This window comes from Culex quinquefasciatus, chromosome 1 (genome assembly GCF_015732765.1).
Source record: "Culex quinquefasciatus strain JHB chromosome 1, VPISU_Cqui_1.0_pri_paternal, whole genome shotgun sequence".
Taxonomy (NCBI): Eukaryota; Metazoa; Arthropoda; class Insecta; order Diptera; family Culicidae; genus Culex; species Culex quinquefasciatus.
Genome location: NC_051861.1, coordinates 117630952 through 117775130, shown reverse-complemented (window position 1 = coordinate 117775130; position 144179 = coordinate 117630952). Strand labels below are relative to the sequence as shown.

Here is a 144179-nt window from a genome sequence, read left to right as displayed (position 1 = left end):
TTTTTAGACCTGTTTTTACCGTACCATTACAAAGCGCCTTTGGACGTCAAAATCAGCACAAATCCGGTTCTTTTTTTAAAGGGTGGTGCACCCTTACCAAAAATCATGATTTTTTGAGTTCCAAATCTCACTTTTCATACGATTTTTCGAGTTCAGGTACTACAACCATAAAAATGGTTATATAAGGCTTTCTAGTCAGAAATTTACCAACACATTCAAAGTATGTTTACATTACAGCTGGACGTTTGTTTGCATCAGGTTTCCTATCTCTTTCTAGCAAAAGTTTTTTTGTCAGGCGACTTCTAGCTAGTTTTTTTGACTGGCCGCCCGATATGTCAGCCAACATACTTCGCAGGGCTGTGACAGCTCAAGCTCGATCATAGAGTTATCTACGTGCGCATGTATTGCGTGTACGTACACGAAAAAGATTGAGGTTAAATTTTGTACCCTCCAGCAAAACAAATGGCGTGCTAGTGTGCGTGAGATCGGGCTTAGATAACTCTATTGTTTGCATCAGGACACTGTGACGAGAAGTTCGTCATTTTTGGGTTAAATTATATATTTTTTTTTTTCACTGGGCCTAGAAAGCCTTATGGGTTGAACTGAAAAATTCGTATGAAAAGTGGGATTTGGAACTCAAAAAATCATGATTTTTTGTAAGGGTGTGACGGATGAACTTGAAAAAGGAATACTTTTGATATTGAGTGTATTTAAGTACCTAGTAACTCAGAAATAACTAATACCGGATGAGCGTGTGCACTTTTCGCGCATCTGTCACTATTGCACTCTGAACTATTTCTACTGAAAAAATGGTTATTCGCCTCTAAATTCTGATAAAACATCAATCACAATCGATCTTTTCTTATTTCATAAATCAAAATGATCTTTCCTCAGCTCAAATTGAAATGTCAAACTTACAAGCCGTTTCCGAATCAATACCCTCCTAAACCCTCGATGGTCCTAACTGATAACCCCGCCAGTGCCATCCATCAACCTCGGCGAGGTGACTTTCGGACGACCGTTTTGCTCGCCACTAATGTACAAATCATTCCGGCAATGTATTAAATTATCTGCGACTCGCTGGGAAAGTTTTGCTCAAAGTTTTTCCGAGCTTCTTTTTTTTCCCCCGCGCAACAAAACAAAAATAAATCAACCGTCCGGAGAGGACTTCGATACCACTGAATCTCTCTATCTCGTCTTCTCGTCACCAGATCCAGTAAGGTAAGCTTTTCCTTTTGTTCGGAATGTGACCATCTCCTCAAACCCACAACCCTCGTTGCTCCCGGGCCGGATCTTGCGCGGCTTCTTGTTGTGGTACTCGTTGACTAATAGTCACCGTAACTAACCAACTAACTAACCCAACCGAGAGACACACACACTGAGGCAGGTTGTCGCGCGTCTTTATTTGCCCGGACTCGGCCATTTTCCATAATTCATCTGGCACCTCGCAGAGGTGGTGGTGGCCAAACCGGGGAATCTTCCTCTTCGTCTTCATCTTCTTCTCCGGGGGGCATTTAAAGAAAATAATTTCACTCAGCTCTTTATTGCGGGTTCTTCTCCCCCCCCTCCGGGGGGCATTCGTCATGCACCGTGGTGGCCTTGTGAAGTGATACCCATTTAGCACCGCGAGACTGTCTCTTCCGGTGACGTTTGGCAGGTTATTTACTCTTTAGACTTTATCCTGAGTCTCTAATGAAGACTGAGTCCTTAAAAAAATTGAGTTCCTAAAGAACACTGAGTTCAAAAGAAGACTGAGCCTCTAAAGAAGACTGAATTCTAAAAAAGGCTGAGTCCCTACAGGAAACTGAATCTCTGAAAAAAGACAAAGTCCCTAAAAAAAGACTGAGTCCTAAAACAGACAAAGCCTCTAAAGAAAATGAGACTCTAAAGATACTGAGTCCTAAAGAAAACTGAGTCTCTAAAAAAGAATGAGTCCAAAAGAAGACTTAGTCCAAAAAAAAAAAAAAAGACTGAGTCCCTAAAAAGACTAAGTCTATAAATAACACTGACTATCTAAAGAACAATGCGTTTCTCAAAAAGACTGTCTCCTGAAGAAGTTTGAGCCTCTAAAGAAGACTGAGTCTTTAAAGAAAGACTGAGTCCCTGAAGAAGACTGAATCCCTAAAGAAGACTGAGACTCCAAAGACTGAGTCCGTAAAGAAGACTGAGTCCATAAAAAAGACTGAATTCCTAAAGAAGACTGAGTCTCTAAATAAGACTGAGTCCGTAAATAAGAATGAGTCCGTAAAGAAGACTCAGTCCGTAGAAAAGACTCAGTCTCTGAAGAAGACAGAGTCTCTAATGAAGACTGAGTCTCTAAAGAAACTAAGTCCTAAAAAAAGACTGAGTCCCTAAAGAAGACTGAGTCTCTAAAAATGACTGAGTCCGTAAACTGAGTCTCTAAATAAGAGTGAGTCCGTAAAGAAGACTGAGTCCGTAAAGAAGAATGAGTCCGTAAAGAAGACTTTGTCCCTAAAGAGGAATGAGTCCTCTAAAAAGACTTAGTCCCTAAAGAGGACTGAGTCCTCTAAGAAGACTGAGTCCCTAAAGTAGACTGAATCCCTAAAGAAGACTGAGTCTCTAAAGACGACTGAGTCTCTAAACAAGACTGAGCCCGTAAAGAAGACTGAGTCCCCAAAGAAGACACAGTCTCTGAAGAAGACTGAGTCCCTAAAGAGGACTGAGTCTCTAAATAAGACTGAGTCTATAAAGAAGACTGAATCCCTAAAGAAGATTGAGTCCCTATAGACGACTGAGTTCCTAAAGACGACTGAGTCCTTAAAGAATACTGAGTCTCTAAAAGGACTGAGTCTCTAAAGAAGACTGAGTCTCTAAAGAAGACTGAGTCCGTAAAGAAGACTGAGTCCGTAAAGAAGACTGAGTCCGTAAAGAAGACTGAGTCCGTTAAAAAGACTGAGTCTCTAAAGAAGACTAAGTCTCTAAACAAGACTGAGTCTCTAAACAAGACTGAGTCCGTAAAGAAGATTGAGTCCGTAAAGAAGACTGAGTCCGTAAAGAAGACTGAGTCCGTGAAATAGACTGAGTCCCCAGAGAAGACTCAGTCTCTGAAGTAGACAGAGTCTCTAATGAAGACTGAGTCTTTAAAGAAGACTGAGTCCTCGAAGAAGACTGAGTCCCTAAAGACGACTGAGTCCTTAAAGAATACTGAGTCTCTAAAAAGGACTGAGTCTCTAAAAAGGACTGAGTCTCTAAAGAAGACTGAGTCCTCAAAGAAGACTGAGTCCGTAAAGAAGACTGAGTCTGTTAAAAAAGACTGAGTCTTTAAAGAAGACTTAGTCCTTAAAGAGACTGAGTCCTCAAAAAAGACTAAGTCCCTAAAAATGACTGAGTCCGTAAAGAAGACTGAGTCCGTTGAAAAAGACTGAGCCCTCAAAGAAGACTTAGTCCCTAAAGAGGACTGAGTCCTCCAAAAAGACTGAGTCTCTCAAGACTGAGTCCCTAAAGAAGACTGAGTCACTAAAAAAGACTGAGTCTCGAAAAAAGACTAAGTCCGCAAAGAAGATTGAATCTCTAAAAAAGACTTTGTCTCTAAAGACTCTAATTATACTGCGAAAAAGTCTCCAAAGAGAAAGTTGTTAGACGTCAAAAGTCTACACAGTCTTACAAATGCCACAAACGTCACCGCAGCCATAATGGCGGTGGATGCCATAAACCCAGCGTGTCAACCTTTTCACGACCATGGGAATCGACAGGGTTACGGTCCATCATCCGCGGCTGTGGTCGCGTCGGACACCCTACAAATATCCGAAATGAAAAATTATCCCCTCAGTCGGCTTTTCCTTCTCATCTCGCGGGCAGGTAAAAATTTTCGCTGATAAAAACCGAAACAATGCGGAAATAAAAAAAAAGAATAATCCGACGACGGGAAGAAAAAACAACAACAACACAAGCGTGAATGAAACCCTTGACAACAACAGTGTGGCGAGTCCATAACCGCACTTTCTAAAACAAACTGTCCCCCGGGCGGTAATATCGGTTTGCTGCATCCCAGACGTAAATATTTTATCTGCCAGAAAGCCTTCTGGGGGTCGTTTCTCCTTTTGTTTAATTTACAGGTGCGACGGTTGCGTGTTTGTTGCTTGTTTTTTTTTGGCGGCCCGCGGTCCAAAATTGTGCCTAAAATCGGAATTTCATCTGATTTCACGCGTGTTTTGCTGCAGCTGTCAAACGTCGCCATAATGGCGGCAGCCGCTATAAAATCGAAGCAACATTCTTGCCAACTCGATCGTTCTCGATGGGTGAAATCGTCACTCTGTTGACAAATGAATTTCACTTTTGAAAGTCGCCGGGTCCGGTCGTGTCCATCCAATCATCCCGGGTCACGTCCCAAGTGAGTGCCAATGCCATCTCTACTTATTAGTACGCGCATCTATCGCGCTACAATGTTGCACTTTTATGCGCCGACAACCTTGCACCATAACGTATAGATGTCGCTATTGGCGGGGAGGGGTGGAGACTTGTGTAGAGTTGCCGTTTATGACGGCTTTTTGAGCCGAAGTTCGCGCTCCATCGGCATGCACTTTTTCGATTTGCCGCGCAGTTAATCGCTCGACAACCTGAAACATTGGCCGCTCTGCACACGACAAATGGATCCAGTTTCGTGGCGTTGTTGTCGTCGATCATCCCATGGGTGGTCCCGGGCAGGTGCTGGATGAGGTGCCAACACACGTGTGCAACAATGTTGCGGTCACAGACAAAACGGGATTTGGCGCGGTTGACGTAGACTGTGGAGACTTTGGACTGTGTAGAGATTTCAAACTGTGGGGAGACTTCAAGTCGTGGAAAAAACGACCGAGTAGAAATTTATTTTTGAAATTATTCGTCTTTCGAAACAACTTTGTAGACTTTTTCACGGAAAAGAAATTCATTTTTGGTGACTTTCCTAATTGAAGTCTTTTGATGGATGGCATTCGCTTCCAAGGAATTCTTTGGAGACATTCGTCTATAAACACTTATGCGTTTGTAGACTTTCGACTTAGAGACCTTCTGTCTTTGGAGAGTTTCGTCTTTAAACTGTTGTCTTTCAAAATGTGGAAGATCTTAAAGCCATGGGGAAAAGACTGTTCAAACCATTGTTTTTTACCAAATTTTTGTCCTAGAAAAGGACTTTGTAGACTTTTGTTGTCGAAGAATTGGAATTGAATGACATTTTATTCAAGTGCTTCTTTGGAGACCTTCGTCTATAAACACTTTTGCGTTTGTAGACTTATGTCCCAAGGACCTATGAATTTGGAGAGTTTTGTTTTTGAACAGTTATGTCTTTCAAACTGTGGAGAGACCTCAAGTCATCGAGAAAAGATCGTTTAAACCTTAGTTTTTGGAATTCAGCTTAGAATGAGACTTTGTTGATTTGTAGACTTATTCGATGAAAATGATTGTCTAATTGATGCCATACGCTTTCAAGGACTTCTTTGGAGACCTTCGTCTTTGAACAGTTTTGTCTTTGGAGACTTCCTTCAATGATAACTTGCGCTTTTGGAGACTTTCATCAATGACTTTAGAAATTCTTAATAAAAAAAACTGAGGAGACTACAGTGATTTCGACTGACTTAATTTTGAAACCGAATTTAACATCAAACAGTGCTCATCTGCTTGTCTGTGACTTCGATGTGGCAATGAATGAAGTGCCAAACGGGGATCGTCCCACTCCGCCACCGCGCGCAGGTTATCCTATTCATTAGGAAAGTGATTTTTTAATTCGTGACCGAGACCCGGTGTTGATAAGCTGGTGTGCCGTTTATGGTTATGTTTGGGATTGCATTTTTTCTTTAAATTATGTTTGTTTGTTTAGTAAGAAGTAAAGAAGTAAAGAAGTAAAGAAGTAAAGAAGTAAAGAAGTAAAGAAGTAAAGAAGTAAAGAAGTAAAGAAGTAAAGAAGTAAAGAAGTAAAGAAGTAAAGAAGTAAAGAAGTAAAGAAGTAAAGAAGTAAAGTAAAGAAGTAAAGTAAAGAAGTAAAGAAGTAAAGTAAAGAAGTAAAAAAAAGTAAAGAAGTAAAGAAGTAAAGTAAAGTAAAGTAAAGTAAAAAGTAAAGAAGTAAAGTAAAGTAAAGTAAAGTAAAGTAAAGAAGTAAAGTAAGTAAAGTAAAGAAGTAAAGAAGTAAAGTAAAGTAAAGAAGTAAAGAAGTAAAGTAAAGTAAAGTAAAGAAGTAAAGAAGTAAAGAAGTAAAGTAAAGTAAAGTAAAGTAAAGTAAAGAAGTAAAGAAGTAAAGAAGTAAAGTAAAGTAAAGTAAAGAAGTAAAGAAGTAAAGTAAAGAAGTAAAGAAGTAAAGAAGTAAAGTAAAGTAAAGTAAAGAAGTAAAGAAGTAAAAAGTAAAGTAAAGAAGTAAAGAAGTAAAGTAAAGAAGTAAAGAAGTAAAGAAGTAAAGTAAAGTAAAAGTAAAGTAAAGAAGTAAAGTAAAGTAAAGAAGTAAAGTAAAGTAAAGAAGTAAAGTAAAGAAGTAAAGAAAAAGAAGTAAAGAAGTAAAGTAAAGTAAAGTAAAGAAGTAAAGAAGTAAAGAAGTAAAGAAGTAAAGTAAAAAGTAAAGTAAAGTAAAAAAAAGTAAAGTAAAGAAGTAAAAAAGTAAAGTAAAGAAGTAAAGTAAAAGTAAAGTAAAGAAGTAAAGTAAAGAAGTAAAGTAAAAGAAGTAAAGAAAGTAAAGAAGTAAAGAAGTAAAGAAGTAAAGAAGTAAAGAAGTAAAGAAGTAAAGAAGTAAAGAAGTAAAGAAGTAAAGAAGTAAAGAAGTAAAGAAGTAAAGAAGTAAAGAAGTAAAGAAGTAAAGAAGTAAAGAAGTAAAGAAGTAAAGTAAAGTAAAGTAAAGTAAAGAAGTAAAAAGTAAAGAAGTAAAGAAGTAAAGTAAAGTAAAAAGTAAAGTAAAGTAAAAGTAAAGAAGTAAAGAAGTAAAGAAGTAAAGAAGTAAAGAAGTAAAGAAGTAAAGAAGTAAAGAAGTAAAGAAGTAAAGAAGTAAAGAAGTAAAGAAGTAAAGAAGTAAAGAAGTAAAAAAGTAAAGAAGTAAAGAAGTAAAGAAGTAAAGAATTGAATATACTTCTTCACTTCGCTAAGTAATAAAAACAATTTTGACACTTTTGCAACCTGAATTGACAATTCTTCATCATTTCGCCGAGGGGCCAACAAGAAAGTTGACAAATCTGAGTTTGTTTTTTTGCTTTTCAGCAATCAGCTGTTGTCTCTCGAACAATCTCGCATAAATCTCTACGGCGGTGGTGCGTGGCGTGGCTCAAAAGTATGCAAATTTTCCCATTCCCAAAAGAAAGCTGATTGTCCGAAAATCCTTAAAAATTTCACCGCCCCACCGAGTCGCATGTGGTGACATTGATTTTTTCAACCGGTGGACCCCTCGGCCGGCTGGTATGCGCTTTTTATGATCTTTTTCGGGGCGGACTTTTTTTGGTCGGACTGTGCCCGGTTTGGAAGTTTTAGTCGTTTCGACTTGAAGAAACAACGAAAAAAAAAAACTCGAATATTTGCTCGGGGTTCGAAACGGCTGCCGTTGGCCACTGTTAATCAATCAATGAAAGTGGATTCCATCCGCCAGGTGTCGTGGATGGTGTTACTAGTTTTTTTCGTCGACGTCGTCGTCGTGGTTGTTGTGTCTGATCAGGTCGTCCACCAGAGTGGTCCGATGATGTGGTCGCATGAGGGAAAAATGAGAACGGAGAAAACGAACGGACGGAATGCTAAATCGAACTGGTTCAAAGTTATAGAGCTGGTGGCTAGTGGCTTCTACTAATGAAATTGGGAGGAAAGACGCACATGAGTGGGGCTTTATTTAGTTTAGCTTATTTGTTTACTTAGCTTCTCATGATATTCCTTTTATTTTTTATATTTTTTGTACTATTTTTTGTCAATTTTGTCTCAATTTTGTCCCAGTTTTGCCTCAATTTTGCCTCAATTTTGTCTCAATTTTGTCTCAATTTTGTCTTAATTTTGTCTTAATTTTGTCTCAATTTTGTCTCAATTTTGTCTCAATTTTGTCTCAATCTTGTCTCAATTTTGTCTCAATTTTGTCTGATTTTTTCTGAATTTTGTCTGAATTTTGTCTCAATTTTGTCTGAATTTTGTCTCAATTTTTGTCAATTTTGTCAATTTTGTCAATTTGGTAAATTTTGTAAATTTTGTAAATTTTGTAAATTTTGTAAATTTTGTAAATTTTGTAAATTTTGTAAATTTTGTAAATTTTGTAAATTTTGTAAATTTTGTAAATTTTGTAAATTTTGTAAATTTTGTAAATTTTGTAAATTTTGTAAATTTTGTAAATTTTGTAAATTTTGTAAATTTTGTAAATTTTGTAAATTTTGTAAATTTTGTAAATTTTGTAAATTTTGTAAATTTTGTAAATTTTGTAAATTTTGTAAATTTTGTAAATTTTGTAAATTTTGTAAATTTTGTAAATTTTGTAAATTTTGTAAATTTTGGAAATTTTGTAAATTTTGTAAATTTTGTAAATTTTGTAAATTTTGTAAATTTTGTGAATTTTGTAAATTTTGTAAATTTTGTAAATTTTGTAAATTTTGTAAATTTTGTAAATTTTGTAAATTTTGTAAATTTTGTACATTTTGTAAATTTTGTAAATTTTGTAAATTTTGTAAATTTTGTAAATTTTGTAAATTTTGTAAATTTTGTAAATTTTGTAAATTTTATAAATTTTGTAAATTTTGTAAATTTTATAAATTTTGTAAATTTTGTAAATTTTGTAAATTTGGTAAATTTTGTAAATTTTGTAAATTTTGTAAATTTTGTAAATCTTGTAAATTTTGTAAATTTTGTAAATTTTGTAAATTTTGTAAATTTTGTAAATTTTGTAAATTTTGTAAATTTTGTAAATTTTGTCAATTTTGTCAATTTTGTAAATTTTGTAAATTTTGTAAATTTTGTAAATTTTGTAAATTTTGTAAATTTTGTAAATTTTGTAAATTTTGTAAATTTTGTAAATTTTGTAAATTTTGTAAATTTTGTAAATTTTGTAAATTTTGTAAATTTTGTAAATTTTGTAAATTTTGTAAATTTTGTAAATTTTGTAAATTTTGTAAATTTTGTAAATTTTGTAAATTTTGTAAATTTTGTAAATTTTGTAAATTTTGTAAATTTTGTAAATTTTGTAAATTTTGTAAATTTTGTAAATTTTGTAAATTTTGTAAATTTTGTAAATTTTGTAAATTTTGTAAATTTTGTAAATTTTGTAAATTTTGTAAATTTTGTAAATTTTGTAAATTTTGTAAATTTTGTAAATTTTGTAAATTTTGTAAATTTTGTAAATTTTGTAAATTTTGTAAATTTTGTAAATTTTGTAAATTTTGTAAATTTTGTAAATTTTGTAAATTTGTAAATTTGTAAATTTTGTAAATTTTGTAAATTTTGTAAATTTTGTAAATTTTGTAAATTTTGTAAATTTTGTAAATTTTGTAAATTTTGTAAATTTTGTAAATTTTGTAAATTTTGTAAATTTTGTAAATTTTGTAAATTTTGTAAATTTTGTAAATTTTGTAAATTTTGTAAATTTTGTAAATTTTGTAAATTTTGTAAATTTTGTAAATTTTGTAAATTTTGTAAATTTTGTAAATTTTGTAAATTTTGTAAATTTTGTAAATTTTGTAAATTTTGTAAATTTTGTAAATTTTGTAAATTTTGTAAATTTTGTAAATTTTGTAAATTTTGTAAATTTTGTAAATTTTGTAAATTTTGTAAATTTTATAAATTTTGTAAATTTTGTAAATTTTGTAAATTTTGTAAATTTTGTCAATTTTGTCAATTTTGTCAATTTTGTCAATTTTGTCAATTTTGTCAATTTTGTCAATTTTGTCAATTTTGTCAATTTTGTCAATTTTGTCAATTTTGTCAATTTTGTCAATTTTGTCAATTTTGTCAATTTTGTCAATTTTGTCAATTTTGTCAATTTTGTCAATTTTGTCAATTTTGTCAATTTTGTCAATTTTGTCAATTTTGTCAATTTTGTCGATTTTGTCAATTTTGTCATTTTGTCAATTCTGTCAATTTTGTCAATTTTGTCAATTATGTCAATTTTGTCAATTTTGTCAATTTTGTCAATTTTGTCAATTTTGTCAATTTTGTCAATTTTGTCAATTTTGTCAATTTTGTCAATTTTGTCAATTTTGTCAATTTTGTCAATTTTGTCAATTTTGTCAATTTTGTCAATTTTGTCAATTTTGTCAATTTTTGAAATTTTTTCAATTTTTTCAATTTTTTCAATTTTTGTTTATTTTTTTTGTCATTTTTGTTGTCATTTTTGTAATCATTTTTTTTTAAATTTTGTCGTTTTTGTATTTTTGTATTTTTTCATATTTTTGTATTTTTTCAAATGATATTGTTTTGTAACTCAGACATAAATAATACGTCTTTTGATACCAGAAGTTGTTAAAAATAATAACAGCTCACGACCATTGCAATCGAACCATTACAAGGGCCATATTTATTTTATAGCAAACAATTATCCCCAGATAGAGAAAGAGTCAATGCACTCCGTGACAGCCGAAAATCTCACGCATGAACTCCACACAAAAGAACAACGTCCAAAATTGCATCAATTTCAGCCAACTCGACTCGACTTCATAACTGCAAACCGAAGAAGATAGAAAAAACATCTCAAAATCACAACTCAGCAAAAAATAAAATCGAAAGCCGCTGCAAGGAGGAGATTTCATAATCACTGCAATTGTGACTTATTATACGATAAATTAAATTGTTATTAAAAAATATTTTCCCCCATTATGGCGGCAACTCGGCGTCGTCGTTGGGGATCGAGTGCGCCACCATTGGAGGAAAAATCAACGACAACGAACAATAATAATGATTGGATTATCGAACAGAGCCCGCACAGACAAGTGGAGGTGAAAATTTTCCGATTTTAGCACAAATGTGTGAGTATTTCGCAACAAGCGTGCACGTTTGACAGCTATTGAATTACCATCCTACACGGTCGCGTGAGGTTTCGCAAAATTGGGTAAACCTGTGTATTTTATTAATTTTGTTTTTTTTTCAGTGTCTGCCTGTCTTCAGAAGTTAAATTTAGTGAGAGCAGCATCCGAGAAAACGCCGGTAAATCACCAACAAAGATTAAAACGAGGAAAATTTCGCCGAAATTGCATTTTTGTTTCGCCGGCGCTGCAAGACATTTAAGTTGTTTCGAAAAATAGTGTTATTTTTTTCCGGAGCTTCGAACATTAACGCGGGGGGCCTCTGACTTTTTCCAATCCCAACTTGATTTAATTTTAATTAGCTTTAATGGCGTGGGATGATTTTCCATCTTTCCACCGCGCCGGTTCACCGGCGTTGAAAACGGTCAAAATTGGGATTGGGCAATTTTCCTCCAATTAATCGCGTGAGCGCGCGATAATCAAACAATTTCCGTGCGGGAAAACAAATTGCGATGCGCGTGCCATCTATGCTTGGGCGGGCGAAAAAATGCCCAAAATTAATTTGACAGCTGACAGGTGAGGGAGAGAGGGGCTCCAAAACAATAGAAAGGGAAAAAATGTGCCCTACGGAGCACAAAAGCAACTTTCGCTGGTGCGTACGCGAAAAGGAAAGGAAGAAGAGAGAGAGAGGAAATACAACCGGCTGTCAAACTGGACCCGCTCGGAACTGGATTATCATAAACAATTCATCAAACTGGACGACCTGGACCCGGAGCCCGTGCGTCTGAAATTGAGCCAAGTCATCAAAATTTAAATACGAAATTTAAATGCAAATCAAGGCTCCGATCTGGAATGAAAGCGCATGTTCCGAACGAACAAAAACGAGGGGTCCCACAATCGCCCAATCGCCCAAATTCGAGTTCAATGGATTGCTTTGACAGTTGTTCGAACAAAACGAGGTTACGCGCACATGTGTCAAAGCACTGCGCCATCTTCCGCCACAAAGTGGCGGATCGTAAATCGAATCTGTGTCCAATTAGCAATTCAAGAAGTTTCTTTTCGTTTTATTTTTTCGCAAACTCTCTTTTGGGCTAACCCTTGAGTGTCCGCACGCTCAACTGTCACTCGGAAGTGAGTCCGCGCGCGAACAAATGCGAAATCTGTGGCCTTTTTCTTTTTTTTTCCGCGGAGACGACGACGACAGGTGTCATGGGAATTTAATTTGATGATTATTTTCACCACATGGGAAGAAAGTCTCTCGGACTGTTTTTGTTGTTGTTGCTTCATTGAGTGATTGGGATGCGCGCGCGCGCGGTCGTGTTTTTATCGCCGAGCCATCAGCTTGAATTAATCATTTTCGGGCTTGAGGTGGGCATTGTTCTTTGGGTGAAAATTTTAACCCCAAAACTGCGCGCTGCCGTCAGCGTGCATGACAGAGATGTCAATCAGTGGGTAATCGATTTCGGAAGATGCGCAGAGGGGGAGTCACAGTAGGCCTGGGGGAGGCTTATCTTGATGAGTGATGTCTATGACTTCATCGCTGGCGAACGGATCGTGAGAAAATTTTGGCGATTTTCTCACTATTGACTAAGTTTGGTTCCGAACAACTCAGAATAATATTGGATCAGTAACTGTTTCGGCTGCAACAGAAGGTAAACAAATCGAAAGGGGCTTGGCATTCTTATTGACTCATAAGACTTTCTAGTCAGAAATTTACCAACACATTCAAAGTATGTTTACATGACAGCTGGACGTTTGTTTGCATCAGGTTTCCTATCTCTTTCTAGCAAATTTTTTTTGTCAGGCGACTTCTAGCTGGGTTTTTTGACTGACTGCCCGATATGTCAGCCAACATATTTCGCAGGGCTGTGACAGCTACAGCTCGATCTTTTTTTGCATCAGGACACTGTGACGAGGAGTTCGTCATTTTTGAGTTAAATTATATTTTTTTCACTGGGCCTAGAAAGCCTTATAAGGCTTTCTAGTCAGAAATTTACCAACACATTCAAAGTATGGTTACATGACAGCTGAACTTTTGTTTGCATCAGGTTTCCTATCTCTTTCTAGCAATTTTTTTTGTCAAGCGACTTCTAGCTGGTTTATTTGACTGACTGCCCGATATGTCAGCCAACATACTTCGCAGGGTTGTGACAGCTACAGCTCGATCATTGTTTGCATCAGGACACTGTGACGAGGAGTTCGTCATTTTTGAGTTAAATTATATTTTTTTCACTGGGCCTAGAAAGCCTTATAAGGCTTTCTAGTCAGAAACTTACCAACACATTCAAAGTATGTTTACATGACAGCTGGACGTTTGTTTGCATCAGGTTTCCTATCTCTTTCTAGCAAAAGTTTTTTTGTCAGGCGACTTCTAGCTGGTTTGTTTGACTGACTGCCCGATATGTTAGCCAACATACTTTGCAGGGCTGTGACAGCTAGAGCTTGATCATTGTTTGCATCAGAGTACTGTGACGAGGAGTTCATCATTGTTGGGTTAAATTATATTTTTTTCACTGGGCCTAGAAAGCCTTATAAGGCCCAGTAAAAAATATAATTTAACCCAAAAAATGACGAACTTCTCGTCACAGTGCCCTGATGCAAACAATGATCGAGCTTGAGCTGTTACAGCCCAGCAAAATATGGTGGCTGACATATCGGGCGGTCAGTCAAAAATAAGGAGTTAAAAATCGCCTGACATAAAACTTTTGATACAAAGAAAAAAATGATGGTAATATTCATCAGAAAATGTGTAATATTACATCAGAAAATGATGAATTTTCATCAGTTTCTGGTGAACATTCATCAGGTTCTCATTTTTACACATTTTTAAGGTAATATTACTCAAAAAAGAAAGTAAATTTCTGACTAGAAAGCCTTATGTTACCGAACCCAAGCCAGTTCAATTCGAATTCTGAAACGGAACTCGATTCGAATCGTATACGAATTCCGTTTCAAACGCAAAAACCAGTTCCGTGTTAGAACCGACTGGGTTATGTCTATGTTATGTCAGATTTGAGAGATTATCACTCAGAATAAAAATGTAATTGAATTTATTCATAGTTGGGAAAATTCACTCAAACTTTACCATATACTCATTTTTGAGTAGGTTCAGTTTAGTCCAGCTATTCTCAACGGGGGTACCGAGCCTACTTGATTTACTTGGCAGGGGGTACCAGCCTAGAAGAAGGTTGAGAATCGCTGGTTTAGTCGAAAACTGAGCGAAATGAGAGTGTAAGCCAAAATAGTTATTAAGATTTAATGACATACACACACGTTCAAAATCACTCAGTTTTCGTCAAAACCGATCCTACTCAGAAATGAGTAAAGGGAGCATGCATCAAATTTGAGTGAATTTCACTTAGATTTGGGTGAATATCACTCAGTTTTCGTGGAATTTTGAGTGAAATTCACTCAAATTTGACAGATACCCCTTTACTCATTTCTGAGTAGGTTCTGTTTTAACAAAAACTGAGTGATTTTGAACGTGTGCGTACACACATGCTAAAAATTACTCAAATCTCGGCATGTCCAAGCGTACTCAGAAATAATTATCTGAAAGTTATATGGAAAACAAAGCCTAATAAATCATAGATTTGAAACCTGAGCTTCTGAATACTCAGTTATTCCCACTTCGCGTTATAAAAATTGGATGGTCCGGATTCTCCAGCACTCTAAAAAGACTGGATTCAAACGACTCCGACTCCAACTCCAACTATTTCCATAAAAATGATGAAAGTTCGTCAACTTCGACTTCTCAAAATTTGCTGACTCATCTAGGACCAGTTAGTCAGGGGGTGTCCATAAACGACAAAATTTCTTGCCCCACCTTCCTCGAGGATCAACTTCTACTCTGATTCCGACTCCAACTCCGACTCCGATTCCATTAAGTGGCAGAGTTGACACTTAGAGAAACCAACACAAATTTCATATAACTCAAATTTGTCAAAACAAAACAAACTTAGATACGGTTAAATTTTTCTTTCAAAAATAACAAAATGTATCCCAAAACTCACTTCTGAGTAAGTTTAATTCCAACGAATTCTGAATACCATTGGTTCAACGTCAGTTTCGGCTGCATCAAACGATGCATCGAAATGTAAACAAACCGAAAGGGAGGGGGGCTTGGCAATCCTATTAACCTATATTGCGTCTGCCGCATGATGGGTCCGGTTCAGGTCCGGTTGGCCACGTTGCGGGCTCGGGAACGCGCGAGGCTGCAGAGTTTGCGTTTCGCTTTCGATGCGTTTCAAACTCAAGGGGTTTGCTGGTTACGGTGGTCTGCTGATAGATTTGGGAAGGAAAAATATGATTAAAGGTTGTTCAAACTTTATACATTTAAATTAAAGAAATAAATATAGAAAATTCGTGTTCCAATTTGACAGTAAGGGGGCAATTATCTGTAGAATATTGTAAATTTATCTTTCCATGACAAATTAATATGTTTTTTTTTTTTCAATAAACAAATATGCTGTAGTATGGAATATTAATTGCCAGCTAAATGAATCAGACGAATTTGACGAATTCAAGTTTGTCAGATGACAACCGAGGGGCTCTTCTCCAAAAAATCTTGTAAATTTGACGTTTAATGAAAATTCAAAGTTTTTTTTTCTCGAAATATGCAATTTGTTGTGATTTTTAGAATTTGTTGCAAGTCTTTAGATTTTCAAACTCAAGGTAATAAAAGTTTGACAAATTAACAGGGGCTCTTCCTACTACAATCTTGTAATGTTGACTATTCATGATGTGTTTTTTGAGCAATTTTGAAGCAGTTTCAATTGAAACATTTTATGAACTTTCGACAAATCCCGCAACACCCAATCTGACAGCCGAGGGGTCCAACACCACTTTCGATTTCGTTCCATCTGTATTCCGCGTGCAGTTTGCACCTTCTCAACCCTTTTTTTCTCAACATTTCTTTCCCTCAATGTCCACCACGTACAAGATCATCCGACGACGACGTGAAATCTGGCGTCCACTTGTTTCGCTCGCAACTCTCTTTGACATTCTTCTCGAGGGGTCCATCGCACGTCCGGGGGAATTTTCCCTTTCCGTCACGTTTCGGGGAACCTTACACTAATAAGGCGTTCGTGTGTTTGGTGAGAATTATTTGCCGTCGGAACGCGAAGGGAATATGGAAAGTTCGAACCTGGTCCGATGCCGCCGGTGGCATCGATATGAGATTTTTGAGAGGGCTAGGGCGGAATCAGGGGTAATTGAATGGTCAATATTTGGAATTTTTGAGTGGGGGATTTTAAAGGGGGAGGGGGGGGGGGGAGGCCCTTTCGAATGATGTTGATCGTTATCATTTGATGTCAGTCAAAAAGGTTTGATTTATCTTTTTTTTTGGGTTATTAGCCCATGCAGCAATGTTGACTTTGACTCAAAAGTAGTTGAAGCATATTTAGCGTGGATTTTGACAGCTCAAAGGGAAATTTTGTTTTTAACATTATTTTATGCATCAAAAAGCGTAAGTTTCGACACATTTCGTCGTTCACCCTCCAATTTGTCTCTTCGTAGTCTGCTACTGACCCCCGAGGGCATCCTCTTTTGACGGTTCAAGCGGAATGCCTTCCGCTGTGGAGGTGCCTTTTATACGCGGTCGTAATGACGACGATGATTATAATTATTAAATTAAACATTTTCTCAGGTTTGCGTCTGGGCGGCATCGCCCAGCTCGAAGAATTCTTCACTGTGAAATCGAAGGAAGTCGAAAAGGGCTAAAATTTGGTGAATTTTGACAGTTTGCAAATGTTTGACAGTTGTCCTTATGTCACAATCAAAACAATAAATTTTTCGTCGAAATTTCAGATTTGACAGATTTTTACACCCAAAGTAAATCAGAATAAAATTATAGTTTACTTTGACAGTAGAGTTGACAAACAGTACACGCTCAAATGAAAAACGTGACAATTTGCTTATTTCAACAAAAAAATCTCACTGTTCTGCTTAACTTTTGTCCAAAAACAAAAAGTGACCTCCCTGGGTGCGGTCAATTGTGGTCATTAATTTGCCGCACCGATTTTGTTTAAAATGTTCCTCCAGTAGCTCATTCTCCTCCCTTCTGGGCACCCCTTAAACACCAGTTTAAGGGCTAATGGCCGCAACTTAGCGCAAATTTCTCCCGCCACCAACTTTCGTCAAACAAGTCAAGGTGTATTCACTTGGCAGGGTGTCATCGTTTCGCGAAAAATTTCCCGTGCTTCTCTGTCTCAGAAATTGCTGTCACGCACCGAGATGGAAAGCTCCTCCCGGAATGACATGCATTGAGGGCGTCTTCCCGCCGCCAGTGACCGCGCGCGCGCCACCTGAATTAGCAATAAAGTTCATGGCGCTGGCGAAAACGAAAAGAAATTTCGCACCAAACTCCGCGGTTGTCAACGGTGGCCGGCGTCCAGCGGAGATGTCGCGAGGAAGATGTTTTCTTCAAATAAACACGGGGAATGTGGCTTTGAATGCACTTTTGGTCAACTGAACCTAGGGGAAATCGGAAATGATTAACCCATGCAGCAAAAATCGTTGTTTGAACTCAAAAATTGAGTAAACACTTCTAAGCGTGTTTTCGAGCTATCAACAGTACACGATCATTGCAACCGACTCAACGCGAGTTAGTTTTTAGGTGCAACAACTGTCAAACGACCCTGCCAACAATTGAGCAAAGATCGCACGTGTCGTTTCACGCCGGAGAAATTTGCAAATGATTTCGTGATGATGGCGACGGCGGCGGCGTTGACACTCCCTAGCGCGGTCAAATTCCGTTTCCGCGGAAGTGGAAGAGCCCAGACAGGTGTGTAAAATGAGGTGTTTGACACCTGCCCGTTTGTTGTCGGCGTCGGGGGAAATTTCAGACACACTTGAACTAATCACGCCAAGGTGTGTTTGTGTGAGTGCAGATTTGCATGCCATTGTTGTTAACCTAGACAGCGAAAAGGTGTGAACTGGGGCTAATTGAAAGGCTGATTGGTTCATTTTTGGGTTCAAAGGTAGAAAATGTGCTGCAAAACTGATGAGCGTGCAAAACGTCAAAAAGGTTCGTACACTCGCAAATTAAAAAACATCAGATTTTACTACTTTCTCGAGAATATATGTAGCAAATTTCAGATTTAGGTAAAGTTCGCTAAAATCCGATTCAATTTCACTCATTTCATTTGAAAATTGCATGACATTTACTACTGACTCACATTTGCATCACTTACCAACTGCTTTCTTAGTTAAATCTGTCAAAAGGTTGACCAACAATCGTGCAAAACGTTAAGTTTGTTTATTTTAAGTTGTCAAATATTACACTCAAATCTAAAACATCATCAAACTCACTTCTGAAAGAATGAGGCAAATTTCAGAACTCAGTTAATTTCGCTAAAATCTAGGAGAATATATTCATATATGGAGTGGAATTTATTCAAATCTGGAATTTGCCTCACTTACTCGTTCTTGAGTTAGCTCAGTTTAAGAAGAAATCTTAGTGATTTAAGATGTGCGTGTATGTTCTTAATCTGTCAAAAGCGTCTAAAGATTAAAGGTTACCCAGGCAGTTCAATTCGAATTCTGAAACGGAATTCTACTCTTATCTAGATAACTTTTTGACCTACACAGTGGGCCAAATTTTAAATTTTTCAGGTTAGAATTTTTGTTTTGTTTGTTTTTGTTTTCTAGTTTTGTTTTTTTATTAAATGATTTTTTCTTTTAAAAAAAGATCGGGTATTTTAAATAAAAAACTATTGAAAACTAATGGGAAATTTTAAGTACTATCTGTATCTTGGTTGATGTAGCCTAATATGTTTTAAACGCAACGTTAGGCAAAATTCTTCATTTGAAAATTTTTGGACTCTAAATAGTATTTCGATTAGTAAATTCAAATTAGCTAGCTTTTTGTATGATTGGCAGAGTGAGTGAATGAGTGAAAGAGTATGTAAATACTAATAAACAAATTGGTTACAGCGTTTTACGGTGGCCTTGCGATCGATTTAAAGCAAATTTAGTCCGATAGAATCTGATAAGCAACGCGTTTACGTCGGGCCGGTTGTTTTTCTCGTTTGTCGCCGTGTTTTATACATACCAGAGCCGTTTTCCTTGTGATTTTCTACAATTTGAAATAATGTTTTTGTTTGTCAAGCGTACTAAATTTTAAATAAATTCAATTAGTCGTTTCCTTAAAACGCGTCAAAAACATTCTCTTAGTCTTAGCATTATAGCTCAGAAAGCACGATAACGAGTGTTGCTTCCACGCGATTATCAAGTCCTTTTTATAGCTCCGTAGATAATTTGTTATTTACAGATCACTTATCTTATAATTGTTTAGAATTTGAAATCTCGTCTATGATTCACTCGAACTGAATACACTACGCAGAGTTTATGTATATTTGTGGTTTTATCTTTCCACAGCCGGCTGTCTAAGATTAAACCATTTTCGTTTAAATTGTTAGCAGATAAACGGGAATTGTCTCATCAGCAGCATCCGATTGTTTGCCTTGAGAATAATACATCACCCTATAAACAAAACATATTGACTTTTGGGTCACATCATCATCTTCTATGATGAATCCTGATCATTACCCTTTCCTACTAACAAAATCCCAAGTAGAAGTAGTTTTTCCGGCACACGTGGGGGTGTGGATATCGTATAGAACCCACCCTTGGTAGCAACCTGTGCATACTAACATTCCCGTCCCGTCCCCTCGAGATCTACAAACTGACATGGCGGGCGCCGTTGGTGGCCAACGACTGTTGCCTATTCGCACTAGCTCTAGTTTTGATGATCTTGATGTTTTATCTTTTCTGCGCATTTATACATGCTGTTGATAAGGGAAACATTACTAGATCGTTGAACCGTGTGATCGGTTGTGCTGATGGGATTTTACGGTCCTGTTCAGCAACGGAGAAGGACAACCATGGGTGGTCTCTCATGCTCATGCTCATGCTCATGCTCAATTCTGAAACGGAATTCTACTCAAATTGTATACGAATTGGGTCCTAAAATAAAGCTTAGATTGCTGATATTATTGTTTACAGCGATAAAACTTATTTTTCTGAGTACAATGACTCTTTGTACGACCACAAAGAGTTTAAAATGGATTTTTAAATCAAATTTGAAAAATAAACCTCGCGGTCCTTCTTGGCAGAAAAGTTTCTACTTGACAGCTCGTTCCAAGGGGACCATAGTGGATCCATCGAAAAAATGTTGTCTTGTCATTTTTTTGCTTTTAAAATGAAAAAAAAAGTGATCAGAAATGGTTTTTGATCGTGTTTTTTACCGTTGTATTTACAATTTACTCACTTTCACCAGCATGAACTTACTCAGGAATGAGTTGAACGTCAGATTTGGGTAAATTGCTCTCACAACCTACTCAGAAATGAGTAAAGGGGGCATCTGTCAGCTTTGAGTGAATTTCACTCAGAATGCCACGAAAACTGAGTAATATTCACCCAGATCTGAGTGAAATTCACCCAAATTTTACAGATGCCCTCTTTACTCATTTCTGAGTTAGTTCGGATTTGACGAAAACTGAGTGATTTTTAACGTGCGTGTAGGTAAGTCCCTACAAATCTGACGTTTGACCTCAAAACTCATTTCTGGTTTCGACGGAAACTGAGTGATTTTAGGTGAGACTTTTCAACAAGAGGATTTTTTTTAAAGGAACCAAAGTGAGTGAACTTCATTTCCGGTCAATTTTCAACCTCCGAAAAGAAAACTACTTTCTCAACCGGTAGAATTCACCTGTTAAAAAAGACAGTCCTATCGAATTACCAACGCGGACACTCCTAAAGGCTGAACCCAATTTGCCATCTGATAAAGACCATAAAAGCTCTTTAATTCGTACCCTCGTAAAAAGACACGCACGCGCATCGGGCTCACGCAACGTTGACGAAATTTTGGGTGGTTTGATTTGGAAAGGTCGAAATAGGTTTCTTTTAATTCTTTATTCCCAAGAACTGACAGCTGTCAAACACTCGAAATCACGTGGTTGAAAATCTAGGAACAATGGTGTTGAAAAGTCAGTTTGACAGTTGATTTTTGACGTTTGATGTTTAAGCGTGTATTACACACACATTCAAAACCACTCAGCATTCGACTAAACTGAACCTACCCAGAATTTAGTAAAGTTTGAGTGAATTTCACTTAGAATTCAATGAAAATTGTGTGAAATTCACTCAAATCTGACGGATGCCCATTTTTATCATTTCTGAGTAGATATCATTGAGGTTATTTTAACAAAACGCTAATATCAAAACATTCATCCCATCCGCCCTTCCGAAATGTTACCCCCCGTACGCAAAAGCACGCACTTTCGCCAATAACCGATTGATCTTTGGCCGGATTGGCTTTTTAGTGGTCCCGAAATCGCCATTATCACCGCGGGAGCGATCACGTGCGGCCACAATTGTACCCAAATTTGGTCCATACAAAGTATGTGGATGGCTGATTTGACAGTTTCGCAACGGTTTGCCGAAACAAAAAAAAAGAGATCAAAAGTTTGGCAAGAAACTAAGCACTGATTAAAGGTGGGACTACAGCTTGTTTGTTTCAACTTTCGGAGAGGAAAGTGTACGATAAAACAAACGCGGGGTCGTAAAAACGTTTAATTAAATCAACCGAAATGTGAGGCAAACGAAACAAGAGTGTGCAAATTTGACGTTTTGTTTGCGTGAGCAAACACGCCGAGGGGTACCTCAATCGCTGCTGCTGCTTAAAAATGTAGCTCACATCCGATCGATGGATGGAGGTCATAATTCTGGCCCACGGGAGATCCGTCAGGGAAAAGATTTCGTTTTCTTGAATTAGGCGTGCAGGCACGCGAAATTTTGTGAATTCGGCTTGATTTGGCGGATTTTATTTTTAGCGAACATTTATATTGTGCCTAATTTAAAATGCAAGGTCACGTGAGATAAATTGCCACGTACGTCAAATGGGGGAGAAATTTTTCGACGTGTGAGTCACCCAATCGGTTATCACGATCTTGTAAATGGTTTAGCGTGTAGTTCCGGGTAGAAAAACGTCATACTGGAAGGCATTGTTGAAAATTAACTACACATTTATTTCAAAACACTCAGTTATCGTCAATATCCTACCTACTGAGAAATGTGAATTTCACTCAGAATTAATCGAAAATTTGATGAAATTCACCCAGATCTGAGTGGCGCCAGCTCAAATTTGACAGATGGCCCATTTACTCATTTCTGAGAAGGTTCGGTTTTTACTTAATTTGATTTCGAATAAGCGTAATTTCATGTGCTAAAACGAGAACTAAAGTTAAAAAATAAGAGTGCATTGTTGACAGAATTATTGAATAACCACTCGAAGATTCAAAATCACTCAGTTTTTTCAAAACCAAACCTACTCAGAAATGAGTAAGTGGAGCATCTGTCAAATGCACTCAGAATTCTTTGAAAATTGAGTGAAATTAACTCTCACCTGAGTGATGCTCACTCAAATTTGACAGAAGCCTCGTTGACTCTTTTCTGAGAAGATTCTGTTTTGATTAAACTGAGTGATTTGAAATGAGGAATATGTATCAAAATTACGTTACTGAAGCAAAACCAAGTTGAGTTGAAAACAGCTCTTAATCTAAAACAAAACAAAAATTAATGACAGTTACTGGCACGTGTCGTAAATTATACCCAATCAATAGCCGTTCAAAACAGACGACCAGGAGAAAATCGAACACAAAAAGGCAGCTCCACAATTACCGCTCCAACGGGGGGTGGCGACCACCCCGAAGAAGGGAGGTCTAATTTCCACCCTCCCTCACCTCGGCAGCAATCAGCCGTGCAAAACCTCGAACGGCGGCGCGTGCGATAATCTCCCTTTCAACGCTCGCAGATTATCATCTTCTTCGGTCCTCGGTACCAATTGTCTCTGTTTAACTGCCGGCTGAGTCACTGCAACTAGACAAGCGGACCAAAATTGTTGATTTGGAAGGTTTGGTTAGTTCTCGGAATCGCCACCTGTCAAAAGTGGCGCTGTTCAACCGTTTGAGTGGTCTGCAAGAAAATGATTTCTTCTTGACTGTTTCTCAAGCTTTTCAAACAAATATAAGCGAAACCTTGTTGGATTTGACGAATTGGTTAGTTCACCGAATCGCCACTTGTCAATGTGGCGCTGTTCAACCCTGTTGCAATTAAAAATCAATGCAAAAAAAGATTCTCATGATCAATTACGATCAGAGTTGGCTATTGCAGCAACTTCAACTCCGGCTTCTGATATTTTAGAGATTCCTACTCCGACTCAAGCTCTCCAAATAGACTCGACTTCACTCGATTTAAATTAGAATCCGACTCCAACAACAACTTCCTTCAAGACTCCCTTAGTTGCTGACTCCGATTCCAACTCCACAGCAACTCTTTTTCAAAGTTGTTGAAAATTAGCCGACTTCAGATGCTGAATATTTACCGACTCCGATACTGGCATCTCAGAATTTTTCGACTCCAACTCATGCTCCGACTCTAGAGCCCCAATTTGGACAGTATGCGAACTGTCATTACCTAAGTGTTGGTTGACCTCCGAAATGCTTTGACCAGCATCAAGGTGATGTAATCTTACAAACTGTCAAATGGAACCGCCGATGGAATACCAAAGTCAGAAGTACCCCTCAAAAAAGGTTCTATCTACTCTTTATCTGTTAACACAAGGTAACGGAATCGACGTAACACCTTATAATGTGGCCCTCTTAAACCTTGCGGTTTCGTCAACGGATCCACAGGCGTGTATCGTTCTTTTTGCGACAAGACTCCGCCTCCCGGGTCTCCTAAGTGTGAAGGTATGGGCACGGGGAGAGGGCACCGAATACCTATATTTACACTTAGAATTTTTTGCGTCCGCCCCGGGATTCGAACCGGCGACCTCTGGATTGTGAGTCCAGTGCGCGGTCCGATTGATCCACACAGGCAGACAAACAAACCCTTTTTGAGGGTTACTTCCACCCGTCGTTACCATTTTGCAGAGGGTTACTACCGGTAAACTTGAAAAAAAGGATGGAAGTAACCCTCAAAAAGGGTTTGTTTACCTTGTGAACCCTTTTTGAGGGGTACTACTGATTTTGAGTGAATGGTCAAAACTCTGGTCCAAGTTCTTTTAAAAGCCACAAAAATAGCTAAAAATACCAACCTTTTTCTCAATTTTCCCCAGTTTGGCAGCGCTGCCAGCGCGTGACAAGATCGGATGCACATTTCAGGCGCAAACGTCATCGCCGACGTCGTTTTCTTCGCCCATTTCGCTACTGTTTTTCTCCTCTACTTTTCTGTCTGCACCTGGCAAATTAAGCGCATACTCTTCCCACAATTAGTGTCTATCGGGCTTAGACCATCTAATCGGCGAAGAAGAACGCGAAGAAATAAAACCCGAAGGAATGCAGCGCGCAATCGGAGGAAGAAGAAACGGAAAAGTCATAAAAAGACCGCACTCGCGACTGTCATCGTCGCAGCAGCGCAGCTGAGCCTGATTGGCTACTGGTTTGGCAAATGTCGCTTTCGTTTGAAATCGGAGCGGGAAATACCGATGTTACTTTTATATTTCTAGATTTAATGGGCTGCCCACGATAGCTGGTGTGGAACGCATCGGTACCCTGGTTTCGTCAGCCCGATGTAGAGCGAATGTGAAGCGTTTTTCACTGGGTAGAAATCTATGCAAAATTTGACAGCTCTTTGTTTACGTTTAGCAGGCGTGCACTCTAAAGGGAAAAAGGTCAATTTTAATCTTAAATACAACAAAAAAACATCCAAAATTAGCTTAAATTGGTCCAAAAACCCCTTCAAAACCGGATAACCCGTGCGGACACTCCCCTTGGGCAGAGAGGTGACCAAAAAGAAAACGGCCACCACCCAAATCGGAACGGTCTCGTGATCGAAAATCTGCATCATTATTTTCGCGGCTGCCTAAAAGAGTAAAAGTTTGGGAATGTCCAACCCGAAGGAGGAGGAGGGGTGGCTGCGGCTACCGGATGCGCGATCCAACCCCAACGCCCAAGGGCATCTGGACTCTGGTGGTCAAAATATTGGAAACATATTTTCACCGAAACATTCGAACTCGGCGTAGCAAAAAAGTTCAGCAACTGACCGTTGAGGTTTTTTGTCCGTGCTTCATTCAGAGAGTTATTTCGCTTTCGGAGCTCTGGAATTTTTAGCGTGACGGAAGATTTTGTTTGGCTGATAATTAAGGGAAACACATGTTTGGAAATTTTTAACCACTTGTTACGAATTATTGCCATCGGTTGGCGAGGTTTTTTCTAGGGGCTTGGTGATAATTAAATATCCTTATCAGTTTGGTTGGAGAAAATTTGACACAGATTTGATGAACTAAAAACTAAAAACTAAAAACTAAAAACTAAAAACTAAAAACTAAAAACTAAAAACTAAAAACTAAAAACTAAAAACTAAAAACTAAAAACTAAAAACTAAAAACTAAAAACTAAAAACTAAAAACTAAAAACTAAAAACTAAAAACTAAAAACTAAAAACTAAAAACTAAAAACTAAAAACTAAAAACTAAAAACTAAAAACTAAAAACTAAAAACTAAAAACTAAAAACTAAAAACTAAAAACTAAAAACTAAAAACTAAAAACTAAAAACTAAAAACTAAAAACTAAAAACTAAAAACTAAAAACTAAAAACTAAAAACTAAAAACTAAAAACTAAAAACTAAAAACTAAAAACTAAAAACTAAAAACTAAAAACTAAAAACTAAAAACTAAAAACTAAAAACTAAAAACTAAAAACTAAAAACTAAAAACTAAAAACTAAAAACTAAAAACTAAAAACTAAAAACTAAAAACTAAAAACTAAAAACTAAAAACTAAAAACTAAAAACTAAAAACTAAAAACTAAAAACTAAAAACTAAAAACTAAAAACTAAAAACTAAAAACTAAAAACTAAAAACTGACAAAATTGACAATATTGACAAAATTGACAAAATTGACAAAATTGACAAAATTGACAAAATTGACAAAATTGACAAAATTGACAAAATTGACAAAATTGACAAAATTGACAAAATTGACAAAATTGACAAAATTGACAAAATTGACAAAATTGACAAAATTGACAAAATTGACAAAATTGACAAAATTGACAAAATTGACAAAATTGACAAAATTGACAAAATTGACAAAATTGACAAAATTGACAAAATTGACAAAATTGACAAAATTGACAAAATTGACAAAATTGACAAAATTGACAAAATTGACAAAATTGACAAAATTGACAAAATTGACAAAATTGACAAAATTGACAAAATTGACAAAATTGACAAAATTGACAAAATTGACAAAATTGACAAAATTGACAAAATTGACAAAATTGACAAAATTGACAAAATTGACAAAATTGACAAAATTGACAAAATTGACAAAATTGACAAAATTGACAAAATTGACAAAATTGACAAAATTGACAAAATTGACAAAATTGACAAAATTGACAAAATTGACAAAATTGACAAAATTGACAAAATTGACAAAATTGACAAAATTGACAAAATTGACAAAATTGACAAAATTGACAAAATTGACAAAATTGACAAAATTGACAAAATTGACAAAATTGACAAAATTGACAAAATTGACAAAATTGACAAAATTGACAAAATTGACAAAATTGACAAAATTGACAAAATTGACAAAATTGACAAAATTGACAAAATTGACAAAATTGACAAAATTGACAAAAATTGACAAAAATTGACAAAATTGCCAAAATTGACAAAATTGCCAAAATTGACAAAATTGACAAAATTGACAAAATTGACAAAATTGACAAAATTGACAAAATTGACAAAATTGACAAAATTGACAAAATTGACAAAATTGACAAAATTGACAAAATTGACAAAATTGACAAAATTGACAAAATTGACAAAATTGACAAAATTGACAAAATTGACAAAATCGACAAAATTGACAAAATTGACAAAATTGACAAAATTGACAAAATTGACAAAATTGACAAAATTGACAAAATTGACAAAATTGACAAAATTGACAAAATTGACAAAATTGACAAAATTGACCAAATTGACAAAATTGACAAAATTGACAAAATTGACAAAATTGACAAAATTGACAAAATTGACAAAATTGACAAAATTGACAAAATTGTCAAAATTGACAAAATTGACAAAATTGACAAAATTGACAAAATTGTCAAAATTGACAAAATTGACAAAATTGAGACAAAATTGAGACAAAATTGAGAAAAAATTGAGACAAAATTTAAACAAAATTGAGACAAAATTGAGACAAAATTAAGACAAAATTAAGACAAAATTGAGACAAAATTGAGACAAAATTGAGACAAAATTGAGACAAAATTGAGACAAAATTGGGACAAAATTGAGACAAAATTGAGACAAAATTGAGACAAAATTGAGACAAAATTGAGACAAAATTGAGACAAAATTGAGACAAAATTGAGACAAAATTGAGACAAAATTGAGCCAAAATTGAGACAAAATTGAGACAAAATAGAGACAAAATTGACAAAATTGAGACAAAATTGAGACAAAATTGGGACAAAATTGAGATAAAATTGAGATAAAATTGAGATAAAATTGAGACAAAATTGAGACAAAATTGAGACAAAATTGAGACAAAATTGAGACAAAATTGAGACAAAATTTAGACAAAATTGAGACAAAATTAAGACAAAATTAAGACAAAATTGAGACAAAATTGAGACAAAATTGAGACAAAATTGGGACAAAATTGAGACAAAATTGAGACAAAATTGAGACAAAATTGAGACAAAATTGAGACAAAATTAAGATAAAATTGAGACAAAATTGAGACAAAATTGAGACAAAATTGAGACAAAATTGAGCCAAAATTGAGCCAAAATGAGCCAAAATTGAGACAAAATAGAGACAAAATTGAGACAAAATTGAGACAAAATTGAGACAAAATTGAGACAAAATTGAGACAAAATTGGGACAAAATTGAGATAAAATTGAGATAAAATTGAGATAAAATTGAGACAAAATTGAGACAAAATTGAGACAAAATTGAGACAAAATTGAGACAAAATTGAGACAAAATTTAGACAAAATTGAGACAAAATTAAGACAAAATTAAGACAAAATTGAGACAAAATTGAGACAAAATTGAGACAAAATTGGGACAAAATTGAGACAAAATTGAGACAAAATTGAGACAAAATTGAGACAAAATTGAGACAAAATTAAGATAAAATTGAGACAAAATTGAGACAAAATTGAGACAAAATTGAGACAAAATTGAGCCAAAATTGAGCCAAAATGAGCCAAAATTGAGACAAAATAGAGACAAAATTGAGACAAAATTGAGACAAAATTGAGATAAAATTGAGACAAAAACTACATAATTTTTTATTTTTTATTAGTTATTTTTTACATCCCCGTTTTTCATAGATTTGTTAGCTTTAACTATAATTAAAAACATTGTATCATTCCCATATGGTTCCAAAGAATCAGACAAAGATTGACCCACCAACTAATTCATTATCTTCTTCTCACAACCTCTCCCCAACGAGCAAGCTTAACATTCGCGACGACACCCTTGACATTGCACTTTCCTTTGACCAAATCTCTCCACGTCCTTTCGATTTCCTTTGCAGCATGCTCAACAATCGCAATCTCTTTCCCCAAATCTCCCGTTTCTCTCTCTTCACTCTCTCTCTCGGCCAAAAAATCGCCGGAGGGCTTAAAAATCCAAAATCGCTTCACTTTGAGACCCCCTCGTAAAATGAGAGGAAAAAAAAAACGAACCAAAGATTTTTTTTATTTTTCAGTGAGAGTGATTTTTTGTCGTCTTGCGGTGAGAGCACGAACTTGAACCTGACTTGACTCCATCGAGAAAAAAAAAGCTCGCGAGAGAGTGAGAGCGCGCAAAACCAGTCTCCACGATGGACCCCACAGAATCTCAAACTCTCTCTCGCACAAGTTTCGCGATCGTTTCGCGCGCTTGGATCTCCTGGAGTCTGATGTCTCGCCGCGCCGATGAAGTATAACGTTGAAAGCCAACAGGTGAATTAAACACTCTTGTCGAGACAACCGCACCGTCCGGACGCGAAAACCGGAGCCTAGCTAGTGATATTGGGGGTTCGTCGCTTATTTTCGGGGAGCGCCGCGTTGAAGTCACCGCGCGTTTTGTTCGCGTTGTTTGTGCACTTGTTTTTCCTGTGTGACAATTTTGAAACAGTGTCAAGGTGGATTAGCTGCAGACAGAACCGACCGGATATTCCGGGGTGGATTTTGTGACCTAGAGTCACTCCAGAGCAGGAAGACTTGAGAGCTGTGCCACAAGGATTACCAAACAGTGATTGTGAGTGTTGAAGGCATACCTTCCACGAATAAAAGTGCTCAAAAGATTCAAAGTGTTTCAACAAAAAATAACAGGAAAAAAATACAACAACAGCAAAATAGCAAACAAAAGTGATTCAACGGAAAGCGAAAGTGCAAAGTTTTACCCGCCAGAACAAAAAAAAAAGATCATCCCCAATTTCGAGGAAAGTGAACGCTGAACTATCAGACTTGAAGCTGAAAGCAGATCCAGCGTGGTTTAGTGCGGAGTGGTGTGTTGTCCCTTGATTGGATTTAAAAGGAGATTTTATTTCCTGCGGCAGCCCAGTTTTCACAGGTAATTTTCAACCAGGACTAGGGAAAGCTATATTTTGCGATTTTTTAAATTAAAAAAAAACGTAACTTTGGAATTCCAAGTTAATAATTTTTGTGTGGCTTGGAGTCAAAAATATAAATAAATTACAAAATTCTTGAGATTTTACGCATTTTTATATCTTTTAACACCTGGGCTCCCAAGCTTAGTTAATTTTCTGCATCGTTTTTCATTTCAACAAAAAGGTATTAATTTTTTGACTCATGTTGATATGAATCTTTGATGGTCAAAAGTTGGCCTTGATATTTTATAATATTTTTGTAACAAACTTTAAATAGAAAGAATCAAGCAAAACATTAATTGTAAATTGTATTTTATATAATCATTCTTTAGAAATCTATAAAATAAGCCAAACAGATATTCTGAAAGTTTTATGTTTTGCGTCTTTTTTAGAATTTTCGAAGCTGGGCAAAATAATAATTAAAATTGAATCATGTTTTTTGAAATAAGCGTTTACAATGATTTATGTTTGAAAAGAATCTGATAAAAAATAGTTTCTTAAAATCATAAATATTTTCCAAACTATTTGCAACAAGTTTGAAGCATTATATAAATTTAAAAAAAGAGGTTTAAAACTTGTTTTGTATTTTAAAATTATTAGATTTATTATTTTGGGAGACAAAAATTTTAAAAAAATCTCTTTATTTTAAGTTTTTGTCTCCCAAAATTTTCTCAAAAAATAGCAATTTTAATAAAATTTAATTTTTAAGGACGAAAATTAGTGTAATTTAATGCAAACTTAAGCTTTTTTGCATTTTTTTCACGTGATGATTTTTTTCCCATGAATTCATTGAAACTTTGCAAATTGATAGTAGTAGCAAAACTACTATTATGTATCAAGTATTTTGTGATACTTTTGGTATAAAATTACGATAATTATGTTTGAACTTTGATTAAGTTTTTTGTTATCTCTTTCCTCGTTCTAGACCGTTCTAGACAAAAACTACAAATAAAATTTGTACTACCTAAAGTGAATTTTCATCTATTCTTAATTTTATTATAAAATTCTCGAAATTGTTGTTAGACTTTTGAATTAGTCAAAAAAGGCTACATTTGAAGAAATTCAATTCATTTTTAATCATGAGCAAAAGATTTGTATCTACTGTTTATTAGAATCTAATTAAAAATAGTATCTTGAAATTATCAATATTTTACAAACTTTTGGAAGCAGCTAACTGTCACATTACTGAAGCATGTTCTGAAACTTTTTTTTTAATTTAAAAAGAATAAATATGAAAGAAGTTTAAAATTTGCTTTGTGTTTAGTTTAACTAATTAGGCCAACTAAATTATACTTATAATTTTCTTTCTCAAAAATTTTCTTCATAATATCAGAGAGAAAAAATATTATTACCTTTAAATAGAAATATTTAATGAAAATGTTATATTACACAGAAAAAAATAATGTAAATTTGGAAGCTGTAATTTTGGAAGGTTGAATATTACCACTTTTTTGATGTAATTTTACCTCAATTAAGAATGAAAAAGTGACATTACACCAGAAAAGTGGTAAAATTACACATTTCCAGAGGTAAAATTACACCTTTTTTCTGACATAAATATGTACCGCTTCCCAGATGTAATATTACCATGATTTTTTTTTTCTGTGTACTAAAAATTATATTTTAAATACGTTGTATAACGTTTATTTTTGCATAATTTATGGGCTTCAAGCTTCTATCTCGAATAAAGAGTCCAACTTTAAGAAGATTTTTTTTCGTTTTTGTTCATTGAAACCTAGAAAATTGAAAACTGTGGCATAACTGCTATAAATATTAAATATTTTGTGTAAACTGTCTTGGTTTGAAATTTGTATCTAAGTTTTTTTTTAATTTTTTTTTTCCTCGAGCATAGATAAGCATAAGTCAATTTGCTTCAATTTCTTAGAATTTTGAATAAGTTAGAAAAGGCACATTTAAATAAACTGTGAGCCAAGACCAATGAATTTGAAGTGTTTTTAAGCACATTTTTTTTATAAAAAAAAAAAACAAGAAATAAATAAAATATTTAAAAAAAACTTTGTTTTCGTGTTGGTTTCAAAAATGGGTTTTAATCCGAAATAAAAAAAGTTAAATTTAATCATTAATTTCGGTGTTTCTTTTAGAAGCGAATAAAACAGGAAAAATTTTGTCACTTTTTTATTCTTTCTTATTCCCTAACAATTATAAAACTAAATCATTTTTCATTTTTCACTCTTTATATTTAGGAAAAATCTACTGTTTGGAAGTGAGACCTGTTTGATGTGACTTTGCCAATGTTTTAAAAATGTATTTTTTTTCTGGGGCAACTTTGGCTGTGTATTTTTACTAAAATTTCCTCTATATTATGTGAAAATATGTATATTTGTTGTGTACCAGACTATGCCTCCAAGAATTTTTGATTACAATTTATAGTAGAAAATATAAAAAAAACAAGCAAAAAACTGAAAAAGTGAATGTAAAAACATGAAAAAATGAGCAAAAAATGATAAGAGGTGGTAGAGTTAGCGAAATACTATCAGAAACAAACAGAAACTAAACAAGATAAATGTAAAATAAAAGACTAAAAATGAAACATTAAAAATATTAAATAAGAAAATTATATTTTTCATAGAACAAAAGTTGCTCAAAATGCCCTCCTAAACACAGAAAAAAATCGAAAAAAATTGGACAGTAAAGAGTAATGGATTTTTCATAGTGGTCGTAAAATGATAGATTAAAATTTCTCATACACATTGAAAAAAAAAATCCTCAAATATTTTTTTTGAAAAATAAGTCTGCAATTTACAATTTACAATGATGTATCACCGATAAATAGACTTAAAATATTAAGCCTTTTAATAGAATATTCATCGATCACTTCTCCTTAGAGTCTTCTAGTTGTGAATGTGCGCATCGCTCGAATTGTTTGATAGTGTTAGTGCCTACAGTTTCATTCAACTGTCAAACGCGTGTAAGTGAGCGGTGGTGAATTCAAAAATCACGTGATGGGTTTCAGTTATATAACTATTCAATAAAACTAGAAAATTATTTACTAAATTTTGAAGCAAAATAAAAAAAGCAAATTAAAACATTAAACAAATTCTTAAGTTTTACGACTATTTCTGTTGTGTGGACGGTGTGGCCTAAAATATAGATATTTGTAAAAAGTCTAAGTATCCATATTTGATAATAAATACAAAAATTACCGTCAAAACATTTATTCTCATAAGGTTTACAATCGTTTCTATAAGTTTTAGTTTTGCTATTTTGTAGGGCGAAACACTTAATAAAACTTACATTTGTCTGAATAGTTCAAAAAAAAAAATGATTGTCAATGTATTTTCCTTTGAAGAACCACAACAAAAATTCTGTAAGAATAAATATCAAAGCAACCATCAAATGCAATTAAAAACGTGCGATGGTGAACTCAAAAAAAAAACCCTGATTTTGAGATGAAGTTTAGACAAAAACAAAAACTGGAAATATAATTTGATATAGCCTTATTAGATTTAAAAATTATTTTACTTCTTGATTTGTTTGGGGAAATTTTGTAGGAAAAAAAAATATCATTAGTCAACATAAATTGAAAAAATGCATAGTTGTTTCCCTTTAAAGAATACCACAAAATGTCAAACTGATTGATTCCAGCTTTTGTATAGATAAAAAGATTAATTAACATAAAACCCATCACTAAAATTATCAAGCTGTGAATGACAGTATAATGCAGTTTAAGGCATAAGGTGGTGAATTTAAAATTTTCTGTGGTGAGTTTCGGTCATTTAAATTGACCGTTATATTGGTGATTGAAGGTTTGTTTTTTTGTGACCTCCGGTTTAATAGTTCTTTTAACGTCTGCAACGCATTATCCAGCCAATTACCACCAATCTATCTCAGATGTATTTTTAACAATTTGACCCACTTTAGCCGTAACACGTTTAGTGAAAATTGTATAAATTTCCACAAATTCGATCCACTCCAGTCTACGCTCAGTTCTCAGCATTGCCTTCTCCTCCTAATGACGTCTCCCGCTGAGAATGATGCACTGGTCTAATGCACATATCCAGTACCTCGCAGCCATCCGAGTGGCAACTGTCTGGAAATTTGGAATCGGTTTATAAATACCCACAAAAAAATAAACCGTAACGCGCACCGGAACCATACTTCCCCTTGGGCGCGTGTGAGTTATTTATTACACATTTTTTTTTGTTTAACAGTAAACTCGACAAATTGATGACACCGTCTCTGTGCCTTTCTTCAAGGTGTGACCACATCGAATTTTCGGATGCCACCAGAGTGGGTCAGTATGGAACTGTCCAAAACCCCGTTACCCATTACGTTTCGTCTTCTTGTGACGAAATCTTAATTACGAGCTTTGATTGTCTCACGGTAGTTAATCTAGTGTGCAAATTTGACTCGGTGTCGCACGGCGAGCTGTCAAAAAGCGCGTACACGCGAATCGAAAAGAAGCCAAGTTGTGGGTTTAAGCTACTTTTGCTGCGTGGGTTAACCTACAAAAAATTCACGAAAGTTCGTCGAAAGTAAACAACCCACAAAATTAAGATGAAAAAAACGAGAGCAAAATTAATGTTTATGCCTAATTTAATTCGGCCTTGGCAAATAAATAAGGGAAGCAGGTGAATTACCGTTATTGGGTTTACAACTTGCAGTTTTCGGGGCGCTCGGCTCGTTAAACCAACTAACCTTGGTATGGATTGCAGGTTGTTAGCCAAAATATCGACAATTACAGGGTGAAATGGTTTCGAAACTTAAGGGGGTGGTTTCCCACCGTGCCCAAAAGCCGGTCATTGGAGCAGGGTTTCATTTTTCGCTTTTGGGATTAATGTTATACAAGTGGCAGGGTGGATTACGGTGTACGATGTGTGAGTGCAGTTATTATGAAGTCGGTTGAGCTTGTTAATTGAGCGATTTGAGCTTTTAGTGGGTGTAAATTGATTGATGAATAATAGATAGACATCGTGAAGCAAATAATTATTCCAAATTTGCTATAAAATGTCTCAAAAGTTTTGTTTTTTTTTACAACAAAAGAGAACAAAACTGAGTTATTTGTTTAAGCGCTCAACAGTAAACTGTTTTTTCGAACTGTCAAATTTACACGTTCAAGAAATTGACTCAATATTGAGTTTAGCGTACTTTTGTTGCATGGGACAGCAAAACAACAACATTGCTTGACATTTCCAGCAAAACAGTTCCACATAATTCAAATTGTCTCCGCCATAACTCATCGTTCGATGATCCCTGAAGATGCACTTTTCACATGAAGAAAAGGCCTCCACAACAAATGGCCAATTTACACCGCAATTTTTTCCTCCAACCTTCCTCCGTCCAATTCAGTGGCTCCCACAATTCACTTTCTTTTTCTATATGTCACGCGGAAATACCACGAGACATTCCCCCCTCCCCCCTTCCCCATTTGAACTCAGGCCCTCACAAGAAGAGCTCACAATTCATCTCCACATACGCACCCTTTGAAAAAAAAGGTCTTGGAAATTTTTCACAAGAAAAGTTGTGCACCGTCGTTATCATCTTTCACCTGGCTGTTGTGTGGAAGCGGCAGCAGCTGCTGGAGGACAGGTGCAGTTCTCAGGGATGTCGACTTAATTTGACACACTTTGGTGACGGCTTTTTGCCGGCACAGACAAATGGACTTCTCAATAATAACCGTCAGTTCAAATAAAAAAACTTAGTTCAAAGATCAGCCGCTGCGCCACTAGTGGTGCCCAAAACATAATTTGACGTTTCTACACGCTAATTCTAGTGTCATAAATTTTTCGTTCGGCAATCGGCGGAAGAAAGTTTCGAGAAATCCTACACCTATTTTTATTACTAATTAAAAATATATGGATCACCCATAAAATTGACTAATCGAGAGACTTTTCAGCCCTCTTCCGTCATAACATCTCGAGAAATGCCACGGAATTGGACGGCCATAGAGTGGGAAACGCCGTTGAAAGCGACTTCAGTGGAGAGTCACATAAAAATGAAGGCAAAAATAAAACACATTTTATTTCTTCGAGACTTCCCGGCAGGTCGGGCTGGCCGGCCTGCCGGGAGGGACCGAGAGCGAAAATTAGCGGTTGGTTAGAGAGTCTGTGGGTCACTAGTGGCAATCAGGGGCGCGGCGGCTATTTGACGACATGGGACGAGAAGTGGTCTTTGAGGAGTTTGGCCACCGGAAGATTTCGCTTTCTGAATTAGTATGAGAAGGGTAAAAACTGAAAGTTTTTGGAATTTATTGGTCTTCTTGTAGAACAAGCTTTTGATTAGGAGGTTTATCTCCAAAATGTAGTTGTTATTTAACCAAATATTTTTACAAATTGACTTAATTAAAAATATCAAGCTAAATCAACTAGAAAAGACATTGTACAAAAATCACGAAAATGACTTTGACTTATACTCTGTTTGTGGCAGAACGAGTTTTGCCGTTCACAATAAAAATCAAATGGTTTGATAAAATTTAATTTTGCCAGCCCGCACTCAAACGAAGCTTAATTTTGATGGATTTTCACAACATTTTGGTCAGAAACGAAATATTTTAATTTAGCTTAATTATGTGATATTATTTTTCACAACGATAAAGCTTATTTTTCTGCGTACAATGATTTTTAAATCAATTTAAAAAAACTAACTTGACGGCCCTTCTTGACAGTAAAGGTCCTACTTGACAGATAGTTCCAAGGGGACCATGGTTAACTTATCGAAAAAATGTTGTCTTGCCAATTTATGTTTTTTCATTAGAATGAAAGGAAAGTGATCAGAAATGGTTTTAAATCGTGTTTTTCATCGTTGTTCATAAAAATTGACATAGGACATTTGGACCCTATTTTTAAAAGCATTTTTGTTAGAACACAACGAACTTAAACATTTCTCGTTTTTTTATCTCTTTAAATCATAAGTGATTCTAGAACGATATTGTTTGATATTTTGAAGCTTTCGTATGAATAAATTTGTATCCTCAGCTAGTTTTTTATACCTTTTTTAAATCTTCAAGTAAAATTTAATTTATTTATATTTCATGGCATTTTCAATTCCAACACATTGTTTTTTTTGTGGTGATCGTAAGTTGTTAGATTAAAGTTTCCCATCCATCTTGAAAAAAAAAACCTACAACATTTTTAAAAAGAAGTCTGCAATTTACACTGTATCACAGACAAACAGACGTAAACCATTCAGCATTTTTTTTCAAACACCCATTGACCCCTTCTCACTAGAGCCATCTAGTGGAGAACATTCGCTCGAATTGATCGTGTTATTGTCTACAGTTTCATTATTAATTTACCAATTAATATTTATCATTAAACACTTATTATTCTAAATTTTGTGTAAAAAAGCCATGTTTATGTTTAATTCTTCTCACAGTTTTTTTAATATTTAAAATATCTTTCTAAAATTAACGTATTGATACCAAGTCCTATTGAACATTTTAAGCTTTCACTAACATGATCTTTTGATATTGTAGTAGTTTAAAAATTTAATAATTCAAAAAAAACTTAAAATACCATTATACAGCAATTCCATTTGAAAAGAGCCTAAACCGACAAAAAATTCTCCGATCGGGCTCAAAATTTTTCTAGCTGAAATAATAAGACCTGTATTTTTTTGTTTGGCCATTAGGGTGACCTACGCCTTGTTAGGGTGGTCCGAAAAATTGCAATTTTCTTCGATTTTTGCAAAAACCACCATTTGAAAAGGTCGTATGAAAACTTAAAATGGCGTTTTGACCGTGACCGTGACCAAAGAGCCTATGTCTGAAAGTATTTTCATCGGATTTCTCAGAAAATTTTACATAACATATCAAAAAATTGGGGATGTCGAACCGTACATTTCGGAGGTATGATTTTTTGAAAATAAAAACTGAGTTTTTCGACGCGCTTGCGCAAAAACAGTAAAATGACGAAATCGGATAAAAATCAACTTTATTCACTAAAACTGCGATAACTTTAAAATTTCGGCGATGACCTGTACTGCCCATGATCGCATAAATGTCCCATATGCATTTTCATCGTTTTTGAGTTAATGATGCAGTTTGGTTCAAAATCGTGTGCTCTTTCAGAAAAGCCTATAACATCCAGTACTTTGTTCTGGAAATCAGGAGGAAATCTAGTTTTTTAACGAAAACTTAACACGTAGCCTTATGAGTGGGACAAACTTCAAATGCGTTTTTCTCAGCTTGTTTTTTTTTGCATATGGGACATTTATGCGAACACGGGCAGTGTAGATGTTTTGGTATCAAATTTTTTGAAATTGAAAGACGCAACTTTTGGTACCATAACATCTATACTTATGAAACTTCTTACTATTTTTCCCAAATAGCCAAACTCATCACCTTTCTTTTGCGTCTAAGACAGCTAAAATCGGATGAAATGGCGCGGAGGTATGATTTTTCGAAAAAAGAAGTTTTTGCGAAAAATGACGAAAATGGCAATTTTTCAGACCACCCTAACACGGCGTAGGTCACCCTAATGGCCAAACAAAAAAATACGGGTCTAATTATTTTGGTCAAGGAACCCCAGAAAAAATTTGAGCCCGTTCGGAAAACTTTTTTTTCGGTTTAGGCTCTTTTCAAATAGAATTGCTGTATAAATACTCAAACTTTCATAATTTTCATTGTCAAATCTCCTGAAATTGTTATGCATTCTCACTTAGTGAGAGTTTTTTGTGTAAAAAGCCAAAATATTAACAAAGTACACAGAATTGTTGTTAATTTGAAAAAAAACTAAATTTTCACAATCTACCGTACTCATTTTATTTAAATTTTTAATATGGGCATCGACATTTTGTATGCATTTTCACCTTATTATTTTTTTTTATGTTAAAATATTCAAATTTACACAAAATACCGTATGTCATGAAAATATTCAAACTCGCATGATTTTTATGGGTATTAATCGATGCGAAATTGTGTTTGCATTTTGACGGTTTTAGTAACATATTAAAATTTTACAAAATACCGTATTTAATGAAAATACTCAAATTTGCATAACTTTCAAGATGGGTATCAATCGACGAAATAAATATCCAAAATTATACATTTTCACTTTGTTAAAATTTTGTTGCATACTCAAATTTTCATCAAATGGGAAAATACTTAAATTTTCTTAATTTTAATATAAGTATTAAAGGATCCAAAATTATGTACACCCAAAGTATAAGAACGAGGGAATAGTCCTCACGAAAAGAAACGTGAGGAAAGTGCTATTTTGCGAGAGTATAATCCTTTCGCGTGTTCATTCGTTCATTGGAACAGTTCATCCTATTGAGTGGCTTAAAAGGACAAATGAACGCCACTAAGTCACCGAACCATGGTGGCCCGTACGGCAAAGGCACGGTTCAATATGCCTAAGGTCTTGGGTTCGAGTCTCGGTACCGGTACTTTTTTTTTTTTGAAAGATGAACTTTTTTTGAAGATGAACCCATGAGTAAAGTACTCTCGGTACTTTTGAGATTTATCCTATCCGTCCGCACACAGTACCATTTTACTACCGAATCGTGCTCTTTATCCTCTCGTATGCCGATGCCCAGTTCTGGGTGTATGTTGATTTTGACTGTTTCAGAGTTTTTAGAATAAAATATTAAAATTGTCACAGAATACCGCATTTTGTAAAAATGATCGAATTTCATAATTTTTACTATATGTATTAAATGATACGAAATTTTGCATACAATTCCAGTGGTATGATTACCATCATGTTAATTATGGAAATCGGAGTATTTTCATAAAACTCATTCATCATAAAATTTGGTATTTTGTAATAAAATTAACGTTTTACAAAAAAAGCTGTAAAATTTTGCATGGTTCTATGTATATCCATAATGAAAATTATGAAAAATTGAATATTTTTAAAATATACGGTATTAGTTTTAATTTGAGAATTTTACAAAAAAAAACCATCATTAATGAAAATACAATTTTGGATTCAACCATGCAACTTTTAAACTTAAAAAAAGTATGTGAAAATATGCAAAATAAAAGTTAAATACTGCTAATGGCCTATCTACAATCACTTAGCTTAGAACATATAAGTAAAGTAGTTACTTAGGAAACTCTGCAACTTACGTTCGTCATCCACAATCAACTTAGAAAACTTGCTGGGCTGATATATGTTGCTATGCAGTTGTTTGTTTATCTTTGATATGGAAACGTCAACTTACCGTAGATTTTGAAATTTTCCAAACCAAACGTCAGTTTCTAATTTGATTACTTTTCCATTGTAGAAACTCAGATTCATTTCCATTGATTCAAATTCCTAAGCTAAGTGAAATTTTCTAAGCTAAGTGATTGTAGATAGGCCATAATTTTTGCATGCAACTTTCAGCTATAATGTAGTTGCTGTGGGCTATTCACAAACCACGTAGACCTGTTAGTATTCTTAGAAAAAATATTTACGTAATTTGTCAATGGTATCTAAAATACACAAGTTTTCATAAATTGTGATAATTTTGTGTAATGATGAGAAACCTCATGGAAAGTATGGTTTCTTTTGAATAAACGTGTATATTAAAAAAAAAACCAAAAATATATGAAAATCCATGACCTAAAGTTAAAAAATAGTATTTATATGTTTTCATAAAGGTAATATATCGACATCAAATGTCAGGTAATCAAAAAAAAAAACATATTGAATTTTCTTTATTACCGTTACTAAGATGAATCGGGAGTGCTGTTTTAGCCTCATTATTGCATAATATTTGGATATATTTTTTATTGGATGCGATTAGAACAAGCACAGAATTACAAAAAAAGTGCATCGTTTACTAAATTTCAAGCTTACAAGAGCTCTCAAAACTGCTTTCCATATTCAAACTGTAGTCAGGATTAGTCTCAGTCGACGGCAATAAAAAAAAATCAAGAAAAAGGGTCATTTTTTTATTTTGTAAATGGCATTTTTTTCTGCAATTCAACATATTTTTCTTAAAAACGATACGCATGATCGAAATTTCACAAAAGTTATTTTTCATAATATGAATTCATGAATTAAAAAATATGTTGGGAGTTTAATTTCCAAAAAATACAATTTTTTAAATCATTATAACTCGCAACGGACACAAGTTGACAGTTTTGGTCCACTAAAACATAAACAAATATAAAATCAAAAAAAGTAAACTTAGTTTTAATTGGTTTCTTAAAATTATACATTATTTTTTGACTGCCACATTTAGCCTCCAAAGTCCTGATCATATCTTTCATTTAGCCGAAACACCAATATTATCAGAAAATCTATACTCGAGAAACAAAAAATGCAGCCCTCAAATTTATATGGAGAAACCAACGATGCAAAATGACTTATTTGGAAATAAGGAATATATGGACAAAATTTCATACAAATGAAAAAAAAAACTAAAAATCTTGACATATACTTTTCTGTCTGTGACCTAAATTTTGAACATGATAAAATGTTAACATTTAAACGAAATCTTACTACAAAAAATTTTTATCTTTCTATTTAAGAAAAGAAAATCTCATCAACATCAAACCTGCTCGTCATGCCTCATTGAACTCTCTTCCTTCTTCATTTGTAACAATTTTCCCGACAATCCAATTTGCGTCCACTTGTCAAACCACACGCTGATTTGCCCCGTGCGCTCTCTCTCCAAGTTCAATTCCAACAACTCCTCTCGACGACACTAATTTCATCTCCAAACAGCCTCAAACTTTTCTCTTCTGCTGCTGCTCATGCCGTCCCCCGTAACAGGCAACAAATTCAAAACAAATAACCGCACAGTGCACTACTTAACATTCCAACCTGTCTTCCCCCTTCAAACTCAACTCTGAGTCTCTGCGATCTTGAGACCCCTCGTCAACTCGACACCGCGTGAGACCCCTCGACTTGGGTTTCACTTTCCGCCAAAACACACCGCCGCTCCAATTTTCTTCCCCCTTTCCGCGGCCCCCCCCCCCCAGTAAATTCCAAATCATAATCGTAACGGAGAAGCAGCGCAACCCACTTGGCTTACCCCTCGGTCGGTCAAGTTCCCGCGGCGACCATCGACGCCGCCGCGACTTGATGTCTGCTTGAGGTCTGGTTTTAAGGTTTTTTTTCAGTTCATTTCTGGTTTGTTTTGCGTGACTGCATTTTTTTTATTAGTGGAACTGAGCATCTCTTGGATGCTGATGAGCGGAGCGGAGTAGAGCTGCTGTGTGTCACTTGTTGACGGTTATTGCGACGGCGGGGCTCCTCAAGTTGTCATCTTGGTGCCGATGGGGAGTTTACATTACATTGAAAATGGTACTGAATTTAAAAAATGAAGACATAATCACATATATCTAATTGAAAAAAAAATGTTTAATTTTATATTTTGATAGTTTCGTTCTAAACACCAATTTTTTAAGGTAGAAATCCGTAATAAAAGCACAATATGAAAATTCCATATAAATTTAAAAGTAATTATGACCCTTTTTATGAACTAACCCTCAAACTTACCCTCGGGATTTGAACTCATGACAGTTGGATAATGAATCTACCATGACAATAAAATCAACAATACTGATACAAAACAGACATTACTTTAAAAACAGGCGTAACGAAAATGTTCAAAAAATATCAGACATTTTAATTTCATTTTTAATAATCTATTTTGTACATTTGGCCTTCAAGCTCGTTTGAGCTTCAAATTTTGCCCGGCCTCCAACAACTTTGAGCACCCCTGGTTTAAACTACTGAAATAACAGCAAACACAATTTTAGTTTGTTTTGCTGGCAATACGGTAACATTCTTTTGTCAGTTTGACAGATCATGAGCAATCGTAGATTTTTAGCCATTTTATGCCAAGCCTTTTGAGAAAACTACTGATTTGTATACTATAAAATATTCCAAACAGAACATAACACACCAAAAAACACACGTTTAAAACTAGATTTTTACAGCGTCCAAACAGTTAAAGTCATAAGTGGCATTTTAGTTAGACAGATTAAATATTTACTGATTTTTCTGCAATGATTTTGTTTCATTGCCAAATTTCAGCATAAAGTGACGACTAATAAATTAAGTTATTTATTTTGATGAAATTGCAATCCAAAATATAGTATGAAGAGCGTTTTTCGGTCCATTTTCTCATGCTAAGCAACCTTTAAAAAACATATTTCACGCTTTTTCATTGACACCTGGAAACCCCAACTTACCTTATCAAATCTATTTGCCTTGAGTTTCAACATAACTTTGACAAATTTCTTTTCAAGATGCTGTACAATAATTGATGAGCTGAGAACTAATTTAAACTGTTGACACCTATTTTATTTTAAAAAGGTACATTTTTCAGCACAAGCAAAAATCAATTTGTCTAAATCTACAATCGTTGATTTTGGGAAACATTGGACAAACCAAAATTCATGTTTAAACAAAAAGAAAAAAGTATGATTTCCGTTTTGAAATTCGTCGTTCAGTAAAAGTACGTTCTTTAGACTTCAAAAATATGGTTTTAATGTAAAATTGAATAAGTAATCGTTAAAATTTCGCAAAAAATCATCTTTTCGTAAAAAAAAACCTTTTATTAAATTTTCAAGGTTATATCTCAGTAATTCAAGGTGGAATCAGCAACGTCAAAATAAGAAGATTGTAGATTTATTTCCTTTATTGAGAAATTCCAGCTCAAATCAGGAATTTTTCTGGTACTTTTGTATCCGACACTCTTCGATTTCAATGAAACTTTGTAGACATGTTATCCTGGTCCTATATAAGCCATTTTTGTGTATATGAAGCCGATAGTACTCGAAAATAACATTTGAGAAGGGCGTAAGGTATTCAAATATTTTTGTATTTTGTAATTTAAAAATTACTATATCTCGAAGCCGTTGCGTCGTATCAAAAAGTGGTCAAAGACAAACTTGTAGGAAATTGGACGGGCTTTCTGAAAAAAAATACACTGAAACAAAAATACACGCCACATCTATGAGATTTTTTGGTTTTTAAGTCTAAAACTTAAATTTAAAGGTGATGTCACGATTTTTGAGGAAATAGCCTAAAATATAACTAAAACACTGATGAAAAATGCAGGATGGTATGTCTCTCCTTGAAAAAATACAAAAATCATTTACTAAAACTGTTTTTTTTTTTTGAAAAGTGGTCTAAACGTCAAAATTTTCAAAAACCAATAGTGGGGATCGATTCTCCAGACTATTTTACATAAAAGTCTCCATATTGACCATTGTCCTATGTCCAATCCTTGGGAAGATACAGCGGTTTTAAAAATAAAAATGTTGAAAAAAAACGGGTTTTTTGTGGTTTTTGGCAATTTCTATATGACAGACTTGGGTTTTCCAGTCTCGTCAATATTTTTACCAGAAAGCTCGTCCAATTTCTCATAAGTTTGCCTTTGACAGCATTTCAATTGGATCTAAGGGCTTACAGATATAAGCTTAATTGCATTGCTAATAACTGAAAATATAATATTTTTTTTAGTGTGGTAGAAACCAGGACAGTAAATTTTCTTACGTAAATATAAAAACGATATAAATTAAAAAGCTGTCAAAGGCAAACTTATGGGAAATTGGACAAGCTTTCCGGTAAAAATATTTACGAGACTGAAAAATCAAGTCTGTCATACAGAAATTGCCAAAAACCACAAAAAAAAACGTTTTTTCAACATTTTTATTTTTAAAACCGCTGTATCTTCCCAAGGATTGGACATAGGACAATGGTCAATATGGAGACTTTTATGTAAAATTGTCTGGAAAATCGATCCCCTTTACTGGTTTTTAAAAAATTTGACGTTTAGATCACTTTAAAAAAAACAGCTTAAGTAAATGATTTTTGTAATTTTTTTAGGAGGACAATACCATCCTGTATTTTTCCTCAGGTTTTTGGTTATATTTTAGGCTATTTCCTCAAAAATTTTGAACGAAAAAAAATCGTGACATCACTTTTAAATTTAAGTTTTAGGCATAAAAATCAAAAAATCTCATAGATGTGCGAGTATTTTTGTTTCAGTGTATTTTTTCAGAAAGCCCGTCCAATTTCCGACAAGTTTGTCTTTGACCACTTTTTGATACGACGCAACGGTTTCGAGATACAGTTATTTTTAAATTGCAAAATACAAAAATATGTAAATACCTTACGCCCTTCTCAAATGTTATTTTCGAGTACTATTGACTCCATATATACAAAAATGGCTTATATAGGCCTAGGATAACATGTCTACAAAGTCTCATTGAAATCGGAGAGGGTCTGGTACAAAAGTACCAGAAAAATTCCTGATTTGAGCTGGAATTGCTCTATTTCTAAAGATATTTTTTTTTAAATAGGCAGTACATAACTAAAAATAATACATTAACACAAATTTTTTAAAATTTTAAATGGCATTTTCCACATGCAAATTAATCAAAAGCATTCCTAATAAAATCTTAAACTTGTATGAAAAAAAAAAAACAAATGAAACTGAAAAATTAAAATGCAGGTTATTTTTTTTCGAAATTATTGAAAAATAAATTTTGCGTTAGAAAACTTACATTTGAATCTGCAACATTTTTTTTATTAATTAGTTTTATACAGAATATGAGTGAATTTGGCATAAATTAAAAATTAATAAAAAATCTGTACAAAAGTAACACCAAAATTATTTCATTATTCAAAGATTTCTTAGAAATATTCATGACCATAAATATATCGTGAATGAAAAAATATGACCACAAACCGAAAATAAACCACATTCAGCACGCCATTTATTGACCCCCCTTCACGCAATCACCATAAAATAAACTAATCCAAATGCCTCTTTTTTCTCCCCGTCACAAACACTGTGAACCTGTTTGCGTTCCGAGAGCAAAAATAAAAACATAAAACGAGAAAAAAACCTTCCCATCGGTCAATGTTGTGCCGCGGTCCCCCTTTCCCGAGTGTGCCAACGATACGCACATAAACATTTTATGATTGATTAATGACACATTGCATCCGTCGACCCCCCTGCTGCCCTACCCCACGTTCAGGAAATCGTCATCCGAGGGGCTCGCCACTTTCTTCAAAGTCCGAAAAAAAACGAGATTTTTTATGCCCTCGGGGGGAGAGAATTTTTGCGGAGAGTGAGAGTTGCTTTTTTCGGAGACCTCCACAAATTTCGGATCTTACAGGTGGTCAGCGTTTTTTTTTGTCTGGGGAGCGAGGAAACGAAAGTGAAGCAAATTTGTGGACCAAAATTTAAGCCCTGGAGCGGGGGGTGTTTGCGTGTGAGTTGTTGGTGAGAAAGGCCATATTATTTTGGGAAGTTGCCCTCGGGTGGTGACGATGGAAAGGAAATATTTGGTTGAAAGGGGAATTTTAATTGGGGATGGATCGATTTGAGAGGAAGAGAATCTCGCATTTCTGCATCAAATTATGGACGGAAGTGATTAGATTAGAAATCGGTTCAAGTTTGGGACAAGAAAGCCTGAAGATTTGTTGGAACTTTTTGAAAGTTAGACAATTAAAGCGTTGAAAAATATTCAGGTAGCTGAGACATTCTACAAAGACTTGAGGAAAATTTAAAAATAAAAAAGACCATTTGAACAAAAAGTGATTGAGATAACATGACAAGTGAGATAAACTCAATTAACCTAAATGACACCATTAGAGCCAAAAAGAAGGTGGGACAACCATAATAACCTAAGTCTGGAAATATATTTGAGGCAACAAAGATTTATTAGAAACGAACAAGACACATGAACTGAGACAACCATGTCAAATGAGACAGCCATGATAACTGAGACAACCACATCAAATGAGACAATCACATTAGCTGAGACAACTATGTCAAATGAGACAACCACATCATCTGAGACAAACACATCAACTGAGACAAACACATTAACTGAGACAACCTCATCAAAAGAGACAATCACATTAGCTGAGACAACCACATCAACCGAGACAACCACATCAACTGAGACAACCACATACATTTAGACAAACAGATTAACTGAGACAACCTCATCAAATGAGACAACCATATCAACTGAGACAACCACATTAACTGAGACAACCACATCCATTTAGACAAACAGATTAACTGAGACAACCACATCCATTTAGACAAACAGATTAACTGAGACAACCTCATCAAATGAGACAACCATATCAACTGAGACAACCACATTAACTGAGACAACCATATCCATTTAGACAAACAGATTAACTGAGACAACCACATCAACTTAGACAAACAGATTAACTGAGACAACCTCATCAAATGAATCAACCATATCAACTGAGACAACTACATTAACTGAGACAACCACATCCATTTAGACAAACAGATTAACTGAGACAACCACATCAACTTAGACAAACAGATTAACTGAGACAACCTCATCAAATGAGACAACCATATCAACTGAGACTGAGACAACTACATTAACTGAGACAACCACATCCATTTAGACAAACAGATTAACTGAGACAACCTCATCAAATTAGACAACTACATTAACTGAGACATACACATCAACTGAGACAAACATGTTAAATGAGACAACCGTATCAACTGAGACAAACAGATTAACTGAAACAACCTCATTAAATGAGACAACCACATCAACTGAGACAACCACCTCAGCTAAACCAACCAGACAACAAAGACTACACTGACGCAATCGAGACAAACAACTCAACGATCGCCCTCTAAACCAGAAGATCAACAAAGCCCGACGCAGTTTCACTTTCAACCAACCTCCTCCAACCCGTTCCCGTCCCACCACCCGTCCAAAAGCTACAAAGTTGCCGCGGCGCAGAACGTCTGCGCCGCCGTTGAAACCCCCTCAATTAGTCCGCGTCTGTCGCTTATCTGCGCCGACTTAGCAAATTCAAACAAGCATTCCGCCATTCCACCCTGATTAGATAACTCCGCTTCTTCTAATTGATTAAGCCCGCCATTAACTAATGACCACTGGCCCTATCAAAACCGTCCCACCTCCTTCCCTTCTTTTTTTCGTCTTCTCACCAAGTTGCCGGCTTGACCCTAGATGACTTGCGCGTGTGACTTTGCGAAACCGATGGGGTTTTTGTTTTCTATCTTTTTCTTTGGAGGAAATTGAGCTGAGACAACTTTCCCGCCCCGATAATGGCGGTTGGGACGGCACGTACCAAATCGGTTCGGGAAAACTGTGCAGTGGGGTGAGGTTTGGGCAGCTTGGGAAAGGGTTTGGTTTGATGTCGAAGTTTTTGATTAAGTTCTAAAAAAAAATAAAGTGAAAAAAATAGGAAATTTGAAGACAGTTGAAGACACTTGAAAGATTTGTTTGAGACAATTTAAGACAATAAAAAAATTAGGACAATTGATGACAATTGAAAACAATCAATGACAGTTTAAGACAACTAAATGTAACTCAAGACAAGTGAAGACAACTAAAGACAGTTAAAGACAATTGAAGACATCTAAACACAGTTGAAAACAACTAAAGACAATTGAAGACAATTGAAGACAATTGAAGACCATTGAAGACAATTGAAGACCATTGAAGACAATTGAAGACAATTGAAGACAAGTGAAGACAATTGAAGACAATTGAAGACCATTGAAGACAATTGAAGACCATTGAAGACAATTGAAGACAATTGAAGACAAGTGAAGACAATTGAAGACAATTGAAGACAATTGAAGACAATTGAAGACAATTGAAGACAATTGAAGACAATTGAAGACAATTGAAGACAATTGAAGAACATTGAAGACAATTGAAGACAATTAAAGACAATTGAAGTCAATTGAAATCAATTGAAGACAACTGAAGACAATTGAAGACAAATGAAGGCAAATAAAGACGATTGCAGGCATTGCATGTCTGAAGGAATTTAAAGGCAGTTTATGTCAGTTGGAACAATTGAAGAAATTTGAAGACAATTGAAGACAACTCATTAAAATTGAAGACAATTGAAAATTGTCGATGTGAAAATTGAAAACTACTTTAAAAAATAGTTCAATTGAAGGCAACCAAAGGTAATTGAAGACAGTTTGAACATTTGAATATGAATAAAAATGATTGAATACTGATAAAATTAATGTGGATTGGAACAATGGCATTCAACATGATATTGAGATATTGAAACGACTAAAAAGTCAACTTTAAGACAACCACATACATTTAGACAAACAGATTAACTGAGACAACCTCATCAAATGAGACAACCATATCAACTGAGACAACCACATTAACTGAGACAACCACATCCATTTAGACAAACAGATTAACTGAGACAACCACATCCATTTAGACAAACAGATTAACTGAGACAACCTCATCAAATGAGACAACCATATCAACTGAGACAACCACATTAACTGAGACAACCATATCCATTTAGACAAACAGATTAACTGAGACAACCACATCAACTTAGACAAACAGATTAACTGAGACAACCTCATCAAATGAATCAACCATATCAACTGAGACAACTACATTAACTGAGACAACCACATCCATTTAGACAAACAGATTAACTGAGACAACCACATCAACTTAGACAAACAGATTAACTGAGACAACCTCATCAAATGAGACAACCATATCAACTGAGACTGAGACAACTACATTAACTGAGACAACCACATCCATTTAGACAAACAGATTAACTGAGACAACCTCATCAAATTAGACAACTACATTAACTGAGACATACACATCAACTGAGACAAACATGTTAAATGAGACAACCGTATCAACTGAGACAAACAGATTAACTGAAACAACCTCATTAAATGAGACAACCACATCAACTGAGACAACCACCTCAGCTAAACCAACCAGACAACAAAGACTACACTGACGCAATCGAGACAAACAACTCAACGATCGCCCTCTAAACCAGAAGATCAACAAAGCCCGACGCAGTTTCACTTTCAACCAACCTCCTCCAACCCGTTCCCGTCCCACCACCCGTCCAAAAGCTACAAAGTTGCCGCGGCGCAGAACGTCTGCGCCGCCGTTGAAACCCCTCAATTAGTCCGCGTCTGTCGCTTATCTGCGCCGACTTAGCAAATTCAAACAAGCATTCCGCCATTCCACCCTGATTAGATAACTCCGCTTCTTCTAATTGATTAAGCCCGCCATTAACTAATGACCACTGGCCCTATCAAAACCGTCCCACCTCCTTCCCTTCTTTTTTTCGTCTTCTCACCAAGTTGCCGGCTTGACCCTAGATGACTTGCGCGTGTGACTTTGCGAAACCGATGGGGTTTTTGTTTTCTATCTTTTTCTTTGGAGGAAATTGAGCTGAGACAACTTTCCCGCCCCGATAATGGCGGTTGGGACGGCACGTACCAAATCGGTTCGGGAAAACTGTGCAGTGGGGTGAGGTTTGGGCAGCTTGGGAAAGGGTTTGGTTTGATGTCGAAGTTTTTGATTAAGTTCTAAAAAAAAATAAAGTGAAAAAAATAGGAAATTTGAAGACAGTTGAAGACACTTGAAAGATTTGTTTGAGACAATTTAAGACAATAAAAAAATTAGGACAATTGATGACAATTGAAAACAATCAATGACAGTTTAAGACAACTAAATGTAACTCAAGACAAGTGAAGACAACTAAAGACAGTTAAAGACAATTGAAGACATCTAAACACAGTTGAAAACAACTAAAGACAATTGAAGACAATTGAAGACAATTGAAGACCATTGAAGACAATTGAAGACCATTGAAGACAATTGAAGACAATTGAAGACAAGTGAAGACAATTGAAGACAATTGAAGACCATTGAAGACAATTGAAGACCATTGAAGACAATTGAAGACAATTGAAGACAAGTGAAGACAATTGAAGACAATTGAAGACAATTGAAGACAATTGAAGACAATTGAAGACAATTGAAGACAATTGAAGACAATTGAAGACAATTGAAGAACATTGAAGACAATTGAAGACAATTAAAGACAATTGAAGTCAATTGAAATCAATTGAAGACAACTGAAGACAATTGAAGACAAATGAAGGCAAATAAAGACGATTGCAGGCATTGCATGTCTGAAGGAATTTAAAGGCAGTTTATGTCAGTTGGAACAATTGAAGAAATTTGAAGACAATTGAAGACAACTCATTAAAATTGAAGACAATTGAAAATTGTCGATGTGAAAATTGAAAACTACTTTAAAAAATAGTTCAATTGAAGGCAACCAAAGGTAATTGAAGACAGTTTGAACATTTGAATATGAATAAAAATGATTGAATACTGATAAAATTAATGTGGATTGGAACAATGGCATTCAACATGATATTGAGATATTGAAACGACTAAAAAGTCAACTTTAAGACAGTTTTATACAGTATGATTTTGAGACAGTATGAATCTACTAAAAAGACAAATTCGAGACACTTTGAGACAACATGATATTGAGACAGTATAAGTCGACTTAAGATAAAAATTTGAGGCATTTGAGTCAAGAAAATTTGAGACAACATTATTTTCGAGACAATTTGAAAAAAATATGACATTGAGACAGTATGAGACGACTAAGACGACTGTTTTGAGATAATTTGAAACAAAATTATATTGAGACAATATGAGTCGTTAAGGTGACAGTTTTGAGACAATTTGAGACAAAATGATTTTGAGACCGTATGAATCGACTTAAAAAAATAGACTGAAAAAACAACTTTAAGACAAATTGCGACAACTAGATATTGAGACAGTATGAATTGGTTATGGAGACAATTTGAGACAGCATAATATTAAAATAGTATAAGTCGTCTAATTTGACAAATTGGAGGCATTTTGAGACAACATGATATTGAGACAGTATAAGTCAACTTTGAGACAATTTGAGGCAACATTTTATTTTAGACAATTTGAAAAATATGACATTGAGACAATTTGACAGCGACTAAAGTTTGAAACAACTTGAGACAACATGATATTGAGACAGTATGAGTCGACTAAGGAGACAACTTTGAGACAATTCGAAACAACATGATATTAAGACAGTATGAATCGACTAACACGACAGTTTTGAGACAATTTGACACAACATGATATTGAGACAATATGAGTCGATTAAGGTGACAGATAAATTGAGACAACATGGTGTTGAGACAGTATGAGTCGACTGAAACGACAGTTTTGAGACAATTTGAGACAACATGATATTGAGACAGTATGAGTCGACTAAGGAGACAGCTTTGAGCCAATTTGAAACAACATGATATTGAGACAATGTGAGATGACTAAAACGACAGTTTTGAGACAATTTGAGACAATATGATATTGAGAAAATATGAGTAGATTAAGGTGACAGTTTCGAGACAATTTGAGACAACATGATATTAATACAGTTTGAGTCGACTAAAGAGAAAAAAGGAGACTAGGAGACAACTTTGAGACAACTTGAGGCAACAAAATGTTAAGACAGTATGAATTGACTATAAAACAATTTTGGGACAATATGATACAGCAAGTTTTTTAAACAGTATGAGTCGAATAAGTTGACAATTTTTTTTAGACAATTTTAGACAATGCGATATTGAGATATAATTTGTCTACTGTGGTAAACTCATTGAGACAATTTGAAATAACGTGACAACTTTGAGACAATTGGAGACAGGACGGTTTGAGACAAAGTACACATAAGTAGAGACAATATGATATTGAGTCGGTTAAGAAGATTTTGAGACAATGCAGTAATTCTAAAGAATTATTAAATATTTTTGATAATTTTTCATCTTGTCTCAACTTTGAGACAATTGAGACAATTAGAAACAACTCGAGATCCTCGAAGACAACTTCACCCTCTGTTTCGGTTCACTCCAAGTAGGGTGAGGCCGGCACTCCTCACCCCGCGTAGAACACACCTCGGGGAGACCCTCGTCTCATCAAGATCTTGCGCAAAAAATAACCCGCAGAGCTCGCACTTGACAAAAGAAGTGGAGTTTCACGCTACCCTGCTTACCCGATAATTATCCAATTCACTTTTTTCCCTCAACCTGGCCGTCAAGATCGTCGTCACGGGGCCGAGACAATGGAATTATTTGGGAAACATCTCCGGCTCCACCTGTCGATAGAGATATCCCCCCCCCCTCCTTTAAGAAGGGGGGAGGGTAATTGTGGGCTCTTGCAGGGTCTCTCGGTAATTGGTTGAAGTCGACGTCGAAGGGCGCACAAGGCATTGTTGATTGATGGCGATGGTGATGTCGAGAAGTGATAAAAGTCGAGAAAGTGATGCTTTGAACGCACTTTTCTAAGGGGGTCTTGAGTGGATCAAGGGTGTTGGGAAAGGTTGGCAGTTGATGAATAACTAATATACTGATTTGCCGGGGTTTCATTTGAATATTGTGTGTGCCAAGAGGTCATTACACGACAACAATACGTTGGAACGTAACCAAATACGTGCGGATTTAAATTACTTTTCAAATCCGTCAATAAAAATGTAACGGTCAATTTGAATTATTGGAAATTCACCACGGCATTTTTGAATTCACCACAATTGGTTTAAACACGTTTTACTCATTGTTTAGTTCACTTGATCCTATTAAAATAGCCTCGAATGATTTGTGGTGAATTAAAAATTGCTGTGGTGAGTTTCTGAAACGTCAAGATGAAACAGTTTTTGTGCGAACTTCAAAGTAAAACAAACTGTCACGAGATAACAAACCGTCAATACCCCACCAAAAAATCTCCACCGTGACAAAGGTAGCTTTCAACGAGCTTGAATAACTTCCGGAGGGCGGAAGTGGACGCGATTTAATTTGCCTAACTAATTGCCGTGAAACGACATCCGAATATTTGCGGAGGAACGTGCAGGTCTCATAAAAACAAATTATAATCTTCAACTCAACTTTATTGCTGGGGTTTTCTCAGACACAATCACCACTCATTTTCACTTTTAAGGTGAGACCGTAGCAAAGATTTGTCGTTTCCGGTGGCTTTTGACAATTGTCTCTTCATTGTGGTGGAATTTTCTCCTAATAAAAATTAGGTGATGAATTGCAAACTTTATATTCGAGTTATGACATGGATGGAATTTCTACGCTTATGATTGTCGAAAGAAAATTATGTGAGCTATGATGTTATTTTAATATTGTTTTATTTTTATTATTTTCAGGTAATCTCGGAGTTTTGATTTCGTGAGAAGCAAATCGTTTGTTAGCATAATTTTGTGAGTATTTATTAAAATTTAGGCAAACAAAAGTAAATATTTGAATACTACTCAAAATATTTGGTACACAGAAAAAAAAAGTTGAATTTTGAAATGTTGAAAATTTGGTAGGTTGAATATTACCTCTTTATTTGTGTAATATTACATAAAAAATGAGTAAAAATGTGAACCTGATGAATATTCATCAAAAACTGATGAAAATTCATCATTTTCTGGGGTAAAATTTATCATTTATTTTGCCACAAATCTGTCACCATTTCCTGATGAATATTACCAACATTTTTTTTCTGTGTAGTGTACTACTGTCAAACGCTTGCAAGCGTTAGCTGTGGTGAGCGGTGGTGAATTCATATTTTGTCGTGGTGAATTCATGATTTCACTCAAATTGACGGTTAATTTGTTGATTTATTTTGCAGATATTTCATTTTCAGAATAACATTTCTAACAGAAAATAAATAAAAATGAAATCAACAAGTTCACCGAAACCTACCTCACCCAACGCCACAAAGTGTAAACAAACTTGCGAACTGCTGCAACTGAAAGTGAAAATAATCTCACTGCCAGGGGCTAAATCACGCCACCAGAGATTGCGTTCGATTGCGAACTCGCCGCCGTCGTCGTCGTCATTAAATTGATCCAGCTGATGATAAATATATGCAATAATGCAATTATGCTCGGGTCGATTTCTGTCCCCGCGAGCTCAACGAGAGCGGTGTGCGACATTAGCAGGAGCGTGTTTTGCTCTGTTATTAGGAGGAAGGATGCCGACTTGGTAACGCTTAGTGTGAAAGATAATTTAAAATAGAAAAAAAAAAGTTTTAAAAAATCACTTTATCTGTGAAAAAAATAAACATTTTAGAGGTTAATTTGAATTTTCATTCGGAAAGTACTTAACGGTGCACATCAACCAGATCTCCTTGCACTGAAATTTTTGTTACACACATTTTAGTATTTTGAAGAAAATTAAAACTATAAGCTCGACAATTTTGGAATAAGATTGATTTGATAACAACTTCCTTGGTTGCTGTGCACCCTTAAGTAAAATCTCTATTAGGTGCACCACTTTCAAGTTATGACAATTTTTGAAGTAATTTTTGATTTATTTTTCTTTCTCAAATTCCAAATTTCAAAAGATGGACGAGGATATATTTTGTGGAGTCCTTCCTTTTGACCAAATAGGCCATTTTGTGTCATTGGTTCACCCGTACAAGGTTCCATACAAAGATGGTACGAAAATATTCGAATATCTGCAACTTTGAAGGAGTTTTCTGATCAATTTGGTGTCTTCGGCAAAGTTTTTTTATGAGTATTATTCAGAAAAAGAAGGTACACGAAAAAACAAATTTGCCGACTTTTTGATTATTATTTTTTTACCAAAGTTCAGTTTCCAAAGTAAGTATTTTTTATTTATTTTTTTTGAGTTTTTTTATTGAGTTTTTTGGAACAAAGAGAAATCTAGGTCAAAAAAAAATTGTCCTCGGTGTTTAATGTAAAATCAAATTAACAATCGAAAAGTACATTTCAGATTTTTTAATAATGTGCACCGTTTTCAAGATAAAGCCTCTTCGAATGTAATTCTAATTCTCGATTTTCTTCTTTATCTTGAAAATGGTGCTCTGTCTCAAAAAACCTGAAAAGTACTTTTCGATTGTAAATTTTATTTTTCATTAAAAACAAATGTTTATTTTTATGTATCTTTCCTTATTCTAATTATTTGAAAAGGCATAGTGCAGAGAACTTTCTCAGCTGTTTGAATATATTTATTTCATAGATGGACGAGGATGAACACTTTTTATGTAATTCAAAAAAGTTTTTTTTAAACAAAATACTAATAAATATTTATAACTTGGAAACGGTGCGCCTCAATAAAAAAATCCTATAAGAACTCTTTGATTGGAAATTTAATTTTACATGTGCACATTTTTCGAGTGTTGTTTGAATACATTTCAAAAATCTATACTTAAATAAATAAAAGGCTGATGAGCAATTCCAGCTCAAATCAGGATTTTTTCTGGTACTTTTGTACCCGACCCTCTTCGATTTCAATGAAACTTTGTAGACATGTTATCCTAGGCCTAAATAAGCCATTTTTGTGTACATGAAGCCAATAGTACTCGAAAATAACAATTGAGGAGGGCGTAAGGTATCTAAATAATTTTGTATTTTGTAATTTAAAAATTACTGTATCTCGAAGCCGTTGCGTCGTATCAAAAAGTGGTCAAAGACAAACTTGTAGGAAACATTCTGAAAAAATACACTGAAACAAAAATACACGCCACATCTATGAGATTTTTTGATTTTTAAGTGTAAAACTTAAATTTAATGCTGATGTCACGATTTTTTTTCGTTCTAAATTTTTGAGGAAATAGCCTAAAATGTTACTAAAAGACTGACGAAAAATGCAGGATGGTATGTTTCTCCTACAAAATATAAAAATCATTTACTAAAACTGTTTTTTTGAAAAGTGGTCTAAGCGTCAAAATTTAAAAAACCAGTAGTGGGAATCGATTCTCCAGACAATTTTACATAAAAGTCTCCATATTGTCCTATGTCCAATCCTTGGGAAGATACAAACTTTTTTTGTGGTTTTTGGCAATTTCTATATGGGGACCATCCATAAACCACGTGGACACTTTAGGGGGTATGGCGATTGTCCACGCTCCATACAAAAAAGTTTTTTTTTGTATGGACAATTGTCCACGAAGGGGGGGTTCGAGATTCCCAAAAAAGTGTCCACGTGGTTTATGGATGGTCCCATGACAGACTTGATTTTTCAGTCTCGTAAATATTTTTACCGGAAAGCTCGTCCAATTTCCCATAAGTTTGTCTTTAACAGCTTTTAGATTTATATCGTTTTTATATTTACGTAAGCAAATTTACTATCCTGGTTTCTACCACACTGAAAAAAATATTCTATTTTCAGTTATTAGCAATGCAGTTAAGCTTAACAAGCCCTTACATCCAATTGAAATGCTGTCAATGGCAACATTATGGGAAATTGGACGAGCTTTCCGGTAAAAATATTTACGAGACTGAAAAACCAAGTCTGTCATATAGAAATTGCCAAAAACCACCAAAAAACCCATTTTTTCATTTTTATTTTTAAAACCGCTGTATCTTCCCAAGAATTGGACATAGGACAATGGTCAATATGGAGACTTTTATGTAAAATTGTCTGGGGAATCCATTCCCACTACCGGTTTTTTTGAAAATTTCGACGTTTAGACATCTTTTCAAAAAAATGATTTTTGTATTTTTTCAGGTGAGTTGCTCCATCCTGCATTTTTCATGAGTCTTTTTGTAACATCTTAGGCTATTTCCTCAAAAATTTTGAACGAAAAAAATCGTGACGTCACCTTTAAATTCAAGTTTTAGACTTAAAAATCAAAAAATCTCATATAAGTGGCGTGTATTTTTGTTTCAGTGTATTTTTTTCAGAAGGCTCGTCCAATTACCTACAAGTTTGTCTTTGACCACGCAACTGCTTCGAGATACAGTAATTTTTAAATTGCAAAATACTAAAATATTTAAATACCTTACACCCTTCTCAAATGTTGTTTTCGAGAACTATTGGCTCCATATACACAAAAATGGCTCATATAGGACTAGGATAACATGTATATAACGTTTCATTGAAATCGGAGAGGGTCGGGTACAAAAGTACCAAAAAAATTTCTGATTTGAGCTGGAATTGCTCTATAGTTACAAATGGGAAGTGGGCTTTTATGTCAGATTAAATGTGTAATTTTACCTCTGAAAAAGTATAATTTTACCACTGTGCTGATGTAATGTCAATTATTCAGTCTAAATTGAGGTAACATTACAACAGTAAAGAGATCATATTCAACCTTTCAAAAATTTCACCTTCCAATTTATTTATTTTTACTGTGTACACTTACGCTACTGTCATGAATTTGAAAAATATCAAGGAATTCATGAAAAATGCTTTTTTTAAACTATTTAACTCGTATTTAACTGATCTGCGTCCCAAAATAAAAATAAATGTGAATAGTTTTAAATGTGTTTATTAGATTGAAAATACATAAATAAGCATTGTATTCTGAAATATTTACAATCGATTCTATAAGTCACAGTATTTTTTTTTTGTAAAATTGTATGGTGTGAAAAGTGGTATTACACCAGAAAAGTTGTAAAATTACACATGTTCAGAGTTAAATTTACATTTTTTTCCCATATGTAGTATTACCATGATTTTTTGATTAAGAGTTGTTCTTCATGAAAAAAAAAATCAATTTTAGCCGATAATGTTTTTTAAAACTAAAATACTAATTAAAGTGCTAAAAAGTTCAAACTCACTGTTGAAAACTGTAGAAAACAAAGAAAAAAAGAAGTTGTGATAACTCTGGATTATAATTATAATTGCTTAAAGGTTGATGATGGTCATTTTAAAATTTTAACGTCAGCTAAAGTGCTCCAATTTCTACGGTAGATAAAGTTCGACTTGCCCATCTTTCACCATCTCCTTAGCAAATTCCAACTCGTCAAATCAGTCACAAAAACAAAATCAAAAACCATTTACAAGAGTCCCACATCGCTCATCGGAGTCCGGTTCTCATGAAAATTCATTCCACCAAGCCAACAACACACTCTGACCAATTCACCACTAATTGCACTGACTTCCCCCTGAGTCCCCTTCAATACTCGTTGAATTCGTTCCACGAGTGGACCCCCTGGCCAAACGACGAAACTGGAGCACCAGGCTCGTCAACCCTGGTACTTGGTATTCACATGGCACAGCACCGGATGGGGGGCACCCTAATTTGCCAATATCCCCTCTGAATCTGATCCATTATTCATCCGCGCGTGGGTCAATTTGTTCAATTTGTTTACTCAAACCTGTCAGCGGCCGAAGACGAACTCGTTTTTTCTTCTTTCGTTTGCTCTGGCTTTATCTTTTGATACACTAAAAGGGGGCACAGTTACAAAAAACGTATGATTTTGTTTTTTTAGCTTTATTAGGTTAAAAAAAACTTTAAAAAATAAGCTGTGGTGGATTTAAAATGAACGTTAAATTTTAATTGATTTATAACAAAAGTGATTTACGTCTATTTGTCTGTGATTAATTGAGTAAAAAAATATGTTTGACAAATAATCACAATTTTTCAGAAACATTTTTTTTCAGTGCATCACGCTGGTAGCATGCAAATTATTTCACCGAGGTTTAAACTTTAAACCTCCAATGCATAATTTGCAATTTCTCTCATAACCCATTTTGTGTCGTTATAACCCTCACTTTCCACATGCAACTGAAGCAAAACTTTGTGCTGTGGCCGCTTGGGGCCACACATATCTGTTGGGTCTTCTTTGGGAAGCCATTAGGCGAAGCTATGAAATGCGATAGCGTGGTTTGATATACCACTTTTGCAGAATGATTTTCGATTTCCTTAAGAAAGTTGAAATTTAGTTTTGAATACTTTGAAAATTTTTATTCTTGTGACAGAGTGGAAAAAAAATTTTTTTTGAAGAAAAATACACTTTTTCTGGATTTTCCAAAACAAAAAAACGATCAGAAAATCTGTTTTCAATACACTAAATTCAAACAAATCAAAAAAGCTTTAAAAAGCCAATGTTTGAAGACTCAGCAAATTTCATTTTGATGTTATAAAAATGTTTTTTCATAAAACAAATCAAAATGTATTTGAGCAGTTCATCACTAAACCCAGAAATGGATTTAAATTATATTTTTTTGTTTGGCTCAAACTTTGTGGAGGCCTTCCCAATCACCAAAGAAGCCATTTTGTGTCATTGCTTCACCCATACAAATCTCCATACAATTTTGGCAGCTGCTCATACAAAAATGGAACGTAAATATTCGAAACTCTGGAAAAAAAAACTTTTCAAGGATTTTTTTTGATTGATTTTAAGTCTTCGGCAAAGTTGTAGGTATTGATGAGGACTGTAGGTATTGACTACAGCCAATTTTTTTTTTGGTTTTTTTTTATTTTTTTCGTGTTTAGGAGGTTATTTTGGGCAACTTTCGTTCTACGAAAAACTTTACTTCTCTTGTTTTATGTTTTCTTGTTATATTTTTAGTATTTTAATTTGCATTTATCTTGTTTAGTTTATGTTTGTTTTTGAAAAGCCTTTTCTAAAATTACTTCATACTTCCTTTTACTTAAAATATAGTAAAAATGTTAGTAAAAAAACACAGCCAAAAATGAACTCTAAAACAATTACATTTTTAAAAACAATGGCAAAGTCACATAAAACAAGTCAAACTTCCAACCCTAAATTTTTGTAAAATTTTAAGAGTTCTTCTTTCCAATGCTTTTTTAAATATCAAAAATTAACTGAAAATGTATTTTTTTGCAATTCCGTCTTGAAACTTCCAACTTTTCCTGTCATTCTCGCGTGACGAAACAGCCTACTTTTATCTACTTAAAATAACAGAATCGAATAGAAACACATTTGAAAACAAATGAAATGGATGCTGAAAAGTTGAACTTTTCAGCACTAGTTTTGAAAAGTAATACTTTTCAACATTTTTTTGATTTAAACGATTTATTGACAAAATACATGAACATTCGACTTATAATTTCACTCAATGGGTGTTTTTCAGAAATGCAAAAAATGTTGTATGGAACTCGTTGCAAAACTTGATATTTTCAGCACTCTTCGTATTTATCCAACTCGGTGAACCTCGTTGGATAAATGTACGACTTGTGCTGAAAAAATCCTCTTTTTGCAACTTGTTGCATTTACTATTTTGCGATTTTTCATATCGACGCCCGTCGACGCGGGTTAGTTTCTAGATGGTTGAGATAAAATATGTACACGGAATTTTTTCTGCAATTTTTTAATTAACTTTTTATACAAAAAGTAAATTTCCTAAAAAATCGTATTTTTTATTTTAGGATTTTTTGTTTTCAATGAGCAGTTCTCTCAGATTTCGTTCATTCGATTTTTTTTTGTATTTTATAATCCGTCTGAAACTTTTTTAGTGCCTTCGGTATGCCCAAAGAAGCCATTTTGCATCATTAGTTTGTCCACATAATTTTCCATACAAATTTGGCGGCTGTCCATACAAAAATGATGCATGAAAATTAAAAAATCTGTATCTTTTGATGAAATTTTTTGATCGATTTGGTGTCTTCGGCAAATTTAAGGTATGGATACGGACTACACTGGAAAAAAATATACACGGTAAAAAAAAAATGGTGATTTTTTATTTAACTTTTTGTCAGCAAAACTTGATTTGCAAAAAAACACCATTTTATTTTTTTTATATGTTTTAGAGGACATCAAATGCCAACTTTTCAGAAATTTCCAGGTTGTGCAAAAAATCGTTGAGCGAGTTATGAATTTTTGAATCAATACTGATTTTATCAAAAAATCGAAATATTGGTCGAAAAAAATGTTCAACTTCATTTTTCGATGTTAAATCGAATTTGCAATCAAAAAGTACTTTAGTGAAATTTTGATACACTGCACCGTTTTCAAGTTAAATCCATTGTCAGGTGACTTTTTTGAAAATAGTCGCAGTTATTCATTTTTTTTAAATTAGTGCACATGTTTGTCCACCTTCGAAATTTTTTTTTTTTTTGAAGAGCTGAGAAAATTTTCTATATTTTGCTTTTTTGAACTTTGTGGATGCGACCCTTAGTTGCTGAGATATTGCCATGCAATTGTTGAAAAACAGCAAAATTGATGTTTTCTAAGTCTCACCCAAACAACCCACCATTTTTTAGTGTCGATATCTCAGCAACTAATGGTCCGATTTTCAATGTTAAAATATGAAACATTCGTAACTTTTCGAAAAAAAAATTTAAACCAAGACTTACATTTTTAAAGGGCGTAATATTGAATGTTTGGCTCTTTTAATATGTTAGTCTTAACTTGAACTTTTTTTAAATATTGTTTTCGAAAAGATCGAAAAATTTCACAAATATTTCATATTTTAACTTTGAAAATCGGACCATTAGTTGCTGAGATATCGACATTAAAAAATGATGGATTTTTTGAGTGAGACTTAGAAAACATAAATTTTCTTGTTTTTAAACACTTGCATGGCAATATCTCAGCAACTAAGGGTTGTATCAACAAAGTTCAAAAAAGAAAAATATAGAGAATTTTCTCAGCCTTACAAAAATATTTATTTCCAAAGTGTTGCCTACTTATTTAAAAAAAATGAATAACTGCGACAATTTTTATATCGAAAAATGAAGTTGAAAATTTTTAGCGACCAATATTTCGATTTTTTGAAAAAATCAGTGTTGATTAAAAAAATCATAACTCGCTCAAAGATTTTTTTTGCACAACCTGGTAATTTCTGAAAAGTTGGCATTTGATGTCCTCCAAAACATATCAAAACATAAAAAAATTAAAATAGTGTTTATTTTTGCAAATCAAATTTTGGTGACAAAAAGTTAAATAAAAAAATCAACAATTTTTTTAACAGTGTATCATTTTTTTCAGTGTGGTCCATATCCATACCTACAAACCTTTGCCGAAGACACCAAATCGATCACAAAAATCCATAAAAAGATACACATTTTTGAATTTTCACACATCATTTTTGTATGGACAGCTGAGAAATTTGTATGGAAAATTATATGGACAAACTAATGATGCAAAATGGCTTCTTTGGGCATACTGAAGGCACCAAAAAAGTTTCAGTCAGATTAAAAAAATACAAAAATTAAAATTGATTTTATGATGATTTATGATTTTTTTTTAAATTAAGATATTTGTAAGAAAATGAAATCCTGTTTTTTATATTTCATGACCTAATTTTTTTTATGTAAAATCGAATTTGCAATCGAAATGTGCTTTTCAAATTATTTGATTAAGTGCACCGTTTTCAAAATTTTGTTTTTTCTGAATAATTCCGGTTTTTCGAATTTTAAAAATAGTGTCCATGATTGTTCATTCCTGACTTTCGTACCTTTCGATTTTACATTTAAAAAATAGGGAAAAATATTTTAAGAACAAGATTTAATTTTTAACAAAAATCAATGGGTTTTCAAAAAAAAATATAACTCGTCGGCAACATTTTGGTCCATTATTCTGAATGGCTTAAAAGGTGTGTGGTTTAAAAACTAAAAATTACGGATTTTGGGAAATTTATCTTTGAAAAATCATTTTTTTCTGTTTACCTATTTTTTCTTTACAAACCTACAACTTTGCCAAAGACACCAAATCAATCAAAAAATTCATGACATGTTTTTTTTTAGATTTTTGAATATCTACGTACCATTTTTGTATGAACAGCTGCCAAAATTGTATGGAGAAATTGTATGGGTGAACCAATGACACAAATAGCTAATTTGGTTTGGTTTGGTGGTGAATTGCTCTAGGTATTGCCAAACTGGAATTTAAAATTGTGGAAGAAAACTATAATGTTATGCTATAACCGAATTGAATGCAGTTGAATTGAAAAATGTTTAAAACATTTCAAGAGTAAAATTCTTGGAAATCCTGACTTTTTGATAAAAAAAAACACAAAATTTCTAGCTTTTCCCCGGTTTTTTGAGGATTTTGGTTAACTATAATGTTCAGATATTTGTAAAAAAAAAACAGTCTCAATAAGTTAAATTTTTAATTGAATTTACCAGCATTTTGAAGGTACATAGGAAATACGAAAAAATAAACGAAGTGTTACTTTTGAACTCAGTTTCATTAACACTGAAGTATAATAAAGAAGCTTAATTGGAATTTAATTAAATTTTAGGTGTTTTCAAATAAAATTTGAAAAAAAATAACCTCCTTATCTGGATGCTCTCAAAACTCATTGACTATCCCAACAATTTCTACACAATTCGAAGCTTGCGGCCGGCACTAATCACCGTTGAAAACCACGTGTCCATTCATTGTATTACCACCGAGTGTCACAAGACTGCACACACCGATCTAACACATCCGTTTACAACTTTTTATCTCTTTCTTCTTTCTCTTCTCTCTTTCCATTTCCTCCACCCTGTGCGCGCGCAGATTCATCGACTCAACAAAATTGAAGGATGCGGTTGACTAGGTTATTTTATACAACGTTACTAATCGGCATATTACAGGTGAGTGGTGTCATTTCTTTCAATTTCCGTCTGACAATGTTTTGACACGTGTGGCAAACCGCCATCCGATGCGCTTTCTTGCCGCCGTCAAAAGGGCTTTTTTACAATTTATGCAAAACAACAAAACGGTGCGATTTTACACATGTTTCGTTTTCCCATAAAAAAAAAACACGACTTGTCAACAAACGGCTACGCGACACGCAATTCCACCATTACTGTTTTGACACATGACGCTGCCATAATGGCGGCCAACGGCGTACGGCTGTCACACGAGCCGTCATCACCGTGTTTGCGTGCCAGCGGCTTGGTTCGCGATGTTGACAGTCGTGTGTAACGGCCCCGTTCGAAATCGATTAACAGAGCCCACACACACGCCACAGCACGACATATTGAGATCGAAGCGGTACAAATTGGTCCGTTGTCGTCGCGACGTCTGGCTTGAGGGGGAGAAATATTATGGCAAATGTGTGTGTATGTTCATGCCGAGAGGGAATTAAATAGTCATTAGCGGAAGAAAAGGCAACGCGGTTGGTCGGGGGTGCGGTTTCGTTCCGAGGATCACGGATTGGTAATGGTAGAGAAATGATACGCAAATGGAGCTGTCGAAAGTATTTGGATGCTTGATTGAGTCATCAAAGTAGATTAGTTTGTTGAAATTTTCCTTTTCAAGGAAAATTATTTAGTTTTGTTTTTTTGTCATTGTCTAGGCAACTAATATTGTAAATACAAGAATAAAACCCAAAAAAAAAATTAAAACTTCATGAAAATTATTCACCTGTTGAATACGGGCCTAACTCTGGTCCGTACTTTTGTTTTCTTCTTTAGTCGAGCGCGGTTTAGTTACCCTCCAACTTCCCACCCTCCAGATATTTTAAACGGATCTTTACCCTCCACCCTCCATATTTTCAAGCAACTTTTTCAAAACGGCGTATGTGTTATTCGATTTAATACATACAACTTTTTAAAAAGATACTCTCAGGCAAAAAGTATTTTAGAGAGCTCTCCGTAGAATTCACTCAATCAATTCTAGAGAAATCTCTGCAACAACACCACCACCAACCGCCCTGTTCCGCTATCGATGGCTAAGTTATGTTTCAAGCAGCACCACTACCCACACTAGTAATGTTACATCAGCGATGGATAAATTAAAGTTTTTAATCAATGGGCTTTTGGGAGCGATTTAGATTAATAATTTGCATAATTTACCGTTTTTACTTTCAAACCAACAATTAATTAACAGATTAATCAAATTTCGCTTTTCAACGAATGAATCATTCCTTTCTAAGATTTGTATTCATTTCAATCATTTTGAGCATTTCAATAGTTTGAAGTATGTTAAGTTGATTTTAAATATTACGAGTAATTTTTATATTTAAGGTATTTCAGGTATACGAGTGTACTAAGTTTTTGAAGGTTTTTAAAGATTTCACGTAATTCAAGTTTTATGCAGTTTTCATGGATTTTAAGTATAATAAGTATTTCCAGCATTTCAAGTATTATAAGTACCGCAGTCAGGGGTGAGATTGGTTCATACAAAAATGCAGAAATTTGTATGACCCAATCTCACCCCCTCATGATGCATCAAGTATTTCAAGGGTTTAAAGAATTTCAAGTATTCATTTTTTTCTAAGCATTTCAAGTAAATAAATCAAATTTTCAAGTATTTCTTGAACCCAAGCATTTCAACATTTGTAACTATTTCAAGGATTTCAAGTATTTCAAATTGATTTTTAATATTTGTAGTATTTCAAGTAGTTGAAGTAATTATTTCAAGTATCTTTTTCATTTATTTTAATTTCATAAAGAATTTAAAATATTTCCTGTACTTCAAGTATTTTGTGTTTTTCAAGCATTTCTAGTAATTCAAATAAGTCATGTATTTCAAGTAATTCAGTTAATGTTAATATTTTAATTTTTCTATAATTTAATTCATTTTTTTTAGATTTAATCGTCCTTTACTAAGTTTTATCATGAAATATCTTTATAAACGTTTCAGGAGTTATTGAAAATCATTTTTTTTTTAGAGGATTTAATAAATTTTCAGTGACATGATTTTTTTTTTATTTTATACATGTATGTAACCCTCGATGTACACATCCAAATTTAAAATATTTCTAGTAGTTCAAGCATTTCACGTAATTCTATTATATTATGTTTTTAAAGTTATTCATTTTCAAGTGATTCCAGTTTTGAAAATATTTGGAGTGTATCAAATATTTCGATCAAATAAATCGATGGGTCTCGTGGCGCAGGGGTAGCGGCTTCGGCTGCCGATCCCGATGATGCTATGAGACGCGGGTTCGATTCCCGCCTTATCCACTGAGCTTCTATCGGATGGTGAAGTAAAACGTCGGTCCCGGTTTCTCCTGTCTCGTCAGAGGCGCTGGAGCAGAAATCCCACGTTAGAGGAAGGCCATGCCCCGGGGGGCGTAGTGCCAATAGTTTCGTTTTTTTTTTCAAATATTTTTATCATCTTAACACTTTTTAATTTTTCAAGCACTTCAATCATGTTCATTCATATCATGTTTTTTTATTTATTTTTTTTAAGAATTTCAATAATTTAAGATTTTTAAGGTATTTCAAGTACCAAGTACATGAATACTTAAATTATTTGAGCAAAAATTTTACAAAATACCAGTTTTTAAGTGTTTCTAAATAAATAAAATAACTGATTTAAATTAATTTCCTTTTTTGAATAATATTTTAAAAACCGTATAAAAGCATCATATTTTAAGGAGTTTATGTAAACCGAAAAGTGATAATAATGATTGAAATTCATCTGAATATACAAAAGAAATCTTGGAACAATAGAAATTTGTCGATGTTTTCAAATATGTGAAATTCTTCAAACTTTAATAACATAAAACAGTTAACAGTTTAAAATTTAAAAAATGTTCTTATGAAGTGAAAATCATTCTAAAACCCGAATAAAATGGTACTTGAAATACATAAACTATTTATTGTACTTTCAATATTTACAATATTTTCAAAGATTACTTGAACAGTTGGAATATTTTTTTAGCTTGGAATACATGATAAAATATTTAAACAGGAAGTATTTGACGTGTCAACAATTCTTAAAATACTTCAACAACATTTAAAACATTCGAAATCACTAACATATTTTTAAAACACTGAAACACGTAAAAAATTCAAGCTTCATATGATCAAAATACTCGGCAAACCTAAAATGCTCAATATCATAACAAAAAAAAAAAAAAACAAAGCAGAAAGACTTTAAATAATAGAAACTTGAAAATTTAATATACTTGGAATCTTTGAAATAATTGAAATACATGAAAAATAAAAGTAATCGAAAAAGTCCTTGAAAATGATAAAATGCTTGAATGACTTAAACAACTTGAATTAATTACATGAATCACATGAATTACTTAAAGTAAAAGAAATACTTCAAGGTCTTGAAAAAACAAAATACTCGAATTAATTCAAAAAACAAAATACTCGAATTAATTGAATAACTTGAAATACATTTAATATTGGAAAAACTTGAAATTCCTGAAATACACGAAAACACGAAATTCTTCAATTACAAGAAATTTGAAGTATTTGAATTACTAGAAATGTTTGATACTTGTTATACTTCTATAGTTTTTAAAGGTCCAATTACCAAAATTTTGCTGTGTTTTTGAATACTACTAACTAAATGCGGTTTCAGAAACACCAAAAAACAAAAAAAAAACAAACATGTGTTTACTGGACTTGAAAAAACCCCAGACTTGAAGTACTTGAAATTCTTCATATACTTGAAACACTCGAAATACTCGAAATACTTATAATACTACAAGTTTTTGAAATATCTAAGATCAATCTGAAATACTATTGATTCTTGAAACACTTTCGGTTCTCGCAATACTTTAAATCCTTGAAATCCTACTTCGAAAACTTGGAAAAATTTAAATACTTAAAGTACTTATGAGACTTAAAACCCAATACTCCAAAACTTGAAATGCTTGATGTACCGTCATCAGGGGTGACATTGGGTCAGACAAACATTTCGAAATTTGTATGATGCAATCTCACCCCCAGACCCAATGTCACCCATGATGACGGTACTTATAACACTCTTGAAATATTTAAAATCGATTTAAAATGTTTGAAGAATTTGAAAACATGAAGTATTTGAAATACTTAAAACATATTTATTTACTTCTATTGTTTCTTTAAAGGTTCAATTTTGCTACCTCTGACTCAATGCGGTTTCAGATACACCAAAGTGACAAAATTTTGTTCATTTGACTGTAAAAAACTACAAACATGAAGTACTTGAAATCCTTCAAGTTCATGAAATCCTTGTAATTCTTCAAATACATGAAAATTGCTTGAAACACTCAAAATACATAAAAGACCGAATTCTTGAAATATTTAAGATCAATTTAGAATACTTTAAATCATAGAAAATGAAATACATGAAATAATTGAACTACTTCAAAACTCGAAATTTATTAAATACATGAAATCCTTGAAATATCTGAAAACATGAAGTATATACAAGTATATACAAGAAGTATTTAGTTTTTTTGAAGGTCCATACCAATATTTTGTCGGTCTCGTGGCGCAGGGGTAGCGGCTTCGGCTGCCGATCCCGATGATGCTATGAGACGCGGGTTCGATTCCCGCCTTATCCACTGAGCTTCTATCGGATGGTGAAGTAAAACGTCGGTCCCGGTTTCTCCTGTCTCGTCAGAGGCGCTGGAGCAGAAATCCCACGTTAGAGGAATGCCATGCCCCGGGGGGCGTAGTGCCAATAGTTTCGTTTTACCAATATTTTGCCTGTGTTTTGAATACCGCTAACTCATTGCGGTTTCAGAAACACAAAGAACAACAACAAAAAAAAACTAAATTTTGCTTACTGGACTTGAAAAAAACCCCAGACCCCTTCAAGTACTTAAAACCCTTCATATAATTGAAACTTGCCTAAACACTTGAAATACTACGAAATACTAAATTACTACAAATTCTTGAAATATCTAAGATCTATTTGAAATACTATACATTCTTGAAATACATTCAGTTCTTGCTCAATACTTTAAATCCTTAAAATTATACAAACACTTGATATACTTGAATACCTACTTCGAAAATTTGGAAAAATTGAAATACTTCAATTACTTATAATGAAAACTTGAAATACTTGAAATTCTTGAAATGTTTGAAAATCTAAATTCTTAAAATATTTAAAATCATTTTGAATTATTTGAAGGAATTAAAAATAATTGAAAAAATATATTATGAGTAATTAAATAACTTGAATTGCATGAAATACTAAGATACTAGTATACAAAGTATTTAATAAACATGAATTAATAGAAACATTTGATATTTTTATTTACTTCTACTGTTTTTATAAATGTCCAATTTTGATTTTTTGGCTTTAGAGTGTTTTTGACGCAATGTGGTTTCAGAAGCACAAAAAAAAATTTGTTCATTCGACTTAAAAAAAACTCCAAACATGAATCTTGTTTGAAACACTCAAAATAAATAAAAAAAACTACAAATTCTTGAAATATTTAAGATCAATCTGAAATACTTTAAATCCTAGAAAATCTTGAAATACTTGAAATAGGTACTTAAATACATGAAATACTTTGAAAACTTGAAATACTTGCAATGCTTAAAATCCACAACATAATTTACATACTTGAAGCTCTTGAAACACATGATGTTCTTATTACACTTTAAATCCTTGAAAAAATTAAAATCAATTTGAAATAATTGAAACAATTTAAAAAATAGAGTATTTAAATTATTTGAAAAACTAAAACTAATTGGATAAACAATATTTGAATAACTTAGAATACATGATATACATACAATATTTGAAATACTTGAAGCACTTTAAATCCTTGAAAACTTTAAAAACTTGATACACTCGTATACCTGAAATACCTTAAATATAAAAATTACTCGTAATATTTAAAATCAACTTAACATACTTCAAACTATTGAAATGCTCAAAATGATTGAAATGAATAAAAATCTTAGAAAGGAATGATTTATTCGTTGAAAAGCGAAATTTGATTAATCTGTTAATTAATTGTTGGTTTGAAAGTAAAAACGGTAAATTATGCAAATTATTAATCTAAATCGCTCCCAAAAGCCCATTGATTAAAAACTTTAATTTATCCATCGCTGATGTAACATTACTAGTGTGGGTAGTGGTGCTGCTTGAAACATAACTTAGCCATCGATAGCGGAACAGGGCGGTTGGTGGTGGTGTTGTTGCAGAGATTTCTCTAGAATTGATTGAGTGAATTCTACGGAGAGCTCTCTAAAATACTTTTTGCCTGAGAGTATCTTTTTAAAAAGTTGTATGTATTAAATCGAATAACACATACGCCGTTTTGAAAAAGTTGCTTGAAAATATGGAGGGTGGAGGGTAAAGATACGTTTAAAATATCTGGAGGGTGGGAAGCAGCGTTGCCACATGTACAGATTTGTCTGTCATGGTACAGATTTTCAGCAAAGATCTGAGTACAGAATCTGTACGTACAGATGACAGATATTTGGGTCACCGTACAGATTTGTACAGATTTTCAGATAAAACAGATTCTTACTCAAAATGATATTATTGAATAGTTAAGTTATTGCAATTATCTCAATATTTAAGAACTTTTCATTGATTAAATCTAGTTTAACTTTTGAAATATTTAGAATTGGATCATGCTTATATTTTTTAACAATCTTAGATCCAGTTATGCTAGAATATATTGAACTAGCAATCTCTCTCAATACTAACCCTTCCACTAACATTTACACACAAGATCCTCTGTAGTTACTCTTAGGTTTAAGAGAACTGTATTTACAAAAGCCGACTCATTGCTAACCAGGTTTCAGTACCGACAAGCACCTAATAAACATAATGCATTTCGTTCTAATATAGTTATAACCAAGGTTATAACATAATTTCCAGCATTTCCCATTCTTCTCAAAAATGATTTTGAAATGAAGGAGAACACAGGTGGGTAATTCTCTACCAACTCACACGAAATCGGGAAAAGTTGCCCCGACCCCTCTTCGATTTGCGTGAAACTTTGCCCTAAGGGGTAACTTTTGTCCCTGATCACGAATCCGAGGTCCGTTTTTTGATATCTCGTGACGGAGGGGCGGTACGACCCCTTCCATTTTTGAACATGCGAAAAAAGAGGTGTTTTTCAATAATTTGCAGCCTGAAACGGTGATGAGATAGAAATTTGGCATCAAAGGGACTTTTATGTAAAATTAGACGCCCGATTTGATGACGTACTCAGAATTCCGAAAAAACGTATTTTTCATCGAAAAAAACAATAAAAAAGTTTTAAAAATTCTCCCATTTTCCGTTACTCGACTGTAAAAAATTTTGGAACATGTCATTTTATGGGAAATTTAATGTACTTTTCGAATCTACATTGTCCCAGAAGGGTCATTTTTTCATTTAGAACAAAATTTTTCATTTTAAAATTTCGTGTTTTTTCTAACTTTGCAGGGTTATTTTTTAGAGTATAACAATGTTCTACAAAGTTGTAGAGCAGACAATTACAAAAATTTTGATATATAGACATAAGGGGTTTGCTTATAAACATTACGAGTTATCGCGATTTTACGAAAAAAAGTTTTGAAAAAGTTACTTTTTGCGTTTCTCTTTGTTTCGTCGTCCGTGTCTGTCGCGGGTGACCATGAACGGCCATGATCGATGACGACCAACTTTTTAAAACTTTTTTCGTAAAATCGTGATAACTTGTGATGTTTATAAGCAAACCCTTATGTATATATATCAAAATTTTTGTAATTGTCTGCTCTACAACTTTGTAGTTGTTACACTCTAAAAATAACCCTGCAAAGTTAGAAAAACACGAAATTTTAAAATGAAAAATTTTGTTCTAAATGAAAAATGACCCTTCTGGGACAATGTAGATTCGAAAAGTACATTAAATTTCCCATAAAATGACATGTTCCAAAATACAGTCGTGTAACGGAAAATGAGAATTTTAAAACTTTTTATTGTTTTTTCGATGAAAATACGTTTTTTCGGAATTCTGAGTACGTCATCAAATCGTAATTACATACAAATTTCATCTCATCACCGTTTCAGGCTGCAAATTATTGAAAAACTCTTTTTCGCATGTGCAAAAAAATGTAGAGACGCAACCTCGGATTCATGATCAGGGACAAAAGTTACCCCTTAGGACAAAGTTTCACGCAAATCGAAGAGGGGTCGGGGCAACTGCTGTGTGAGTTGGTTAGGTAAAATAAAATCTTAAATACTTCAAAATAAAAGTTGTGGTGAATCCAACTGAAAATAATGAGGCATAAAGTTTATTGTATTTATTTATTAATTTGAATATATTTTTAAATAATATGAAAAAAATGATTTTTTTCATATCCATAATCTTGCTTATTGCATTTAACGCATTTGCTGCAAAAAAAAAAGTTTGATAATAAATATTATCTTTCAAGTATTCCATACTTTATATGCAAAAAATCAAACCATCCACATTAACGACCCCCGGGTCTTTTGTGGTCTCTATTGCAAGTTTCTGCTCGAACCTAGGAGTCCGAAGGCTTGAATGGGGAGGGCACCCAAACCTCTTTACTCCAAGGAACCTTCCACCCCAGTGTTTGAACTGACGACCTTCGGATTGTGAGTCCAACCGCCGCCAGCGATTCCACCGGAGTAGGCTTGGTTTGGTGTGTTGTTTGTACTTATGGCATGGAAACGACTCCTACACCTGGAATGACTTAACGGCCTAACAACCAAGGCCGGGACCGACATTTTACTTCCTCATCCGATGGAAGGTTGCAGCAGATGGGAATCGAACCCAGAATCATCCGCTTACAAAGCGGACAGCGTAACCATTCGGCCACGCACTGCCACAACTTTATATGCACTAAATTTGAAAAATATTTACAACCGCCTTGTAGTTGCCTGAATATTGACAAATGTAATCCTCGTTATTCAAAACATTATTATTTGTTTCTTGAAAGGTAACGTCATTATGTCACATTAAACCATTTAATAAATAAAATCTGGCTAAAGTAAATTTTATTGAAAGTTTTCGATAAACTATGTTTTGTACCTTCAACTGGGTCGATCGGGATTGCAGTCTGAATATTATGGATATGGATAACAGTCTAACATGAATTCTTAAATTCTTAAATTCTTAAATTCTTAAATTCTTAAATTCTTAAATTCTTAAATTCTTAAATTCTTAAATTCTTAAATTCTTAAATTCTTAAATTCTTAAATTCTTAAATTCTTAAATTCTTAAATTCTTAGATTCTGAAATTCTGAAATTCTGAAATTCTGAAATTCTGAAATTCTGAAATTCTTAAATTCTTAAATTCTTAAATTCTTAATTCTTAAATTCTTAAATTCTTAAATTCTTAAATTCTAAATTCTAAAATTCTTAAATTCTTAAATTCTTAAATTCTTAAATTCTTAAATTCTTAAATTCTTAAATTCTGAAAAATTCTGAAATTCTGAAATTCTTAAATTCTTAAATTCTTAAATTCTTAAATTCTTAAATTCTTAATTCTTAATTCTTAAATTCTTAAATTCTTAAATTCTTAATTCTTAAATTTTAAATTCTTAAATTCTTAATTCTTAAATTCTAAATTCTTAAATTCTAAATTCTTAAATTCTTAAATTCTTAAATTCTTAAATTCTTGATTCTGAAATTCTTGAAATTCTTGAAATTCTTAAATTCTGAAATTCTTAAATTCTTAAATTCTTAAATTCTTAAATTCTTAAATTTTAATTCTTAAATTCTTAAATTCTTAAATTAAATTTAAATTCTTAAATTCTTAAATTCTTAAATTCTTAAATTCTTAAATTCTTGAATTCTTGAATTCTGAAATTCTGAATTCTTGAAATTCTTAAAATTCTTAAATTCTTAAATTCTTAAATTCTTAAATTCTTAAATTCTTAAATTCTTAAATTCTTAATTCTTAATTCTTAAATTCTTAAATTCTTAAATTCTTAAATTCAAATTCTTAAATTCTTAAATTCTTAATTCTTAAATTCTAAAATTCTTAAATTCTAAATTCTTAAATTCTTAATTCTTAAATTCTTAAATTCTTAAATTCTTAAATTCTTAAATTCTTAAATTCTTAAATTTTAAATTCTTAAATTCTTAATTCTTAAATTCTTAAATTCTTAAATTCTTAAATTCTTAAATTCTTAAATTCTAAAATTCTAAATTCTAAATTTAAATTCTTAAATTCTTAAATTCTTAAATTCTTGAATTTGAAATTCTGAAATTCTGAAATTCTTAAAATTCTTAAATTCTTAAATTTAAATTCTTAAATTCTTAAATTCTTAAATTCTAAATTCTTAAATTCTTAAATTCTTAAATTTAAATTCTTAAATTCTTAATTCTTAAATTCTTAAATTCTTAAATTCTTAATTCTTAAATTCTTAAATTCTTAAATTCTTAAATTCTTAAATTCTTAAATTCTTAAATTTAAATTTAATTCTTAAATTCTTAAATTCTTAAATTTTTAAATTTAAATTAAATTCTTAATTCTTAAATTCTTAAATTCTTAAATTCTAAATTCAAATTTTTAAATTCTTAAATTCTTAAATTCTTAAATTCTTAAATTTAATTCTTAAATTCTAAATTTTTAAATTCTTAATTCTTAAATTCTTAATTCTTAAATTCTTAAATTCTTAAATTCTTAAATTCTTAAATTCTTAAATTCTTAAATTCTTAAATTCTTAAATTCTTAAATTCTTAAATTCTTAAATTCTTAAATTCTTAAATTCTTAAATTCTTAAATTCTTAATTCTTTAAATTCTTAAATTCTTAAATTCTTAAATTCATAATTATTTAAATTCTTAAATTCTTAAATTCTTAAATTCTTAAATTCTTAAATTCTTAAATTCTTAAATTCTTAAATTCTTTAAATTTTAAATTCTTAAATTCTTAAATTTTAAATTCTTAAATTCTTAAATTCTTAAATTCTTAAATTCTTAAATTTAAATTCTTAAATTCTTAAATTCTTAAATTCTTTAATTCTTTAATTCTTTAATTCTTTAATTCTTTAATTCTTTAATTCTTTAATTCTTTAATTCTTTAATTCTTTAATTCTTTAATTCTTCAATTCTTTTATTCTTTAATTCTTAATTTTTAAATTTTTTAATTTTTTAATCTTTAATTCTGTAATTCTTAAATTCCTAAATTCTTTGATATTTTTAAATTTTTAATCTGAAGGATTTTGAATTTTGGAATTATTAAATTATATATTTTTATTTTATTAATTTTTAATTATTAGAATTTTTAAGCTTTGAATTTGTTATTTTTAAATTTTGTTTTGTATACATGTTTCTTTTAATTTTTTAATCGCAGAATTTTTATTTCTCAATTTTGAAATGTTGTTTTTAATATTTGTATTTTTGAATTTGTGCGTTTATGGATTTTCTCTTTGGTTTACTTCTTTTCAAGCAAAATACAAAATCCTTCCTTTTAATTTCAAGATTCTGCTTTTGAGATTCGGCATCATAAGGCACTTTGGAATTTTCAATATTATAATATCGATTACAAAGAAAGCGAAGAAACGTCTTTCCTTGACCGTTTCTTGGGCGTTTTTTTATATGGAGTTTTGCGTTCCTTCCGAGCTGCATATCAGCATTTAGTATTGTCATAAGATTGTTCAAAATGCATGTTAAAAAAAAGTTTTTTACAAAAAATATACCGTACAGATAATGGTACAGATATTCGCTATGCTTGGTGCAGATAAGACAGATTTTTGGACCCTCTGATACAGATGAGCATGTGGCAACACTGGTGGGAAGTTGGAGGGTAACTAAACCGCGCTCTTTAGTCGATTGTTCAATCTCGTGTCGTCGTAGTAAGCCTCGAATACTGCAGCTGATCTCAAAGTAAAGGTCTTTTCTAATCGTCAGAGCAGCTTGCTGTGTTGCTGTAAAGAGAGCCGACAAAACGTGTTACTTTATCTTGTCATCATGTGACCAACTGGTCTCTTTTATTTGGTAGAGAATACTCTAAAGAGTTCTTTGATTAATTAATTAAAAAAGAGCCTTAGGGCAAATACATTGAAATAATTTCAGCAACTTTCCTCTCCGTCCTCTCCCTAAAATAGTTTAAACGAAAATTAACTGACCTAAACAGGACCTAATAAAACTAATTTTATGAAAAAAAAGTTCGAGAAAACACAATTTGAATTCTGAAACGGAATTCAACTCGAATGCGAATTCCGTTGCAAACGCGACAACCTGTACGAACACCGGTTGTTTATTTTGAAACGGAATTCGTATACGATTCCCATTGATTTCCGTTTCAGAATTTGAATTGAGTTGACTAGGCAACGATGCCTTTAGCGCGCACTTCACACACGCGTCTGTGCTGGGTAAGCTGTCAAACTGAACTGTGGCCTACTGAGCTCAGTCAGTACTACTGACTGCTGCTGCTGCTCTCTGAGCAATGGTCTCTTCCCATCGCTAGAGCAGCTTGCTGGGCTACTCTAAAGAGGGTCGGCAAAACCATTAATCTTTGTATATGTCATCATATGACCAAAGGTCGCGTTTTTTGGCAGAGAAAACTGATACAGTTCTCTGATATTCAATTGTCAAAAGAAATCGAAATGAAGCTAAAACACTTCCCGCAATATCAACTACTCATAAATATTCGGTAGTAGGAGGGAGGGTACGAGATCTTCTGCACCCCCCCCCCCCTCCCGATTAGAACAATTTCCCTGGCAATTTAGCGGGGGGATGGCAACCCTATTCCGACCAAAGCAAACTGACAACAGTCGACATTAGCACGGTTGTCAAATGAGAGCCCACAACAAAAGCAATAGCTGTCAAATGGTAGCCCATAACAAATCATTGTTTGGGTTTTTGATTTTCAAATTTTTCACAATTTAAACGATAAATGCCAGAAAAGAACACGTGAATTGTGTTGCTGATGGCAAATTCTATCATATTCTTGTAGATTCCATCCCAATATTGGCTGAAAATTCATATCGAAAAAAGTGATTTTTCTGTTTACCTTTTTTTGCTTTTTTTCTTTTGGTCGACAAAACAGTGCGCCCGTACACTCAGAATCGGCATTACACATTTTCCAGTTTGCTTTTACACATTTGCATGGGACTTTTGAGTTCAACACACATCGTGTAACCATAGTAATATGTATAAGACTAATTGACAGTGTTTGTTTTCTGAACTTCCAAGATGGCGTCTTCTTCGCTACCCCCTGCAATTTAGGCTGCCCTCCATGTGTCCTCCAAATCCCTCCCCCCCATACACAGTCAGAAATCGGCCCCACTGCTCAACACCATTGCAATGCATTGCTTGGGCGCCACCGAGGCCGACTGGGAGCGAACCCAGGCCGACTGAGTGAGAGGCAACCACGCTTACCACTACACCACCGATCCCGACCCCGTGAAATAAATGTAATTTATATTGATGGATCGAAATTCGAAAGTATTGATCAACATCACCAATTTATATATTAATTTTTTTTAAATGCTATGAGCAATTCTTCACCAAACCCGGAAATGGATTTTAGGTACTTATATAATTTTTGATTTGGCTCAAACTTTGTGGGGGCCTTCCCTATAACCAAAGAAGTAATTTTGTGTCATAGGTTTACCCATAAAAGCCGCCATGCAATTTTGGTAGCTGGTCATACAAAAATGGTACGTAAATATCAGAAAATCTGTAACTTTTCAAGGAATTTTTTGGCGTTTTTTGTTTATTTGGTTCGGCAAAGTTGTAGGCATCGATGAGGACCATTCAGAAAAATAGGTACAAGGAAAAAAATGTGATTTCTCAATTGACTTTTTTTCACAAAAAATCAATTTCCCAAAATCTGCATTTTTTTAATTTTTTTTTATGTGTTTAGGGACAAAATCCCGCATTCTTTAAGCCATTCAGAAGTATTGACCTTTGTCGACGAGTAAGATTTTTTGAAAATAGCAATTTTTGTAAAACATTGGAATATCGTACTTAAAATTTTTAGATCTCATTTTACATGTAAAATCGAATTTGCAATCGAAGAGTACTTTACAATTTTTTTGATTAAATGCATAGTTTTCAAAATGTAGCATTTCAAAGTTAAATTATGTCCATAAAATTACGGTTTTTTCCTGAAAAAAAAAACCGAAAAGTTCAAAAAATTTCATAAAATTTTGTCTAAGAAACATAGAAGATTGATTGAACCACTGCACAGTGGTCCAAAACGCAAAATTAAGCGGAAAATGGATTTTCCGAAAAATTGTGAAGTTTTGGAGCTTTGGTGTCTCGTTGCAAATGGATAGGGGCAACTTTTGGTTTGGTTGAAAATTAGGGTGGATCACTATTAGGGTAATTTTGAAAATCTAACTTTTTAGGAATATTTTTGGGATTTTTTTTGTTTTCTAAAAAGTTGTTGGGCTTGCCAATCCAAGCAACTTTGTCGAAGATACCAAAATTTTATCTCGTAATCTACGCCTTTTACGACCAAATTTATAGAAAGCATCTGAGAAAACCTTCAAAAATCAGTTTTTTGAACGTGGAAATTCGTTTTAGAAAAAAGTGACCCAGATCGTCAAAAAATCGATTTTTAGTCATAATTTGGGTTTAAATGATAATTTTACATGGAAACCAGATGAGGGCAGATTCAGGTTCAGCGGGCAAAATTTCATGAAAAAAACATATATTTGGAAAAAAATCGAATTTCGTTGGGGTGGTCCCGTCTGATTTTCCCTTGAAAATCAAACTTTTTCCAATGAAGATACTTCGAGTTTAAAGAAAAACACCCCCGAGATTTTTTCAGTGTTTGTAGTGCTGGATCTCTTCTTTCAAATGCAACCTGGTCCTTAAAATGTGGCTTGCGCCTTTTCGAGATATTTAAGTTTCAAATTTGCATCTTTTTTTTAACCATAAAATGCCTGTAACTTTTGACCCTCAAGTCCAAATTGACCGGTCAAAAAATAAAAATGTTTGTTTTTTAGAGCTCTAAAAGTGCACTTCATATTTTCCAAGATAACATCAATAAGAAATAGGTATCTTACTGGGTAACATTTACAATAAAAATATGTTTCCCCAATTTTTGGCAAAACTAAAAGACCTGTCTTGTTAATGTTAATGTTGAATAATGAAACTTTAGAGTCTTTTACCAACCTTTTGAATTGTTTTAAGAGATGGTAGGTTCTTTCTTTCTTTTCCAGATTTGAGACAAAAATTTAAGGAAAAAATGAACAAAAAACTAAAAAGTGGTACAATTTATTAAAGTTAATATATAATTTTCTCATTCAAATATTTTTTTTTTAATATTTTCTGTGTGTTTTGTCAATTTTAAGAAACCAACAATTGAAAAAAAAATGTTTTTTTAAGGAAAACCTTATCATGAACTATGCGAAAGATTTGTGATCAGAACATGCCATCTCAATATACAGATTTTCGAAAATATTCATAGCACTTGTGTATGGACAGCCCCCATTTTGTATGCATAAATCAATTATGCAAAATAGCAGTTTTTTTTTTGAAATTTAATGATTAGCAAAAACGAATTGAATTAAATAATCTGCAACAAAATGTTGCGTTATTTTTTGGTTTCGAATCTGTTTGTTTTTTCTTCTCTCAAATATTTTGTCAGGTCAGGGATATTATTCAAATGTCCGCAACTGGGTGCTGAAAAGACAGAATGCGTAACGTGATTTTCGAATGCTCCCTACTGCTTCCCACTAATACAACTGCACTACAGCTGTAAACATAAACAAAGTAGAAGACTATGTTCAAGCTCAAGCGTGACATATTTTTTAGCTGTTGAAGTGATTTGTTTTGAAACATTTTGGATATGTTGATGTTAGACTTTTCGCTCAGAAATTATGTGCTTCGCGCGTGTTTTGTTTATAAAATAAACGATGGGCGACCAAAACAGGCCCTTTTTGTTTCCACGTGACGAAAAATTGCGTCAGAAGTGAGTGGAATTTGATAAATCTTAATCTTCCTAAGATTAATTGACTTGGAATACTTCAAAAGTTCGACGCCATCGATTATTTTTAATCCTGACAAAGAAAATTTTTGATCGATTACAATACTTGCCACTTCTTGGTATCATTTTGCGAACAGTAAATTGGTTCCGCTTTGACAGTTCTAAATTGAGGCCGTTTTGCGAACCACTTTTCAGCACCCAGGTCTGCAAGTACGAGGTTTGTCTTCCAAAAACGGTTTACAAAAACGTACCATGGGATTTGAACACTTTGTTCGTGGTTCCCATTTTCATGAACGTATGTTCACGATTTTGGGAACTCTTTTTCTCCGTGTGGTACCCCAAGGTTGAGAACCGCTGACCTAAAATATATTGAAGATAAGTCTTTTTTGATAAGATACAGCCACTCGAATAAAAAAAAACAAAACAGAAATATTAAGGCAGTCCGTGTTTCTCCCAAAGAGCACCTAATTTTCAAAGCTTTTAAAAAGGTTCACGAATAAATAATTTTCCTCACCTAATATTTTAAATCAAATTTTAAAATGTTGAGCACAAAACCAACAAAATTTATGGGAATGTAATTTTTAAGGGAAATTTGATGTTTTTTTTTTCGAATCTTCGTTAACCCAGAAGGATATTTTTTATTGAGAACAAAATATTTAAATTTTAGATTTCGTGTTTTTTTTGTAACTTGTATGATATCTAAAATTTTGTAGAACTTTGTTGTTACACTCTAAAAAATTACCCAGCAAATTTACAAAAAACACGAAATTTTAAAATGAATAATGTTATTCTGAATGAAAAAATATTATTGCTGAAAAATTAAAATAAAAAAATTAAATAAATTAAAAAATAAAATAAAAATTAAATATTATTAAAATATTAATACTGAATTATTTGCAGTTGACTAACGAAAAATGGCTGAGAAAATACGTTTTTCGGAATTTTGAGTACCAAATTTCCATCTCAACACCATTTCACGCGGCAAATGATTGAAAAACATGTCTTTTTTCATGTTCAAAAATGGAGTGGGGTCGTAACGTCCCTCCATAATGAGATATCAGAAAATGGACCTCGAAGTTACTTCTCAGAGCAAAGTTTCACGCAAATCGCCAAACATAAAACCTGCCGATTTTTTTTTTTTATTTTAATGTTCTCGAAAAAAATAAACCGTAATAAGGCTTTCTAGTCAGAAACTTACCAACACATTCAAAGTATGTTAACATTACAGCTGGACGATTGTTTGCATCAGGTTTCCTATCTCCTTCCAGCAAATTTTTTTTGTCAGGCGACTTCTAGCTGTTTTTTTTTTTGACTGACTGCCCGATATGTCAGCCAACATACTTCGCAGCTGTGACAGCTACAGCTCGATCATTGTTTGCATCAGGACACTGTGACGAGGAGTTCGTCATTTTTGAGTTAAATTATATTTTTTTCACTGGGCCTAGAAAGCCTTATACTCAACAGAAAAATATCTACCAAGTTTCTTGTATAGATTTAAATGTAATAAGAAAGTGAGAATATTTTAACTTATATAATTTAACAATTGAAATATAGATCCATGTAGAAATCGTTACTCTTAAAAAAATGTTTGTGCACGTTTTTTATAAGTTAAATTACCATACCATATTATGATTCCAATAAAGAAAAAGTATTTTCAAAATTAAAAAGGCCAGCCCTACTGCGTTGTGTTTACTGCAGAGAGTATTCTAAGAACGGATCACATTTCTCAGAATCAACAGAGGCGCGAGGATGCGTGGACATACCGTACCAAACGCTCCGATTTATGCTTGCTTTGGTGTTGTCTAAGGTGTAATAATTCAATATAAAATACATGAAATACTAAGTCTTGAATTACTCGCTAAGTGATATAATTCGAAATTTCATAACCAGTTGGTAGAAAGTCCTAAGTCCGCTGACTTGCACTGTTTCACAAGCATGTAATTTCGCGTTATTTTTTATCCCCACTACCCTCCACAACACCCCAACAATAATGTTCCCATCCGTGGATGAGAGAACCAGACACAACAAAAATAGAAGCAAAAAACTGAAAATACTTTGTTTCCCGTTCGATGAATGCTGCGCGCTCCTCTGAAAAAAAGTGAGAGTGACTCAACGAGTTTGGACCCTCGGGCGAATCGCGAGAGGAAAAAAGTAACAATAATAACAGCTGAGGTCCGTCCAAGAGACGTGACGTGAAGTGACGTGCGTGTGTGTGTGTGACGGTTACCACACTCATGACTTCAAGTCCGGATTCCGCCACTTTTACCCAAAGTTGGGTAATATTGTTTTGAAACCGGCTTGATTTCGTCTTTTTAAAAGGATTTCTTAGCAAAATGTTTACAACCTAACCTCAAAATGTAACTTTTCAAGCCACATGCGCAATTTGAATTTGCTTAGTTTCTACGCCTAATTTGACAGCTCTTGATCAAAGTTGAATGATCGTTGAATGAACCCGGGGTCCATTCACAAGGCAATTCTCGCCCGGCCTTAAGTTTCCCATAACGATCGTGTTTCGTGATCAAGAAAAAAAGAGGAAGTAGAAGAAGGGAAATAAAGGAAGAGAAAGAAGAGTTAAGCACGCGCGCGCGCGCTTTGGCGTGTCGATTCATGTTTTATGGCGACTATTATTGCGGGTATTTATTTGTTTGTACGCGTGCACTTAAAAAGTGGTTTTTCGTTCACCGAACGATGCCGCAATTTATGTTTGTTTTTTTTCGGTTGCGGTCAGATTGAGCGATTTTGTGTGGTTGTTTGAGGGGGAAGTTTTATGGCAGTATCTTTCTGGAGCTACTTCAGCAGGAGATGATTGTCGGGAGTGTACTTTTTTTCTCGTTTGAGCTGGTTTTTAGTGTCTGGTACTCTTTTTTTATAGCGTCTATTAAAATTTGCTCTATGAAGTTCGAAAGTGAATGGCTGCCGGGATTTATTTTTAATGTGTTGTGTGTCAACTTTTTTGAGTAAAGAGCAATTTGCTACATAGGGGAAATATACCCATTTTAATCACACTAAGCCGTTCGACCAATTCTCATCACTTTCGCCGTTTTCCGCTAGAAAATCATCATTTTCAGATGTATCAACAATGAAAAGTTGCTTGCTCACTTTTATTTGAACTATTTATTACTTTGGAACAGTCAAAAACACTTTATGAAAGCTTTAATTCATGATCAAAGTGCTGATAGGCCGATAATAGAAATAAGCTGAGAAAGGGTTTAGTTCCCCTATTTGCAAGTAATTTTTTAATTGTACTTTTAATTTCTATGAAACTTTGTTCATCGATTTGTAATGTCAAAATGGCTTCATTTGTATTATTGTTTCGTTGATACAAGCCTCCATACAAATTTTCACTTAAAATTGCTTTGTAAATATTTGCAAACCATTTCAAAATGCAAATTCAAAGGTTCCAAATATAATTGCCGTTTTTTTAAACATGGTATAGTAATAAATACCCGATTTTTACCAACTTTTACCCTCCTTCGAATCCAAATATCAATTATTGAAAAGTACCTTAGTAAAAATTTGATAAATTGCACCTTTTTATAACTTTTTCTCAAAAACATAAAAAAGTGAAAAAATAAGCAGTGAAGGTGAAAATTTGGTTGATCAAAAAGACTCAAAAAGATAATTCAATTTTTCAATTCAAGCTTTCTAGTCAGAAATTTACCAACACATTCAAAGTATGTTTACATGGCTGCTGGGAGATTGTTTGCATCAGATCTCCTATCTCTTTCTAGAAAAAGTTTTTCGTCAGGCGAATTCTAGCTGGGTTTTTTGTCTGACTGCCCGATATGTCAGCCAACATATTTCGCAGGGCTGTGACAGCTCGAGCACGACCATTGTTTGCATCAGGACACCAGTGTTACCACATGCTCGTCTGTATCAGAGGGTCCAAAAATCTGTCTTATCTGCACCAAGCATGGCGAATATCTGTACCATTATCTGTACGGTATATTTTTTGTAAAAAACTTTTTTTTAACATGCATTTTGAACAATCTTATGACAACACTAAATGCTGATATGCAGCTCGGAAGAAATGCAAAACTCCATATAAAAAACACCCAAGAAACGGCCAAGAAAAGACGTTTCTTCGCGTGACGTTCCTTCGCGCGATGTTTGTTTGCAAAATGTTCTAGTGAAAAAACTTAAATATTCAGAATTTGTTTATTTTATTGTAACTAAAAGTTATAAATGTTTCAATAATTTTGTAATCGATATTATAATATTGAAAATTCCGAATTGCCTTATGATGCCGAATCTCAAAAAAGCAAAATCTTGAAATTAAAAGGAAGGATTTTGTATTTTGCTTGAAAAGAAGTAAACCAAAGAGAAAATCCATAAACACACAGATTCAAAAATACAAATATTAAAAATAAAAAAATCTAAGATTAAAAAAAATAAAAAGAAATATGTATACAAAACAAAATTTAAAAATAACAAATTCAAAGCTTTAAAATTCTAATAATTAAAAATTAATAAAATTTAAATAATATAATTAAAATAATTCATCTATTCAAAATCCTTCAAATTAACAATTAGAATCCAAAAAAATTAAAATTCTAAATAAAAAGCTAGAATTTAAAATCATACCCAGATTTAAAATTTAAAAAAATATCAAAGAATTTAAGAATTTAAGAATTTAAAATTTAAGAATTTAAGAATTTAAGAATTTAAGAATCTAAGAATTTAAGAATTTAAGAATTTAAGAATTTAAGAATTTAAGAATTTAAGAATTTAAGAATTTAAGAATTTAAGAATTTAAGAATTTAAGAATTTAAGAATTTAAGAATTTAAGAATTTAAGAATTTAAGAATTTAAGAATTTAAGAATTTAAGAATTTAAGAATTTAAGAATTAAGAATTTAAGAATAAGAATTTAAGAATTTAAGAATTAAGAATTTAAGAATTAAGATTTAAGAATTTAAGATTTAAGAATTTAAGAATTTAAGAATTTAAGAATTAAGAATTTAAATTTAAGAATTTAAGAATTTAGAATTTAAGAATTTAAGAATTTAAATTTAAGAATTTAAGAATTTAAGAATTTAAGATTTAATTTAAGAATTAAGAATTTAAGAATTTAAGAATTTAAGAATTTAAGAATTAAGAATTTAAGAATTTAAGAATTTAAGAATTTAAGAATTTAATTTAAGAATTTAATTTAATAAGAATTTAAGAATTTAAGAATTTAAGAATTTAAGAATTTAAGAATTTAAGAATTTAAGAATTTAAGAATTTAAGAATTTAAGAATTTAAGATTAAGAATTTAAGAATTTAAGATTTAAGAATTTAAGAATTTAAGAATTTAAGAATTAAGAATTTAAGAATTTAAGAATTTAAGAATTTAAGAATTTAAGAATTTAAGAATTTAAATTTAAGAATTAAGAATTTAAGAATTTAAGAATTTAAGAATTAAGAATTTAAGAATTTAAATTTAAGAATTTAAGAATTTAAGAATTTAAGATTTAAATTTAAGAATTTAAGAATTAAGAATTTAAGAATTAAGAATTTAAGAATTTAAGAATTTAAGAATTTAAGAATCCTAAGAATTTAAGAATTTAAGAATTTAAGAATTTAAGAATTTAAGAATTTAAGAATTTAAGAATTTAAGAATAAGAATTTAAATTTAAGAATTTAAGAATTTAAGAATTTAAGAATTTAAGAATTTAAGAATTTAAGAATTAAGAATTTAAGAATTTAAGAATTTAAGAATTTAAGAATTTAAGAATTTAAGAATTTAAGAATTTAAGAATTTAAGAATTTAAGAATTTAAGAATTTAAGAATTAAGGAATTAAAAATTAGTTAGACTGTAATCCATATTCATACAGACTGCAGTCCCGATTGACCCAGTTGACGGTACATAGCATAATTTATCGAAAACTTTCAATAAAATTTACTTTGACCAGATTCCATTTATTAAATAGTTCAATGTGACATAATGGCGTTACCTTTCAAGAAACAAATAATAATGTTTTGAAAAACGAGGATTGAATTTTTAAATATTCAGGCAACTACAAGGCGGTTGTAAATATTTTTCAAATTTAGTGCATGTAAAGTATGGAATGCTAAAGAGGAAATTTTTATTATCAAACTTTTTTTTTGCAAAAATGCGTTAAATGCAATAAGCAAGATTATGGATATAAAAAATATCATGTTGTTTTCATATAATTAAGCAATATATTCAAATTAATAAAAAAAAAATACAATAAACTTTATGACTCATTATTTTCTGTATGATTCAGTACAACTTTTATCAAATTTTTGAAGTATTTTAGATTTTATTTTACCTGTGTTCTCCTTCGTTTCAAAATCATTTTTGAGAAGAATGGGAAATATTGGAAATTATGTTATAACTTTATTAGAACGAAATGCTATTAATTATTTTTATTAGGTCCTTGTCGGTACTGAAACCTGGTTAGCAATGAGTCTGCTTTTGTAAATGCAGTTTTCTTAAACCTAAGAAAAACCTAAAACTACAGAGGATCTTGTGTGTAAATGTTAGTGGGAGGGAAACAATTACCCACGGCGTACTGGGGGTTAGTATTAAGAGAGACTCCTAGTTCAAAATATTCTAGCATAAATGGATCTAAGATCGTTAAAAAATATAAGCATGATCCATTTCTAAATGTTTCAAAAGTTAAACTAGATTTAATCAATGAAAAGTTCTAAAATATTGAGATAATTGCAATAACTTAACTATTCAATAATATCATTTTTAATAAGAATCTGTTTTATCTGAAAATCTGTACAAATCAGTACGGTGACCCAAATATCTGTCATCTGTACGTACAGATTCTGTACTCAGATCTTTGCTGAAAATCTGTACCATGACAGATAAATCTGTACATGTGGCAACGCTGGGACACTGTAACGAGGAGTTCGTCAATTTCGGGTTAAATTATATTTTTTCACTGGGCCTAGAAAGCCGTATTCCGCAGAAACTGTTTGAAATTACACTTTTTTTTAATAAAAGATCCGTCATCATTCTGAGATGTAATGTAACCATGATTTGTTTTACTGTTTACTCAGAATTATAAAAAAAAGTAAAAAAACAGTTTTTTTTGCGTTTTTTTATTTGTTGTGTGTCTCGTGGCGCAGGGGTAGCGGCTTCGGCTGCCGATCCCGATGATGCTATGAGACGCGGGTTCGATTCCCGCCTTATCCACTGAGCTTCTATCGGATGGTGAAGTAAAACGTCGGTCCCGGTTTCTCCTGTCTCGTCAGAGGCGCTGGAGCAGAAATCCCACGTTAGAGGAAGGCCATGCCCCGGGGGGCGTAGTGCCAATAGTTTCGTTTTTCGTGTCATCTGTCACGGGTGACATTGAACGGTCATGATTGACCACCTCTTACATTTTTTTGTAAAATCAGGAAACCCAATGAAATGATTTATTTTAAGAGGTACCAATTTCGCGGGTTCGATTCCCGCCTTATCCTCCTGGCATTCTATCGGATGGGGAAGTAAGACGTCGGTCCATTTGCGTAAGAGAGGTTTTGGATGACTCACCACACATAACCTTCGGACGCCTAGAAATGAGCAGAAACTTGCAACAGAGACCACAAAACACGAGGGGTTTGTTAAAGTGCAATTGGATAACTAATTGGATATTTTTTTAAATAATTTTTTAATGTGTTGGTTTGTCGTGATTAGAAATTCTGAAGATGATTGCTTCAATGTGTTGAGAATCTCTTGAAAAATTTAGATTTTTTAAATTGCCGATTTAATGTTTTTGGCAGAATAAAAAAAAACTTTTTCAAAACGATTGCCTTTTCACTTTTTAGCATTTCAAAAAGACAACTTTTTCACTATGTTGATGAAAATCAAGTTAAAATTACTGGAGTTTTTTTAAGGTCCTATAAACAAACTTTTTTTTGGGTTGTTTTTGAATACCCCTGACCACCCAAAAGCCTTTTGTCTTTCAACAAAATGATAGAATTTCAATTCACAAAATTATGTTTGACCTTATTGTTAAAAAACTAAAAACATAACAATGTAAAAATCAATGTAGATTAACTAAACGGCATTTTTTTCACAAACCGCAAACAATTACTCCTTTTGCCTTCCTCACCTTACTGAGGAAAGGCTATAAAATCACTCGAAAAATGAACTTCTTAATTTGACCTCGTAGACCCACCTTCACGTATACCTATCGACTCAGAATCAAATTCTGAGTAAATGTCTGTGTGTGTGTGTGTGTGTGTGTAGGGATGTGGGTCTGTGCACCAAAAAATATGCACTCGATTATCTCAGCACTGGCTTAACCGATTTGGACCGTTTTGGTCTCATTCGATTCGTCTTGGGGTCCCATAAGTCCCTATTGAAAATTATGAAGTTTAGTAAAGTACTTCAAAAGTTATGCTAAAAAAACGATTTTGGCGTATGTCCGGAAGATTGTAAAAAGGGTGGTTTTTGTAAGAAACCCTGTCATGTTATACATTTTCAGAAAGGTATTAAAAAGACCTTTCTAATGAGCCTAAAACATCAAGGATCTGACAATCCTATCAAAAGTTATTAGCACTTAAGTGTTATTTATACACTTTTTGGAGGCCGGATCTCAGATATTTCAATGACAATGATGTCCGGGTCCATCATGCGACCCATCGTTAGTTAGATAATCGAAAGACCTTTCAAATGAGCCTAAAACATCAAGGATCTGACAATCCTATCAAAAGTTATTGGCACTTAAGTGTTATTTATACACTTTTTGGAGGCCGGATCTCAGATATTTCAGTAAAAATGATGTCCGGGTCTATCATGCGACCCATCGTTAGTTAGATAATCGAAATACCTTTCAAATGAGCCTAAAACATCAAGGATCTGACAACCCTATCAAAAGTTATTAGCACTTAAGTGTTATTTATACACTTTTTGGAGGCCGGATCTCAGATATTTCAATGAAAATGATGTCCGGGTCCATCATGCGACCCATCGTTAGTTAGATAATCGAAAGACCTTTCAAATGAGCCTAAAACATCAAGGATCTGACAAACCTATCAAAAGTTATTGACACTTAAGTGTTATTTATACACTTTTTGGAGGCCGGATCTCAGATATTTCAGTAAAAATGATGTCCGGGTCCATCATGCGACCCATCGTTAGTTAGATAATCGAAAGACCTTTCAAATGAGTCTAAAACATCAAGGATCTGAAAACCCTATTAAAAGTTAATGGCACTTAAGTGTTATTTATACACTTTTTAGAGGTTTGATTTCAGATATTGTGATAAAAATATTGTCTGAATCTTCCATGCGAACTATCGTTGGATAGGTTTTTTTTTATCAGACCTTGCCGATGAGCCAGAAATATTGATGGTCTGCGAACCATATCAAAAGAAATGAGTAATAAAGTTGATTTGTTAAACATGTTAAGGGGGAATGTTGCAATTTTTTCTGAATGTATTGACTTTATGAATATGAGGAAGGCACCAACCACCTAAAGGTGGATTAAGTAACGTTTTTTAATATTATGGCATTAACATTGAGATTGACATGACATTTAAATGATTCAAATTTATTTTTTAAATATTATTCAAAAGGTAAAATTTGTCTCAAGATTTATATTGTTAAAACATGTACAGGAGTATTGTTCATATTGAATTGTTTACGTCAAGTTGACCATTTTTACCATTATTTATAAGGTTTGATTATCACTAACTTTAAAAAAAATCATGAATTTAAGTATAAGTCAACAAAAATTTCCAAGTTTGAGATAAATTCGTGGGAAACAGTTTTTTTTAATAAATGTAATCTTTGATTTTGCTGACAAAACAAATTATGTAGCAATTATAAAAAAAACTAGTTCTAGTAAAAATGCCTATGTATCTGAAGATATTTTTGAATTCTAATAATTTGATGAAGGTGACTTGTAATATTTTAATACATTTCTACCATGCTCAGTATTATTCCTTATGATTCTATTTGTATTTAATTTGTTCAAAAAAAGAAAAAAATAACAACTCAATTTGCTACCCTTTTTTTACAGTGCAATTTTTTCTCGAAATTCTTTAAAAACAAGTTTTTTTATTATTTGTTTAAAACGAAAATTATATAGTAATTTTTAACAATTTTATTTTCTTTATTTTTAATTTTCCTTTTTATTCATTAAATTTTTCATTATTTTGTGCCGATTAATAATATTTTTTTTATTTACTTCTTTCCAGGTAAAATTCGCTCAACCTTTCACGTAAGCATCTCGAAACGATCATTGCTTTAAACCGATAATAATACTAATAATCACTTCATCAGTTCCCACTAACAACAACTTCCCATGCGAAAGGTAATCCATCAATTTTCCCTTTCACAACAAAAAAAAAACTCAAGCTCAATTATGATTAGCTGTCCGGGCGGGCTGGCTTTAAGACTTAAGGCTTAGGGTATTTCAACAATCGTGAAATAAAATTAAGAAAAATTAATACACTTTGGCGTTTATATGTCACAGGTGCGGTGACACTGGTGACACGTGTTGGGGTACACTCTTAGACTATTTTAGTCACGTTGAAATTGTTTTTAATAATTCAGTGAAAATCAGATTTGCAATAACTCACAAAATATTAAAAAAAAACAACTTGAAACAATTCCACCATATTCCAGTTCCCAGAGTTATAATTAAAATTTATGACATTCAAAACGGGAAGGGACAGCTTCATGGTCGCACCACACAATGATTATGGTTGTCTTATGGTGGTCACTTTGGGACACAGTCATCTTCAGAGAAAGTGTTTAGGGGAGGTGGGGGTAAGACGGCAATGCGCTTATTTTACTACTTAACATGATAAAAGTTACCAAAATATCTAATGATATTGTACCTTAGGCTAAATAGGTTACTTTGAGCCACTTTTTGCAAAACTAAAAAGTTGTTAACAAAATTTTGATACTTAGGAAAAAATTGCCGTAATCACCAATGTATCATTTGGAAAAAAATCTTTGATTTTAAACTGTTTTAAAAACATTTTGGAACATATTACTAAAAGCTTTTCATTTCGCAGTCATGGTGATAATGTCCTTAACAGAATTAGATAAAAATATTTGATTTTTATGATTTTTTTTTTTCTTAGTTATCTAAGTTGCAAAATACGGTGGCCGTATTACCCCCGCAAGAGGAGGAAGGATCTGAAAAACACATTTTTTTTTAAATCAATAAAAATTATAGAATAGTTTATTTTTAAGATACCAAGTTAGGTGATTTCTATAAAGGAGACTTCCAACTAGGATCTGTACTAAGTTGGAGTTGAAAATAAAGGTTTATTTTGATTTTAAATGAGTTTTTACCTTAGGGTGGCCATCTTACCCCCATCTCCCTTATGCCTTTTTTGTTTTGTTTCTCTTTTTGTGACATTTTGTTTTAAGTTTGTTTTAACTTTAAATTTTAAAATTTTTATGTCTTGTTTATTTAATTTTTCAAATTTAATTTAATTTTTATTCAACTAAAAAAAAAGGCATTTTTCCCAAAAAATAAAATTTTCACCCTCAATCCCAACTGTGGTTATTACATTGTTTATGACAGCACCACAAGATTTCTCTGGTGGGGGGCCTCTGGTGTAGTGATGTTGTGTTCTTTTGCCGACTTGGTTGCCAGTTTTCCTTTTTTGTGGTCATTTCCTAGATTCGCCAGGGGTGCCTTTGTGAAAAGAGTATAAAAACGAACCAAGCTCAAAACGTGTGTGTGTGGGAAGGGTGGGAAAAATTCGTGTGCTTTTTCCCTCTTTGAGATTCAACCTTTCTTGACCAGAAAGCTGGAAGGAAATTATAGCTTATGAGATGGATGTGTAAATGTGTAAATGTGTGTGTGTGTATGTGATTTTATGAGGGAAGTGAATAATGGCTGGTATTGTTGTTTGGTGTTTGATCTATTCCTCTCTCTTTCTCTGTGCACCACAAACGAGGTGGTATACTTATGCCACCTTAATGGTACGGTGTAATGTACACTTTGGTTCCGATGGTGCTGGCTGATTATTGAGTGTGATGCTATTGTTGTCGAGGTGATTTTGTGATTGATTGATCACATGAGTAATTATAACCAAGCTCAATTTATATTCCTTTATTTTAAGTACAATATTGCAAATTTCATGAAATTATCTCTAATTGGAAGTTTGAAACAATTTAAAAAAAGTTTTGCGAAGAATCAATCATCAATCAATCATTGAATTTATTTATTTTTAATATGAGAGATAGAATTTCATGATCTGGCAACAGTGCCATATTATACCTATTAGCATTTTATTGAAATGCGTAGGGCTGTTCAAGATCGGTTGTGATGCAAATTTTCAGAACAATATTTTCTTTACATCGTTTGAAGAACTTAACCAATAAGTCACAAAGTTTGTTGATCTGGCAACACTTTCTGTAATATCATGACTGAGCTGGAATCAAACGAGTTTTTAAAAACTTCTGTTTAGTAAATTATTTTTAAATGATGATGAAAGCTTTTGTCAAGCTTTTTGCAGAAATCTAGTCTTTAAATATTCATAGAATAAACTAAACAAACGATATTTAACTGATTTCAGCAAAATTTACAATTTTTATTAACTTATTTTCAATCAAATTGTGATAGTTTCTGACATTAAAAAAAATTTAAGCAAACTTTAAAAAAAATCAGAAAATATTTGACAAAAAATATATGAGTTCATATTCGACTTTGTCCAAACCGAGAGAAAAAAAAAATAATAAAAATATAAAAAAATAAAACAAATGCCAAAATGATCGAAACTAACATTTAACATTTGTGTTTGAGAGTTACGAAAATTTATTTTTTTGCTAGGTAATCGTCGCTTAAAAATTCAAAGATATTTTGATGATGCACAGAAAACGTCGTTTTCTTGGGTAATTATTATTCGTAGGCTGTATCAACCATTGGTACAACAAAATCATTTCAAGCTTTTTTCATGACTTTTACAGGACTTTTACACGTCCTTAAACTATTTTTTTTGCACGATATCGAAATTTATGTAAAGTACTTTTCAAATGCAAATTAGATTTCACGTTTAAAAACAAATTAAAAATATTTTTTCGGCTTTTTTTACCAAGTTTAACATAAAATCTAATTTTTGAAAAATTGGCAACACTGCCAAATAAATTCAGACCAACTTGGTATTTCGCGAAAACTATAAAAAAATTGCTTTTATTTTAACTATATTTTTAGAGAAATCCAAAGAAATATAGTCAATCAGAAAATTCGATTTCAAGATATATATTTTTGAATATTTGAATAGCCTCTCTTTTGACAGCTGCCAAAATTGAAGGAAAATTTGTATGGCCGAACTGTTATTCAAAATGCCTTGCGTGGTCATAGACAAGGAAACACATAAATTTAAATTCAAATAAAAAATATACAAACATTCAAAAAAAATGCTTTTTCCTGAAAGAATTGCTTATTTTTTTTGTGAAAAAAATACCATTTATTTTTAGAAAATTTCCATATTTCCCAAAATTTGCAATTTTTGCATCAAATGCAGCTCAATTTTGATTACGTAATAACAAGCTTCTAGAAAAAACAACATTTTTTACAAACTTTCGATATATATAATTCACATAAAAAAAAATGCTTGGTATTAAAAAGGAAAATAAAAACGTGAATATTGTGACAATTATAATGTTTAACATTGAAAACACTGGTCCAGTGAAAACAAAAGTTTACTTACACAGTAAAAAATAATGTAAATTTGGAAGCTGTAATTTTGGAAGGTTGAATATTACCTCTTTTATGATGTAATTTTACCTCAATTTAGACTGAAAAAGTGACATTACACCAGAAAAGTGGAAAAATTACACCTTTTTCTGACATAAAAGATACCCCTTCCCAGATGTAATATTACCATGATTTTTTTTCTGTGTATATAACACATTTTAAAACATCGAAATCAGAGGATTTTGAAGATTAAATAATGTTTAAACATATTTGGATTCAAAGTTAAATTTGAAAAGTAGCGGAAATCCAAACAATATTTCTCCAAGTTAATAAATTTTTATGATAATGTAAATTTAAATACAGTCATGCTTCGGTTTTTCACTGCCCCGGTTTTGCACCGTTCAGCTGCCTCAGTTAAGCACGGCCCAGTGCTTAACTGAAGCACAGAGCTTATGGGTTTAGGCTATATGGGAGACATTGGCTTTAATCTTAAAAAAATTTTGGAAGTAAAATATTCTTTTTTCAAATATAAAAAAAAACAAGAAATAATTGAAAATAATATCTAAGACTTAAATGGAACATTGTTTGTACACACTGATAGAATTCTTGTAAGCGAATCCGCAAAATAGTTCAAAAACATTTGTTGTTTTCGAAATCGCTGAAATTTTTGAAAAAATTGTTTACAATTTCCTGGATTTAGATGCATTTTTCTAAATCGACCACGTTTTATCTATACCACTGTGCTCTCTAGGAAAATCAGTAAGCTTAGTTCACAGTGGCATCGGTATATGATTTGAGAGATGTCGTCAACATAGATTTTAAGGATTTGCTAAAAATATTTCTATCTGTGCATCTGTGCACCTCATCTACAATAAAACTTAAGCAAACTTTTGCGAAAACAATCATCAAGTTTTCAACCGCAACATTCTGCGATTTGCCATTGTAGATCAGGATTTAGCGAGTATAAACTGAAACACTTTTCAAAATTGGCATTTGTTGACTGCTTTACATTTACCAAAATGCTGATAAATTCGATAATTTTTTGGGTAATTTTAGAAAGGATTTGAAAAAATTTCAAATACATTTGTTATCCGTTAACCGTTCTATACCAATTTTAGCTAAAAAATACAATTGTTTCAAAAAAAGTAAATTTTTGAAAACTAGCGCACCGCTTTACTGAGAAACCGCCGAATTTAAACATAATCTGAGAACTTTCCACATTATAATCTAAAAAACACAAGTGTATCGCCTTCTGCAATTTATGATCGATTAAAAAAAAAAAAGGCTATAGAAATTAACTGCACCTCAAAAATATGCCAAAAATCAGAGTAAAAATAATACTAGAAAAGAAAATTATCAGAAATCAGCATTATTGAGTATTGGGAATCCATTTTACAACGTTTTTGATCGTATTCTTAAATTCTTAAATTCTTAAATTCTTAAATTCTTAAATTCTTAAATTCTTAAATTCTTAAATTCTTAAATTCTTAAATTCTTAAATTCTTAAATTCTTAAATTCTTAAATTCTTAAATTCTTAAATTTAAATTTAAATTCTTAAATTCTTAAATTCTTAAATTCTTAAATTCTTAAATTTTAAATTCTTAAATTCTTAAATTCTTAAATTCTTAAATTCTTAAATTCTTAAATTCTTAAATTCTTAAATTCTTAAATTCTTAAATTCTTAAATTCTTAAATTCTTAAATTCTTAAATTCTTAAATTCTTATTCTTAAATTCTTAAATTCTTAAATTCTTAAATTCTTAAATTCTTAAATTCTTAAATTCTTAAATTCTTAAATTCTTAATTCTTAAATTCTTAAATCTTAAATTCTTAAATTTAAATTCTTAAATTCTTGAATTCTTAAATCTTAAATTCTTAAATTCTTAAATTTAAATTTTAAATTCTTAAATTCTTAAATTTAAATTTAAATTTTAAATTCTTAAATTCTTACTTAAATTTAAATTTAAATTCTTAAATTTAAATTTCTTAAATTTTAAATTTTTAAATTCTTAAATTCTTAAATTTAAATTCTTAAATTTAAATTTAAATTCTAATTTTAAATTTAAATTCTTAAATTTAAATTTAATTTAAATTTTAAATTTAAATTCTTAAATTCTTAAATTTTATTCTTAAATTTTTAAATTCTTAAATTTTAAATTTTAAATTCTTAAATTCTTAAATTTAAATTTAAATCTAAATTTAAATTTAAATTCTTAAATTTTAAATTTTAAACTTAAATTTAAATTTAAATTTAAATTTAAATTCTTAAATTCTTAAATTCTTAAATTCTTAAATTTAAACTAAATTCTTAAATAAACTTAAATTCTTAAATTTAAATCTTAAACTTAAACTTAATTCTTAAATACTTAAATCTTAAATTTAAATTCTTAATTCTTTAAATTTAAAAATCTTAACTAAATTTAAAATTTAATTTTAAATTCTTAAAATTTAAATTCTTAAATTCTTAAATTTAAATTTAAATTCTTAAATTTTAAATTTAAATTCTAAATTCTTAAATTTTTAAATTCTTAAATTCTTAAATTCTTAAATTCTTAAATTTAAATTCTTAATTCTTAAATTTTAAATTCTTAAATTTTAAATTTTAAATTTAAATTTAAATTTAAATTCTTAAATTTTAAATTTTAAATTTAAGTTCTTAAATTTAAATTCTTAAATTTTAATTTTAATTCTTAATTCTTAAATTTTAAATTCTAAATTTCTTAAATTTAAATTTTAAATTTTAATTTCTTTTAAATTAAATCTTAAATTTTAATCTTAAATTTAATTTTAAAATTTAAATTCTTAAATTTTAAATTTAAATTTAAATTTTAAATTTAAATTTAAATTTTAAATTCTTACTTAAATTCCTTAAATTCTTAAATTCTTAAATTCTTAAATTCTTAAATTTAAATTCTTAAATTTTAAATTCTTAAATTTTTAATTTAAATTTAAATTTAAATTCTTAAATTTTAAATTTTAAATTTAAATTCTTAAATTCTAATTTTAATCTTAAATTTAAATTTAAATTTTAAATTCTTAAATTTTTAAATTCTAAATTCTTAAATTTAAATTTAAATTTTAAATTTTAAATTTCTTAAATTTTAAATTTAAATTTAAATCTTAAATTCTTAAATTCTATTTAAATTCTTAAATTCTTAAATTTATTTAAATTCTTAAATTCTAAATTTAAATTCTTAAATTTAAACTTAAATTTAAATTCTTAAATTTAAACTTTAAATCTTAAATTTTAAATTTTAAATTCTTATTCTTAAATTTTAAATTCTTAATTTCCAAATTTTTAATTCTTAAATTTTAATTTAAATTTTAAATTCTTAAATTTAAATTTCCCAATTTTAAATTCTTAAATTTTAAATTCTTAAATTTAATCTTAAATTTTAAATTTAATTTTAAATTTATTCTAATTTTAAATTTTAAATTCTTAAATTCTTAAATTTTTAAATTTAAATTTAATTCTTAAATTCTTAAATTCTAAATTCTTAAATTTAAATTCTTAAATTTAAACTTAAATTAAATTTTAAATTTTAAATTGAAATCTAAATTTAAATTTAAATTTAAATTCTTAAATTTAAATTTTCTTAAATTAAATTTAAATTCTTAAATTTAAATCTTAAATTTAAATCTTAAATTCTTAAATTCTTAAATTTAAATTTAAATTTTAAATTTAAATCTTAAATTTTAAATTCTTAAATTTTAAATTCTTAAATTTTAATTCTTAAATTTTAAATTCTTAAATTTTAAATCTTAAATTTTAAATTTTAAATTTAAATCTAAATTTTTAAATTTTAAATTTAAATTCTTAAATTTAAATTCTTAAATTCTTAAATTTAAATTTAAATTCTTAAATTTAAATTTAAATTCTTATTCTTAAATTCTTAAATTCTTAAATTTTAAATTTTAAATTCAATCTTAAATTCTTAAATTCTAAATTTAAATCTTAAATTCTTAAATCTTAAATTCTTAATTTAAATCTTAAATTCTCTTCTTAATTCTTAAATTCTTAAATTAAATTTAACTTAAATTTAAATTCTTAAATTTAAATTCTTAAATTTAAATTCTTAAATTTTAAATTTTAAATTCTTAAATTTTAAATTTAAATTTAAATTCTTAAATTCTTAAATTCTTAATCTTATTCTAAATTCTTAAATTTAATTCTTATTCTTAAATTAAATTCTTAAATTTTAAATTTATTCTTAAATTCTTAAATTTAAATCTTAAATTTTAAATTTTAAATTTTAAATTCTTAAATTTAAATTTAAATTTTAATTTAAATTTTAAATTCTTAAATTCTTAAATTTAAATTTTTAAATTTTAAATTCTAAATTCTTAATTCTAAATTTTAAATTCTTAAATTAAATTTAAATTCTTAAATTCTTAAATTTTTAAATTTAATTCTTAAATTCTTAAATTCTTAAATTTAAATTTTAATTTAAATTTAAATTTAAATTTTAAATTCTTAAATCTTAAATTCTTAAATTTAAATTCTTAAATTCTTAAATTTTAAATTCTTAAATTTAAATTCTTAAATTTTAAATTTTAATTTAATTCTTAAATTTAAATTCTTAAATTTTAATTTAAATTCTTAAATTTTAAATTCTTAAATTCTTAAATTCTTAAATTTTAAATTCTTAAATTCTTAAATTTAAATTCTTAAATTTTAAATTTTAAATTAAATTCTTAAATTCTTAAATTTAATTCTTAAATTCTTAAATTTTAAATTTTAAATTCTTAAATTTAAATTTAAATTCTTAAATTCTTAAATTTTTTAAATTCTTAAATTCTTAAATTCTTAAATTTAAATTCTTAAATTTTAAATTTAAATTCTTAAATTTTAAATTCTTAAATTCTTAAATTTAAATTCTTAAATTTTAATTTTAAATTTAAATTCTAAATTCTTAAATTTTAAATTTAAATTCTTAAATTCTTAATTTTAAATTTTTAAATTCTTAAATTCTTAAATTTAAATTTTAAATTCTTAAATTTTAAATTTAAATTTAAATTCTTAAATTCTTAAATTCTTAAATTTTAAATTCTTAATTTTAAATTTTAAATTCTTAAATTAAATTTTATTTAATTTTAAATTTAAATTCTAATTCTATTCTTAAATTCTTAAATTTTACTTAAATTTAAATTCTTAAATTTAAATTTAAATTTAAATTCTTAAATTCTATTTAAATTTTAAATTTAATTCTTAAATTTTAAATTCTTAAATTTACCTTAAATTCTTAAATTTTAAATTCTTAAATTTAAATTTAAATTTAAATTAAATTCTTAAATTTAAATTTAAATTTAAATTCTTAAATTTAAATTTAAATTTAAATTCTAAATTTAAATTAAATTTTAAATTCTTAAATTTTAAATTCTTAAATTCTTAAATTCTTAAATTCTTAAATTCTTAAATTTATTCTTAAATTTAAATTTAAATTTTAAATCTAAATTCTTAAATTCTTAAATTCTTAAATTTAAATTCTTAAATTCTAAATTTTAAATCTTAATTTAAATTTTAAATTTAAATCTTAAATTTAAATTTTAATTCTTAAATTTTAAATTCTTAAATTTAAATCTTAAATTCTTAAATTTAAATTCTTAAATTCTTAAATTCTTAAATCTTAAATTCTTAAATTCTATTTAAATTTTAAATTCTTAAATTCTTAAATTTAAATTCTTAAATTTTAATTCTTAAATTCTTAAATTCTTAAATTCTTAAATTCTTAAATTCTTAAATTTAAATTCTTAAATTCTTAAATTCTTAAATTCTTAAATTCTTGAAAAATTAATTGATGTATCATAATTTTTAAATTATCGATTTTTAAAACATTGAATTTTATTGTTATTTCTAAATTTCTGATTGCTTAAATTTCTGAATTTCTGCTTTTGATTTCTTATCATTTTCAAGCCATGAGTTTTTTTACCCTAGAATTTTTTTATTCCGTATTTTTTTTTAAATTTTGGAGTATTGAATTTTGTGTATTTGTTATTTTTTCTAAATTGCAGATTTGAAAAATGGATTTTTTAATTTCTGAAGTTTAAATTATTTATTTTTATTATTGACTGTTAATTCTAGATAATAAGTGAGAATATGCCAATGAGAAGGAATTCGCCTTGCAAACATATTAAAAATTCCCCACAATCAACATTCTCAATGTTGTTTTGATAAATTATCTTTTTCTTGAAAAAAGGGATTCCACAAGAAAAAAATCTTATCACATCGTAATAAAATTATTAAAATTCGTGATATACAATAAACTTTAACATCTAATCGCCAGTCTTACCTATCGATTCCAAAAACAACCGTGCCCCCCCAACATATTGGACTAGTCGGCGCCCCTGGCAATAACAATATATTGTTGGTTTCTTTAGAGAAAAAAAATGCATTTTCGAAATACAGAAAAAATACGTATTTCTGTGAAAACATTCATGAAATGATAATTTTAATGGATAGCTGACATCATCCCGATTCCAAAACACTATAATTTTTTTATGTGTGCATGATTTTTCGTACGATTAAAGCCAATGTCTCCCATATAACCAAAATCCCATAAGCTCTGTGCCTCGGTTATGCACGCATCGGTTATGCATCCCCCATATGCGGTGCTAAACCGAGGCACGACTGTATCCTCAAACAAAATGTTTTGTTTTCAACATTTGGATATAATATTGAATGTTTGTACCTTTTGACAGACATTAGTCTTACATTAGTCTTGATTAAATAAAAATAAACATATTGTTTTCGTAAAGATCGGAAAATTTCACAAATGTTTCATATTTTTTCAGCTTTTCAAAAATATTTTTTTCAGAGGTGGACAAAAAAAATGAATAACTAAGACTATTTTTTAAAAGTAACCTAAAATGGCTATCACTTGAAAACGGTGCACTTTATCAAAATTTCACTGAAGTACTTTTTGATTGCAAATTCGATTTTACATTGAAAAATGATGTTGAAAAAAAATTGCAACCAATATTTCGATATTTTGAAAAAAATCAGTATTGATTCAAAAATTCATAACTTGGTCAAAGATTTTTTGCCCTTTCTGGAAATTCATACTTCATTTTTTTATGGGCAGCTGAACAATTTGTATGGAACATTAAATGGACAAATCAATGATGCAAATTGATGCAATGATTTCGTAAAGAATTGCTCACTCACATTTATTTAAGCCAATTTTTTATTTGGAATGTTTTGACAGCTTGAAAGGAGAAGAGAGAAAAAATAAGAGAGTTCATTTTTTGTTTACTTTAGTTCTAATGAGCTTCAAATGATTTTTTTTACAATAGCGGGAGAAAAATTGCAATTATCAATAAATAATTAATATTTAAGGCAGTCTAACTTTTTTTTAAATATTGTGCAACATTTTATTTAAAGGACATCTAAAATCAATTTTGAAATTTTGTTCACTGCACCCATGGTTTACAATCTACAAACAGATAAGAAAGTTCAAGCACCTTTCTGCTCTGAGTTTGATTCCTGAAAGGACAAAGTGTCAGATAAACTCAATGTACACATTTAAGAGTGTGAATACATCTCCTCACAAATCAAAATTACCGTTTTTTGCATGAACGATTTTTTACTAAATGAATTGTATGATTTTCATAGAGTGTGTACTATATCGATTGTTTAATGCACGTTTAAAGAAAATTACGCAAACACAACAACACAACCATGATTTCTTAAATATTTTTTCGTAACATTTCTTCAAAGCCAAACATTTAATGTAACGGATACTATTTGAAGTGGTTATGAAATGTACTTAATTTCAGTAGCCCCAACTCACCGCGTTACCTAACAAATTCAATAGTTTTCTCACCAAACTCTCAAACTCGTCGATTGCACTCTCACAAAATCTCAACAACCTCCCAACTTCCTTCCGGATCAGAAGCAGCCCTCTGATCAACAATTCACCACCAAGTTCAGACACTTGATTCAAGCACGTCCGATACACATTTCCCACACCTCACGCCCCAATCAGATCGATCATTAAGCACACGAAGCACTCACTCGACACCGCCCAAGTGTTTGTCCACCTCGAGGCCCATTACTTGGCGGCATTACACTCTTAAATTTGCATAACCAACTTCGAGCCCCCAAAAATAAGGTACTCAGAAGGGACTTGAGTCGCAAAAATCCCACGGTCACAAACTCACGTGAGAGACACAACATTCCTCCAAAAACAGAAATCCCAACTCCGACGACGTCAAGTCCAAGGTTCAACGACCCGCCTGGACACAATATCTCGTCGTCGTCGTCGGCAGAAAAAAACCGGTATCGGCGACGACCGACGTCTGTGCGGCGAACTTGTCTGCTGCCGCGCTTCGTCTCTTGGGCAGGTCTCGAGATCAGCGCGCACGCTCGAAAGAAAGTGAATGAGAATGTGGCCGGTTCAGCGGGGATTTTTTTAGCGATGTCAGGGTTGCAAGAGCGGTGATTTTGTCAGTGGATTTGTTTTGGAATTTAAAAAGGTGGAAAATTTAGCAGCACTGGAAATAAAAAGATTTTGTTCAGAATCAACCATTTTTTTTATTTCCTTTGTCCAAAAAAAAACCTGCTTACAAAAATGTTATCTAAATATTCTAAATTATGCGTATTGATACTAAGCTGTAGGTACCCTTAAGGGACAATTCATGTAAAAATAAGTACACTCTTAATCAGATTGACAATTTAAAAAAAGTAAAAAAAACACTTATGGAGATGTTCTAGGGTAAAGGCACATATTATTTGGAAGTGATGCCATTGTTTTTGTTGAAATTGTTTACACTTTCGAAAAACAATCTGGTTCATTTGAAGATTAAAATTAAATTGAAAATTGGAATAAATTAATGAAATAATATAATTATACCTACTCTTACAGGGAAAACAATGCATCAAAATCTGTCATAGTTGATTTTTTTAATATGATCAAATAGCCGTCAGTAGTGTCAAAAAAGTCATGCATGAGGACAGATTCATTTAGTTCTTGATATACTTTTGTTAGGATGCAGGCGAAAATTGAGCAATTTTTTGATAGTTCAATACTGCTCAGTTCAGAAAACTTTTTATAAATTTGCCAGGAAAACTTCAAAGATTGGAAATCTAGTTACTGAATAGCAGCCACAAATAATAAAAGAATCCCGATTTTTCTGATGAGAAATATCATAATTTTAATAAAGATTTGCATTTTTACAAGGATTAAACAAAGAAAAATTACTGTAGCTTCAAATATTCTGTAATCTGATCTAGAAATCAGAAGAATTTTTTTTGCTAAATCAAATAAAATGTTCACTTTTTTGCTTGAACTATCTGTTATTCTCTCTAAAGTATCATTCTTAATCAAACATTTGGCGGCCATTTTTGTTTTAGAAAACATTTAAATCTCAATTTAGAATGCTTCTATCAAAAAATGGTATCGTAATTAATTTTTCATTAAAATTTAATATTTCTGGATTCTGAAGTCAAAACGATTAAAAGGACAAAAATCAATAGTGGACAAAAGGTCAAATAGAAAAGGTCGAAAAGACAGCACATTATTCTAAAATGATTTATATTTTTTTGTATAATTTTTTGAGATTGTTAAAAAAAACTTTGTGAGAAAAAACATCTTAATTCATGTTTAAATAATATTTTTCAAAGTTTTTTCATTATTGTATCCAATTATGAACAGTTCTTTGAAAAGTTGTATGGGAAAATGACTAAACCAGATCAATTCTTTTAAAATGTTATGTTCTTTCAAAATATTTCAAAATAATCAGTAATTTTTTGTTAGTTGTTTATCCTTTCGAACAGGAGCAGATCTCTAAATAGTTTTTTTTAATATTCTTGAATTCAAACATGTTTTTCATTTCCTGCAATTATTTTTGTCTTTCAGTTTTCGAAAGTTTTTCCATTATTTGAAACATTAGCAAGTCTTAGTTTTATTGGGATCAAAATTTTGTTTTTATTTAATTTTATAATCTTTCCAAATAGCTTATTCTTGTTTCTTTACATTTCAACATGAGCAGCATACAGCTCAGAAAATTTATAATTTATGAAAAATGACTGAACTCAAACATATTTTAAAGAATTTTATATTCTATCTAAACAATTCATTTTTGTATGAGTTTTTTTTCAACTATAAATAGTTTTATATGGTATTATCAATTCAATATTTGATTCATGTCCTTTATATTCCAAAAATGGAAAGATCTTCTAAATGTTTTATGAAAAATTCAAATTCGAACTTTTTTAAAGAAGCTTAAATAATTTCTGTTAATTTTGTTATGATGATCATTTTTAAGTTTAAAAAAATATATATATATATATATATATATATATATATATATATATATATATATATATATATATATATATATATATATATATATATATATATATATATATATATATATATATATATTTTCTTTGCTTACAAACATGAGCTGTTCTTCAAAAATTTGAATGAGAAAAAGTTTGAACAAGTGACTAACCACATTGATCACACAAAAAACTGTGGTAGAAAAATATTTACCGCAATCAATTTTTGACAGTTCGACGACAACAAATTATTTCATTTATCTGCAACGGATCTAAGAATTCAGTTCAACAATACGACTCTTGTCTCAACCTGAAAAAATCAATTAAACCACTTTTTCATTTTTTTTTCTCATCATTCTGGCAATAACAAAATAGGGGAAATTCTCGTATGTTTGGCAGGTTAAGCATTCGCTCCTAACTCCATCCAATTTGCTGATTTTCCCTATTTAAACAACTTATTTTGCAAAACTTTTGATAGAAATTTGCTTGCTCACTTCTTATTGTGCTATTTATCACTTAATTTCAGTTGAAAACGCTTTTAATTAGCTTTAATTGAATTTCAAAGTTTTGACCCGCCAACATTAGAGGCACGCTGGAATTAGATGCTGTTCCCCTACCAAATCTAAAAAAAAAATACACACATAGATTTTTCAAAGAATTCGGTAGTTGAAAAATCGGTTAAGTCCAGTTCGGTAAACAGTCAAAATTTTACCGAAAATCGGTTGTACGATGAATAATTATGAACTAAATTACCGAATTTTGGTAAGTTTTTACCGAATTCGGTAGTTTTCAGTTTACCAATCGGTTCAGCAGTTGACAATTCGGTAAACTTTACCGAATTCGGTAAAACAATATAACTGGTCAAGTAAACCTCTTCACGGAGAAAAATCGGTTCAAAAAATTCCTTGGTACTGGTTTTTCTCCATGTAGAGGTTTGCTAGACCAGATATTTTTTTAGCTAGATTCTTGATCAGCAATATCTGCCAAGTTTTTTTATTAAACAAAAAGACTTTTCTGCATGCCTTAAGATATCACAAAAACAGCTCTTCTGAAATGAAATGACAGCTGTCAAAAATTATATAGTTGCTTGTATTGACTCTGTGAAGCTTCTGATTGTAGCGAAAAAGATGGCTGGCTTAGCAAAAAATCGGTAAATATCAGCAAAATTTGGCTGATTTGGCGATCGTTTTAAAATAACATTTTAAAAGTAATTTAATGTCAGACGTACACAGAACAACAAATCTTTCACGAGTTGAATAAATTGATTATTAAATATAACCTCTTTTTCGAAGTAATTTTACCTGATTTTTTTTTTTAGCAGTAAGTAAAATTTCTCGTCAAAGATTTTATTTACACATTTCGTGAGGTAATATTAAAAAAAATTTCTGACAAAATTCCGTCAACATTCCCTGAGTAAATATTACCATGATTTTTTTTCTGTTTAAAATCAACCCTCTAACAAAAACACGAATTTGGCAACCCTGACTTCGTCATCTCCCTCACATTTTCCCCGCCACGTTATGGCATCTCGTGTTTGCCTTCGAAGCAAAGAAGTGATGCCAGACCACAAAATGGGTCAATTACATCTGCGTGGTCGGGAAGTTCAGGCACCTGAGAGAAATGTGCAAAATTGCGCAGAGAGGGGTAATCAACGCTAGAGATCCTTAATAGGGAGACTGGTCGAAGTGAATTTGACGTACCCAAACAGACACGAGTTTGACGTATCCAAACGAGCATTTGCCTTTACGCCCAGCAAAACTTATCAGTGTTGCCAAGCTCAAAACATACGTTGCCAGATCGATTTAGCCAGCTTAGACCAGTCTCCCTATTTAGGGTCTCTAATCAACGCGCGATTTAAAGAGTTGAGCAATCGAAATTCTTCAAATTGTCACTCCCCGTGCGGTTTGAACGGTTTAGATTGGCTGACGAAGTTCATCAATCATCGCCCGCAAGAGTTTAAATTGACGACGTTGAACCGATTAATTGGCTGTCAAAGCGGCGGGGTGGGTAGTCCGTGATTAACGTCATTACGGGATCGCTAATTGACTTCTCACGACGCTGATTGGAAGGGATGTTGTGATTCTGCGGGTTAAGTGGGTTCGTCGCTTGGGTTTTGACCCGTTGAAATCTTTTGAGGCAGTGGAAAGTCGTGAATTGTTCTTCTAGCAACGTTTTACTATGATCTGAAATTTGACAGATTACACCCTCATTTTACATCAGTCAATTTTCGCTAAAAACGAATCTGCTCAGAAATGATTTATAAGGCTTTCTAGTCAGAAATTTACCAATACATTCAAAGTATGTTTACATGACAGCTGGATGTTTGTTTGCATCAGGTTTCCTATCTCTTTCTAGCAAAAAATTTTGTCAGGCGACTCTTTGCTGGTTTTTTTTTTGACTGACTGCCCGATATGTCAGCCAACATACTTCGCAGGGCAGGGATCATTGTTTGCATCAGGACACTGTGACGAGGAGTTCGTCATTTTTGAGTTAAATTATATTTTTTCACTGGGCCTAGAAAGCCTTATGGGACTGCTGTCAGATATTTACTCATTTCTGAGTAGGTGCGATTTTAATGTAAACTGAGTGATTTAAGATGTGTGTGTCAAATGTAAACAAATCTCACTCTGCACTGACAGATGGTTAATTTGCACAGTTATTTGAAGTTACGCATATCTGAGTGAATTTAACCCAAAATTCTTATAACTTTGACAAAGATTAGTAATGAGTTGAGCGAAACTGAACTAAAATTGAATAAAATTGAAGAAATAGCCAAGTAAAGCCCTCATAAACCCCAATCGCGATCCCCCCTTGAGCTCGACTCACTAACTTCACTAATTGCAACCTTCTCGCATCACAGTTTGCCCATCATTTCCTCCCTTGGTCGAGTCCTTTTAACTCTCAACCTGAGCAAACACCGCCCGTCATTGCGTGACTGTCCGCAATTCGAGGAGATCTCCAAAGAGAGGGAAGCCCGTAATAACCCAATCCAAATTCCGCGAACCCAAAGTTGGGCTGGGAAACGAAACCAAGCCGCCGCCGCCGCCGCCGAGGGGTCCACCAGACGTATATTTCTCTTAATTATTCCTTTCTTGGGGTCTCGTCTGGGGTCCGACAACTTCCCAGCAGCTTCCAAGAGGGGGGAGAGTCCGCAAAAATATAAAAATAAAAGTTTATTGGCTGCTAATGAAAGTGAGACACGACCGGACCGGCGGATCACCCCCCCTCTCTCCAAAAGATATTCGTTAAGGGGTCCACCGCGTCCACTTGTTGTGTGTGCCCTCGGGGCTAGAATTCGTTCTACAATCCAATCCGCGATTTCACTTTCGCCAAAATATGACCGATTCGTTGCGTTGCGTGCAGGGATTTTTCGGGGACGGGGAATTTCACTTTTGACCGTGTGACCCCGGTCCGCAAAACAAGGTGGAAGGTGTGGCCCGGACAGATCTTGGCGGCCAGCCGGACCTCCCCTGGAGCACGAAGTCGTGCAGGGAGTTATTTGTTGTTGAAGGGGGGAAACAATGCAAATGGACCCCTTTAAAATGTTGCCGGTACGGGGACCCCTCGGAAGCTGTCAAACGTGCACGCACGTTGGGAGTTGTGCGGGAAGAGACTAAAATTAATCATTTTCTAGTTGGATGACAGTTTGTAATTGCATCGCGGCGATGGACCCCTATTCGGAGCTGTCAAACGTACACGAATATTCAAAGTTACTCAGTTTTCGTCAAAAGCGAAATTACTCATTTCTGAGTAGGATCGATTTTGACGAAAACTGAGAGTTTTAAGAAAAGTCTTTGGAAGCTGTCAAACATACACGATAATGTTGAACGAAACAGAATAGAGTTGAAATTACCCAACATTTTTATGACAGATTTTTTGGAATCCACCTGTCAAACTTAGTGTCAAACCCCCTTCTCCCGCCAAATTGTAAACACCCAAATAAGAAACGATACTGTTTTTTCTTCTTTTTTTCTCTTTCTCTATTTTTGTCGCCGAACGTCCGCCGTTTGCGCGCCTCTATTTTCCAGATAAATCACCCTCCCAAGTCTTTAGTTCATTGCGTCAAGTCATCCCGGCTAAAGTGTAGGAAGGCACTGGAGGTAAGCTTGCACCGACCACCGTTTTTTCTTCTCTCTCTGAACTACTTTCGCTCTGTTCTGTTCTGTTGAGACCTACATCCACTCCCCTCCTCCTGCCAACAACCTCCCTCCAGAACAAACCAAAATAAAAACAAAGTCGTGTACAGCTTCAACCTCCAGTTGCCTTCTAATGGTCCAGTAGTTGAATTTAAATTTCTTCTTCTTAGTAGATTTCGCCCTACCTCCACATTTTTTTCTTGTTTGTTTATGTCTATATCGATTAGTAAACGTCCCCTTTTACCCCAGCCCCTGTCCTGGGCAAAAATGGCAACACTGCCTCTGGGTAGTGACTCAACTCCTCCACCTCTCAAAAATGACTCCAGCCAACTAATCTAAACCTCTTCACCCGTAATATTGGGTAAGTTTCCAATAGGTTACGATCGATTTAGAGTGTAAGTATTTGTGTAAATGTTACTATTTTAGTGTAGATACAAATAAATTTCATAAAACAACTCATTTACTATTATATTTTTTTTATAATAATTCAACATTATATTTTTTTGAAAACATAAATTATGTGAAGACCAAACCTCCCAGTCACGACGTTCTAGCAGGATTCTAGCAGAGTTATTCCAGAGCTGGATATTCTTACAGAATTCTAACAGAAATGTTCCACCGTTCTAGCAGGATTCTGATAGAACCGGCTCTGGTAGAATATTTTGTGATGAAACTGAATTACAGTCGACTCTCTGGCTATCGATCTTCTCGATATCAATAATTCTCCATCTATCGAGGAATTCTACAGTCCCTTCAATCTGCATACTTTAATTATCTTCATTCCTCGATATTTTCCCTTGCTTGAAGGATCTCTTCCTCGACGACCCCTTGGATTCTGTTTGGCTTAGAAATCTCTTCCGGTTGTCAATAATTTTACTTTCTCATGGCTTGCATAGACATTTTTCTTGGCGAAACGAAGCTTTAAAAGGGTGTTTGACATTAGTTTGTTTTTGTTTGATGGACGTTGCCATGATTCTCTCCCATAGCTGGGTATCAAGAAAAAAATATTTTCAATCGAGTCTTCATTTTGCATCGTTCTGTAAACTGGTCCCTTGGATATTGACAACGAGAGAGTCGACTGTACTAAACATTAACATTGAGTTTTGATGTACACTGAAACCCCGATGGTTTGACACCAACGGTTGTCAAACGAACAGGGTCACTTTAAAATTTGACACCATCTTTACACGTAGTTCACACACACTATGACACTACCAAACGTTTGGTTTGATAGCGAGTGTGAGCTTGTAAAAAAAGACAACTCGTCACTTTTTAGTTTGACTTTGTCAAACCATCGGGGTACAAACTAAAAAGGGGCAAACGAAAAAGTGATTAACAAATTTTGTTGTTCAATTTTTTTTTCAAAGTTTGTTTGAGTTTTGTAAAAATATTTTTTTCTGGAAGTTGGAAGAGTGTTACAGAGTTTTTTTAATTGATTTTGCCCAATATAAAAAAATGCACTAAATCAAACCCGTTTTTTTCTTTTTCCTACAATGTTTTTCTTGTGGGAGAACTGCTGTTTTGTTTTTGCTGTTTATTTTTTACTTTAAAGGGAAATTTTCATTAGCCTGTTGCTGCTTTTTTCGATGTTAAAGAATTAAACTCGAAATTCTTGTGACTTTACTCAAACAAATGTGAAATTAACTATCAGAAATAGTCGAAAAAGGCAATACAGTCATGCCTCGGTTTTGCACTGCCTCGATTGTGATTCGTTCAGCTGCCTCGGTTTAGCACGGCACAGTGCTTAACTAAAGCACAGAGCTTATGGGATTTTTAGGTGTTTTCAAATCGGAATGATGTCGCCTATCCATTGCATTTATAAAAAAAATATAAAAAATATTGTTACTACAATATGGGTATCAAAGAATCGGGATTTTTCCATACATATCAAATGTTATAAAAAAAGTTTTTCACAAAACTACGTATTTTCGAAAAAATACTTAAAATCTAAGTTTTTTACAATATGGGTATAAAATTATTGGAATTATTTCATAATTTTCGAACGTATTTTTTTAAATACTCAGATTTTTTACAAAACTATGTTTATTTGAAAAAATACTCCAAATTTCAATTTATACAATATGGGTATCAAATGATCGATTTATTTTATAGATCTCGGAGTCATAACACAAATTTTTAAAATACTCAAAATTTTCACAAAACTGAGTATTTTTGAAAATAACTCAAAATATCAGTTTTTACAACATGAGTTTTTTTTGAAAATACTCAAAATTTTCACATTTTTTCGAAAAAAATGCTAAAATTTAAGTTTTGCTACAATAAGTGTATTTAAAAAAATGTGTTATAACTTTCGAAATGTATCAAAAAACCCGATTATTTGATACGCACGTTGTAAAAACCTAAAAAAGTTATTCTTTTTCAAAAATACGTAGTTTTGTGAAAATTCTGAGTATTTTCCCTTTTTTGTTATAACTTTCGATATGTATGAAAAAATCCCAATCATTTGATACCCATATTGTAACAAAACTGAAACATATTGAAACAAAACTGAAATGTCAAAAATACGTAGTTTTGTGAATTTCGAGTATTTTAAAAAAAATGTGTTATTACTTTCGATTATTTGACAATCATGTTGAAAAAACTGATATTATGATTATTTTTACGTAGTTTTGTAAAAAAAATGATTATTTTTAAAAAAATGTGTTTTGATTTCGAAATGTATGAAAAAATTCCGATCATTTGATACCCGTATTGTAAAAAACTGAAATTTGGAGTATTTTTTTTTTCAAAAATACGCAGTTTTGTGAAAATTCTTAGTATTTAAAAAAAAACGCTTTCGAATTGTATGAAAAAATCCCGATCATTTGATACAAATTTGAGTTTTTTTTTTCGAGAAAAAATGGCATTTTCAAAATACAGGAACAATACGTATATTTGTGAAAATTATAATAGTAATGGATAGTTGACGTCATCCCGATTCCGAAACACTATATGTTTTGTAGTTTGGATAATTTTTCATAGGATTATAGCCAATGTCTCCCATATAGCCAGAATTCCATAAGCTCTATGCCTCAGTTCCTACATATGTGGTGCTAAACCGAGGCACGACTGTACTCATTCCTGATGAAATTACACAAAAATGAGTTGTTTTGGTTGATCGGTAACTGAAGATCGCTCAAATTTGATTAGATTTTGACATAACTCGATGGAAAACTACCTACAAAGGGGTTATTTCGAAAAGGCAGAAATTTCTCGTCATAGAGTTTTTAGATCACATGCCAAATTTGATAATTGCTAGATTATACCCAAATTTGGGTGAATTTCATAAAATTTTCACAGATATCTCGTTTCCAAATAAAATAGTTCTTAGCGAATTCTGAGTATTTTGGATATGTGTGTGTGGAAAGCTGACATTTGACATAAATAAGATTGAAGTTGCTCAAACATGAATTTGCTTCGATTAGCGTGTTTGTGTCAAGTGATTTGTTGACGTTTTTCGGCATCCTCCGCAAACGTCAAACCACACATATTCGTTGTCGGATCTTTTTCGGAAGAGATCCGGCATCAATTTTTTACTGCTTCAACGCTTGCGGAGGGTGCAGAAAAGTTTGGTCATGTCACTGCTTGCAAAAAAAACAATAGATTAAGAAAATGAAACATTATTCCAAATACGACCTTCTAGTAGAGTTCTAACAGAGTTGGATATTCTTACAGCATTCTAGCAGAAATGTTCCACCGTTCTAGCAGAACCAGCTCTGCTAAAATATTTCGTGACAGGGACTGACTTGTTAAATGCTGTATTTCCAGAAAATAAACTATGTTGTAGATAAACTATCTTAAACTATACTCTAACATCCGAAACCTCATACGTTAACGAGAAAATCATTATTAATCCCGGCTGCGCCCGCCAATCCCCATAACCGCGCACAAAACCAGAAAATCCCATTAAAATCCGATTGGATCTCATTCATCAATCCAAACAACCTTTCGACTCGCGCGCGGCCTGTCATCGGAACGCCATCAAGCGGGGCCTCCTTGGATCCAGAAGTGAAAACCTTTCGACGTTCGACGTCATAGCGCCTGTCATGTCGAACAACCGTTCATCGTCGTCGTCGTCGGACGGTGGTCACTCCGTGGGACACCACGTTGGTTCGCGGTCGCGTGTTTGGTCGGATGGCCGATCCGATCGATCAAAACCGAGGGTCAACCAGATCAATCAGCCGCGGTGGACTTTGTAATTTTTGAGCGGCGACTTGGCCATTTGGCTTGGCGGGAAAGTGGTTCGAAGGGTCGCTCGAAATTTGCATGTTGGTTATGGATTACTACCGTTGAAATTCCGGCAGCTGCACCGTCAAAGTGAAAGATGATCGATAACAATTACCCGAAAGTGTCGTGCCCCTTGCGGTAGGGTTGCCAAGTTGCAGGGAATTTGATTAGGGGAAGGTGGGGCAAGACGACCATATGGGGCAAGAGGAACAATCGCTCCTACGGCCGTAATTTGTACAATTTTGATTGTTTCCAGTATGAGGAATTGTTGCTAGCAATGCAATTAGCTGATTCTACTACCACATAACCGCCAAAATGACGTAAACGCCACGGGGCATAAGATTTAATGAAGTTTTTTTCGAAACCTTTGTTTTCTTATAATATTTGGAAAGTACAAAATAAGGCTTAGGGTTCGTTTTAAGGCTCATTTTATCAAAATGCTATTTTTCCTAGATCAGTAGTGTCCCTACAAATGACATGCACCTATTACAAAGTATGATTTAACTTTTGGTTATTTTTGTTGAGAGCTTTTAAAAAATCTTGTTCAGGTGGGGCAAGTGTACCATATGGATTTTTAGTATGGAAAAAAAATACGAATTGCTGCAACAACATATTTTATTGGGAAATAAATACATGAAAGTACTTAAAAACTGATAAACAATCGTTAAAAAAAATTGTACATACAAAGTATAGTGATATTATGAAAATTTACTATTTATCATCGAAGTAGTATTTTTTTTTTTCGTAAAAACGATAAAATTTTTAGTAAAATATTATTATTTAATCTAAAAATGGAAGAAACCATTCAAATACAATCTAATCCTATGTATCTAAGTGATAACAGTTTAATTGTTAGCAAATTACCATATTTTTTCATGCATTGTTCCTCTTGCCCCAACGGGTTGCTCGTCTTGCCCCACTAGTTGAGTAGAACGTACGGCAAATCAAAAATTTTAAAATCAATTTTTCACATTAAAAAACAGGATTTTTTAAAAACTTGTTTAAACAAAGTCTTAGTCAAGACCTAGAATAAGATGATTATAATAAAATTCGACAGATTTTTTAACTTTTTAATGGGTTATAACGAGCATTTCCTTAGCTTGTTACACTTGCCCCACTTTCCCCTACTCGACTGCAGAAGGTTACTCATAAGTTTCAAGAGCAAAGCTTTTATGGCAACCCCAAATTTGACACTGCAATTGTCAAAGTGACAGCCGCGTGACCGCGCGGGGTTGACCACCGGTCCACAGTGAGAGGTGAATGACAGCCACCGACCGCACGCAAGTGGTTTGATTTACGCAGCTTGTTTTTATTCCCTCTTCGGAGATTGCTCTTACGTCGCGCGCGTTCGTACGTGTGTTTTGATTTTGGACTTTCGATTTTTCGGCGCAACCGGTCACGGGCCAATGACCCGGGCCGGCCGAGAAATGACTGTTACCACATCACGAAATTCCTCTCTCGCACACTTGGACCGCCATTATTGTAATTATTGTTGCTGTTTTTAGGCGTTCTTTTTGTGTCTATTGATGTTGTTGTTGCTTATCAACGCGTGCTAAGTAGTTGGCTTCTTTTGTTTGGCCCCCTTAAGGATCGCGACCCCCGCCGCCGGGCGATTGGAGTTCAATTTGTTCCGGCAGGTTAATTGTGGGCTTTTCACCGTTGACGTCGACGACCCATTCATTTTGGCAACACTGCTGCTGCGGGAAAGATCTGTCATTATTGAGTGCTGGCTCGCGCGGCGTTGATTAGATTTTCATGGCTACTTTTTTTTTTTTCTTCTCTTGTCAGGATGATGGTTGAGTTAGAAAGAGTTTGTTTTATCTTTATGGCGGCGGCACCCGCCATTATGGCGAGGTGGCTGTAAAAAAATGACTAGTGTTGATTTGACGTGTAACGCGTGGTTTCCGCACCTGATTTCGGGGTGGATTTTTGTGATTTTTATCGGATCTCACTTTCATGATTTGCCGTGACTAAGTGGATGGCGAGATAAGTGGTGAAATTATAGCTAAGAAAGAGAGCTATTGCTGAAATGTTGCTGAACTTTAATGCCATAAGGCTTTCTAGCCAGAAATTTGCCAATACATTCAAAGTATGTTTACATTACAGCTGGATCAGGTTTTCTATCTCTTTCTAGCAAAAGTTTTTTGTCAGGCGACTTCTAGCTGGTTTTTTGACTGACCGCCCGATATGTCAGTCAACATACTTCGCAGCGCTGTGACAGCTCGAGGTCATTCATTGTTTTCATCAGGACACTGTGACGAGAAGTTCATCATTTTTGGGTTAAATTATATTTTTTTCACTGGGCCTAGAAAGCCTTATAACACCAATCGATAATTGGGTACTAAAGCCCTATAAGGCTTTCTAGTCAGAAATTTACCAACACATTCAAAGTATGTTTACATGACAGCTGGACGTTTGTTTGCATCAGGTTTCCTATCTCTTTCTAGCAAATTTTTTTTGTCAAGCGACTTCTAGCTGGTTTATTTGACTGACTGCCCGATATGTCAGCCAACATACTTCGCAGGGCTGTGACAGCTACAGCTCGATCATTGTTTGCATCAGGACACTGTGACGAGGAGTTCGTCATTTTTGAGTTAAATTATATTTTTTTCCACTGGGCCTAGAAAGCCTTATGTAAATTTTTATGTACAACGGTAAAAAACACGATTAAAAACCATTTCTGATCACTTTTTTTCATTTTAATGCAAAAATTTTTTTTGACTAGACAACATTTTTTTGATGGATCAACTATGGTCCCCTTGGAACAAGCTGTCAAGTAGGAGCTTTTCTGTCAAGAAGGACCGCGAGGTTAATTTTTCAAAATTGATTTATAAATTCTTTTTAAACTCTTTGTGGTCGTACAAAGGGTCATTGTACTCAGAAAAATAAGCTTTATCGCTGTAAACAATAATATCAGCAATCTAAGCTTCATTTTAGGACCCAATTGTCAAAAAAATATATCTATCTAAGCGTGTACATATGACAGAACGGTTTTTGAGCTCGGAAATCTTTTTGCACGTTCATTTTAAATTACTTATTTTCACTCCAAACTTACGTAAAATCGAACCTACTCAAACATGAGTTTTGGAAGTTCTTCAATTCATTAATTTCTGTGCGATCATTACCCGTGTTTGGGTAGTTTTCTACAAATAAATGAAAAGAAAACCATTCAAAACTCATTTTTGAGTAGGTCCATCTTTGATCAATTTTTTGTGCAAATTATTCAGAAATGAATCATTTATAATTAGCATGCTTTGACATTACTCAGTTTTCATCAAAGGGGGAATTTATATGGAAATTCCTCCTTTTTGTCGAGCTTGGGAGTTTAGGTGTAAATAAGTAATTTTCGTGAATAAATTTTGTAAATAAGTAAATTTTGACATAAATTTTGAAAAATATTTGCAACGGCCTCATTCAAAAACGAGTAATTATTAGGGCTAGAGATTTTGGGAGCAAATCCCAAATAAAAAAATGCATTTCAGATTTAGAACTATTTTTTAACATATTTTTCATTAGAATATTCTAAGAAATGCAGGTAATTGATGATACATTTCCAGCTAAATGTCTTTATTTTACAATATTTCTCAAAATTAATCCAATGCTGTTTTTCAAAAAAAAAAAAAAAGTTTGTGTCAGGATGTTTTATTTTCTATCTTTAACTACTGATAACTTTTAAGACACTTTTCTGAACAAAAACTATGCTAAAAGAACACGTTTTTAAGTAAATTTTTAACAGTTTTTCGGGAACCGTGAAATTGCCGAGAAATTTCAATGTTTTGTAATGAAAAATCAAAAGCCCTAGTAATAATGGACGTTTCTCTACAAAGCTGTTCATTTGAACGGTAGGGGAGAGTGGCCTAGCCTCGTCAGTGCTCAATAAACCTTTATAATCTTTACATAGTATTGATGTAAGAATTTTTTTGGCTGCTTATTGCCATTGATGGTATTTACCTTTTTAAAATAATTTATTTTATCAGCATTTTTTTCAGAATTTTCAAACATGTCCTTAAAAATTCGCCAAACTATTTTATTTTTAACCTACTTTTGATCTTTAAAAAGCATTAGGAAACACAAAAAAAGAAAGAAGTGCTGCAAAAACATGAAAAAAAAAACAAGAAAGGCAAAAGGTAATTAAAGGAGATGGTAAAATAAGTCAAACGTCAGAAACGAACATAAACTAAACAAGATAAAAGCAAAATAAAATTGGGTCCTAAAATTAAGCTTTAATTGCTGTTGTTATTGTTCACACCGATAAAGCTTATCTTTCTGAGTACAATGACCCTTTGTACGACCACAATAGATTTAAAATGGATTTTGAAATCAGTTCTAAAAAAATAACTTCGCGGCCTTTCTCGACAGAAAAAGTCCTACTTGACAGCTCGTTCCAAGGGGACCATAGTTGATCCATCGAAAAAAAAGCCTCAAAAAAATTTGGGCATTAGAAGGTTAACATTGTTTGTTTTGTCAGCATTTTTTCAGATATTACCATTGAAAAAAAATATTTCTGTTATCTCTTCAAGTATAATTGTATCTTTTCCATATGAATTGAGGTAAAATAACATGAAAAAAGCGGTAGTAGTGAATTTTTTGGACCCCCTCACCCCCCTCGTAACGAAATTTCCAAACAAAGAATGTGTGAATGGAACGTAACAAGGCAATCGGCGATCGGAGCATAAAAAGGCAGACAAACGTCAAAAACCTAAACAAACCGAAATAACCGAGGGGTTGGTAGATGCAAAAATCACGTTGAAAAACTAAAAAAAAAACTTTTTTCAAGCATTAAACAAATTTCAAGTTACAATTAGAGAAAATAAGAAGTAAACAAATTTGAGTAACGTTTGTTTTTATGTTTCATCAGGAAAAAAATGCATCGGTGGTCCCCTTGTAATTTTTCGTTCAGTCCAGTTAGGGAGCAGCATTTGGTAACTGGGCTACGTTCTCAGCTCAGTTGCCGAACAAGTACTGTATTAAGTGTCTAGTCCGGATTCGTCTCGTTTGATGGTATCTATAAAAAAGTGTAACTTTTACAAAATTAAAAAAAAAACTTCATAAAAAAAGGTTCAGTTAACTTTTCTCGACTCAGACAGATATTGAAAATATACATTTAAATCAATATTGTATTTTTTTGTTGCTTTTTACATTTCATGCCCAAAGTCCTTCCCCTCGACGATAATCTGCCGCGCCGCAAAGGGTCAATCACTTGTCACTTGTCGTGTTAAGCCCTTGCGCGCGCACATTCGGACTTCTCAGACCGAGTGTGAAAGTGACCATCCATCGAGAGAGAGAGAGAGAACCTGTTTTCGAGGCCTGTCCAACATCCGGCTGTCTGGTCTGATGCTGCGTGCGTTTGCGTTTGTGCGATGTGATGTACTGGCACCTGATGAGATGAGATCGCCGCTCGAAAGGGGGAAAAAAAGTCGCGGGCGAAAGGGAAGAATTTCTTAATTGTTTGCAAACATCGATGTTTTAAGAATTTCAACGTGGGAAAGCGCTTCCAACCAAGTGCGATACTTTCTTTTGCATTATTCAAGGTTTGAAGGCATCGAATTTGATCAAAATTCGCTTTAAAAGAGCGAGTGTTTGCGGGAGACTTGAACGCTTCGCTCCTGCGGAGCAAGTGACGAACCCAGCTTTATTCACCGAATCCATCAAAAGTGGACCCTATAATTGCCCGAACAACAAAGATGTCTTATTTTCGAGACCCGGTGTCCCAAAAGGAGTGGAACCTGTCGCTGCAATCAAATAATCGTCATCAATTTCCCTTTTGGGAGTAGAAGGGAGGGGGCGCTCGCCGAAAACATGTATTTAATTTGGCAAATTACTTTGGCCCTTTTTGAAGAAAAAAAAAAACCGCAAAAGGGCCGTTCAAAACAGAATCAACAAAAACGATATGAAAACGATCTCGCGGTTGGCGCGTTGTTTTTTGGCGGCTTCGTGGCCACCATCAAAAGTAAACTGTGAAAAAATGAGGACTTTCCTCCCTTTCCTTTCCCTGCTGGGGCGGTTCGAAAGAAGGACATGACAGGTTTTTGGGCACGGAAAGTGTGAAATTTTGAAAATGAAATTTAATTAATATTTTTATCGGAAACAAATGGCTGATTTTGAAAGGAATTAAATATACTCACAATTTGCTAATTCTAACTAAGTTTCAACATCTCATGACAGTGTTGCCAGATCATCAATCTTTTCCACTCGGCAAAAAAATGTTTAAGTTTTTTTTGTTGTTTTTTTAGTTTTCCGTTCTTTCCAGTCGCTTATCGCCCCCCTGCGAAAAGCATTAATAAGCTTTCGATTATTATAGATTGTCGTGAGTTCAACAATACAGTGAAAATATTTCCCCTTGCTATATCGCCAGCCCGCCGACTGAGCTTGTAAAAATTGAAGTTTTTTTATAATGCTTAAGGCATATCGATAATTAGGACTTTCTTCTCATACCGTTGCCAGTTTTTAGTACTCTTTTTGTAAGGTTGTTAAAAAAGACCGCGATGCCGCGATAATTATTGGCTCCTTTTCGCGTCTTGTCTCGTCTTTTTTTTTTCTTTCTCTCTCTCTGTTTGGTGAAGTATAATTTTTATAGAGGATTTAAGAGACCAGCAACGAGGGTTAATTTGGGTATGCTTGGTTGTTTTTTGATGGTAAAGGGGGTTGGTCCTCTTCGGGATGACCTCCTTTTTAAGATCCTGAAAGCACGTGTACGATTGCAGTTTAACTCAAATCGAGAGAAAATTAGGCCTAATTTAAACGCTCAGTCCTTCTATGAATACAGTGAATTATTCCAAAAAACTACTCCATGATCACTCGAATTTTGTCTTTCGAGTATGCCTTTGGAGAAAAGGGCAACAAAATACATGTTTTGGTGAAATAATTATTACTCTAACAATTAATATCATCCGGATTTGAAGTTGTCGAAGACAACCTTACACAGTAAAAAATATCATGGTAATATTACATCTAGTGAGGGTTACATTTTTTATGTCAGAAAAAGGTGTAATTTATCCTCTAAAAATGTGTAATTTTACCACTTTTCTGGTGTAATGTAACTTTTTCAGTTGAAATTGAGGTAAAATTACATCATAGAATAGGTAATATTCAACATTTAAAAAAAACACACAATTTTTTACTGTGTGTGGGAAGTTGGACGGGCTTTCCGGTGAAAATATTTTCGAGATTAAAAAATCAAGTTTCACATTTAGAAATTGCCAAAAAATGGCCAAAACATTCTTTTTTTCAACATTTTTATTTTTAAAACCGCTGTCACTTTACAAGGATTGGACACTGGTCAATATGAAGACTTTCGATCGAGATCGATTTTTGAAAATGTTGACGTTTAGAGCACTATAAAAAAGAGTGTTTGTATTTTTTTTCTAGAGGTGCTCCATCTTAAATTTTTCGTGAGTCTTTTCGCCAGAAATTTGTAAATTTCCCGGGAATTCTAGAAATTCAAGCGGAAGTATACATTTTTCTGACTTTTTGACACCAATATTTTGAAAATATACAAGAAAAAATAAGAGAATCTTATTTGATTTTATTCATTTCAATCGATTATTCATATTGAACTAATCAGCTTGTCTACTGTAAATGGATTGAATTGTAAAACGCATTATGAAATGAAAATAAACTATTTTAATATTGGTAACCTTTTTTAATATTTTTTTTTGTTATATCATTCAAAAATAAGATATAAACCCTTTCTGACCAAGATCAAAATTTAGATATTTTTAAACTTTTTTGTTTACCGTGGCCAATTTGGATGAAAATTGAATTGATATTTTTTCAAAGAAGGTTGTGCCCAGGGATGTCACTTGTTTTTTTAAATGTCTGTAAAAAAGTCTGTGTATGTCTGTGCATTTGTATAAAATTCAAATATATCAATTCACAGTCATTGAAATTCATCAGAAATTGCGTTTTTAAGCATTTGAAGACTAACGAAATAAGTTTCGACGAAAAAGATTACAAAATAATAATATATTGAAGTTTTTTAAAGTCTGTGCACCTCAAAAAATGTCTGAAACAAGCTCAAAAGTCTGTGAAACACAGACAAATCTGTGTATCTGGCATCCCTGGTTGTGTCAGAAGAATTTGTTTAGTATTCGAAAAATTACAGTTTGAAACACTGGAGCTATCAGGGGCGTAAGAGAGTTAGTTTTTGGTTGTGGGCATGGATCTTACTCAATTTCTAAACACCTTGATTTAAAAAATAATACGTCACAACAAAAAATTAGAAACATTTTTTTGACTTGGTACGAATTAAAATAAAATAAATGAGAATTTGAATATTTTCTTAAAGTTATATGATTTTTTACAAGCAGTTGAGCTATTTATTAATCGTCACACTCATTTGGACCATTCAAGTTGCTGTTCTATACAATTTTGTTGCAAAATATTAATCAAAAATGGGATCAGAATAATTTTCGATAAATTTAAAATTTCCCGGGAATTCCCGGGAAATCGGTTGAAAATTTCCCGTTTCCCGGGAATTTTGTATCCCCGGGAATTTGGACGCTCTACTTCAAACTTGTAATTTGGAAATCAAACTATTTTTTTTTCTTAGCGGAAAATTGATCAAGGTCTCCAAAATGCAAACCATTTTCCGATTCTAATTCATTTTCATTGAAAACATCATGACTCAATTTGGCAGTTTCAAAACATCCCATTGTTCAATGCTGTCGCAGTTACAGTAAAAACTAACATTTCAGGACTTGTTCAAAACTACATCTTTATCAATTTACGAATTAAAAATTTCGTCTCAAACAAGCAGTAAATAATGAATTGAAAAGAAATAACGCAACCTAAATGTTGTTTTTTTATTTTTTGTATGAATTTTTTCTCGAGCAGACTGGAATAACTTGGTAATATTTTTTTTATATTATTTAAAAAATACTGTAAAAAATAGTTCTTGTTATTTTTATGTTCTAAAAGGACTAAATAAAACAATTAAGCTTTGCTTTGAAATTTGGAAAATATTTTTACATATAAGAAAGATTGAAAAAATCCTGACAGATTCATTTCTTCTTATTTATTTTTTTTTATCGCTGCAATTATTTATCTAATTTTCAAAGTCAAAAAAAATCAAATTATTCGCTCTACAGCATTGCCTTGACGTTCTCGATTGCGAGATTCCTACTCGAAACTAGGTGTCCGAAGGCTTGATTGTTGAGGCAATTACAAACCTCTTTTTACACCTTAGCTTCCATCCACCCCGGGATTCGAACTAACGACCTTTGGATTGTGAGTCCAACTGCCTACCAGCGACTCCACCAGGACAGGACCCAGTGAGACGACTCCTACACCTGGACTGAGCTAACGACCTAACCTTTTTAGGTTAGTCCGGGGCCAACATTTACTTCCCGTCCGACGGAAGGCGTGATCAGACAAATCTCGTCTCAAAATTTGCCACCGGGACCTTCTGGGATCGAACCCAGGCCGACTGGGTGAGAGGCAATCACGCTTACCCTACACCACGGTCCCGGCCCAATTTTCAAAGTCTACATATGAAATATTGAGGAGTTTCCAGCAACTAGAAAACAATATTTTCAAAAATATACGTACTTTGACGTTTTTAAAAATATAAAAATATATTTAAAAAAAAAACGAAAAAAGGACTATTTGGTTTCAAACTGATTTTGTTTCCAAAATTGGTTTTCGAGAATGTTTACATAAAGCCGATGCAAATTTTTTTTTGTCAAGGGGGGGGGGTGGGAGGGGGGCAAAAAATAAATATTGAAATAAACAAGCCATAGTTTCAGCATTTGCGAGGAAAAAGTATTTTAAAATGCATTCTACACTAGTTCAGTTGTTTTACAATCATTAATTTTCAAAAAATAAAAGATTTGACGAAAACTAAAATTTTAGTGAAAAAAAATATTTGCGATTATAAACATCGATTTTTTTTTAAATCTATTTTTTTTAAATCAACCAAAACATGCTAAAAATGATTCTAAACGCAGGAGAATGCATTTTAAATTGATTTCAGCTGATTGCACTTCAAATTCCATTAACATTGTGAAATTTTTTGAAAAAAATATTGTTCTCCCCTCTGATTTTTCGGGCCAACTTTGAAAAGGGGAGAGACAAAAACATTAAATAAATTTGTACCAGCCTTATTTTTGAGAATTTAAATTTTTATTTTTTGACTCGAATGAAACTTTGCTCATGCGTTCCCTGCGTCAAAAGGTGCCATTTTGCATTTGCAAAATGGGCATGTGAATATTTGAAAATCTGGTTCATGAGAAGGAATTTTCCAATTGATTTGGCGTTTCATGATTCGGCATTTTCATAAAAAATAGGAACACAGAAAAAATCCAGATTTTTTATTTGACTTTTTATCACTAAAAATTAATTTGGATCATGAATTAACCCTAAATTAGGAATATTATTGTTCACAATGATAATGCATATTTTTTCTGAGCACAATGACTCTTTGCTTTAAATTGAAAAAAAGTGAACAGAAATGGTTTTCAAGCGTGTTGATGAAGTAAGAAGAAGATTCACAATTCCACATACTTTATTGCAAGATGCTTTAGGTAAACATCGAAAAGGTGGTTAAAATTTCTATAAATATAAAAGTGCTATAAATCTTTTTATTTTATCTGTTTTCGATAAGAAGCCGGTTAATTGAATCATTTTATAGGCGATAGACTATTTTTCTTAGCTCCAAAATATATTTTTTGTAGAAAAAATATTTTTGTTGCAAAATTGTCTTGCCTAATTTGTGTTCACCAATATCAGTGTCTTGAGTTTGTTTATCTTCTGCTCTTTGGTCTGACAGGGGGATTGGCTGCCAAACCCGCTTTGGTCTGACAGTTTTGGTCTGTCAGCTTTTTGCTGGATTCTGGTCTGACAACGCGGGGGATTGGCAGCCACACCCCCTTGGTTTTTTTGCCGTTGTGCATAAAAATTGACTTAAAGGGGGGGGGGCCTATTCCCAAAATTTAATTTTTATTTACATTTTTTTAAATATGTTTTAGGGGATTAAAAAATCATTTTTGTGCTAGAGTTAGGATGGTAAAAAACATGGTACCGAATTGGAATTTTTGAAAAAAAAATGTGTAACTTAGATTAAATCTAAAATACTATTTATATTAATAATTATAAATCATATTAAATTTCTATCGATTAAGCTATTTATTTCACTTAACCATTTATGTTATAAAAAATAATTACAAAATTTGAAAGGTCGAAAACTAGAATTAAATAGCGAAAATAATCAAAATCATTTCTATTACCCTCACATGACGGTACCAAACCGTCCACTAACCTGTTCCTACCCAAACAAGTAGCATCAAGTTCAAGAGTGTGCATTTTTCAGCATCAACAGCTTCGGCACTCGTGGCTTTGAAGTGACACACTGATCTTGTCCCTCTCCGGTCCGGTCTTGCGGATCTATATCGGATCGCCACGGCAGAAGCTGCTACTGCTCGGGGGTAAAAAATGGCAAAAAATTGGAAAGTGATCGTCGACATAACTTGTCCTGGTCCAGATGGTGTGGAAAACAAGAATGTCCACACCGCAGTTGAAGATCTCACTTTTTTCGCCATAACTTTTTTGTAAGGTTTAAGTGGAAAAAAAGAAACTAGAAATCGATGCCCTTTTTTCATACCTTGGAACTGTCCATCTAGGTGTAAATAGCGAGAGATAACCCGTTCCCTTTTGGAAGAGGTTCATAATTTCACTTTCATTATCACTCGATAATTGCTCTAACCCTTGAAATTAACAACAAAATCCTTTCTTCCCTCACAGATCACGGTCGCGGACGACCAGATCGAGGTGGTCAAGGCCATCAGTCCGGACGATGGAGGTGGCGGCGGCGTCGGCGGCGGCGGTGGAGGTGGAGGTGGTCTCGAAAAGCGGGAAAATGACTCCGACCAGGTGGCGCTGGAGTCCATCGATCAGGACCACCAGGGAGCGTCGTCGGCGTCGGTTCACTCGTACCCGCAGCACATCCCGCTCTCGATAGGACACGGACCGCCACCGCCCCAGCACCAGCAGGGACCGCCAGGGCCGCCGCCACCGCCACACTTCCAGCAGGGACCCCCCCATGGACCGCACGGACCGATCATCCACGGGCATGGACCGCCACCGCCACCGCAGGGCAGGGGTGAGTGAAATGATGGGGAATCCTGTACAGATGGCCACTGTGTGACGGGTGTGAGCAAAGATAAACAGATGTAAATCATTCATTTATTGAAAATTGGTCAACTGTCAAACATGTGCAAATGGCCAGTGTTGAAATCAGAATTAAAGTGGTGAATTTCCGATAGTTCAAAATAACTGTTTTATCGTTGAATCTTACACATACACACAAGGTTTACATCTGTTTGTCTGTTGCTTTTACATTTTGCATCTTTAGCTCGTTCGAATGATGACATTTCAATGTTCAATTTTGACAGCTGTCCATACAAAAATGCGAATACAATATTCAAAATCGATATCTTTGAGAACAAATTTTCTGATCGAATTGGTGTCTTCAGCAAAGTTATAAAATTGGAAAATTACTACAGTCCAGACTCGGTTATCCGAAGCTTCGATTATCCGAAGTTCGATTATCCAAAAGTTTTGATAATCTAAACACGAAAAAATAAAAATTTCGTTTTTTTTATTTTCTTGCTTTTAAAATCAAATTCAAATTCGGTTACCCAATTTTAGTCAAATTTTAACAGTTGACTGCCTATTAAATTAAGAAATGTATTTTTTTTTTTATATTTATCACCGCGATTTAAAAATTCTAAATTCTAAAGCGTAGTTCAGGGATCACACTAAAGCTAGACAATCAAAAATATGATGGCAAACAAAGTTTTTTTTTGTCGTGATTAGATTATCCGAAGTGAAACTATACTTGGCTTTGGATAATCGAGTCTGGACTGTGTTACTATTATAACTCGTGATGGTAAAATTAATTTGGCAGTGTTGCCAAATGCTTGGCCAAATCACGATTTTTCGAAAGGGTTGAAAATGTAGTTGAAAAAAAAAGGCAAATTTCTAAATAAAAATAAAATAAACCTAAATATTTAATAAAAAAACATTTTCGAAGTAACTTTAATCAACCATCACTAGAGAACGCCCAAAAAAACAAACAAAATTCTAGTTAAGTTTTCAAAATGTTGAAGGTATCAAAAATTGCTTTATACATCATAACAGTTATGCTACAGTCATAAGTTTGTAAAATATTTATGAATTTCTGAAAAAAAATTTCCCTAAAGTTTTACGTATTTTGCTGAACTGTGGTACAAAAACATCAAATCTGTAAAAAAAAATTAAGGTGACCTTTTTGTTTAGAAGACAAAAAAAACAGAATTGAATTTTAATTTTGTTCAAGTTTTATCAAACTCCAATAATTATAAACATTTTTTGAAATTTTTAAGGAGGGGAGCGAGACAAAACCATGAAATATAATTTCTATTGACCTATATTTTTTTTTGCTGATTCATGCAAAGCGAAGTTTGACCATTTGTGTCAAAAGATGACATTTTTGGTCATCCGAAAAAAAAAACACAAAATTGAATCTGAACTTTTTTCAAAGTTTTCTTGTTCCTTCCTCAACTCACCTAATCCTCCTCATTGATACCTACAAACTTTGCCGAAGACACCAAATCGATCAGAAAAAAAAAACCGTTCTCAAAACGGATTGACTATGAATATTATGTTGTTCTTTTTTGTATGGTCACTGGACAGCAGTCAAAATTGTATAAAGACTTGTATGGACGATCTTATGTTGCAAAATGATCTATTTGAAGATGCCGAAAGAACTCACAAAGTTTGAGCAAAATTTAAAAAAAAAATGCTCATCTTGGGAGACTTGCTCAGTTGCATAGTGGTCATATTTGTAAAAAAAAAAAAACAAACTAATAAATCAGAGCCAAAATTTCACACTGTAGTTAGCGAAATTATCATTTTCACTCTATTCTTTGTAGTTGTAGTTCACAATAATTATTTTTCTAACATTCTCGAGTCAAATTTATGCTCTGCCTATCCGTGTAAATATTCTTCACCACAGACAAACAAACCTAAAATCGTACCGGAATGATATGAAGTATTCGAATTAAATAGCACTCAAACGTGAAAAAACAGTTGTCAAACTGATGTTGACATTTCAACCCCATTATTCGACGATTTCCAAGCACGTCGTTTCAAGTGTTTGACAGCTGTCAGTTGTTTCAATTAGCGAATTCGGATTTGCTCATGCGAATGCAGTTCCAATCGAATTAGCGAGTCCGCTCTGTACTCATCAAGATTATCCAGGTTTTTAAGCGAAGATGGCGTTCGAATGTTGAACGTCCGAAATGTCAAAATCGCGCAGTAGCACCAACAATAGAAAAAAAAATGCTTCTGTCATGCCATGGCACACTTTTTTCGTAACGTTGGTACCACTGCGTGATTTTGACATTTCGGGCGTTCACCATTCGAACGCCATTTTCACTTAAAAAGCTGGATACTTTAAAGAAAATTGACTCAATTGTTGTCACATTTCACTCAAATCTGGAAGAAATTGAAGCAATTCAAGAGCCAAAGGTGAAATGTAAACAAAAGGCACATCCTGCTGCAACTAACGTGAACGTTTTGATTGATTTGAAGTGATCTTTTCTAATTTCATCCCTGTGCTGATTCGCTAGTTGGAACAACTGACAGCTGTCAAAAGCAAGAAAGCACATTGGCTGATGCACAAAGAGATTTGTTTCCATTTTTTAGACGCTACCCGCAAACGTCGAACCATACAAAATTGCTGCTGGATCTTTTCCGGAAGAGATCAGGAAAGGGATCCGGACAACAAGTTCCCACTGAGAATTTTGGCTCGAGATCGAGTCGAGGCTCAAGCCAAAATTCCCAGTGGGTTTGTACTGATTTGACGTTAGCTGGGAGCGTCGAAAAGTTTGGTTATGTTGCTGCCTGCAAAAAAAAAACAATTCGAACGACTGACTGCGGTCAAAAACGTCAAACCTAGCCAAAAAAATGCGACAGGACCGAAGACAAACTGTAAACAAATTGTGCATTCTGGTCGTCACTAATGTATACATAATTAATAAATTGAGCAGGACGCACTTTTTTTTACACTTTATTTTCGTTTCTTCTAGCAAAAAAATGAAATAGGGCCATTGTCGAAGTGTAAACAAAGAGTATATCCTGCTCACGTCAGTTCCGTAGTAACAGTTCAATCCAGGTTTTCAAGCGAAGATGGCGTTCGAATGGTGAAAATAAGAATTGTCAAAATCGCGCAGTAGCATCAACATTAGAAAACAAATGTGGCTGTCATTCCATGGTAAACTTTTTTCGGAACTGCGTGTTTTTGACATTTCGGACGTTCACCATTCAAACGCCATCTTCACTTAAAACCCTAGATAGGGCGAATCTGCGTTTGTAAACAAGCAGTCTATCTCCCTCTTACTTGACGTGAACTGTCACATGAGCAAAAGGGATAGTCTGCTTGTCTACAATCGCAGATTCACCCTTTTGAACTGTTACTACGGAGTTAATGTTTACATTAGGATTGCTAGCCTTATTGATTGTTTTGCTAGAAATGTCCCATAAACAAACGTAAAATCTACAGAGAGATCCGGAAAAAGATCCGGTAACAAGTTTGTACTAATTTTACACTTGCAAAAAAAATGGCTGATGCATCAAGTAATTTGTTTACATTTTTTGGCACCCTCCGCATACGTCAAACCATACAAAATTGCTGCCGGATCTTTGCCGTTAGAGATCCGGAAAAAGTTCCGGAAAGTTGCCGAAAAGTTTGGTTATGTTTTGCTTGCAAAAGACAATAAGGCTATCTGTCAAACGCTACACGCTCAACGAAACATGAAGAATTATGAGTAGAAAAACCCCGATTTTACGCTTGTTTGTCCTGTGCCTCTCTCTTTCTCTCTCTCACTCTCACGCTGGACGTTCTGCTCCGATCTTTCCATCTCGCTTTCCGCAGGCGGCCCCCACGGCGGCCACGGTCACCCCTTCGGCCCGCCGCCCCTTCCGGCGGCCCACGCGTACCACGGTCCACCGCCACCGCCGCCACCACCCCAGCAGCAGCAGCTGCCCAAGGTCCAACCGACGGATCTGGCCCCGGAAAAGCTGTACGGCGCGCCACTGGCCGGAAACGACCTGTGGAGCTCGCCGCTGCAGGACATGCCCAAGATTGTGTCGCTGGACGTCAAGTGCGAGAAGCAGGGCATGAAGGTGTTTGTCCAGTTTGACAAGCCGTTCTTCGGGATCATCTTTTCGAAGGGGCATTACAGCAACGTGAACTGCGTCCATCTGCCGGCGGGGCTGGGCAAGTCTTCGGCGACGTTCGACATTGGGATCCACGAGTGCGGAACGGCTGGGAATACGGATAATGCTTTGTATAATGGGTATTCGGGGACGGAGTCGGGGGCTGGGTCTTACTTTGAGAATATTATTGTGCTGCAGTACGATCCGCAGGTGCAGGAAGTTTGGGATCAGGCGAGGAAGTTGCGCTGCACGTGGCACGATCAGTACGAGAAGAGTGTGACGTTCCGGCCGTTCCCGGTGGATATGCTGGACGTGATTAGGGCGGACTTTGCTGGTGATAATGTTGGGTGTTGGATGCAGATTCAGGTTGGAAAGGGTCCTTGGGCGTCCGAGGTTTCCGGGTTGGTGAAGATCGGCCAGACGATGACGATGGTACTGGCGATCAAGGACGATGACAGCAAGTTTGACATGTTGGTGAGGAACTGCATGGCCCATGACGGCAAGCGGGCGCCGATTCAGCTGGTGGACCAGCGAGGTTGCGTCACACGACCCAAGTTGATGAGTCGGTTTACGAAGATCAAGAACTTTGGAGCGAGCGCTTCGGTGCTGTCGTACGCCCACTTCCAGGCGTTCAAGTTCCCCGACTCGATGGAGGTCCACTTCCAGTGTACGATCCAGATCTGCCGCTACCAGTGCCCGGAGCAGTGTACCGACCCTGGGATCCTGGACGTGCACCACCTGTCCGGAGGTCCGGAACACCAGCAGTACGGTCCACCACCGCCACCTCCGCAATCGCTGGAACAGCACGTATTTGGCAACCGCAAGCGAGATGACCGCCGGATCCGTCGAACTCGTGAGGCCGGAGAACCGGAAGAGAAGGAGGACGTCGGCATGAAGCGCATCATCCGGGTCGTGTCCCCGGGCGACCTGACCTTCCCCATCGGCAGCCAAAACTCGACCAACGACTCAACGATGATCTTCCCCGCCCGCGAGGAGGGCCTCATCTGCATGACCACCCCGGGCTTCACGGTCACGATCGTGGTCCTGCTCTCGATCCTGGTCGCGTCCTGCATAACCAGTGCCTTCCTCTGCATACGGCTCAAACCGTTCTCGTTCTCCTCGAGCAAGGAGCGGGCGGTAGCCTTCACCAATCCCCACCTCAGTCCGTCCACGGCCTCGATCGTGTCCAGCGGGCCCAGCTCCATGATCAGCGGCACGCTCAAATCCACCAAGTCCACCAAGTCGAGGAACTTTTACTCGTAAGTCAAGCCCCCAGTTTCCCCCGAAACCCCCCTGTCCCCAAAACTACCAAACAATAGAAACTCACCCACACACAGCCGCAATAGTATGCACACAACTGCAAGTACAAGGTTCTCTCAGTGATGAACACGCACCCGAACACAAAACCCCCCGTCGAACCGAACTCACCTAAACACACACACACACATAAACACTTTTTGTTTGATGATAACCGTCAAAACCTTAAGTCAAATCGATGCCGACGGTTGACAGCTCGCTTACCTTGTGCACTTCAAGCGCGTTGCGCTTGCACTGCTGAAGGTAAGCTAGCTGTCAAACGTCGACGAAAAAACGAACGAACGCACAAACGCATTAGTCAAAGCTGTTTTCGTTAAGTTTTCCCCACTGTTTCTGTCAACTGTTGACGCACGAATGTTAGTGTAACGGCGTCGAAACGTTTCTGCTAGGCTAGAGAGAACAAAGTTCATCCCAGGTGGGCACCGGCCACTGACGTGGCAACGGCGTGCACGCATTATTATTGTTTAGCGTAGAACAAGCGTTTAGGTTAGGTTTTTTTTCGTTAAGTTTTTGTTTGCACGCACACACATACACTTAAATCGGGGAAGATTCTTTCGTTCGTTGAGTTTTTGTTTGTCGTACTTATTCTTGCCCATGAACAGAGAGAGAAGAAATCTAGCACCGGAAAATTTAAATTTTAACGTAAAAAACGAAGAAGGAAGATTCCAGCGCTATCTTAATGGGTCGCCATATTTATTTATAATTAAAGATTACTTTTAAACACACACTCGGATACGAGCGCATCAAGCTGCGCAGTTTTACTTTTATTCCCGCAAAAAAAAATCTTTTGTTTGCTTACACTTTTGTTTCCGTTTTTTTAAGGGTGGCTGTTTTATGTTTACCTTTTACCGCACACAAACACAATTCCAATGGTTCCGCCGTGTGGCGCCACGCAGTAGGCGGCGAACGCCCGAACTAACAAAAGTGTCAAAGCCTACTCTGACAGGTGCTGTCAAAAACCCCGCTATCTCAGGTCTACAACCAGTGCTACTATGTTTATTCTCACCCCAAGCTGTCAAATCACTTTCGGCAAGATTGTTTTGTTTTTAAAGTCTAAATCTGTCACATTGCGGAACCATTGAAAACTAAGAACGATGCAGCTTGAAAAAAAAATCCGCGCGCGCGCTTTTACTGTTGTAGTTTATTTACCTAATTATATTTGAGCGTGCAGGCTCCAGGCTGGGAGCGCCCGCGAAAAGACTTCTTTTATTTAAACTAACTTATTAATCGCATTATTTATTGCATCAATTCCTATTCCAAGACGAACACTCTCTCTACACTGAGCGACACATTTTAAAAATGTGACATCGCTGGAGGTAATTCTAAATAACAAATCTTCTAACTTTCCCACTCGAGCTGTCACTTTACTTTCTTCCTAAAACTAGTTCTACTATTTATTGTTAGATTTAGTGAAAATAAATCGTAAACGACATCAACTATGAGCTATTACTTTAGTAACACTGTTGTGAAAATGAAGACGAGAGAAATATGTAAGCAATTATATATTTGTGCAAGTAAAATGTATCATATTTAACTATTACGAAAGTTAGCGTAAAGATATTTATAAACAAAAAGCAAATTAAAAAAAAACAGCATTAGCATAGTAATTTATTTTATTGTTACGCATCCGCCAACCCGGTTCCCAATCCTTTAAAAATGTCCCCCCACCCTCACGTAATTGTCAAACTGTTGTAATCCGTGAAACGATTGTGCTGAAATTATTCGAGTAATAGTAATAAAGATAACAAGTAAACAAGAAGGTGGGACTGTTTTTGCTTTGCCTGGTGAAACTATCACAACCTTAGAGGGTGGGAATGTCAAAATGAGTAGTGTTGTCAAAATTTCAAGGTTGTTAAAGATTATGTTATCAAAATTGAAGAACAAAATCATTATTGTAATAATAATTTATGAACCGTTTAAAATAGGTAATGTATTTTCAAATGAATTTAGTGACACAAAATCGTCTTTTACAGTTAAAGTTATCAGTAGAACCATTATTTTCATAATGTAGCAAATATTTAATTTGAAGTCTGGAGTTTTTTTTTTTGAAATGGTCCAATAAACCAAATTTTCAGTTTTTGCTTTTTGGGTGTTTTTTAATATCCCTGACTCAAGGCAGTTTCAAAAACACCCAAAAAGCAAAAACCGGAATTTTTTTATTGAACCTTTTTTAAAAAAAAAACCCAGAAGTGATCAATGAGTTTTTTCAAATAGAGTACTTTTTTAAGTCTTCACAATTTGTATCGACGGTAAATTTTGTATCGATATTCGATTTATTGAACTTTGAATTTTCCAAACAAAGTGTTTTAAATGAACTTTAAAAAAATGGTAATTTACACAAAAAAAAATGATGGTAATATTCATCAGGAAATGGTGACATATTTTGTGGCAAAAAAAATGATTAATTTTTTTTATTATTATTAACTTTTTTTTCTGTGTAAGGAATTTTTTATTTTTTGCTTTATTAGAGTGAATCATTAAGGGATTTTGGAAAAAAAAACAATTCGCATATTATCGTAATATTTCATGAATATTTTAGTATTTTTCTGACGTATGGTATTTTGTGAAATTTTAATATTTTACAAAAAAAACTCTTATAAAGTGAAAATGCATTAAATATTCGCACCGTTTGATAGGCAATCAAACGTCAAAATTACCCCCCACTAGAGGGCGCTGAAACTTGGGGTGATGTTTTCATTATAACCTACAGCGAGTAAGTTGGTTTGAAATTTGAAATTGTTTTATTTCATCATAAAATCGACATTAATAGCAAATTATACCATTTTCAGGTAAGAAATAAATAGCTTAATTGATATAACCGAAAATATTGTTGTGATGGCCGATTTAACCTGTTCATTATCTGATTCAAAATAAGGGAATGTTTTAATCAACCAAAACCTAACTAATCAATTGAGAATGTAGATTATTCAAGTGGACAAATATTTTTTAAAGTCACTTCTACCATAAAAGCAAAGCTCTGCTTGAAAAATGGTAATTGGAATGATTTTCAAAATTTGCAATCTAACCTCATTCTTGCGTTTTCAATCCGGATCTCAGAATTTTAAATGAAAAAGGCAACTTAGCAAAAAATCAAAAAGTCAATCGATAGAACTTTTTATTTCTTACCTCCTGTTAACTTTATTTTATTCCAAAAGATCAATTTTCTTTTAAAAAACCTTAAAATAGTTTTCACTCGCCTTTGCACTTATCGCGCAAAAACGTAAACGTAACCTTGCACCAAAGTTCTCCTACTCGAATGTAGGTGGCTATATCTATATCCATATTGAAAATTAAAAAATATTCAGTATTTTCATGAAATACCGTATGTAATGCAAGTCATAGCATTTTATTCCAAAACTCATAAGGCTGGTACAAATATTTTTAAAAGTTTTTGTCACCCCCTTCAAAATTGGCCCGAAAAATCAGGGGGCAAAAAAATTTGTTTACAATAAACTTCAAAATTTCAATGAAAATTCAAGTGCAACCAACTGAACTCAAATTAAAATATATTCTCCTGCGTTTAAAATCATTTTGAGCATGTTTGGGTTTGTTAAAAATTCTTAAGATTTTTTGAAAATTTTCGATGCAAAATCTTTTTTTTGATACAATTTTTGTTTTTGTCAGATCTTAGATTTTTTGAAAACTGATGATTGCAAAACAACTGAACTAGTGTAAAATGCATTTTAAAACACTTTTTTCATTTAAATGTGAAGACTATGGCTTGTTATTAAAATTTTTATATTTTTTTATTTTTTTGCGCCCCCCTTGACCTCGGCCAGGGCCGAGGGACAAAAACTTTTTTAAATATTTGCATCGGCCTAAACAGTGGAAATGTATTAAAAAAATATATAATTTCTGGCATTCTGTTTAAATTTTTTAAACAGTAATTGTTTGGTAATTAAGTGTTGTTTAACTGGGTTGCTTTTTAGCTAGTTGCTCGATAACTGGGCTGTAGTACAAAGTACAAACGTCAAACGTCAAAAAACAACAACAAAGCAAAATGATCGAGGGGTCAGTCAATGTAAAAATATGTAGCAACAAATAAAATATTATTTTTAAGTATTCATGGAATCTCATGTCATATTATCTGGACATTTTTTTCGAGTATCATTTTATTTTTTGTTATGAAATATTTTGGATATTTTAAAAAAATCCGTAGTAACAGTTCAATAGGGTGAATCTGCGTTTGTAAACAAGCAGTCTATCCCTTTTGCTCAAGTGACAGTTCACGTTAAGTAAGAAGGGGATAGACCGCTTGTTTACCAACGCAGATTCGCCCTTTTGAACTGTTACTGCGGAAATATTAGATTGTTAAAAGTACAGTGATTGAAAAATCTAGTTTTCTGGTGTAAAATCTAGAGTTTTTTTAATAGGTCCTATAAACATATGAAAGACAATAGCTTATCGGACCTTTTCAGAAAAAAAAACTCTAGAAATGTTCTAAAATGTTTAGTTGACATTTACAAAAAGGACGAGCAGGAAAGGCTCTTTGTTTACACTTTGGCTTGAAATCTAATCTAATCACTTTTGGCTTGAAATCTAATCTAATCTAATCTAACACAAACGCAGCCAGTCCGATGAAAGTATGCTGGAAAGTCTTGTGATTAGATTACGTCCGAAGCACTTTTCTTGTCATTATTAATAATTGCAGTCCATCCGAGAACACCCGAAAATGTATTGCAAAAATTAAAGCGGCCAGCTCTACTGCGTTGTGTTTACCGCAGAGAGGATTCTGAGAACGGATCACATTTCACAGAATCTACAGGGGAGGAAGGATGCGTGGACATACCGTACCAAACGCTCCAGTTTACAGTTTCATATGTGTTTTGTATAATATGTTAAGTGTAAAATATGGTGTGGTTATATAATCAATTAAATATAATAATGCAATATAATGATCATTTAATAATATCCCTTCACCATATAATAACCACGCACCCAACCACACAAACAACGACACAAAAGAAATGAAAATGAGCATACAAAAACAAGACAGCGCGTCCCCGTGGTCAGCGCACTAATCTCGTTTGAAATGCTTGAAATAAAGTAAAATACTAATTTTTTTTTGAACTTTTGTCTGATAGTTTACAGTCTGAGAATATTATTTTTATTTTTCAAATATAGTTCTTTAAAAAAAAAGATTTTGTGAAAATTTGTATTTTGCACCGAAACTGTAATAAAAAAAAATCCATTAAAATTTGACGTTGCTTTATGACAAAAATTCAAATTAGAAAAAAAAATATTTAAAAAGCACTAGGTGAAAATTACACTAGAAAACTAAATTTTTCAATTGTTGTACTTTTAACAATCTTATATTTTCCAAATATATTATTCTTGTGTAACGTACTCGAGTTTTCTCTCGTTTTTTTTTTCAAATACAGTCTAGACTCGATTATCCGATATATCTGAAGTTCGATTATCTGATGGTTTTATATTACCTTCGGCATTCCAATATTATTTTATTTCTTGATTCCAATATCCGTAGATTCGATGATCAGAAGCAAAATTATTCCAAAGATTCGGATTATTGAATCTGGACTGTACTATTTTTTAATGATTTGAAGAAATAAGAGTATCAAATTCTGCAAATTTGAATTAAACAATTTTTTTGCGGAGTTATCGTATTCATCCACGAGATAATTTCTTCAAAAAAAATCTGAATTATTTTTTATAAAACCCAATCCAAGAGTTTTTAAAGGTTGTTTGTTTAAATCAATGTTTGCGGTTTTGGGCGTTTTTGAATAAAACTTTCAAAGGAAAATGAAACTTCAAAAAAATTTACCTTTTTTCGAAAAAAAAAACTTCAGAATTATCATAATTTGCAATTTGACTTTTTTTAAGCATCATAAAAAGCATCAAGGTTGTTAATCGATAAAATTATCATCGATAATATAATCGTCTAGCGATAACAATTATGGTTATCGTTATCGTCGGGACGATAACGATAATCTATCGTTATCGTTGTTCCGATAATTCTATCGGCGATAATATTATCTACGATAACGGACGATAACCTATATTTTTTATATTTCTAAAATTGACCAAATTATGGTGAAATTTGAAGCATCCTTTTAGTAAATATTTTTTTTGATAATATAATATGTTTCAAAGTATAAATACTAAAAAAAATCACTAAACCCAGTATTTTTTTAAAAGTACTCATTTTTTTTTAATTTGCAATAAAGGTATCAGACGATTCGAAATTTTGCATGCATTTTTACTGTTATAGAGTTTTTTTGAATGAAATTCTCAAATTTTCACAAAATACCGTATTTTCCCGAAAAAAACTAAAGAATTTAAATTCCGCAATATGGGTATAAAACGATTCACCATTTTGCATGCATTTTCACTGTTTTAGAGTTTTTTTTAAGAAAAACTTAAATTTTCACAAAATACAAATAATTCACAATATGGGTATCGAACGATTCGAAATTATGTATGCATTTTCACTGTTTTAGATTTTTTTAATGAAATACTCTGATTTCCACAAAATACCGTATTTTTTTAAGTACTAAATTTTTTTATAATTCACAATATGGGTATCAAACGATTCGAAATTTTGCATGTATTGCAACTGTTTAAGAGTTTTTTTTGAATGTTACAGTATTTTGAATGAAATACTCTGATTTTCACAAAATACCGTATTTTTTTAAAGTACTAAAATTTTCATGATTTGCAATATAGGTATCAAACGAAGCAACATTTTACCTGCTTTTTCATTCAAAAAAATCTAAAACATTTAAAATACATTTAAAATTTCGAATCGTTTGATACCCATTTTACAAATCAAGAAAATTCAAGTATTCAAAAATTGCTATTTTTGTCAATTTTTAATGGGAGAAACATTTTTTACGGCTGTAAATTGTAATCTCATTTAGTAACATGTTATACAATTTATTAAAAACCAGACGTGCATCCGCAATAACTCCTCTTATGGGTAATTCTCGGCCAACTCACACAGCAGTTGCCCCGACCCCTCTTCGATTTGCGTGAAACTTTGTCCTAAGGGGTAACTTTTGTCCCTGATCACGAATCCGAGGTCCGTTTTTTGATATCTCGTGACGGAGGGGCGGTACGACCCCCTCCATTTTTGAACATGCGAAAAAAGAGGTGTTTTTCAATAATTTGCAGCCTGAAACGGTGATGAGATAGAAATTTTGTGTCAAAGGGACTTTTATGTAAAATTAGACGCCCGATTTGATGGCGTACTCAGAATTCCGAAAAAACTTATTTTTCATCGAAAAAGACACTAAAAAAGTTTTAAAAATTGTCCCATTTCCCGTAACTCGACTGTAAAAAATTTTGGAACATGTCATTTTATGGGAAATTTAATGTACTTTTCGAATCTACATTGACCCAGAAGGGTCATTTTTTCATTAAGAACACAAATTTTCATTTTAAAATTTCGTGTTTTTTCTAACTTTGCAGGGTTATTTTTTAGAGTGTAACAATGTTCTACAAAGTTGTAGAGCAGACAATTACAAAAATTTTGATATATAGACATAAGGGGTTTGCTTATAAACATCACGAGTTATCGCGATTTTACGAAAAAAAAGTTTTGAAAAAGTTGGTCGTCATCGATCATGGCCGTTCATTGTCACCCGCGACAGACACGGACGACGAAACAAAGAGAAACGCAAAATGTAACTTTTTAAAAACTTTTTTTCGTAAAATCGCGATAACTCGTGATGTTCATAAGCAAACCCCTTATGTCTATATATCAAAATTTTTGTAATTGTCTGCTCTACAACTTTGTAGAACATTGTTACACTCTAAAAAACAACCCTGCAAAGTTAGAAAAAACACGAAATTTTAAAATGAAAAATTTTGTTCTTAATGAAAAAATGACCCTTCTGGGTCAATGTAGATTCGAAAAGTACATTAAATTTCCCATAAAATGACATGTTCCAAAAATTTTGACAGTCGAGTAACGGAAAATGGGAGAATTTTTAAAACCTTTTTAGTGTTTTTTTTTTTCGATGAAAAATACGTTTTTTTCGGAATTCTGAGTACGCCATCAAATCGGGCGTCTAATTTTACATAAAAATCCCTTTGTTTTGGTGGACCTTGGACTGGTCCGACGACGCAGAACCGAGGAGAAAAAGAAAGAGACACGCCGGATAAACTAAAACTAAAACTCGCTTTATTTCCGTCCGATCTGTTGGTGTGTTTGTTCGCAACTTAACTGCTGTCACGGCGCACGCCGGGAACTGTCAAATGCACAGGGGTGTGCATTGCCAATTGAGGGCATAGGGATGGTCAACCGGAACATACTCCCCCGCCTTGAGGCACGAGTGCCTCAACCCAATGTCCGCACGCAGACCATTCAAACCTTTCGCACGTGATTCGCCTTTGCTCTCCGTAGTGTCGCCATCCGGTCGTCTCCTGTCTTGTCCGATTACTCCTTCACCATCGTAGCTTATCTGAATCCGAGGTCCGCTTCCCTGAACGCTGGCATGCAGGACATGCCATCGACTCCAAATCTCGCTTGTTGGGATGTGCATGAGTTGCCACTTGTTCTGCCGCCTCAGCGGGATGTGAACTGAGCGTGATTTCCCGATGAATATGATCCGCGTCGGAAACTCGCTGCCCTTCCGCTTCGCCTTCTTTGTTTGTTGCTGTGCTTCATGTTTCTCAACAGGAACGCGGTGTCGGTTCATCGCATCCACCGACCTGTGCCGGCGACGATGTTTTCTTGCCGCAAACGTTACCTCCACGTCCGTTTCCATCCCGTTTGGGCTCGTTGGTTCCTGATTATGCGGGTTGTTGGTTCCTGATACAGTATACTCCGAATCGTTGACCGGAAGTCGCACGATGAAGCATTCATCCTTGTTCCGAGTGAGCACTGTGGCTGTCTGACCGGAAGGAATAAGCTGCTGCGGCTTCGGAACCTCCTCCTGATCCCCAAAAATGAGCAAAGATGCTTCAAAATCCAAATCGTCGTGAATCCGCGCTTGGGGAAGATTGCCATCGATTCCTCGAAGCGTCTCCGCTGGCACTTCCGCACCATTTCCGTTTCCTGGTTGAGCTTCCGGTTTATTGTTGTTGTAGGCCGGTTCCTCCTTGGCGTCCCCCGATGACAGCAACCGCTCAACTTGGTCGAGCATTTCCTCCAAATCCGGCCCTAGCTGACCCTTCATCGTGGCGCGTTGCGTCTCGAGAAACAACTGCATCGCATCTCGGATGTCGCGTTCGCAGTTGTTGGTTTTGATTCCGCCCGTCCGGAAACCCGATTTTGCCGGTTTATTGGCCGTAACGTACCTCTCCATGATGTTCATCGCGCTGTAGTAGGACTCGTTAAACTCCTCCCGATAGTCGTGCATTGCCGGGTTTTCTTCTTCTCCCTCGATGGCCGTCTGCGTTCGCCGGAAGTCTCCAGCAAGCTCCCGGAGAAGGTTGAGCCGATCCTGGGCCTCGCCAACGGTCACTTTCCGCCCGGCCAGGTTCTCGGCTGCCGCCAACTCCCCTCTCACTCGCACCAGGTGTGCGTTCCGAATTTGGACCAGTTTTTCCATGTCCACCGATTCGCACGAAAAACTATCCGGACTCCGAAGGACCATGTTTTGGTGGACCTTGGACTGGTCCGACGAGGCAGAACCGAGGAGAAAGAAAACACGCCGGGGACTCTAACTAAAACTCGCTTTATTTCCGTCCGATCTGTTGGTGTGTTTGTTCGCAACTTAACTGCTGTCACGGCGCACGCCGGGAACTGTCAAATGCACAGGGGTGTGCATTGCCAATTGAGGGCATAGGGATGGTCAACCGGAACACCCTTTGACACCAAATTTCTATCTCATCACCGTTTCAGGCTGCAAATTATTGAAAAACACCTCTTTTTTCGCATGTTCAAAAATGGAAGGGGTCGTACCGCCCCTCCGTCACGAGATATCAAAAAACGGACCTCGGATTCGTGATCAGGGACAAAAGTTACCCCTTAGGACAAAGTTTCACGCAAATCGAAGAGGGGTCGGGGCAACTTTTCCCGATTTCGTGTGAGTTGGTAGAGAATTACCCTTATAGAAAAACCTGTTTGGCATTTGACGTAGATGATTCCCAGCATGTTGTGCCAGTGTTTAGAGTACACTAATTACGCTAATCTTTAAGGCTCCTGAAGACCCTGAGAGGCTATATTATTCATGCTAAAAACAAGACGTTTTTAACTGGCAACAAGCATAACATTACTTTAAACTTAAATGCCAACCAGAACAAGCTGAGTTCCTTTAAGAAGAGCTCTTAGTGCCGATGCATGTCTGTTAAAAACTATTTTAATAAATCAAATAGGGCACTTTCAGGATTTTTCTTCCAATTTTTGAATGTTGTGATCACAGTTTGAAATAAGCTCTCGGATTTTAGGGTTTTTTACAGGAGTTCATTGATGTTATTTTTTTTTTAATGGTACACGCAGAAAAAAACAAATGAATTGATTGCGTTGAAACAAAACAACAATTTCTCAAAAAAAAATCTTTTGTAGAAGAATTTAAACAATGTAAAACGCATGATTGCATGAATTGAAAAAATAAAATCTTCGATAGTTCAATTAAATAAAAAAAATTGTCGGTGATATTCCACTTCCAGAAAATAAACAAATACATATTTTTCGTATCCTTATTTTATTTGTAGCTCATAAGAGTTAAAAATACTTTGAAAATATTTAACTATTTTTCTTTGATTCTTTCTCTTCCCGTTCCGTTGCCCGCTGTCAGTGTCCGTATTTTTTTTTACTTCATCTTCTTCTTCCCCGTTTCTTCGTTTGCTAACATTGTTTAAATATTTATCCACCTTTCGTAACTACACGTAACATTTTTTTTTACTCCTCCAGTGTTGCCAGCCCGTGTTAAACTGTATCTTTTTTTAATAGTAAGTTTTTCGTCTAACAAAGCTTTAACGAGGGGGGGGGAGAGTGGTGAAGGGTAAGTAACAACACGTTTTTTTTAATGTTTCTTTTTCGATTTATCAAAGTGTCACAATTATTTGGAAAAACTGACAACACTAACGCTTGCGGAACAGTTAAATAAATAATAAAAAGAGTGAGGGGGAGCGTTGCGTCAACAATCAACGGGTACGAATAACGATTGAACCTGTTTTTTTTTTCTGTTTTGCTCTAAGTCACTTAAGTTGTAATAGAAAAAGATTTTTTTTAAGGCATTTCCTGCGGAGAAATGATGACAGGTGCGCGCGCACGCTTCAACATGACTTTTGATATTTTTTGTTCGTGTAAGGTTACTTTGTTTTTTTTTTCTTCTCAACTAACACAGATTTTTTTTTAATTTTAAATTTTCAACTACAAACAGGTAAAAATGTGATGCTTTTTTACAGACTACACAAAAATTTGGTTTTCGTTTTCAAAGGAGAGACATGGAACAAACAATCGAAGCTACTTCGAAGATGTGGTTTTGGCAGCTGAAGAGTTTTCAGTGTGACTCACTCGAATTATTACGTCTGGATGTCTGTGTGTGGGTGTGTTTAACAGAAGATGCTTGTCAACCGATTGTCATGTATGTGTGTGTGAGTGTTGCTAGCTAAAATTCAAATTTTTGTTTTCTAAAAAATAGAAGAGAGGAGTTTGCGGAAGGGGGACTCTCAAAAATAAATCTTTTTTTCCTTGATTGCTGCAAAGTGCTCTAACAATTTGCATTAATGTCATTGTGTGAGTGTGTGTAAGTTGCTATTATTTTGCTTCCGGGAGGGTTCGGAATGATTCCATTTTGCGATATCTTCTTGCTTGTTTAATAAATATTTACATATACATAAAGCGCAAACCTTTTGTTGTTTGTTGTCCTTGTTGTGACATGCCGCGCGCTTAGTCCACTCCGGCAAAGCCTTGGCTGCCCTCGATTGCTTTGATCAGTCGGTCCTTTAGCGCCAGATAGCTTTCGTAGGGGGGCAGATCCAGCCGGTTGAAGCTGCATGGGTGAAAAAGAAGTGAAAAGTTGTTTAAGTCAGTATACAGAAAAAAAATTCTCAAAAATTCTTAAAATTCTTAAAATTTTTAAAATTCTTAAAATTCTTAAAATTCTTAAAATTCTTAAAATTCTTAAAATTCTTAAAATTCTTAAAATTATTAAAATTCTTAAAATTCTTAAAATTCTTAAAATTCTTAAAATTCTTAAAATTCTTAAAATTCTTAAAATTCTTAAAATTCTTAAAATTCTTAAAATTCTTAAAATTCTTAAAATTCTTAAAATTCTTAAAATTCTTAAAATTCTTAAAATTCGTAAAATTCGTAAAATTCGTAAAATTCTTAAAATTCTTAAAATATTTAAAATTCTTAAAATTCTTAAAATTTTAAAATTCTTAAAATTCTTAAAATTCTTAAAATTTTAAAATTCTTAAAATTCTTAAAATTCTTAAAATTTTAAAATTCTTAAAATTCTTAAAATTTTAAAATTCTTAAAATTCTTAAAATTCTTAAAATTCTTAAAATTCTTAAAATTCTTAAAATTTTAAAATTCTTAAAATTCTTAAAATTCTTAAAATTCTTAAAATTCTTAAAATTTTAAAATTCCTAAAATTCTAAAATTCTTAAAATTTTAAAATTTTAAAATTCTTAAAATTCTTAAAATTCTTAAAATTTTAAAATTTTAAAATTTTAAAATTCTTAAAATTCTTAAAATTCTTAAAATTCTTAAAATTCTTAAAATTCTTAAAATTCTTAAAATTCTTAAAATTCTTAAAATTCTTAAAATTCTTAAAATTCTTAAAATTCTTAAAATTCTTAAAATTCTTAAAATTCGTAAAATTTGTTTAATTCGTAAAATTCGTAAAATTTGTAACATTTGTAAAATTCATAAAATTCGTAAATTTAAAATTAGTAAATTCATAAAATTCAAATAAGTAAAATACGCAAAATTCGTAAAATTCTTAAAATTCGTAAAATTTGTAAAACACTGTAAAATTCGTAAAATACGCCAAATTCGTAGAAATCGCAAAATTCGAAAAATACGCATCATTTGTAAAATTCGTAAAATTTGTAAAATTTGTAAAATTTGTAAAATTTGTAAAATTTGTAAAATTTGTAAAATTTGTAAAAATTGTTTTGCCCATAAAAAAATTTCAAAAAAGCCATTTTTTTATACTTCAATTTTAAGAATTTGTGAAATGGGTATCAAACGATTCGAAATTTTAACTGTATTTTAACTGCTTTTTTAAATGAAAAAGCAGATAAAATGTCGTTTCGTTTGATACCCATATTGCAAATCATGAAAATTTGAGTACTTTCAAAAATACGGTGTTTTGTGAAAATACAAGCATAATTTCGAATCGTTTGATACCCATAATTTTTTTTTTTTAATTTGTAAAATTTGTAAAATTTGTAAAATTTGTAAAATTTGTAAAATTTGTAAAATTCGTTAAATTCGTTAAATTCGTTAAATTCGTTAAATTCGTTAAATTCGTTAAATTCGTTAAATTCGTTAAATTCGTAAAATTTGTAACATTTGTAAAATTCGTAAAATTCATAAATTGAAAATTAGTAAATTGATAAAATTAAAATTTGTAAAACACTGTAAAATTAGTAAAATACGCCAAATTCGTAGAAATCGTAAAATTCGTTAAATACGCAAAATTCGTAAAATTCGTAAAATTCGTATAAATTGTAAAATTCGTAAAATTCGTATTTTTTTTTAAATCGTAAAATTTGTAAAATTAGTAAAATTCGTAAAATTTGTCAAATCGTAAAATTTATAAAATTCGTAAAAATAAAATTAGTAAAATACGCAAAAGTCGTAATATTCGTATAATTTGTAAAATTCGTAAAAGGCGTAAAATTAAAATTAGTTAAATACGCAAAATTCGTAAAACTCGAAAATTTTGTAAAAAATTTTTAAATTCGTAAAGACGCAAAATTTGTAAAATTCGTAAAATACGCAAAATTCGTAAAATTCTTAAAATTTGTAAAATTCGCAAAATTCGTAAAATTCGTACAATTTGTAAAATTCGCAAAATTCGTAATTTTTTTGAAATCCGTAAAATTACCAAAATTCCTAAAACTCGTAAAATTCGGAAAATACGCAAAATTCGTAAAATTCGTAAAATTCGTATAATTTGTATAATTTGTAAAAATCGTAAAAGGCGTAAAATTAAAATTAGTAAAATACGCAAAATTCGTAAAACTCTAAAAAATTGTAAAAAATTGTAAAATTCATAAAGACGCAAAATTTGTAAACTTCGTAAAATACGCATAATTCGTAAAATTCGTAAAATTTGTAAAATTCGTAAAATTTGTAAAATTCGTAAAATTCGCAAAATTCGTAAAATTCGCAAAATTTTTGAAACCCGTAAAATTCGCAAAATTCGTAAAATTCGTAAAATACGCAAAATTCGTAAAATTTGTAAAAAATCTTAAAAAATCTTAAAAATCGTAATATTCGTAAAATTATTAAAATTTTAAATTAAATTATTTAATTATTAAATTGTTAAATTATTAAATTATTTTTTTTCTGCAGTTTAACACAGAAATAATGTAGGCCAGATATAAATTCTGCCAAATGCCTTTCTGCTTCTGCTTTTCGGCAGATTGGCCATTCTGCCGATTGAACTTCTCTGCCTTTTGAAATTCTGCCAAAGCTTTTTTTGCAATTTTTATAAATCTTTCATTGAACGATCTGCCGATTGATATTTTCTCCCATTTGTTATTTATACTGCCGATTGATTTCTGCCCTTCTTATCGTTTTTTTCCGAACCTGTCACTCGAATGACAGCTCTAAACTTACCACGTGTGCGCCCGCGGGTAGTTCTCCGGCGTGCCCCACTTCTCGATCGTGAACATCTGCGGCCCGTTCGAGCCGTACAGCTCCTTGAAGCCGTTCATCGGCACCCGGCTCGTACCGGTCACAAACTGCAGCAGCCGGGCGCGCATCTCGTTCGAGAAGGAGAGGACCGCACGCCAGAACCACT

The 144179-nt window shown here is 33.1% G+C and overlaps 2 protein-coding genes across 4 annotated transcripts in view; one reads left to right on the top strand and one right to left on the bottom strand.

Moving 5' to 3' along the window:
- Window positions 1-28902: 28902 nt before the first annotated feature.
- On the top strand, window positions 28903-130288 carry LOC6052430. Of its 2 annotated transcripts, none has more exons than XM_038248169.1 (4): window positions 28903-29490; window positions 63502-63578; window positions 123510-123867; window positions 127684-130288. In XM_038248169.1, exons 2-4 carry the CDS (start codon window positions 63528-63530, stop codon window positions 129228-129230), a joined length of 1956 nt encoding a protein of 651 aa, XP_038104097.1. In that variant the 5' UTR covers window positions 28903-29490; window positions 63502-63527; the 3' UTR covers window positions 129231-130288. The 2 variants fall into 2 exon arrangements, with proteins under 2 accessions (XP_038104097.1, XP_038104099.1); XM_038248171.1 differs by lacking the exon at window positions 28903-29490 and adding an exon at window positions 53531-53550.
- A 9589-nt stretch (window positions 130289-139877) lies between these two features.
- LOC6048195 (E3 ubiquitin-protein ligase Nedd-4) overlaps window positions 139878-144179 on the bottom strand; it is a 29967-nt gene continuing 25665 nt past the window's right edge. For both annotated transcript variants that reach the window (XM_038260800.1, XM_038260804.1), the window contains exons 10-11: window positions 143996-144179; window positions 139878-141187 (exon numbers count right to left, since the gene is read on the bottom strand). The exon at window positions 143996-144179 is cut by the window's right edge and continues 509 nt beyond it. In XM_038260800.1, the coding sequence (XP_038116728.1) occupies window positions 141085-141187; window positions 143996-144179 (287 nt within the window). In that variant the 3' untranslated portion in view covers window positions 139878-141084. The remainder of the gene's footprint in view (window positions 141188-143995) is intronic.

Coding starts and splice junctions, on each gene's coding strand:
- LOC6052430 (XM_038248169.1), top strand. CDS start 63,528: ATGCGGTTGACTAGGTTATTTTATACAACGTTACTAATCGGCATATTA. Junction 63,579..123,509: donor TACTAATCGGCATATTACAG/GTGAGTGGTGTC, acceptor CTTCCCTCACAG/ATCACGGTCGCGGACGACCA. Junction 123,868..127,683: donor ACCGCCACCGCAGGGCAGGG/GTGAGTGAAATG, acceptor CGCTTTCCGCAG/GCGGCCCCCACGGCGGCCAC.